Genomic DNA, 132828 nt, shown 5'->3' on the forward strand with positions numbered 1-132828 from the left:
CTCCTTGAATCTGAGGCCTGAGACTCCCCGCCCAAGGCCCCCAGGAATGGTGAAATGGTGAGTCCTCAAATAAACAAAAACACTAGGTACTTCATTAAAAATATCATCTCTGATGTAACAGTTTCCTTAAGTTGTGCTTTAAAATGGTTGAACTTAAAACTCACACAGCAATGATAATTGACATTCACTAGACTCCCATCTAACCCTTGTATTTAAAATATATCCTGAATTCAGGCTAAGAAACTAAGAAATAATTCTCATGGGGATTGCATTGCGGCAGATATTTTAAACAAAGGCTCTGATCCTATCGCTAAGCCTCATAGTACAAAGCAATGATTTTCAAAGTTTTAATCTCTTAGAAAGTATCGTACACCCCAAAGTTTTTGTTGACATGGGTTTATGTCGATTGATATTTACTATTGGATATAATAGTTGATACTGATATATTCAAAACTGAAACTGAGAAATATTTAAAATACTCATTAATAATTTTTTTAAAATAAAATGATTCCATGTTAATATAAAATACATTTCTTATGAAAAACAAAAGAGTGTGGTAACACGAGTAGCTATTTTTTTTTAATTTATTTATTTTTGGCTGTGTTGGTTCTTCATTGCTGCATGTGGGCTTCTCATTGCGGTGGCTTCTCTTGTTGCGGAGCACGGGCTCTAGGCACGCGGGCTTCAGTAGTTTTGGCACGCGGGCTCAGCAGCTGTGGCACACGGGCTTAGTTGCTCCGTGGCATGTGAGATCCTCCCGGACCAGGGATCGAACCCGTGTCTGCTGCACTGGCAGGTGGACTCTCAACCACTGTGCCACCAGGGAAGTCCACGAGTAGCTTTAAAAAAAATTTTTTTTCTGCAATTCTCTTTAGTGTCTGGCTTGATAGAAGATAGATGGATTCTTCTATCTGCTTCTGCATCCAATCTGTTGCAATATGTTGTTTTGGTTAAGGAGGTGAAGAAAACCTGGTCTCACGCAGTAATGGGATGAGAAAAAACAAGAAGAATGGAATAGCCTTTCCAGGTAATTGTGCAGCTTCTTTGATGCTACACAAACACTTGACACGTCAGTAAACTTATCCTCTATGACGTAAAATCCCTTGGTCTACCTCCTGCTTGGAGAGAACCTTTCCTCATGCCTGATCTGGACCCATTATGCACTAGCCGTTCAGAAAATATTGGTTTCCTTGGTTATGCAGATCTTCCAATCGACACATTTCTTTTTACAATATGAAAAAAATCACATTCATGAATACCATCTTCCATCTCATCAGAAAAATATTGAGAAGTTGTCAAGCTCATTTTGTTTTTCCAAATTCTCATTTTTGCTTAAATGTGTCAGTTTTACCATTGGCAACCAGTACAACAGAGGTGTTTTCCTTAAAGTGGCAGGTTCACTCTTAGTTTTGAGAAAATGTCTGCTTTATGAGTCAGTTTGAATTACCACAGTTGATTAGTCATTCTTTTAAGCAAAGTGGTGTTCCTTGAAAGAAATGACAGTTTAGGTCATATATCAAATAATTGCACGAGTACTTTTTATCAAGATGACTGTGATATTTTGGGTTACAAAGGGTTTTATGTGACACTCCTACTTTGTCAGACTATTAAAAAAGCATGTACTTAAGGGCTGAGGTTTAATAAAACTAAAAATCGATAAAATACATTAATATCATAGCAATACGAATTAATAAAATAAATGAATAATTTTTACTGTTTCATCAAGCCATTCTTTAAGTAAAACTAGTTTGTTTGTTTATTTTAAACTGTGAGCGCATGGTGGTAAAGACGACACAACGCTCATCAGCACAGGTTGTGCCACTGTCGTGATTCATGCTATGCAGTATTACCCATGGCTGTTTTTGCAGAGCCAGTGAATGTCAACATAGTGAAAATAAAATATCAGTGTTATTATAAAATCATTTTGACCTTGTTGAGTACCAACAGGGTCTTGAGTACCCCCGGGGTCCCACCCTTACCAACTAACTGCTGGTGTAGAGGAAGACTTGGCATCTAAGATGGCAGGTACTCTAGGAGAGACTCCAGATGCCAAAAAAGGAAAAGGCAAGGATTTCTTTCTGAAAATGTTCTATATTTTGAGTACAGCTCTGAGAGCTAAAGGAATCAGAAATGCATCCTGTGTTTATAATGTGATAAATATTTCAGAAGTTTAGTGCTATAATCAAGTTATTTCATTAAGGTTAGATAAATGCTTAATATAAGCCAATAACTGAATTCTGCTCATTTCATCACAGTATCTTATCTACCATACTGATATATTTTAAACATTAAATGAGATAATAGCTCTGAAAGCTGTATGCCAATTCAGGGCAGTTTTATTTAGAAAAGGCAGTTTTATATAAAAATAGAATCACTTACGGTTACCAAGGGGGGGGCAGGAGGGATAAATTGGGAGATTGGGATTGACATATACACAGTACTATATATAAAATAGATAACTAATAAGGACCTACTGTATAGCACAGGGAACTCAATACTCTGTAATGATCTATATGGGAAAAGAATCTAAAAAAGAGTGGATATATGTATATGCATAACTGATTCACTTTGCTGTACAGCAGAAACTAACACAACATTGTAAATCAACTATACTCCAATAAAAATTAATTATAAAAAAATAGAATCAAAGTTTTTACAAATGTCAGCATTAGAAGGACCTTTAGTGAACAGCCAATCAAACCCTTTTATTTTATCAACAAGGAAATTAAGACTAAAGTTGCAAAGGACCTTCCAAATCACAGCAAATCCTGGGCCAATTTTTTGCCAGTTGAAGTGAAAAGTTAATTATTTATCCCAGATAGCAAATGAAAAAAGAGATGACACTCACACGCTCACAAACACATAAACCTGAATAAACATATAGCAGTGAGCATTACCTTATATGTAACTCAACGTCTATATACTGTATGTTTTACAGACGTGAACAGTTCACTCATTTGAACAGTTTTTCAATATTTGTTATGTGCCAGATGCTGTGCTAGATGTTAGGGATAAGATCTATGATACCCAGTGTCTGCCCTTAAAGACCTTTCACTCTTGTGAAGAAATGTATGTAAAGCGGCAGTCCCAGGACACGATGCTGTGTTAGGACAGGCAGATGCGTGGGGCGCTAATGGAAAAGCAGCCAGTCCAGGTGGGAGTCGGGAAGGAAGGGAGGGGTCACAAAAGTTACCCAGAGGAGGTGGTGCTGGATCAGGGTCCCCATGGATGGACGAAGGTTATCAGAGCAAGTGTGTGTGCAGGAAGGTCTGTGGCTCTTGATGTGGATGTGGGCTGAGGGGATGGTTGGAATTGCTATCGGAGAAATGGGCTATGTGCTAAAGAGTTTGAACTTTATTTGCAAGTTATCTGGAGACAGTTTTAATCAAAAACGGTCACATGCATTTTAGAGTCTTCTTTCTGGCAAGAGTGTAAGGGATGCTTAAGATAGAAATGAAAATGAAGGCATGTGGCAGGAAGAGAGGTGAGCCATGGGGCCATCTGAGGTGTGCAGAGACAGGAGGATGAGCACCGAAGATACTAAGATCAAAACTGTAGACATTGGTGACTGGGTTTGGTGCTTGTATCAGGGACAGGGAGACTCCTAGGTGTCTTTCTTGGTAGCTATTACAGTGCCTGTCACCAAAATAGTGAGATCTGGAGAAGGGAGAGGTTTAAAATGGAGAAAGGGGCGGCTGCACTTCGGACAGGTTGGGTGTAAGACACCTAGGGCACATGCAAGTAGGGAGCTGGAGCTGGGGTTTGGAGTGTGGGGACAGGAACAGGATGGAGCTGGAGAGTTGAGAGTCACAAGCAAATGTGGCTGGGGGTCAACCAGCCAGGAGGAAGAGGAGACAGAAAAGGAGAGTGCTGAGGGAGCGCTCCAGGAAAGGCCCGCACTCGGGAAGCTCTGTGGACAGTCCTGACGATCAGCAACCATTGTGTGATAAGAATGAAGACCAGGAGAAAGTGGGGTCACAAAATTACAGAAGTCAAAGAAGTACGAGTTGAGAGAGAGAGAGAACGCATGTCACAAAGTATTAAATGGCCTTCATGGACCAAGCAAAGTAAGTAGAGCAGCGTTTGGGGACATTAGCAGCACGGAAGTCACAGGGGGCCTCCGAGAGGGGTGGTTGGCCGAGGGGCAGAGGTGGGAGCAGCAAGGACGTGGGGAGGGAGGCCCAGCTGACAAAGGAAATGCCAGCTTGGAGCTTGGAGTGAGCTGTAGATCGAGTACAGGGTGATCTCTCTTCCAAGGCACTTGGCTGAGAATGAAAGAGTGCATGCTTTACAGATATACGGGGTTTACTGAAGATACCAATTTACTTCTAGATCCTGGGATTCAAGGACATTTTAAAAGTTCATTGGCTTTATTTCCAGATGACTCTCTCCAGAAGTACCCAGAAGACAGTAAAGTGGCGGTATAAAATGAAGACAAAGGAAAACCCATTCAAACTGAAAAATGTCAAAGTAGCTCATGTGAGCAACCATACGGAATAAGATGCCAACGATCCAACTTTCCTCGTACTCACGTGGTAAAGCATGGCCTGGCGGCAGGGCTAGCAGGACACAGCGAGCCAGTCCCTTTGCTGCCCACCATGAACATAAGGATTCACACAACTCTCCCTGTGCCCTCTCAGGCAGCCTATCCATAGCTATTTAAAAAAAAATTTTTTTTTTCATTTATTTATTTATTTTTTGGCTGCATTGGGTCTCACTGTGGTGGCTTCTCTTGTTGGGAACACGGGCTCTAGGCGCACGGGCTCAGCAGTTGTAGCACGCGGACTCAGCAGTTGTGGCACGTGGGCTCAGTTGCTCCGTGGCATGTGGGATCTTCCCGGACCAGGGCTCAAACCTGTGTCCCCTGCATCGGCAGGCGGATTCTTAACGCGGCGCCACCAGGAAAGTTCCTCCATAGTCTTTTTAAAAACCTACTTTGTGTCAGGTCTTTGTCCTCCCCTGTTCCAGCGCATATTAAGCCCCTGCCCTTCCCTCTGGCAGGGAGGGGCTGCTGGGTGTGAGGTGTTTCCTTGGAAGTCAGGAGCAACCCAAGACTGGGCTGCCTGGTTCCCAGGGATTTGCGTGTGGTGAGGTGTGGCACTGAGCCCGAGAAACAGAAAAATATTCTATCTGCAAACATTCCCGAGGGGGCTGGAACTCTCTTATCTACAGCTCCCAGATGCCAGCCTTCTGAAGTCACAACCTCTCAAACTTCTCTGACGTCCTTTGCCGACAGCAAATTCTTCCTCAGGCTTCCTACTAATAAGCAATGCAGGCTATTTCCAGTAGAGAAACAGTTTACAGCACCGTGCAGTGGTTAAGTGCACCGACGAGGGGACAGAGTGCCAGGGTGGAAATCCCAGCTTTGCCACTTGCAAGCTAAGTAGACTGACAGCTTGAACAACTCAGTCATTTTTTTTTTTCCATCTGTAAAAGGGGAAAATACCAGTACCTACCTCTCAGGGTTGTGGAAACCAACACACAGGTTAAGTGCTTACAACAGTGCCTGACACATAATAAGCACTCAATAAATGTTGGTATCATTATTTAGAAGGATTTAGGAGAGAAACACCTTGTACCCGGTTTGGAGGCAAATATGATGCCTTTCACTTAAAAGAGAACGTAATCTGGAAAGTGTCCTGCTTGACTTACTTGGACCAGGAGACACTTTTCCTCGGTGTTGGGAGAACATCTTTAGATGCCAAGTTTAATCAGTGGTAGGAACTTTGGGACCATCCTGGAAGAGGAAGGGGCTCTGATAAGGTCACTCATCACATGAACGCAGAGCATGATTAAGCATGGCCCTTTGGCTTCATGGCCTGTGCTCTGCCTTTGCTCTCCTGTAGATAAAACACATAGGTTTCAAACCCTGTATGTGTGTGCTTGTCAGGGCCTTGCCCTTCTCAGCAGTGGTCTTCCTCCTGGTAGAGTTTCTCCAACTAGATTTCTTTTTCTGGAAACAGCGATGAATTCTTGGTTACAAATCCAGGATAAACACACACACACACTACACAATAGACTCTCCTTTTTGAAAAAAGCACCCTTTAGTTAGTGAGCTTATTTTATTCAAGCTGCACCACAAATACAAAATAATTACCAAAATTCTGGGCTACCTCCTCCTCAATAAACCTTAAAAACAAATGTGCTCTGGGGGCTTCCCTGGTGGCGCAGTGGTTGAGAGTCCGCCTGCCGATGCAGGGGACACGGGTTCGTGCCCCGGTCCGGGAGGATCCCACATGCCGCGGAGCGGCTGGGCCCGTGAGCCATGGCCGCTGAGCCTGCGCGTCTGGAGCCTGTGCTCCGCGGCGGGAGAGGCCACGGCAGTGAGAGGCCCGCGTACCACAAAAAAAAATAAATACATTAAAAAAAAAAATAAATGTGCTCTGAATACTCAGAATTCACTTAAACTATGAAAAACTAGCATGACAAGTGCCATTTTCCCCGGCTGAGGTTCACCAGGGTGACCTTCAGAACTTGAAAAACTTTGATGTTTAGAGCAAAAGACTTATGTAAGTACGTGCATCTCATTCAATTGGGGTTTTCCCTTAGCAAGGACTTGCCCGATGTGCCGGAAGTAGGGCATCCAGTTCTCCCTTTATGAACATACCCCCAGTTTTGCCAAGCAGCTCACAACATGCAAAGGAACCGCCAAGGCAGGAGAGTTGAGGAGGTGAGGGAAAAGGCTGTTAGCACACGGCCAGCCCATCCAATACCTGCCCTTTGTTCCAGGCTCTGCACTCAAACCTTCCTGGAATCCCAGAAAGACTTGGCCAACAAGCCAGCCTCGGAACTTCAGGCAGCCTCTCTGAGCCAGAGTTTACGTACGGTAAAATTTTCCCTTCAGTCCAGCCGCATCATTAGTGAAGCTAGAGCTCTAGGTATATAAATGAAGCTAAAAATCTATGCATCTCTAAGAATGAGCAGAAATCATATTATTTGCAGAAGCCCTAGTAATACTGTCACTCAAATCCATGGAGGCCAGAGGTGAGAAGAAAGTTACCGTTTAAATCAGGTTTCAAACGGTGACCCATGGGTGGGCAGTGTGTTACAGATGTTTCTGTCGGACTCACACACTGTTTAAAAGATTCTTAAAATCAGCTGCTAATATTTAAAAGGCAGGAGGTTTCATGATTATCCGGATCCCCAACTTCTTTTACAAATGACTGAGGCATGGGCTTCCCTGGTGGCGCAGTGGTTGAGAATCCACCTGCCGATGCAGGGGACACGGGTTCGTGCCCCGGTCTGGGAAGATCCCACATGCCGCGGAGTGGCTGGGCCCGTGAGCCATGGCCGCTGAGCCTGCGCGTCCGGAGCCTGTGCTCCTCAACGGGAGAGGCCACAACAGTGAGAGGCCCGCGTACCACAAAAAAAACCAAAACAAAACAGAAAAAACACAAATGACTGAGGCATTACATTTGTGGCCCCTGATTTAAATCTTCATGGAACAGAAGCAATACTTCCCTTGGGAGTCAGGAGGCAAGGGTTCTAGCTCGACCACTAATTGAACAAATTGCTTCTTCTCTCTGGGTCTCCTTTCTTTCTTTCTTTCTTTTTTTTATAACAAAACAAGAGCTATCATTGTTCTAAAACTATAATTCACTTTCTAGATAAGCAAAGCAAGTCCAAGGGTAAAAAAATGATACAACTCCTCTAGAAATCACACCATACTCTGTACAGTTAGCTAGGTGGTAGAAGGTTTTAAAAATGTTTCTATATATATATATATATATATATATATATATATATATATATATATATATATATATACACACATACACACATACATACATATAACTGGTAACACAAAAGATTATCCAAACTATAGGCATCGGTATAAAAGCCATGGTAACTCAGAAAGAGGAAGCTATTTTTAAAGGAAGAAGTGCTCTGTCTCATACGGGAAGATGGAAGCTGCCCACCACCAGATGCTGAACATGCAGACGTGCCATGTATCCATCTGCCATGGAAATTTCCTTATTTCCACATTCTCATCTTGTAGTTTTGAGGGTGAGCATGCCACGCCTTGGCCGTGGAGGCTTTCTGCTCCAGTGGCTTCAGACAAAGTTACCATTAACTCCCCAACCTGCAAAAAAATTATTTGACACAAAGGATTCCAAAATGTCCTCCTCTCCCCCTACAAGCCCACAAACAAATGGTACAGGAATGAGGTCAGAAAGGAATCCCCCGCCTACCAGGCCCCTGAATTCATTTACCTACCTCAGAGCCCATTCAGGGGAAGGGGTGGGACCGGGAACAAGAGACCCTCGGAGGCCAAGTGGAGTTTGGGGGTCGAGCGCTACATTACAAGATCTGACAGGCCTTTGCCAGCCTTCAGCTTCTTTGTGTCTCTCACATAATAGAGAAACACAAACTGAGCAGCACACGATCTGTGGTTACACCCTTGGACAGAGCGCACTCTTTGCAAATGCTAATAGTATTGTAGCATCCTGTCACCCGGGAACACAAAAAAAGGATGTTGATTTTCACATGAACCAGAACAGGCCCATTGTACACAAGTTGGTGACCAACTTGTAGTATCTGCACATCAAAAGCCCAGCCAATCATAGGGTACACAGCTGGCGAACCACACCAACCCGGGCGCCTGTCCCAGAGAACGAGATCCTAATGCCCCGTCCACCGCTACGGTGACAAAACATAGTGCTTTTGACGTGAATGGGCCCACAGTCTCAGGATCCTGATTTAGCAATTAGTATAATTAGTAAGAATGTAAGTGTCTCAGATATTTAAAAAGAGAAATCTGAATGTATGAAAATGGGCGTGGCTTCGTGCTCTTGCTGAGAGCCTTCGGTACGGCAGAAGCAGCAGAGGGCAGGGATAGGCACTCATACTAGGGGGGATCTGATACTGGACTAGAGGAACTCACGAGAATGTGAAGTATTTATTCACATTAAAAGAAGTATTTATTCACATTAAAAGAAGTATTTATTACCTATTCCTATCTTAATGGTCCTGGGAAACTAGAAACTCTCAGGGCAAGAAAATTAAATAAAGAATATAAATGATATTCCTGAAAATAAACTTAGAGATTGTAAAGGCTTCTGTTAATAGCTTTCCTTTCAAGTGCTAAATTTATTAGAAATCAAAAGGCAGTCAAAACTGGGGAAAATAAAATATTCAATCAAGGTTTTGAAAACTGGGGTAAAAATAATTCTGCATCTTAACAGTTGGGCTAACTCAAAAAGGATCAGAGAATCTGTAGAGGTAAAATGGGAAAATTAACATGATTAACATGTTAAGGGAAAATTGCAGAGTATTCATTTTCACTCCTAAGGTCTGGGGTAGACCTGAGATTAGAAACTCCTTAATCTCAGTATCACCTTGTCCCCCAGGGCCCGGTAGGAAACCATCTCTGCAGGGGTTTCTATTCTTGTGGTGCAACAGAAGTCTCATATAATTAGGGAAAACCATCCTAGGGCATTTCTGTAAAGTTAGCTCAACTTGCACTTTCTAGGTATATCAGTGCCCTAATATACTCATAATTTTATAAATAAATTCATTTTCCTAAAAGTATATTTGAGAAAGAGCACGTTTTAGAAAGTGCGTAGGCTTGTAACCAGATTTGTTTTCCAATTTAGACTCTGCTAGTCACTGGAATGACCTTGGTTATTTAACTTTTCTGAGCTTATTTTCTCATCTATAAAAATGGAAATAATACTGCCCATGATAATGGATGCATAACATAAGACGTACTGGCTCCTTTGCTCTAGATTTCAGTTCTTTTCTTCAAAATTTAAAAGGAAAGTCAACAACCTTTCACAGGATTAATCCTTGGCAAGATAGGATACTGACCATTAAAAAGGTTTCAAGGGGGTCTCTAGATAGATTCCCCAAAGGCTCATGGCCAGCGACAGTACACTGTGTCCTGAGTCCCACTAAGACCTTTATACAGGCTCTTACTCAGGGTGTGCTGCCACCCCTGCAATGGCTGTGCACCTTTTCTCCCAAAACACATCAAACACCGCCCCCTCGCATTAGCGCTGCTCATGGCGGTGGGGAGGCGGGTTCACCATCATTACTGGGAGTGTGCTGTGCTGTGCTGTGTTAAGGTATAGGTGACTCCTGGTTTTCACTACATATACGTTGATGGTAGACAAAAATGATATACATTCGGCACCCAGAGGGATTGGCTGTGAGCCAGGTGTGGTGGCACGTGCCGGTAGTCCCAGCTACTTGGGAGGCTGAGGGCAGGAGGATCGCTTGATCCCATGAGTTCCGCGCTGTAGTGTGCTGTGCCAATCGGGTGTCTGCACTAAGTTCGGCATCTGTATGGTGACCTCCCGGGAGTGGGGGACCACCAGGTTGCCTAAGGGGGGGTGAAGTGGCTCAGGTCGGAAACGGAGCAGGTCAAAACTCCTGTGATCGGAGGAATTGGTTGTGTACCACTTGGAGCATCATTGGCTGCAAGTGCGAGGACTTTTGACTTAAGCCCTCTAGACAAATACAGGTTTTAATGGAGAAATAGTAAGTATGGCATTTCGTTAATGACTCATGACGACTTCTGTGTTAAGATGTATGGAAAAGAGAGATAAAAACAAAAATGGAACACAAACTAAGGGAGCAGAGAAATGGATAGGTTCATCCCTTAAGAGGTATATTAATTTCAGTATTTCCTGGTAGCTGAAGCAAAGAAACAGGTGAAGTCTTGAGTTCTCTTTGACAGAAGGGAAGCACCATATGCGTTTGTCTGTAGTGGGAAACTTTGCTGGCACTGAATTATCTAGTACTCCTTACTTTAAAGAACTTAAGTGATAACAGAGACATGTCATTAGATTTTACTACTGCAAAAGCTACTGTGTATTTTGTCAAATAGGTGCATCATACAGTATTTGTCTGTGAAAGCCAAGGGCATAATACTAGATAAATTAAGAAGTCGGTAAAGGTAAGTAGTCCATGTAGTACTGCTTTCTGATGATTTGGCCTAATTCTCAGATAAACTTTATCAAAGCAAGAAGATGGAGTTAACCTATTCCCTACATACTTTCTCACAAATCTTAGAGGTCTCACAAGCTTCTGGCAAGTGTTAGATCACGTACACCATGAACATATTTTTTGACAAGTGGATAAAATTCTAATTTCCATGTTGTTGCTATGATTTAGTTACTTCAAGAGTAAGTAGCAGAATGGACATTCTGCTTTGAACTCTAAGCAGTGAAACTTGTATTCTTAACACAACCATAAGATATGCCTCTGTGGAGGCTGCTGATAGTTTCACTGGATCTTCAGTGAGGTCTATGGCCTATATATATATATATATATATTTAAAGACTTTTTGCATTTTCTCAAATACTTGGATAGGAACCAGGCTACACCTGGGTTAATCAGTTAAAAACAAAACAAATAATAAGAATCCTTTACCACAAAGAATAAGGAACTGATTAAAAACATTTAAAAGCTATAGTTACCCCCTATCAGTGACCTGACCCCAAATGAACCTTAACACTGATCCTATAGAATGCGAACAAAACACACAAGAAGGTTTTCAGAGGGCGATCATATACACTCTCTCATTGTCAAGCTGGCAACAACTCTCATTTCAAGATACATATTTAACCCAATGCCTTATGATGTATGTTTTTCTTACCCTTATTTTATAAAACTGTCTTCTTCGGGCTAAAGATCACTCACATTTAAACAGTCCTGGCACTGTTCTGCTTTGCAACCTTTGACAACTTTTGGAGTACCTGTCTTAACTCTTTTAAGTTTTCTACATCTATCAGCTTAGTCTAATATGTGCAGAAATTATGACTTAGTTATCACAAATTGGGTATTTTATTGTTTAAATTTTATTGAAACAATAATTATTATTTTAAAACACATTTTGTAATATAATTAAATAATGCATCTGTATTATTTACAAGCACATGGTAGCTACTTCACTTGGACAAAGATATTAATTCTTCAGCTGAAAGTATTAGAAGAAAACACATAAATTACCCTATTAAATCTTCAGGAAGTAAATTCTTCAAACTTTCTTGACCCATGAAGATTTTGAACTTGAAGTGCACAAAGGATGAAAACAATTTAAAATGCAACCAGTTTGGGGGCCTCAAACTAGGATTGGTCTGTTAACGCTGACAAGTGAAATAACTGCTCATATGACTGAAATATGTTCTTCTGTATAAACCTTCTAAAGGAAGTCAAAGATTGTCTTGACACCTATTCACCAGAGATATACCACACTCCAGCTATTGTCTACCACTTATGGAAGCAATCATGAGTTTACAATCTTTTCCTGGTTTTGATTTTAGCCAACCACATGAATCCTGGAGAAGACACACCCATGCTCTGCCTTATTTTACACATCTAATGATCACCAAATCTTTAATAAGCATCATTTATGAGCAAAGTTCTGGGAAGAATTATAAAATAAAAAATGGGAGCTCATAATCAGGTGGTAGATGGAATTAAGTGATCTTTAAGGTTCCTTCCAGTTCTAAGACTTAACGATGACTTGTTAGTAATCCTCATATATGACTGAACATGTTAGCATCATTAATGAAAATGGTGGCCATGGACTTCCCTGGGGGTGCAGTGGTTAAGAATCTGCAGAAGACGGGTTCGATCCCTGGTCTGGGAAGATCCCACATGCTGCGGAGCAACGAAGTCTGTGCGCCACAACTACTGAGCCTGCGCTCTAGAGCCCACGAGCCACAACTACTGAAGCCCTTGCGCCTAGAGCCTGTGCTCCACAACAACAGAAGCCACCACAATGGGAAGACCGCGCACCGCGATGAAAAGCAGCCCCTGCTCGCCACAACTAGAGAAAGCCCACGCGCAGCAACGAAGACACAATGTAGCCAAAAATAAATAAATGTAAAAAAAGAAAGAAAGAATATGGTGGCCATGGCAGCAAAATGCAATTAAAAACATTTAAAAAATATATTTTACCAAAGAAAATACCAAAATGTATTGCAAAGTATCAAGACATGAAAAAGAGCATTGTTAGACCGTAAATTACAACTGTGCAATGGGAGGCATGTGAAATTCAAGCATTCAAAAAAGAGCTACATTTAAGAGGCTTGTAAGACCATGCATTTGGTTATACTGTGACGTCAAATTATTTCCCTAGGTGCACAGGTTTCTCTCTCTCTCCCTCGTTAAAAGAGAGACAACTTAAAAACTGTTCTCCAGTAAGAGAATTATAACATGATTTCAGTATCTTTAATTACTCATCTACACAAATGACCTTAGATCAAGCACAGGCAAAATATAAATTGCAGTAATATCTACACATAGTGTGAAGGTTTTTAAAAATAATACGAGTTCATTCATAGTGCGCAAGTAAAAACAAGGTTAAGTTTTAAATATTCAAACACAAAGCCATGATTATTCAAAAGGTAAGCATATTTATGAGCACATTTCTATACTGCTGAAGTTCCTGAAACTATAGCATATACCAGCTTAGAGAACTGAGATTTAAAAAACAATTACTTTGATCCCCTTTATTGGTAAACTAAAACACCATTATAATTTTTTAGCAGATAAATACCTCCAAAATAAATAAAAAATAAAATTATTAACTAGTTAAGGGATTTACCTTTTAAACCTACACTCTGAATCTTATCCATGTGTAAAATTCCCAAATTATAAGGTCAGGAAACACCACTCTCTGCAATGTTCCCTACTTATTTTTACACTATTCATTTGCATCTGGAGGCTAAATAATTTGTGGGAAGGAGTCTGCTGGAGTAAAGCCTGGAAAGAGGGGATAATACAAAGAAAAGAGAATATAATTAAGCCGCTAAGAAAGGCTGATTGCTCCGCCTATAACTAAAGCTCAGCTGAACTATAATTCAACCGTGAAGCTGCAAGAACTGCTTGTTTCCTGTCATGATTTGCCTACACAGTTTGATTTTTTAAATTGATACCCGGATGAGTAAATTTTAGATATAATCTATTTACAGTTGTTCAGTCTTCCATGCAGAGCTTTGTTCATTCTATTCTTTGCAAATTCTGACATGAAAAACAAATGATTCCTGGTCTGGTTAGAATTTAACTTCTGTATATTGAATTTGTTTTTATTTGTTAAATTTGTATACTTCTGTATAGTGATTTGTTGGTATCTGAATCATTTGTAAGTTCTGAACTACAGACACAATACACAGGGTTTACTGTTGAGAATCTGAATTTTATTTTTTTCTTTTAATAACATCTGCATTTAATAAATACCTGGCTTTTGGGTGGGGAGGGAAGCATGCTTAGTGTGAGACTAGCCATAAGGGAAAAAATGTATAATCCATGAAAGAAGTTGTATTACTGAGGAGGACGGGGAATATCTGGACTCTAATGTGGGATTTTAAATAATATTTTTATTATCTATTTATATATTTAAATTACAAATACTGATCTCAAAGAAATGGAGACATCCATCCTCCCTCCCCCACACCTTTCTTAAATTTATACAAAGAGATGCAATAGTAGTACTGACTTAACATCAGCCTTTTTGCTTGGGGGCAATCTGTAGAAATACAGCTGAGGGCATTCTTCCCTATCCATAGCTCACAGAAATAAACATGGTCCTATTTCTTTTTTTCTTTAGAAATAGATTTGTAGTTATAAAGTGGTTCTGTTTTACAACTGCAAAAATATTAATTAATCATTGCATGATGTTTGCTTCCATGAGGGTGTTTACCCACTGGCCAACACTGGTTAGAGGTAGTTAACCGGTAAGGTCATTTCCTAACCTTTGCACAGAACACGGGGGAGCTCTACTCCCTTTCCATTCACCCACTATCCCTAGGTCTGAAGGATACAGAAACGTCCTTGACTACTCAGCTCCCAAATAAAGTATACTGCTACTAGCTGCTTAAAACTGGATCTACTTTTCTTACCAACCAGTTTAAAACAAATATTTCCTGAATTCTCAATTTCGGAAATATTTTGTGGTATACTTTAACCTTCCATATTAAGTGTCAGATCTTGATAGCGATCACAATAAAGAATGTAGATGTTAAATTTAAAAAAAAAATGTGGGGTGGCAAGGGAACTGTTACCAAAACATAATTTCAAGAAAACTGTAAAATTAAGTAAATTGTAAAATAAAAACTGTCACACAATGGGCATTTTTATTAGAATAAAGGCTTAATGAAATGGCAGTAAAGAGCAGAGTTAAATGAGATAGACATTTAAAGTAAAAAATGGCCTATTTCTTTGCTTTAAAGTCCTTTAGCCAATAAAAAAAATTATATAGAAAATGAAAAGGATGTGAGGATATTATTGTAATTGAACTGCAATGAATTAAACTTTATATTTTTCTTTAAACATTCCGTGAAGAGGTGGATGGTCAACACTATTCTAATTGTTGAAATAATTTCTATTTAAAATACAGTCTTATGAAAGAAGGCTTTTTTCCTGAGGCCTAGCTGAAATGTTTGACAATAGTTGAAATTAGTCTAAATGAAATTAGTCAATTGATTATTCTTAATCTTTCTTATCCTATGTCACAAACCAACAGCTCTGTCAAATGGTAAAAAAAACACTTAACAAGAAAGCCTAGCTCAAGTATACAACATCCAAAATGAGTGAATTTCAAATGGGTAGAGAGAGTACAAAAACATCAACTGAATCAAATAGGTAAGCTGCTACTCACTTAGCTTCTACGGCAACTTCTAAGCTGTCAATGAAGGGTTGAAATCTTTCACTGAATGTACACGGAGTTGTAATACAAATTAACCTATTTGAGGGGTTTTTCTGTTAACTCGCTTTCTTTCATGAGATGAATATAAACTGAATTATCATGGTCAAATAGTTTCTGGATATAGAACATTACAGATACAGACAACAACTCAGCAGGTTACCATCAATTTATACACAATTGATAGCCTTTAGAAAATTGCCATCAGTTTTATTTCAAAACACCTAGCATTCTTTTCCTGGAAAAGAAACTGACATGGAGTAACATCAGCTAATGAGTTAGTTGAACTAGTGCCACGACAAATCAGACAACAAGCAGGAGAGCGAGCTTCTTATCTTCAAGGACTGAGCCTACTGGCCACACCAAGTTAAATTATCCCAATTTGTCACTTTAATACAAAAAAATACAATGTTAATGCCATTTCCACTGCTTTCCCATTGAAAAGGCAGCTGATGGTTAAAGTGCCTCTAACACGCATAAATTATTTTTATTCCATGACTTTATTTTATGTTTAGAAAGGTGGAATAGCAGAAGAAAAAAAAGGCAGGACAAAAGGCTCTGGAGTTTTCTTTCTTCAGATGTGTGCAGAGGTGATTATATTATGAGTAGGAGGTCTGTAAAAATAAACAGAATTTTCATTGATAAATTTAGGTCTAGGGAGACAAATGTAAAATTTCTAAGTAAATTTTACTACTGCATGATCATAAAAATGTTGAAGCTTAACTGCCTAAGTTTGCTAGTTTTATTAAATTTAAAATATCCACCACCAGAATATAAAATATTTATCAAACATGACGTATGAATCAAATATTGGACTTCATCTTCAGCAAGTATCAGAACTGGTTACTGAAAATGATCAGGCTGAGTAACTCCATGCATCTTAAAACTGTCATTGCGGAAGTATTCTTTAAGATGCTTGGTAACTTTTATTAAATGGTCAGAATGAAGCAAGGCTCCAATTTTACCAGATTTATTCTTTTAAATGGATTTGCAGGATACAAAATAGATCATCTGTCCAATTCACAGATATATGTAACAGTTCGTGGCATAGAGAGTAGAGACAAGTAGGGAACAAAGAAAGTTGGGACAATTTTCCTGTACACAGCTGGCCTCATAGGACTGCCCTGGCCTGCAACTGAGGCAGACACTCTGGCAGGAAAAGGCATGTTCCCAGCAGCAAGACTAACTCCAGATGTCACACTGATCAGCTTAGGGAAGTGACAATGACTGTTCCATAAAACACTGGTTGGCTGTGGGCTACCTTATTTCATTGAAAAGACAGAAACATACCTTATATTTTTAATGGGGTTTCTGTGAATTTTCCCCCCCAAAAATCATATGTGTAAACAAAGACATCAAGTAAACTGGTGTTTATGAAGAGAATCTCCAAATCCAGAAGACTCTCAAAATGTTCCTAACGTTAACTACTGATAGTAATTAAGATGATGAGGAAGACATCGTAACACTTTATGGTTTTAAAAGAAAATTTTCATACATTGAAGTTGTATAAAACATTTACAAACACAGACACTTAACACTGAATTATGTTTGGTCTGAGTTAAAGATGATTGATATTTAGTTTCTAGATATATTTTTGTATACACCCATACACCAGTCTTAACTTATGCAAGAGACAAACAAAGTAACAAAGCATTACTCTAAAGCTTTTAACTCCTTCCTCTCTCATTCATTGCTGGTATACTGTTCTGAATGATGTTGGTCTGAGCTGTGCTTCCCTTTCTAGCTTGCTTTCTCAAATATATCGCCCCTACACTAAAAGAAAGTAGGTAGTCTGATTTAAGGGCCTTTTCTGAACAGAATGCATCTAGGGAGAGAATGAATCTTTCACATTTCTACTTTCACTTCTGACTGTGTTGCAGGCTGCCTATAGTGTAAGGCTCACAGATAAAGTGAGTAATTAAATATTTCAAATTAATGATAAGGTCTTAATTATAGCATTTTCCCTTTCTCAACTTCTTCTATAAAAGACTTACTAATTATAATTCTTCAGCAATAATTAACAATTAACTCTGCTATTAAGAGAAGTCTTCCAATATACAATACTTTATTGAGAACTGCTTATAATGCCAGACTACAGAATTAAACAAGAGCCCATATATTCAGAAGAGTCCTAAATTCTACAGGTATCTAAGTTACTTTAAATTGAAAAATGGTTTATTTAAACGTTTTTAAACGTTGAGAATAAGATTAAGAACAATTGTTAAAATTTTTAGTCAAGACAAATAAAAAGCTTTGCAAGTGAACATATACACAATTATCCATTGAATATGAACAATGAGAAATAAAACAATGAGAGCTGAAGCTCAATTCTTCACATACAGAAACTCTATGAGCCACCTGCACACTATGAAATATCTTAGCTTTACTGACCTTTCTTCTGTTCAAAGAGTTCTAGAGGATATTTTTAGTCTAGCCACAAGGCAATCAAGTTATTCAAAGGAACATCATACATACAAAATTTAGAATCTAGTTTCAGAAATTCCTCCTTTTTAAATTACTTAATTACATTAAGATTATTATTAAGGAACAAGTTGGACATAGTTAAATAGAATGATTATTAAAATAAGTCTAAAATATAAATTTTGTGTTTAGTCATTACCAACGCAATAAGAGGTTTTTTACTCACTTATTACAATTTATTTCTCCTGATGAAGAGCTTCAATAAAAGCATCAAGTTTTTCTTGAATTTCTCTAACTTTCTCTGTGGAGATAAAAAGAGATAATAAATTAGTTAAAAACAAATTTATTTTTCAAAGCATCACAAATCACAGAAGATAAATGGTTTGGGATACTTTAACGACTTGGGAAAAGGGGGGAAAATTACCTTAGCACCACACTCCATCTTATAGCCAAATAAAGTTCGAACAGATTATGTAATAGCAAGAGCTTCTAAATTTTTGGAAGGGGAGGAGCGTGGGTGGGGGTTTGTGACAGATACCTTTGAGGATTTAATACAAGCTGTGGATCCTTACACAGAAAAATGCAAGTATAGATAAATATACCATTATGGATAGAATTTTAAGGAGTTGTCAGATTCTCTGGAGTCTAACCAAGGACTCACAGTTAGCATTATCTGGAACAGAGGAAAATATACAATAATGAAACCATTTTTTAAAATTAGAAGAGAATACAGGTGAGTATATAACTGGCCTTCAACTGGGAAATGACTTTCTAAGTATGAAGTAATGGGAAGAGTTACAAAGATCAACCAATATGACATTAAAATGTACCCTTTATATGTCAAAATGTCCTAAAATTGAACGGCAAAAGAAATTGTACGAAATATTTTCAACAAACATGAAAAAGGAAATAACACTTTAAAAAATAAAAACGTACTTTGCTTGCTGTGAATGAGGAAAGGAAAGTTTAAAAACACCAGAACCACTGATGACAGATTTACATTATTTTATTTGATTTTAGGTTTTCATGTTTATAGATGTTCAAATAAAATCTACAATTTCTCTCTGAAATATAAAAATTGCCTTAAAAATGTAAACTACTCACAGGACACACGCCTATCTCTTAATAGTAAAAACAGAAGTCATGACTTATTCTACTTCACTAACCTAATCACGCAGCTCCCGTTTTAAAATACAGGTTATAGTAAGCACGGTAACAAATATTTTTGTCCTGTTAACACAATTTAACATGTTGGTGAGAATTATCAATTAAAGTGAAATGACTGGTTCAAAGCTGGTGATCTAGAGGCAAAACTGCAAAGCATTCTACTTTATATCTTAGAGAAAAAAACATGTAAGAGGTATTAATAGTCAACATTTATATTTCCCCCCGCCCAGAACTTCATGCATACTTTATTTGTTGGCAGTCACTGAATGGCTGCATAGTGCAAAGCCTGAATAAGACAATATTCTCACTCTCATGATGCTTATATTCTTTTTCAGATTTTTTTAAAAATTGAAGTATAGTTGATTTACAACATTTCTATCTTTTAAAAGATACAAATTGTATCATTTAAAAATAAATAATCTGCAATTGAAGATATAAGTATCCCTTTTTAACAGTGAGACAGCATTTGTGATGAGTAGCCAATAAAAAGAACTATCCTTTTTGTAAATTCTTATTAGCATTGCAGGAACTCAACACAGCCTACCAGGGTTGCATATAAAGAATGTAATGTCTTCATCTTCTTTTTCCAGTAATTCAGCACTTCTAATTCTTGATATTAGACCGAGACTAACACACACCAAAAAAAGCCAGGGGAGGGGGATCCCCTATTGTTTTAATCAAATTATTTACTGAGAAAATATGATTTTAGTTATCACAAAGGCAGGAGTAACTCCTTATATATAAAAAATTAAACTCTTGGAAGTTTAGTTTGTACTTTTTGGTAGTCTGTTTTGTTTTTTTTTTGTTTTTAAACTAGCAGTCAAACCAGTAAACATACTTCCTTTCTCAAAATAAGGCCACATTTCTTATTTTAAAAATTATTTCATGCAGTTGCTTAGAAAGAGTTCACCTATTTTCTTCATTGAACATTTAGAGAATTCCAGATATCATAGGTCATCAGTTGAAGAATTTTTAAAGGGGGTTGGGAAACAGGTGGAAAAAAGTTTTCTAAACTGTCTCAAAATTTTGGAAATGGATGGGGTCTTTAAAAAATCATCTAGCTTAAATAGCACAAAACATGGAAATCTAAACCAAGTGTTCAGAGCCTTAGCAGCTCTCTAACATTAGACTGAGAACTATTTCTACTTGGGAAAACTGTACTGTATCAAGAAAGGAAATCATTCTATCTGCTCCATGATCAGAGTACAATCAGGCAGCTGAACGGCCAGCTCTACCCATCCTTTTGCCCTGTCAATGACCTCTATGTTCAGCTGGACAGACTATCTGTGAGTGAGTGATACAGTAGCAACCCTCACAAGACACTGTTCAGAGCAAGATCTATTTGTATTGAAAGAAGCCAAGAGCCACTCTGATGCATGTGCCTAATTGTGGAATCTGAATCAAATTCAAATTCTTCTAAAATTAGAGATAAGTGATGTTTTATGTAAATGAAAGTTAAAAAAAACTAATTAATTTAAATATGAAAACCACAGAATAAAAAATTACCAAATTTCCCTTTAAAAAGCTTTTATACAAAATATTTTACAATTGGAATATCAGGACACTGTACTGAAACCTCAAGAATGACACAAAAAACATTAGTAAGTTACTAGGAAGTAATGCGGGGAGAGGAGAGAAGAGGATGGAAGTAAATGTTAAAAGAAAAAAGAATAGTTGTGATAAATGTATCCTTTTAATACTAAATTGAAAAACACATTTCTTCATTCATTCCTTCACTTATACAATGTACTTAATGGAGTGACATGGGGACACACATTATACCCTGCCTTTGAGAAAAATTCCTTGCTTACTTTCTACCTCTCTCTAAGTCTGTAAGTGTCTACTATGTTTTGCGTGATGTCAGATCCCACATTTCATTTGGTCCTCATACAACCCAGCAGGTTTCACTGCCAAAGATGAGGACATTAAGCCTGGAGAGTTAGCCTTGTCCACACTCCTCCAGTTAAGAAACACGTACTAGATCTGCTACCATATGCAGACTCTAAATGGTAACAAAACAAATGCTATTATTTCAAATGTATTTGGTGAAAGTTTTACCTTTTATGTAAGATAAGACATTTTGATAAAAATTAGGGAGTGAGATAGTTACTGAGCACCTCCTAGGTAGTTCTGTGCCTAGAAATGTCTAAAAAATGTATACTATGCTACCATACTCGGATGAATATTATTACCTCTTGAGGAGACTAGATCTATACACACTTGGAGAGACCCTTGGAGAACAATATAAGAGCAGGAAACTGGCCCAAAAACGTCTAGCATCTTCAGTGTCTACAACAATGTCTGACTCGCTATATATGCTCAATAAATATTTGATAAATGAAGTTCCCAAAAGTATGGCACGGAAAATGAGGGCTGTAGGTTATCAAGAAGGGAAAAAAAGCACTTAACATGCTTCCTGGATGTTATGCCAGGATCACAAGAGCAAGTCTGAGAACAGGAGGCAGGGTATATACACTGACAATGAAGCTCAAGGAAAGCTGGTGGGTCACCTGAACCACATAAAGCACCAAGGAACAGAGAATACTCGGGTCTTAGAACACAGTAGCATTTTGTGGGGGCGGGGGGGGGAACAGGGAGTGGGGTGAGGGACAACTTAATTATTGCACCTTAAGAAGGCTAAAATATGCTGACTACACAAGCACACACAAGCATGATTTCATGCTTTGCAAGGAAGCTATATTACAAATAATATAGCAGCATTATTTTCCATATTTGAATTCATTCATTTTAAATTCTGATGTAAGGTTCCAGCACTGTCTTGTATACCAACTATGGCTGCACAGAAAACTGAGTTATGTGTAAAAATCAAATTGGAATGTTAGCAACTAACACTTAACACTTTCTGATCCTTCCAAATTAATGTTTCACTATTACAGTGTTTTCAAATCCCCAAATATTATGGTATTTAATTTTTTCACCATTAGAACTTACTTTCCCACAGAAAAATGTGTATATATTAGCATGGCTAATTATACAGCAAACTCCTTTTTCTATTAAATATTTGCAATAAATATTTATATAGTTAAAGAATTCTTATAAATTTGTGATTTACTTGATAAACTAAACCAACTCAGGAAGGGATTAACAAACTGCTATTTTTGTTACACTGAAATAGCCAATTCCACATGTAGTGAATACTGAGTCTACTTTCCATTTGTCCAATGTTTACTTAAAAGATGAACAATTTCAAACATCAATTCATTGTGCTTCTTGATTGAGTCATGAATATTCCCATAATCCCCAACTCATAAACCGTCAGTCTCAGTGAATGAAGTTCCTTCTCTTTTTTCTTTTCTTCGGATGACTTGACACTCATTCATGTTTTGGGTCTCTTTATCTCCACATGAAATGATACTGCTACTCTCATTTTTTTTTTTTTGAGACTTCTGATACTTGCTCTAAAAGTCTCAAATATAGACTAATCTGTAATTAGGATTTGAATACACTGTGAATACCAAAAGGCCAAACCCGGGAGAAGGTTCACTTCAGTGGTTAATAACAGTTTAGAACAGGAACAAAGAATCACACACAAAACACTACCACATGAACTGAAATAAACCTTTTACAGCTTTTGATCTTTTTAGAGAAAGCATAAAGAAACGAGCTGCAAACTTACTAATGCAGTGTATTTTAAACAAACCACACATCCAAAGATCCAAATGTACCTTAACAGAACTGCTTCATAACATACTGCATACACATTTTGTACCAAGCTTGAGGACACCTTGTAGGTGAGATTTTGCTATAAAAAGCTGTTCACTAAAAGAAGGAACACTTCTTATTATGTTATATATGTTGCTCCTAAACAGGCTTGCTTTTCATTAGACAATTACACTGTAAGTGCTCTTTAGAAATTCAGTATCTAAAGGAATCATCTAGGGAAACAAGCAAAGAAAACCAACCACAAAAAAAGTGAATAACAGACCAGATTCAAGAGTCTCAAAACTACAGTCGAAATCTTAGACTTGGCACAAGAAAAGATGTACACCTCTTACAGTTGAAAGGAAGAGCCAGAGATACAGAGTCAAAGATGTATAGCTAAATCTAACACTTATCTTCTGAATCTTGGCCCTGTAGTGTTTTTTCCCTACAAATAGGTATGATTATTTTTAAACAGACTCATTAATGAAGACAAACAGTATACTTTTGCTTGTTAGAGAAGAAGGAGGCATCGTTTCCTATGTCCTGGAAAGCTGTTTGAGACTTGGACAGTAATTGTAAAGCTGGGTGGGGTCCCAGACTTCCAGGAGTCTGTGAGGTGGAAATAGAGTTCTCTGGGTTATTTCCATTGTTTCCAAAGTTCAAATGGATATCTTTGTTTGGGCCAGAATTACATCTACTCTTGTAACAATTAGTTATTTAGGCTGATTAAAGATATAATTGCAATTTTATGTTTCAAACTAAAACTATGTGCATTGTAGACAAATCTTCTGAAACATGGACTTCACAAGAGTATACAATAATGAAAGGAGTGTTTGATGAAAAAAAAAATGTTAGGAATCCCTGGTCTAATGCCCCTAACAATCAATGGAGTAGTTATTTCATATGACTTTTTATCAAGATGAGAACATAATGTATTAACAGGTATACGATAACGTGATCAGGGGAACTAAGTTTCTAGTCCTGGTTTTGCCTTTAATCTTACAACCGTAGACAAATCACGGTGCTAGTTTCTTTATCTCTAAAATGAGGGAATGAGTCTAAAAAAAGCCCACATTACTCTAAAATTTAGGACTGAAATGTACTGTTCTAACTGATCATGTTTTAATTGTACCTTTTAAAACTTGTAAATGGTCTTTTCTTTGTTCTTTAGTATCTTTTTATTTGATGTTAAGCTCCTAGTAAAAAATGCAACCACAAGTGATAATATTATTCTCATAGGGTTACAGAATTCATTGTAGAAAGATCAGTTTTATACTGTTTTTCTTCCCCCAGGAATCAACGTGTGACTGTTTGTATGAATTACCTACTTACAAAAAAGCCTGTCATTTAAAATCACTCAGCAAGTGCTCCAGCACTTGCTATGTAATAGATGCCCATGAATATTCATTCACTGCTCATTCATTTATTTATTGGTGAGTGATCTGACTTAACCAATACTTAATCCAAACATTAAAGATGATTATTTTAAAAATTTGCTATTTCAGGCCCCAAAACAATATGATTTAGAAAGAAAGCTGCCATAATAAAGTCTGTGAAGTAAATTATAATTTATGTCTGCTGAATGTATAAACAACTCAAAGTGACTTGTGAATAAATTCAGCCTAAATTTTAAAAACAACTTTAACTGAGCATTTCTACCAGGCTCCTTTCTGGCTAATCAAAACCTCTTAAAAAATACTTTCTTGAATTTTGAAGCCTATTCTCCAAAAGACTTTATTATGGATGAACAAAGAGTAGCTTTATAGCCAGGCCTTTATATTGGTTGGGCCCTTAAACTTTCATAAATAGATGGCAACCCTAATTTCATCTCAGCTGTTAATTCTTATGGACCTGCCCTTAACCAACAGTCACACCATTCCAGGCGCTTGTCAGTGTCAATCAGTGTAAAATCTTGAACTTTCTCTGCTACCTGATACTTATTAAAAGGCTCAGTTGCAAGAAGAAATCACATTTATGGAAAATTGTATGGGGGATATATAATTCATCTATTTCTCTAGATGCTATGTATTTCATCTTTAGATAAGCCAAACCAAATAGCTATTTATTTAGATGGCATCATTCTGATTTTGTCCAGAATTGCTTGTTACTGGCCTACACTGAGGAATGTTACAATAAAGAGCCCCATGAAATTCATGATAATGTGCAGTCATTTGATTCAGTATATCATATAACTCAGTGTTCCTCTTATGAGGACTAGTGACTTTTCTCTCAGGTGTATGTACCAGGTATATCTATGCTTCAACTAAGCAACTGCTGTGCTGTTGTCTGAGAGCTACCATAAATCATGTAATCAACTCTGTTTTCCATTTTGCATCAGCTACTGAAACCAACTCCCCCTAAAACGAAGTTCCCCTGCAGGGCTTATGATTAACCTCTCTACCCGAAACTTTATCCCTTTTCTTGTCCCGTCCCTGTCCCCCTGAAGATTGAGAAATAGCAAAGAAAAGAGGGGACTGAAACCGAGCAGGACCTCACGGAGCATTCCCCAGGTACAAGGCCCTCCATGTCCCCTGTTTCGTGTTTGACCTTCCCTGAGTTCCAAAGAGCAGACTCAAGCAGTTAACGATTAGAACAGAGTCACAGGACTCCTAGTTCCTCTTGAAGGGATGTAGATGACAATCTGACACATATCTTGTTGTTCTGTGGAAACTAAGATGCCACACCCAGTGGAGGAAGGTGACTACATGCTGTCGGCAAGCAAGTAGACCCCAGACTTCTTGGAACTGGAAAGTTGATGACTGAGATTCCCTAAACATCATCCTGTTACCTCACCACCAGCCAATCAGAAGAATGTCCACGAGCTGATCAGGCACCCTGTGAACTTCACACTTAATGGTTGCCTTTAAAAACTGTTCCTGAAAGCCAGCACGGAGTTCAGGTCTTTTGAGCACGAGCTGCCTGCTCTTGCTTGGGGTCCTACAATAAATGCTGTACTTTCCTTCACCACAGCCCACTGTCAGTTGATTGGCTTTGTTGTGCATAGGGCGAGTGGACCAGAGTTCAGTTCGGTAACACTACTAGGAAGCTCAGGGCCAGATATGCAGCTTGCTTATAGCAAAGTACGCAGAACCCTTGAGCACCAATCTTATCCCAAATTTCACATTATTTCACTTGCCTGGATTTTCTCTTCCCTTCCGCCCAATTTTTCCACTCAAGTATTTTTACTTTTTGCACAGGGTAGATCTTTACAAGCTGCCTCAAAATGTTTGGGGAATAAGGCAGGGAATTAAACTAACAAGCTAGTTTGTAGAAGATATACCACTAGGTAGCTGATTCATATAATATACTATAATATTCTAAAAATAATCTTGTTATACTGGTAATACTTTTTAAATCAGTAATTTAAGAACATTTTGGGAGGACAACATTTGTCACATTTAACCTTCTATGAATAATCCCTACATGAGAGAAAAAAATAAATTATTTTTATTTCTGCTCAATTCTCGGAAAACTCAATGATATAAAAATCTATACTTAAAGTCATTATTTTCAGCAAAAGAAAAAAATCATACAGCTTTATGGGATTCATGATCGTCTTTTTAAATGTGAATGTTAGATAGATTCTACCGTAAGATTATAATTGTCTCCTGTGAATTATTTTATTCTGTATCCAGTACATAAAATATTCCATATTCATTACACCAATCAACTCATATTATGATGAAAAAATATTTAAGTTATTTTATGTGGTAACTCATTAATGATACATTTTTTTTCTCAAAAAAGTTTAAGTAAATATGCTATTTCAAAATGAATACATTTCTTTTTCTCCCCATAAAAAAACCTAAATATCACTACAATTTAAAAACTATGATATAGGTAAGTAATCGGGAAAGCTAAAAAAGTGTCAGCATAATGACCAGTAAAATATTCAGTCCCAAACAATTAAGGTTTTAAAATAATTCATCATTTTTTTTCTTTTCTATTTTCCTCTTCTTAAAAGCATATTTTACTCTGAATTTTGTTAGGAGGGAAATTGAAACATTTTAAGAGAAGGAAAACCACCCAGGCAGCCCTTAAAGAGACAGGACATCATTTATCACCTGAAAAGACAGATTTATAAGAAGAGGGCCCTTTCTGTTCCTTTAAGACTGCAAAACAGATGGGAAGTGAATGGACAGTCAATGGGACAAGAAAACACATGGGAGGTGCCGCTGTATGTATGTTCCCAGCATAAGAAAGAGGTCAAGATTGTAACTGCATGACTGGGTCCTGGAAAGGGTCTTTCTTCAAGCTGTTACAAAGACAAACGCTGTTCCTCATCCTGCTGTCAAACTGTTATAAATATTGGTTTGTCAAAAGACCTTCAGTGCTGAAATTTTAAAAAGGAGGTGTAACAGATGAATGAATCATGAGAATGATTCTTAAACAGTCAGCTCATTAATGTAATTTTGAAAGTAAAAGAAAATAATACAAGAAGGGAGAATGTAATTCTGATTTATGAGCCAAACTGAAAGTTTATAGAAAAAAGTATGGAATTAAAAATTGCAGACTTTAATAAAGTTATGAATTAAGTGAGATGAAAAACAAAAATGGAATACAATTATATCTCTCTTTTTTTTTTTTTTTTTCCGGTACGCAGGCCTCTCACTGTTGTGGCCTCTCCCGTTGCGGAGCACAGGCTCCGGACGCGCAGGCTCAGCGGCCATGGCTCACGGGCCCAGCCGCTCCGCGGCATGTGGGATCTTCCCGGACCGGGGCACGAACCCATGTCCCCTGCATCGGCAGGCGGACTCTCAACCACTGCGCCACCAGGGAAGCCCCAATTATATCTCTTAAGTAAGATGCTACATAAGGACAAAGTATTATTAATCTTATCACAAGGAGAACTAATAGGCATTTGTGTTTTTTTAGGTTGATTTCATGTTTTCAGTTATTTCTCACTATAACCGTATAAATTGATATCATTACTGATATTGGTTCCATAAGGCAGAATAAGGCTCAAAGACATAAATGCAGCTTCAGAATTAATTTCATGCACTCAGTAATTTAGAAAATCACCTTTAAATTATAAATCACAATTTCTTTTTTTCTACAGAAAAGAAATAAAATTGAAATAGCAATAAGAATGCATAGATGGATAAGCCTGGGTTATCTTTTTTGAAGAATGAAACCATTACACATTTCTTTAGGAGACAAACTCATTGTTCTCAAGTTAATGATTAGTTGAACTAGGAGAGTAGGCTCTAAAAATAACACATTGAAAATAATATAAAAAAGGAAGCCAAACTATATGAACTTGGTTATCTACAGTCACCACCAGCACAAACCCAGACTAAAAATGAACAGAATCCCAAAACAAATCTAAGAAGATACTATCTCTGACACATGTTGTTAGCCCCAGCTTTGCCATAAATATTTATGTAACTGGCTAAATCATTTCCCTTAGTGAACATCAACTTCCCCATCTGAACAATGGGGATAATAACTTACAAGCCTTATACGCCTTTAGAAGAAAAACACAACACATGGTGTAAAGTGCAAAGCTCTATACAAATTTAAAGCACATATATAGAGTTCCAAACAGGATTTAATTTGGATTCCAAAGTACCAAATGATGCAGTTACATGAGAATACTTTCTATTCCTAATGCTTGCCTGGCTCATTGCTTTCCTGATTGTCAGCAATCTCAGTAGAAGTGAGAATAAAAGATTACAAAGTTAAGAAGAGAGTGGACGGTTTAAAGTAGAGGCAGCAGCCAAACATTCAAAAGTTTTCCTGTAGACTTCCCAGGTGGCACAGTGGTTAAGAATCCACCTGCCAACGCAGGTGACATGGGTTCGATCCCTGGTCCAGGAAGATCCCACATGCCGCAGAGCAACCACACCCATGTGCCACAACTACTGAGCCTGCACTCTAGAGCCTGCGAGCCATAACTACTGAGCCCGTGTGCCACAACTACTGAAGCCTGCACGCCTAGAGCCCCTGCTGCGCAACAAGAGAAGCCACCACAATGAGAAGCCCACGCACTGCAACGAAGAGTAGCATCCACTCGCTGTAACTAGAGAAAAGCCTGTGCGCAGCAACGAAGACCCAACGCAGCCAAAAATAAATAAATACATTTATTAAGGGAAAATAAGTTTTCCTGTGTAAAAGAGAATCATGATCAAAAGCAGCTGGAGTGCACAGAAGAATCAATCTAGTAATTTTAAGATAGGAATGATTTCAGCATCTTTGAAGAAAGAGAGACATAATGAAGGTACAAGTACATATAGGAAGTGCCAGGGTCCTGAATACAGGTGGAGATTAACTTTAAAAGCAGAGTGATTTTTAGTACATGTTTTGTTACTATATAGCCTCTGGAATCCCTGACCTATTTAAAGCAATGGGTACCATAGGTTTTATTTTTACTAATGCTGCTTATTCCTCTCAGGGAATCTTTTTGAAATAAGTTTGTATGAAGAAAAGGAAGAGAAATTGAGCCTACTCTGATAGATGAGAAACCAGAAATAGGAGCAATGACAACAAATTGAAGATTTGGGGTATAAGAGGAAGCCAGCCCAAGATTTCTTCATGAAAAATGTGTTCCAGAAGTGTAACAGAAATTATGTCCCTAAGATCCCATTAAAAATTTAGTTAGAATACAATGTTACAGTGGTTATATCTCGGCAGTGGTAATAGTTTAAAAAATTCTGCCATCTATATCTTCTAACTTTATACAATGCATATGCACTAGTTTTGTGATAAAAAAGATTAAAACAAAAACACCTAAAATTCTGGTAGTTGTACTGGGTGAAGACAGGTACACATGACACAGAATATGAAGTGGTACCAATAAAAGGAGAGACTAAAAAAAGACCTGAATTCCTTGGCCCAGAAAAAAGATCTAACTCAAAAGATTAAAACTAAGGAACAGACTGAAAAAGTTCTTCTAAGAGAAATTAAAATGGACTAATTCCATACACAGTAAGTAACGACGAAGCAGAGAAAATCTATTATCTTTAATGGGCTGCACAAGTGTGAAAACTTCACCAGTTCAAGAATGATTTCAATTCATTCACAGGTGACAGATCCAGGAGGGGCAGTTACTAGAAATAGGAAGAATTCAAAGTGAATCCCCAACCACAAAGGATGATACCATGATAACCAATTACTAAGTGGCCCCATGAAATGTCTCTTGGTGTCACAATTACCAAGAGGTTATTTGGGAAGATATCAGTCACTTTTAAAATTGATCATATCATGAATCAGCTTAATCATTTCTATGAATGTGATAATTAAGAATATGAAATTTCTAAGGTAATTTTGAATTATGCTCATTTGGAAAAAGAAACAGTTTAGAACTGTATAAAATGGTAAAGAAATTAAAATTTCTTTTGTCCTCAACCCCTCCTGCAACTATCCTGAGAACCCTCTTTCACAGAGGTTACCAGTTCAGTGTGCATCAATTTGTCCTTCAAGACAGTTCTCTCTTTTTTAAAAAATGTATTCATATCTTGTTTAATTTTATTTTTTAATATACTGTTCCACAGATCAATGGATTGTTTTGCAATTCGATTTAGTTTTCAATAACTAGATTCCATCTTTTTCCATCTTAGAATGGAGAGAATACATAATTAAAAAAATAAAACAAATCAAAGTTTAATCCAAAACGTAAAGATATTATTTCATCCTAAAGTCTCACTGAGGGAGTGGTAAGCATTAATAACAAGGAAAAAACAGCCTCATTTCTAGCTTTAAAAATGTGCACTGTCTTTTTTATACATAATCATATACACACAAGCACATAATACATAACACATAAATAGAAACCACTTTAAAATGATCAACAAAAAATTCAATCCATAAATTACTGAACAGCCCTTTCCTATCTTTATTCTCACTTTTAATCAGTTAAAATGTGAGTTTAAAGCAAAAAGAATATACTTGTTAGTAAAGCATTGAATAACAGTAGCCTGTAAAAGATTACAGAGAAGTAAATATCCTTTTAATCTTGTACCAGTTTATCAATATCCGTCAATGTTGTCTTTAAAAGACAGACTTAGGGCATGAAAAATGTGCTTGATTGTAAAAGCCCCATTTTGAGTCTGAATTTTCTCATCAATAACCTGGAAAGCACACAACTCGGACTCACCGTGTGGAATTGCGCATGTAAATAACTACTCCTCTAACACACAGGACTCTCCCTGAGGATTACTTTATTCTTTGTGTCAACTCACTCTCTCTCCCTTCTTTGGACTACAACACAAAGGCAGAGTCTACTTCATCTCTGCAGACTCAAGGTAAAAATAATCCTTCACTCTCTTCCTTAGCTGCTTTGTCAATTTCACCTTACTAGGAAAAATATTTCACAAAGGCAGAAGTTAAAAATTCAATCACTTTAACCCTGAGAAGATACCTTAAAGAGCTCAAACACTGATAACATAAAACAGAAAGCTATTTATTCTGTAGTGAAGAAAAGAAACATTCTAATCTTCCCATTTTTCAAATATACTCACTTCTACTAACCATTCCAGAAAGTGCATAAATGTCAAATAGAATAAAAATATTCCAATCGACTTAAAAATTCCTAATAAACACACACACAAAAATGAGTGTTTCGGTGAACTGGGTGGACCGGGGATTAGGACATCACTGGTGACCTAGAAAGAAGTAAGAAGTGGTTCTGCTAGGGATGAAAGCTAGTCGCAAGATGCCAGCAAAGGAATGTGTGGGTATAGGGGTGAATGTAGCAAATGCGAGCTGCTCTACAAGAGAAATGAGGTGGCAGTTTTCTGGTGAGACAGAGTGGAAGAAAGCTTTCTTCTCCCTCTTTTTTAAGTTAAGAGAAGGGGGTAATGAAGAGCCTGTATTAAAACGTCATGATCCAACATTCATCAAACACATTCAATATGACATACAAAATATGGTGAATTTATGAAAGAAGCAAATGGCTTTGGCAGAATAGATCAATCATAATAGACATGAAAAAAATTTTTTCTTAAATTGGTTATTTTGGTTGATCTACAGTTGTCTATAGTGAGAAGCCTGCCTTCTGCTCAATTAAACAACACTTGCAGTACCTCAGTAAGGTTTTTAACCACTGAAGGAAGTTAAATAAACAGGGAAGAGGAAAAACACTAGCTCAGGACCAAGAGATGATAATGATGTATAAGAAGGCACAGTGAGAGACATAAGAAAAAAAGAGAAAGAGGGAAAGGCTGCTTAGAAGTGTGCTAGAAGCCAGGAGAGATGAGAAAGCAGTACTGAGTGCCTGTAATTACTGGCCAAAAAACCACAATCACAGTATGTAGGTATAAATGATGCCACAGAGATTATGGTTTTTACAGTTGCCTAGGTACCTAGAATTCTACAACTCAATGCTACCCTCTCCTCCTTTAAATCCCTTTAAAATTCATTTTCTTTGGTTATGTCTACAGAAACAAATGAACATGCTACTATAGATAATAGTTCAAATAACAAATTTTCAGTAGTCACATGATTTATCAGACTCTACTAAAAGAAGATATATGTCAATTTCATGCCCATTAATAAAAATAACAGACTGTGCCGCTGTAAGCATGAAGAACTCTCCAGAGAACTGGTGCGGGGGCAGAGTGGGTGGTGGTGGTGTGTGGCAACAATCACCTGTGGAGGCTTGGCAAAATACGCATGCCGTAGCCCTACCTCGGGAGGAATAGTTTAAACACATGACTTCCCTTTTCTACAGTTTTAAGTTCCAGATTCTGAGTACAATAATCTTTCTAGGATGATTTTCAGTCTCACACTACTTCGTGGCCACGGGTTTCATCCATCAAGGCCCTCAAGGATTCCGCAAGTACGGCAGAAGTTTAGGAATGTGGAGGAGCCAATGAAAATTAAACTCAAGAGTATCTTGCTATTTTTCTTTCCTAAATAAAGAACAACAAAATTATTCTTGCTGAAGCTTCTCCCATCTAGGTATTTCCTGACTACTTTTTATCCAAGTTTTAACATGGCATGAAGACATTTCTTAACTCTCTTATAAACTAGAATTATATTTCAGAGATAATGAAGGTACTTCTTCTTCTTCTTTTTTTTTTTTTTTGCGGTACGCGGGCCTCTCACTGTTGTCACCTCTCCCGTTGCGGAGCACAGGCTCCGGACGTGCAGGCTCAGCGGCCATGGCTCACGGGCCCAGCCGCTCCACTGCATGCAGGATCCTCCCAGACCGGGGCACGAACCCGTGTCCCCTGCATCGGCAGGCAGACTCTCAACCACTGTGCCACCAGGGAAGCCCAAAGGTACTTCTTAAACTTAAGCAGCTAAGGTGCATTTCTCTTCTGATCTTAGCTTATAAAATGGTAGTACTGGATCATTCTGCCTCTACTCCCTTTTTATAACCATAATTTTCAAAATGTACTAGTACATTAATTATGAAGAACAAACAAAATTTTCATTATAAAAATAATTTGTTACTACCTGGTAGCTCAGAGAAAAAAGAAATTTCCATCTGTCATCTACATTTCTAAGTTTTTAGCATCAAAACTGAATCTCCTGCACACTGAGATAGAAAGCCTGTATCTTTCCTCCATTCTAATTATCAAGAGAAAGCATAGGATGGAGGATAAGAGGAGACTGGGAAAGTAAGGAGACACAAAGACAAGCCCCACCAGCATTGTATATTGCCAAGAGAAACAAACTTTAGTTTCAAGAAACAATTGCCGGCTGTCTGGGAGATGCTCAGGCATCAAACAATAAAGAACAGTCAACAGAGGCAAGAGGCCGAGCATGCTGCTGCGACTGCCTCTCTAATCCCCGGACCTCCAGTAAAAAGGCCAGCTGTTGCCACCTCGTGTAGAGAGTCAGCAGAGCAAATTAACCACGGGAGGAAAAAAGCTGCGGATATTGGAAAATTCTAATTTACCAGCCTCTTTAAGCTACACTGTTTTTAACATTGAGGACATCAAACTATTATCATTAAAATAAGCCTGTGTAATGGTAGCCCAAGTAAAAAGGTTTAAGACTGTTTTCACATTTCATTAGTAAATGAGATAGACGTAAATATGAAATATTCGGTTTTGACTGAAGCATATCTTCATGTAAAGTACAAGAAATATGAAGAAATACACTGAAGTTTATTATAAAACATTTCAACACTCCCAGACAAGCTCGACAAAAAGCCTCAACTTAGAATAACAGCCATATGCTCAAGTAAAGATTCTGTATCTGTTACAGCTGGATTTTAAGTCTCTAAGTACAAACACACCACACTGAAAAGCTGTGTCTGAATTTTGGGCAACTTTGATACTACTTACCTATGGCGGAATTCAATTGAGTGTACTTCAAGACAATTTAACAAGTCACATAAAGAAAATTAACTTCCTTCCATCTGTTTACTGGCTTCATTTACACTTCTGTGTTCTCTTACCCAGATGTTCTAATGCTATCAAAGTTTTCATATTGTTTTAAAGTTTAAGCTGCAAAGTTTTTTTCGTGTACGAAGTACAGAGGATGATAATGATCATGATGATTATCACGGTCATAACTAACATGTATGTCTTTTTTGACCCTCTCCATAAAGGACACTGTTAACTATGGGAGCCTCTAACTATGGGAGCCTCCAAATATAAAAGACCATTTTATATAATTATATTGTCTAACACCTTGGGGTTTTCTTCTCAAATTAGTTCAGCAGAGTAGTTAAAAGACCTGGGCTCAAATCTTGGCTTTACCGGTTACTATCTGTGTGTTTCTTAGGCTGCCGTTTATTTTTCTATAACATGAGAAAAATGACTATACCTATGAGACTGCATGTTAAACACATAACCTAATATCTGGCACAGGAAATTTATTCAAATATTAATTTATATTCATAAATAGATTCAAGTTTCGATACAAAAAAGAAAAGGAATTTATTGTAAAATAAGAAGAGAACAATCTAAATGATTGGTAATACCCCTTTAATTCCTGGGTATCAGCGATTCTTTGATTATGTACACAGGAAATAGTGAACAAGAGTTAAAAAAGAAACCTAAGCTCTAAACCCCATGCAACTGATATCAAGGTCCAAAAACTCACAGTAAGCTAGGTTGATATGATATTTACAGAGCAAACAATAAAAGAATCCCATGCCGTTCTGATGAAATTCAGTTTAGCAACATTACTAGCAGTTGTTACCAGTGTCCAGACACTCAGTTTCCAGGCTGGGATGGAGAATAAATTCCAAAAAAAAGTCTGTGAGATGTTAGCACTATTACTTATTTTATATAATGACAATCATAAAATACATCTTATAAATCATAAGCAGATCATTATAGAAAGAAACATTTTAAATTGAGCTGTAACATGCCAATTTTTTCCTCTTCAAAGAAAGCGTTTTAAAATTGCGGTCCGTTTCAGTAAATACATTGGACACATTATTAAAAACTATGCTGGGAATCCAAATAGATTTTATCTAAATTAATGCTGTATTTAAGTATCTATAAAAAATCTTTTGAGATAAAATTCACTATAAAATCAAAAGAATTTCATCAAGGTCATAGTGAACATATTTAAACACCAGACAATTCTGAGTATGACTAGACAATGCAAAAAAGGAATAAGGTGGAAAGATTAGCTATGTATTTTACTAAACTGTCCATGAGGCAACCCAGTCTTTCAACATCTTCAGAGGTCATGTTTTCAAAAGTCTCATTATCTCTAAATTATTTTCATATGATTCCTGATCCATTATCAGCTATAAAAACAAAATTAAATTTTTTTTACCCTTTTCTCAGACTTAGGCAACAGTTGTAAAAATACTACAAAGAACATTTTTCCTGAATCATTTACTGTCATTATGCCCCACAAGCCCCAAATATTCTGTGTAGTAGCTACAAATATTTTCCTAAATAATCCCAATCTAACAAGGTTTAAAAATTAACAGTGAAGTATTACTACCATGTAACCCTTAGATTCCCACCAACTGTCCCATGAACGTCCTTTAGAGCAAAAAGACCTAGTTCAGGATCACGCATTGTATTTTGTTTTCTTATTCTTTAGTTTCCCTCAACCTGGAATAGTTCCTCAGTCTTTCCTTGTCTCTCATGATCTTGATACATTTTAAAGATTACAAGCCAGTTATTTTGTAGATTGTGCTTTAATTGGGGTTTTCCTGATGTATCCTTATGACTGAATTTAAGTTATACATTGAAGGTAAGAAAATCATAGAAGTAACGCTGGGTTCTTCTCACTGCATTCTATAAGGTGGCACACAGTTCTGATTTGACTACTACTGATAATATTACTGTGACCACTTGATTAAGGTGGTTATTACCAGGCTTCCCCACTTTAAAGTTATTCTTTTTTCCTTTTCAATTATTTTGCATGGAGACAGTTTGTGTGATTATACAAACATCCCATTCCTCATCACTGATTTTATTCATTTACTTATATAATTATCAATTTATGGACTCCTGTTTTATTCAATGGATTATAATTTATAACTGTCCTTATTTATATTGATGCCCAAACTGTCCTAGTTTTAGCCAACAGGAACCTCTGCACATTGGCTTCTGTATCTTGTTGACCTGTCCCTATCATCCTTCAACTACTTCCTTACTTTCTATATCCTAAGATGTCCCAGGTTCCTCCTGACCTTCCCCTGCTCCACCTATGGAATCCAGTGCATCTCCAGAGTCCTGGTTCCTTGTATGCCTCCTCATCTCATAAGGCTCCTAGAACTAGAAGAGGCAAGCTCTTCTTTCATTTCTTTCATCTTCCTAACTCTAGCTTTGTGGCTTCACTTCAATATTGAACACGGTATATTTTCTCCAGAATATGAGAGAATACCGTACTACTTATGTACTCATCTTAAAGGACAACCAGTCGAAGAATCCCCAAAGTAAACTGGTGAAATGATTTGCAATTGGGCACGTTTAAAACTGGCAAAATATATGATGCATCAAACTTCTACCAATCTCTACAGTAATCTACCCTGTACCATTTTGAAACTGTAGTAAAAACAAACAAACAAAAACTCTGACTCCCTTTCTCTAAATTTCATTAACTGAGTTACCATATTCTAATTGAATATGCTATACTAGGAACTTTGATCTGTGTAAGACAGTAGTAACCATTAAACTGTGACAGTTTACTGGCTGAAAGTATCCATGACCATATTCGCAAGTGTTAGACTGAACATAAACAGTAAGGAAAAGGTACTCTCAAGATTTTTTTTCAACTAATGGACAAAGTCATGGCTCATCTCCTTTAGTGTGACTGATGAGGCTGAGTCACTGGTCAAACACTTGCTTCCAAGGACATTATTTGGTACATTAACACGACAATAATTATATATATACAAAAGTAGTAAATCATTTCAAGGGAGTCATATGGGTACTTTCTCAGGAAAACATAAGACTTGGCTTGGCAGTGCACAAATTTGTGTTAGCAATACACTTTCCTTAAACAATCAAATTGGGAGTAGAAAATGATGGGGTTACACAAGACTCTATTATAAAACATGAGAAAAGACATATTTTCTAATCACTTAAAAATGTATATGCTGGTAAAACACATGGAAGTATTTCACTGTCTGATAACTATGTCTCGAGGGATACAAAAGAAATAGATCTGTATACACTGTGATACTGACACACCTCTTCCTGTAACAGTACTAATTTAGCATGAAATTATGAACCAGAAACTTCCAAATGTTTTTTTGAACCAATTCCCCTACCAACCCTGTAAAAAAACTATTATAGTATCATTCTTACAAAGAAGCTAAGGCTGTGGGAGATATCCTGCCTAAGATAACACAGCTAGTACATGGTAGTTCAGATTTAAGCACAGGCCTTCTATGAGTTAGCACAGACTTAACTATACCACCAAGGCAGCATGAAAAAACTGGAAGAATAGCAACAGAAGATGGAAATAAAAGTTAAAGTGAGATATGTTTCAAAAAAAAGATTACCTAAAGAAAGAAGGAAAAGGAAAAGAGAAAGAAATAGGAAGCTGAGATAGTAGGGAGGAGAGAGAAAGAGAGGACAAGCAGTGGAGGAGAACATGGTGTTCTGGCACACAGCAGAAGACAGGAAAGCGCTGCTTGGTTTCACTTGGATGTTCTAGGGGTTGTATTGTAGTGCTAAATATTCAGCTTAGAAACTGTTTTCAAATGTGAAGAACTGCTTTTGGTTGAGCATGTGCTACCTTCTGGATATCAGAAAATTCATAGATAGTAAATTTAAGTTTACATTGAAAGAAAAAAATACTGTTTCATGAAGTTGAAATAAGGGAAACTTGTAACAAGGTAAACTCAAACAGAAGCACTAACCACCAGCATTTTCATTTTTATTTAATAATATTAACTTCTCACTGATTTCCTTCGGTTCTCAAGTATTTAAGTAAATCTTAATAGGCAATCCAAACATCTTAAAGCTAGGAATTCACTAGCATTCAAAGAACCAAATGTCCCTCCGCGCCCCCCCAAAGCCCCCAAAAACAAAGTGACAAAGTGACTAACAGGGCCCAGCTAGGTTGGGGGCTGAAGGTGGGGAGCCATATCACCCTGGTATAGATGTTAAAGCCAGACCAGGTGTAAGAGGGTGTTCGCAACCTGCCCAGCAGTGAGGAGAGGATCCGTGTAGGAGGAGTCAGTGCAGGCGGCCAAAGCACAGCAGGATGAAAACAGTATCTCTACAAAAGCACGGTTGGGCTTCAGGTGAGGAAGAGTCCTCATGTAGCCGGGCAGGGGGTAGGAAGAATGAGAGAGAGAGATGCCTGGCAGTGTCAGAGCATGAGCTCAGTATAAAGGACTCCATTAGGAAGGGCAACCTGGCACAGAATGTCAGAGCCTAGATGAGGTGGAAAGGGTGTCAACACAGGGTAAGGTATTGTGGTAGTGGCCTGGAGTTGGGCGATAAGAACCGAGCTGGGTGAGAAGAACATTTGTGCAATGAAGGGGACAGTAGCAAGTTTGGTTACATATAAGAGGACTGATCAAAATAAGGAAATATATTAAAGATACGTAGAGCCAGATTTATCACTGTCAGAAAAAGGAATTACAAATAAGGAAAAGGAAAAAATTAGAATGAACTCGGTATTATTAAATTAAAATGGAAAGCACTGGTGTCAACTTATGGTTTTCAATACAGATATATACATATGATTAGAAATACAGATGTAAATATGTGTATATATGCGCACGCACACACATGGTATTTGTTCCTTCGCTCCACCGAGTGGGTCTGGGAACAGTGATAGTTCAATAATGATGAACATATCTGGTTTCTAGTTCTTGATTTCTAAATATCATTCTCCAAAAAGGGAAGCTTGGTCAGGGAAAGCACAAGATGAATATGGAACATCTTGTGTGGAAGGACAATATTAGGACAACAGGTGAAACTTGCATGGAGTCTGAAAATTAGATGTAGTAATTTATCAGTGTTATTAACATCCCGATTTTGATGGTTGCGAGGAGAAAATTCTTGTTTCTAATAAAGTACTTGGAACTGATGGAACTTCAGGTCAGCAACTTTCAAACAGTTCAGGGGGAAAAAGCTCTTTGTACATACTTTTCTATAAGTTTAAAATGAGATGGAGAAATAAATGGACATGCAGAAGGTGAAAAGGCAGTGAGATGGAGGGCAGGAAGGATTACTTACTGAGGTCTTCAGCCAGTTGAACTCGTTTACCAGTAAGCAATTTTACCTTCTTCTCACTATCTTCAGCAAAATCTTCCAGTACCTCTTTAACATTTTTCTCTAATCGCCTGACTGTTTAAAGCAAATAAAGAAAAATGAGAAGCATGATTTTTATGAATGCACAAGGATGATAAAATTAACAATATATGGAGAGCAAGTTCTTATTTTTCTCATCACGATAAATCTATTGTTAAGTTCAGACTTCTCAGTTATAGGGAGAATATCTACCTGTTATGCAGTACTTTTATCAACATGAAACTAACACATATCCTCAGAGAAAGTCCTATTCTTAAGCCCTAATATTTTAATGGAAGTACAGATTCCCCAAAAAACCTAAGTGATGCTTAGGAGTCCTTTCCTAACAGAGTTTTTGTGTAATGAAGAAAGACTCCTGGTATGTTTATCTCCCATCTTTTTCAATTATGGTTTATTTTCATTACTATTTTAAAGGCAAATTATAATTTTTGGCCTTCTAATAAATCTAATATTCAGGAAATATTTTGGCATCCATCTATTTAAAGTGAAAATGTTATTACTGTTATTTTTCATGTCAAATCAGAAAGTGGTCCTTCTGTGGCTTACCTTCAGTGTTTGTAAGTTGCTGTCTTAAAGTATTTGCAGTGATAGCAAGCATTCGCTGTATTCGCCAAAACAGGACAACATCATTGCATTCCAACTGAAATATTAGGTAATAAAGATTACCAGATGCAAACTTAAAAATGAAAACCACAATCATGAACACATAAAATTCCTGAAGTCAGTACCTACAGCCTCTGCTTTAATAAAAAATAATCAGATTTACCTAATACATATATTCCTCTTGTAGATAGGACCTACTGCATTTTTTCTGCACAGGAACCACAAAGTTCTACATGATTTGGGTTTTATTTGCACCACAGCTACATAGCTTTGTTTTGATTCCAATGACAAAGCAAGTAAACTTGGGAAGTAGAGAATTTCATTATGTTATATACAAGCAGAAGTTCACAGAATATATCCTTACTTAGCATTTAGTTCAACTAACAATCATGTTATCTTAAATATGTCCTTAGGCTAACCTCTGTTCTTTGAGTGTACACTCAAGCCATTTTTGAAATTCAGCTGCATATGCAAATACATTAATGATGTTTTAAAAAAGCTTATCCTCTGGGTGAGGAGTAAAACAGGGGTAGGAGATTAAGTAGTACAAACAACTATGTATAAAATAAATAAGCTACAAGGATATATTGTACAGTACAGGGAAATATAGCCAATATTTTATAATAACTTTAAATGGAGTATAATCTATAAAAATACTGAATCACTATTCTGTATACCTGAAACAAATATAAAATAGTAAATCGACTATATTTCAATTAAAAAAATAGCATATTCCTTTTTGAAAGCAAGAAAGCAAGAAAGCAAGAAAGAAAGAGAAAGAAAGAAAAGAAAGAAAGCTTATTCAATAGAGAGGTCTTACTAACAATGAAAATTATGCAAACAACTTGCCAATTTTTACACAGGCACATTTAAACACAAATTTCTTTTAAGCTGCTGAAAACGCAAAAGAAAAACACTTTAGGGGTCTCAAATAAGATCGCTGATTAACAGAGCTCTTTCAGAAGGACACTTTAAAAAGCATTTATCCTTGTATGAAAAAGCTCAAAATACATTAGTTTACCGCCACCTAGGGGTTACTTTGTAAAATGTGACATTAAAGTGCAGTTGTCCATTCTAAGAACTTTCTACAGTTCTTGTAAAGAATTATTTAAAGCAAGATTTTCATGGAGGAAGCTTGCACAAGCCTCTTAGATAGCCTCATCCACCAAAGGGCAGACACCAGAAACAAGAACTATAATCCTGCAGCCTGTGGAACGTAAACCACATTCACAGAAAGACAGACAAAATGAAAAGGCAGAGGACTATGTACCAGATGAAGGAACAAAATAAAACCCCAGAAAAACAATTAAATGAAGTGGAGATAGGCAACCTTCCAGAAAAAGAATTCAGAATAATGAGAGTGAAGATGATCCAGGACCTCGGAAAAAGAATGGAGGCAAAGATCAAGAAGATGCAAGAAATCTTTAACAAAGACCTAGAAGAATTAAAGAACAAACAGAGATGAACAATACAATAAGTGAAATGAATAATACCCTAGAAGGACTCAATAGCAGAATAACTGAGGCAGAAAAACAGATAAGTGACCTGGAAGACAAAATAGTGGAATTCACTGCTGTGGAACACAATAAAGAAAAAAGAATGAAAAGAAAGAAAGACAGCCTAAGAGACCTCTGGGACAACATTAAACACACCAACATTCTCATCATAGGGTGCCAGAAGGAGAAGAGAGAAAGAAAGGACCTGAGAAAATATCTGAAGAGATAACTGCTGAAAATTTCCCTACATGGGAAAGGAAATAGTCACCTAAGTTCAGGAAGCTCAGAGAGTCCCAGGCAGGATAAGCCAAAGGAGGAACATGCAAGAAACTTAGTAATCAAGTTGACAAAAGATAATGAAAAAATATTAAATGCAACAAGGGAAAAGCAACAAATAACATACAAGGGAATTCCCATAAGTTTGTCAGCTGATTTATCAGCAGAAACTCTGTAGGCCAGAAGGCAGTGGCATGATATACTTAAAGTGATGCAAGGGAAGAACCTACAACCAAGATCACTCTACCCGGCAGGGATCTCATTCAGATTTCACAGAGAAATCAAAAGCTTTAGACAAGCAAAAGCTAAGAGAATTCAGCACCACAAAACCAGCTCTACAACACATGCTAAAGGAACTTCTCTAAGTGGGAAACACAAGAGAAGGACCTGCAAAAACAAACCCAAAACAGTTAACATAATGGTAATAGGAACATACATATTGATAATTACCTTAAATGTGAATGGATTAAATGCTCCAACCAAAAGACACAGGCTCACTGAATGGATACAAAAATAAAACCCATATATATGCTGTCGACAAGAGACCCACTTCAAACTAGGGACACATACAGACTGAAAGTGAGGGGATGGAAAAAGATATTCCATGTAAATGGAAATCAAAAGAAAGCTGGAGTAGCAATACTCTTATCAGATAAAATAGACTTTAAAATAAAGAAAGTTACAAGAGACAAGGAAGGACACTACATATGATCAAGGGATCAATCCAAGAAGATATAACAATTATAAATATATAGGCACCCAACATAGGAGCACCTCAATACATAAGGCAAATGCTAACAGTTATAAAAGAGGAAATCAACAGTAACACAATACTTCAACACCTTACTTACACCAATGGACACATCATCCAAACAGAAAATTAATAAGGAGAAACAAGCTTTAAATGACACAACAGACCAGATAGATTTAATGGCTATTTATAGGACATTCTATCTAAAAACAGCAGATTACACTTTCTTCTCAAGTGCACATGGAACATTCTCCAGGATAGATCACATCCTGGGTCACAAATCAAGCCTTGGTAAATTCAAGAAAACTGAAATCATATCAAGCATTTTTTCCGACCACAATGCTATGAGATTAGAAATAAATTACAGGGAAAAAAACGTAAAAGACACAAACACATGGAGGCTAATAAATATGTTACTAAATAACCAAGAGATCACAGAAGAAATCAACGAGGAGATCAAAAAACACCTAGAGACAAATGACAACGAAAACACAACAAACCAAAACTTATGCGATGCAGCAAAAGCAGTTCTAAGAGGGAAGTTTATAGCAATACAATCCTACCTCAAGAAACAAGAAAAATCTCAAACAAACAACCTAAAGTTACACCTAAAGGAACTGGAGAGAGAACAAACAAAACCCAAAGTTAGTAGAAGGAAAGAAATAACAAACATGAGAGTAGAAATAAATGAAATAAAAACAAGAAAGCAATAGCAAAGATCAATAAAACTAAAGCTGGTTCTTTGAAAAGATAAACGAAATTGATAAACCTTTAGCCAGATGCATCCAGAAAAAGAGGGAGAGGACTCAAATCAGTAAAATGAAAAATGAAAAAGGAGAAGTTACAACAGACACTGCAGATATACAAAGCATCCTAAGAGACTACTACAAGCAACTGTATGCCAATAAAATGGACAACCTGGAAGAAATGGACAAATTCTTAGAAAGGTATAACCTTCCAAGACTGAACCAGGAAGAAATAGAAAATATGAACAAAACAAAGTAATGAAACTGTGATTAAAAATCTCCCAACAAATAAAAGCCCAGGACCATATGGCTTCACAGGCGATTTCTATCAAACATTTAGAGAAGAGCTAACACCCATCCTTCTAAAACTCTTCCAAAAAATTGGAACAGAGAAAGAACACTCCCAAACTCATTCTACAAGCCCACAATCACCTGATGCCAAAACCAGACAAAGATACTACAAAAAAAGAAAATTACAGACCAATATCACTGATGAATTTAGATTAAAAAATCCTCAACAAAACCCTAGCAAACAGAATCTAGCAACACACTGCAAGGATCATACACCATGATGAAGTGCGATTTATCCCAGGGATGCAAGGATTCTTCAAAATACGCAAATCAATCAATGTGATACACCATATTAACAAACTGAAGAATAAAAACCATATGATCATCTCACTAGATGCAGAAAAAGCTTTTGACAAAATTTAACACCCATTCATGACGAAAACTCTCCAGAAAGCGGGCATAGAGGGAACCTATCTCAACGTAATAAATGCCATATATGACAAACCCACAGCAAACATCATTCTCAATGGTGAAAAACTGAAAGCATTTCCTCTAAGATCGGGAACAAGACAAGGATGTCCACTCTCACCACTATTATTCCACATAGTTTTGGAAGTCCTAGCCACAGCAATCAGAGAAGAAAAAGAAATAAAAGGAATCCAAATTGGAAAAGAAGAAGTAAAACTGCCACTGTTTGCAGATGACATGATACTATACATAGAGAATCCTAAAGATGCCACCAGAAAACTACTAGAGCTAATCAATGAATTTGGTAAAGTTGCAGGCTACAAAATTAAGGCACAGAAATCTCTTGCTTTCCTATACAATAAAGATGAAAAATCCAAAACAGAAATTAAGGAAACACTCCCATTAACCATTGCAGCAAAAAGAATTAAATATCTAGGAATAAACCTACCTAAGGAGACAAAAGACCTGTATGCAGAAATCTATAAGACAGTGATGAAAGAAATTAAAGAAGATACAAACAGATGGAGAGATATACCATGTTCTTGGATTGGAAGAATCAACATTGTGAAAATGACTATACTACCCAAAGCAATCTACAGATTCAGTGCAATCGCTATCCAACTACCAATGGCATTCTACACAGAACTAGAACATAAAATTTCACAATTTGTATGGAAACACAGAAGACCCTGAATAGCCAAAGCAATCTTGAGAAAGAAAAATGGAGCTGGAGGAATCAGGCTCCCTGACTTCAGACTATACTACAAAGCTACAGTAATCAAGACAATATGGTACTGGCACAAAAACAGAAATATAGATCAATGGAACAGGATAGAAAGCCCAGAGATAAATCCACACACCTATAATCAACTAATCTATGACAAAGGAGGCAAGGATATACAATGGAGAAAAGACAGTCTCTTCAATAAGTGGTGCTGGGAAAACTGGACAGCTACATATAAAAGAATGAAATTAGAACACTCCCTAACACCATACACAAAAATAAACTCAAAATGGATTAAAGACCTAAATGTAAGACCAGATACTATAAAACTCTTACAGGAAAACCTAGGAAGAACACTCTTTGATATAAATCACAGCGAGATCTTTTTTGACCCACCTCCTAGAGTAGTGGAAATAAAAACAAAAAAGCTTTTGCACAGCAAGGAAACTGTAAACAAGACGAAAAGATAACCCTCAGAATGGGAGAAAACATTTGCAAATGAATCAATGGAGAAAGCATTAATCTCCAAAATATATAAACAGCTCATGCAGCTCAATATTAAAAAAACAAACAACCCAATCCAGAAATGGGCAGAAGACCTAAATAGACATTTCTCCAAAGAAGACATACAGATGTCCAAGAGGCACATGAAAAGCTGCTCAACATCACTAATTATTAAAGAAATGTAAATCTAAACTACACTGAGGTATCCCCTCACACTGGTTAGAATGGGCATCATCAGAAAATCTACAAACAACAAATGCTGGAGAAGGTGTGGAGAAAAGGGAACCCTCTTGCACTGTAGGTGGGAATGTAAATTGATACAGCCACTATGGCGAACAGTATGGAGGTTCCTTAAAAAACTAAAAACAGAATTACCATATGACCCAGCAATCCCACTACTGGGCATATACACAGAGAAAACCATAATTCAAAAAGACACATGCACCCCAATGTTCACTGCAGCACTCTTTACAATAGCCAGCTATGGAAGCAACCTAAATGCCCATCGAAAGATGAATGGATAAAGAAAATGTACATATATATAATGGAATATTACTCAGCCATAAAAAGGAACAAAACTGGGTCATTTGTAGAGACGTGGATAGACCTAGAGACTGTCATACAAAGTGAAGTAAGTCAGAAAGAGAAAAACAAATGTTGTATATTAATGCATATATGTGGAATCTAGAAAAATGGTACAGATGAACTGGTTTGCAAGGCAGAAACAGAGACACAGATGTAGTGAACAAACATATGGACACCAAGGGGGGAAAGCAGGGAGAAGGGTGGTGGTGGTGGGATGAATTGGGAGATTAGGATTGACATATATACACTAATATGAATAAAATTGGTAACTAATAAGAACATGCTGTATAAAAAAAATAAATAGAAAAAAATTCAAAAACAAAAAAATAGATTTTCATGATATAAAGAATTATAATATGGGGGAAAGCATGATAAAAAATGTAGTGCATTATTATTTCCATTATGCAAATAAATGGTTATGTTATATATCTACACACACATACATACAACATGTATAGAAAGAGGTGAACGGATATACATAAAAATGTTAACTAAAAGTACTTCTAGGTCAGGGGATTATAAAATATTGTTTCCTTTTGCATGGTTGTTTTTTTTAACATTTATTTATTCCATTTACTTTCTATAATGGTAAAGTATTATTTTCTAACATAGTTAATTCTTAAAAAAATCTTTAAAAAGTATTGTAGTGCCTATTATATGCACACGATCTAATATGCACTGGGATGATATGTATGTAAAATGTAATCACTACAAAAAGTGGTAAATATCTTTGAAAAAATAAGAGTTAGGTCACTCTATAAATTACGCATACTTTTTTTCAGAAGATCAAAAGACTTAAAAGTTAATGCTAAACCTCAAGCTTACTTTTAAGCAATTAAACAACTATCACTAAAAAACATTTCTCTTTATTTTTGGAAACCTTACCTCAGAATCTACAAAATGCCTCTGGTAGTAATAGAAGCCTCTTCGACAAAGGTTACAATGGTTTAGGGCTGTTTTTAAGAAATGTCTTCTATAAACTTGGTGCCAAGTATCCTTGATCTAAAATAATAAAAAGAAAAGAGACCAAAGAGTTACTGTATGCTCTCCAGGTTGATCAAACACATTCTGAAAAGTCATATACAAAGTTTACTTATAAAAAAGTTAATTAAAACCAACGGCAATGTTGTTATTCTGTCAACCTTCTATATCCATTAAAAAATTTTTTTTCAAGGTAAAGATTAGACCACTAGTACTCTGACTCCTTACCAGTCTATATACTTCAATATTTGCAGTGTTTCTAACAAGCATTATTATTAATCATCTTGTAGAGTAGAGAGGGTGGAGATTATCTTCCTCTAGTTAGAGGTAAGGTGTCCAAGGCAAAAAGAGGTTGTGAGCCTTGTCAGAGGTCAGAGTCAGACTAGGAAGCTGGTCTCAGACCATGTCCCTCAACCCAACAACATTTCCTTTCTCGTTATGAAATTTCATTGTTCCTTCAGCAATATGACCCCCACCACTTTATTATTATATAGTCTGTTAGGGTGTTCAGAGGTCTTCCACACCATTGTCTTTTTTCAAGCACAACAAAAATAATGTTGAGAAAGTAGAACAAGCATCATCAACACCATTTGACAGTTGAGAAAAGGGGGCTGAGATTATACCAATAACTAAAGGCAGTATTACTAGCTAATAGAATGGAAGTGTACTGGAATTCACATCTCCTGACATCTAGTCTATCCACTATTCTTATCACAGTACTTTGCTACCTATTTTATAGCTTCACAAAATGCAGTGAACATAGTTTCTCTTGGAAAAAATCTGATACTTTCTCGCTCACAGAAAGTAAGATATACAGCCAATTCATATCCTAAGATATGGATAAAATCCCTCCTATTGTATTAACCACTTACAAAGTTCAAAAGTATCCAACTGAACAGAATTTACTGTTAGTAAGAGCTAGGACCAATGTGGATAAATGAAATCTATATTAAACTAATAATTTCATGTAATCATTAGTTTTAATTTCATTTTCAATTTATAAACAATGAGATGTATAGCAGCTTTAACTGTTTCTTTTCATCAGTTTTCTTGTTCTGACCTCTGGTGGATTTTAAATTAAGTATACTCATTTCTCAAGTGCAGAAACATAAATAGCAAACAAATCTTTAGGAGAATCTATGCATGGCCCCGAAACTTCTTAAATGATTGTTTTCCTCACTAGAATTACTTTTCTAAATGGGGTTCACTTAAGCTAATTTAAGCTAATGTTAAAATGAAGCTTTGATCCCTTACACCCTAACTAACTAGGGAACACAGGCCCAGAAACACAATTGTTTTTTTAAATTTTTCTCCAAATAAGCATCATGAAGGTAAGCAAAAGTAGCCTAAACTATAATTATATATCCTCATATTTATTATGAAGAAAGAAAATGAGATAGAACCCAAAGGTATTATCCAATTTACTCATACCTGATTAAGATACATTTGACTGAAAAAACATACATATTAAGTGAGCCATATTTAAGCAAAAATTTCATTCTGTAATCTGAAACAGCGTAACGTAGTGCAGAGATCTCGGTGGGGTCTCTCCCCTTTTCCCAGAACTTACTGCTGAATTTGCCCAGAGAACTTCCCTTTTCTAAGTCTCAAGTTCCCCATTTACAAATTAAAGCATTATACTTAAAGCAATACTGAGAATAAAATTTCAACTGTTTCCACGCTCAAAATGACCAAGTTCTTTTTGTCAGCAAAAGTACACAAGATCAAAGTACAATTAAGCACTTAAATATCTAAGTAATACATTAGAAGTAGTAACATTTTACTACAAGAAACAAAGACTAAGGAAGCAAGCTCATGCTTTTCAGCAGTTTATTACCAAGCTTGGGTCTACTTCTACTCCTCGGGATTCAAGGTTCTTTCGGACTGTAGTTATCTCATCACTTGCAAGATAAGCTGGGTGCTCCTCATTACATTTCAACATCTTCTCCAGTTCATTCTTGGTTTCATTGTGAACACACTTTGAAATGTTTAAAAGAGGACTGTGTTTAGATGGTTCATGACTTGGCATGATTATAAAAACAGAGTCCCAATTTTAATAAATATATTACTTTTGCACGATTGGTGACACAAGCTCAACCACAACAAACAAGGAAAACCAGAGTACCCCGGCTTATGAATGCAAAACAACCTGGACATGTGAGGGGGCAAGGGGGGAAGGGGATTAGCCCTATTTGCTATACTTTATCGATACTTTGGCTGAGATGTTTTACTGTCCAAGTCACAGGATCAGGCACCTTACTATGTACATCCTTTCTTGACCTTAGGGTATGATTTCAATCTAGGAAAAAGTGCCCTATATACATGGGAAGATATAATGTTCTATAAATGCCTCATATCTAAGAACTGGATGACTGTAAGGCCCTGTGCCTGTTGACATGCTCCTTTTCTGATAAATACAAAATTCAGTCTGATTTTTTTAAAAAGTCTTTTCATTGAAATCGTTCTTAGATTGCTTCTGTGAGGTGCCCAACATTCTTAAATTCACTTCCAGTCTCTTCTCTATAATTGTTTACAATCTCTTCACCAAATGAGGAAAGCCTACACACTAGTGGTAAGTCTGAAAGCAAGACTCAGTACGGTGTCAAATTAACTTTATCTTTTCATTTTTTCCATCCTTCTTTCAAAACTGCATGGTACAGGAAACTAGCTTCAGATTCACTACTCTAAGCAAGTTACTACCATAGCACTTTGCCCCAAACTGTACCAAGCTACGGAATCTGAGTATTTATATAAAAATAACACTGAAACACAAATAAACGGCTTGTAAATGGAACTACTAAATAATATTCTCTGAAAACATGAGAAGAAATTTAATAAAGAGAAATTTCACTGTTTCCTTAAACTTCTGCTATTTGGTCTGAGACAGGAAGGAAAATTCCAACTATATTCTCCCACTCTTCCTGCCCTGTTTCACTTCCACCTGTCCACCTGTTCCCACCACGCTGGTTGTTCAGGAGAACACCACTCTCCCATCTATCCTGACCAAGATTTCCATTAGTTTAGCTCAAAGTGAAAATGTTTCAAAGGAATGGTTTTTCCCCAGAAGATTAGGAAAAAGTAACAATATAAGAGCAAAATATAGTTTTCAGAACATGGATTTCTCATCTTTAGCAAAGGACAATCTTAAGTTTCTTTTCCTGCTAAATCCTGCCAACTCAAAAAGAAAAGGAACTGTTACACAGCTATCTAAACTTGCAGTGTGGGACCTAAGGATATTCTCAACTTCTAGAATCTGTTTCTCACTGAAAACTCCAGGTATGAAGTCTAGACCAGTGGTTTTCAACTGGGAGTGGGAGGGTTAGAGAGGTTAGAGGAAAGCTTGAGTCGGTGAGTCTGACATGACGCTTTGCTTTGACAGAGAAAACAAAACCTGTGTATACAAACACCTCCCCAGCGGTTCTCCTGTCCCTCCCCGCTACACTCCAAACTATGGCCTCTGTTTGTTTTACAGTCAGACTGAGTCTTACACATGCTGCCCTGATAACCTTAGGAGAAGCTCTTCTCTGAAGGGTTTCCAAATTCCTCTTCTAGGCTACAGATCCTTGCACTGACAGTAAAACTAATTCCTCTGCTTCTCTTGAAGGGATTTCCTATGGGTTCAAGTTCCTGAGAAAGTAACTTACAACCAGGAATCATTCCTCTCTGAGAGTGTTTGGCCAAAGCATATTTACTACTAGTTGCTGAGGCAAGTTCTGCCATCACTGATTGTTCTAGACCTAATTAGGCCTAATTTCACTAAGCCTTAAAGGTCAGACGCCATTTTTCTTTGGAGTTTATCTGCCTTATACCAGTTCTTTCTAATCAGTGCCTCTACCTGTCTCAAAGTCAGAAATCTCTGCTGAATCCCCTAGGAATTCTATTCTGAAAGACCGCCTCCTCACAGCCCATGTGTATGGCAGAGATAACTGATGTACTCTGAATACACGCATGACCCAACCACTAACTCTGTCCATTTCTTCAGCTTCTTTTCAGTCTCTGAGTGACTCATTTTCCCACAAAAATCATATCAGAAAAAAAAAGAGAAGAGGAAGACTGTCCCCTCACTATTTTAAGACAAACTGGGACTTATATCTGATAGATATCTTACGAAACAAGAAATGCATAAAACCAGAAAAACATAGGGTGTTGATTATATAATTAACTCTGTATTTAAAATAAAAACAAAAAAATAAAAAAAGAATAGGAATGATATGTCATTTGGTAATTTTTCATTCTCTTTATCTGCTCTCTCAATACACACACATCTGATGGTCTCATTTCTCTAATTACATGGATTCAAGGAAGGAAGAAAGGAAAGTAAATTAGATGCCACCTTTTTCTTATTCATTACTTCCTTCATCTATGTATTTTGATTTTATATTCTATTTACCATCTTTTATTTAAGGAATTAACATAAGAAAGAGATGGTGGTGTAAGACTCAATGCTAATAAGAAAAGAAGCCATAACAACAAGGAAAGAATAAAAACAGGTGGGGGGAAGGGGGGGAGGATTTTAATGATTACACATTTTCCCTCTATTTATTCATTTGTAAAGTTATTTATACTTGCCTTTACCATTTTGTTCTTTTAAAGTGATCATTAAATGTTTATAATATGAATTCTATAATTCTACTTCCTGTCTGAATTTTTATGCTTATTTTGTGAACATAGGAGCAAAAAATGCAAAAGGATAAAATAGTTTAAATAGACAACTAACAGAAAAATCCAGTGATAATAATAGAATAAGGTTTTAAAAAGACATTATATCTTTCATTCTAATCACATTCATTCTACATCCTCTGAAGTCCCTGTCATTTTTTCTTCTGTTTATAAATTTAATCTTCATTTTACCTCAAATAGGCACTTGAACAAAGTAATCAACCACTCTTTTTAATAAAAAAAGCTACCTCATATTTTTTTAGACTTTCTTTTGTAGTTTACTGTTTTTTCTAAAGATTTATTGTCTTTTAGAAGGGCTGATATAAAATACTTGAAATTATTAAGTTTGGCTTAGAGGCATTCAGAGGTTATATTTTAATGCCTGAATTAAAATGCCAAAGATTTGTTTGTTTTTACCTGTTCTTGGGTTCGATTCTTCCAGTATAACCACCTCTTTTTCCAATCTGGACCTACCATATTTTCAATTGCATTTTCAGCTAGAAAAATTAAAAAAAAATTTTTTTTTATTTATCAGGAATTTTATCACTTACCAGGTACATAAATTATAACTAATACTATCTTGCTTTCTTAACCACTTCAAAACACTGTGTCAATATGAAGTCAGTTGAAATAAAGAATAAAACTATATAATTGATATGGTACATATATAAGAAAGCATTTAATTATATATGTTTAGAATCTATGAAAAGTATAATTGCTTATAAAGTTCCCATAAGTATAGTAGCAAACACTAAAATAGTCTAAATTTCAGCTTTTTAGAATATAAGTACATGTAAATATCATGTGTCCAATTTAACATTTTTTTCAATTTAACATTTTTAATAGTTACAAGCAGTTGACCAAAAAATTGCACAAATAATATTCAACTAGAATAGTACTGACAAAGAACTTGAGATGTTAGATTTTTTCTTTTAAACCAATGTTCACTAAAGTTAGATGACTCTTTATCCACTGAGAATACTCAAAACTCAATAACCCATGTCCCTACTTACTATCCTTGAGACGAGCCTGAAGAGCCTCTTCCATAAAGTAAATAGCTGCATCCCATTGCTGTTTATCAGATATGGACCGATCTTCTAAAGCATTGTGCTGAATAACCCTCTGAAACAACAAGGAAAGAAAAACAGCTATTTTGATGGATATCTTGTCATTTTAGTCATTTTAATTCTAATTGACAGCTCAGAAAATATCCAAACTAGCAGATGTATCTACAACAACATAAAAGTATGTCCCTCCCACACAAATGCAGAGGGTCCTATTATCTGCCTGCTTATTTGTCAGCTTTCTGTCTAAAAAATAAAACAGTGGAGATTTTCTCCTAGCCCAAATTAAATGAGCTCACCATCGAGAAGATAGCTGGGGGTTGGGGGGTGGGTAGAGAATTACATATTTAACTACATAAAATTACACCCTAGAACCCTGGTATTCAGGAGCTAATGATTCAGGTCATCTCTACTGCTTCTTTTTGCCATATGACCTATGTGTTAGCATTTTCAAAAAGGAGAGGAGAAAAAAAAAAAAGCAATAATCATTATCTCACTGTTAACACCAATGGAAAATGTAATGGAAGGAAGCTTAAGAGGTCTAGACAATCATAAGTAAATGTTAGTTATTTATTGTAAGAAAATTGGTTTCCAAATCTTATAGCTTTTGAATTAATGAATGAATGAAAACGGCACCACTCTCTCTCAGTAAGCCAATCTTATTAAGGCATTTAACAAGAATGGATACGGTTTTCAAATATGAAGACAAACATTTCTTTAAAAAAAAAAACCTATAATTACGATCAGCCCACAGTGAAATATGCATTTTTAGAAAACTGCTCAGTCTTATCTTTAACAGTTCCTCCCAAAACTGTCTGGACAGAGTGGGTGGTTAAAAAAGGTTTGATTAGGTGATGAGAACACTCTACGTAACAAAAGATTTATCCAGGTGATGAAGGTCAGGAGCCAGGCTTTACAATAAAGACACAATGGGGCTCCTATCCCAGCTTTGCCAATGACAACAATAGAACTGCTTAAGAACAAAATAAAACAATGCTTACAAAATACATAGAGTTTCTGGTACCTTGTAAGCATCCAACACATGGTAGTTAGCATTATGATTTTAGGAATCTAACATTTTGACTCAACTCCACTGAAAACCAATGCATCTAATTCTTTTTACCACTGAGGGTAAAATGAGAAGCAGCTATCCGTAGTTCAGGCCCATGTAAATTCTGTGGAAGTTTATAGAAACCTGTTTACTGCAAGGTTTGATTTTCTTCTGAAATGATAGTCAAGAAAGAAATAGCAGAGAGCGATTTTAGAAGGGCAGAAAAACGTCAAAAGGCCGATTATATTTCGTAAATCTATTTCTTTCCTTATTTTCAATTCAGAACCTAATTTAAATAGTCATATAAAAATATTCTATAAAAGAATATCAATTTGAGAAATTATATAAAAAAATGAGGCTGGCACCCTAATATACAAACGACATACCAAGCTGTCCTCTGCAAAATCATTCCACTTGTGGCGTTTAATAGTTTCTTCCTTAACAGCCTCTTTAAGTTTATCAAATATGTCATCATGCTCTTTTCCTTTCGGTTCTGTCATGAAGCGGGAAAATTCTTCTTGTAGGGTCTCCCAAGCAACCTAGAATGATTTAAAAGAAAACAGCTGCACCTATATTGCATACTTTCATTTAATGTGTAACAAGAAAAATAAACACATGAATTTAAGCCAAGTAGATGTGACAAATCAGTTAATCAGAAAATACATATGAAATCACATTTTTTAAAAAAAGGTATAGCAAATATAAACTCTGCCCTCAAGAGCTCATACTGGTAGCTGGTGGAATAGACTTGGCCTCCTGACATGTTTCGCTACACATACACAGCATCTCAAATTTAAAAAAAAAAATAGTAACCAACATTTAAAAACTGAGAGACTTCCTATAAAATCCATGTTTCCAGCCTCACTTGAACCACCTGACAAAACTGGGCCCATGTTCCTGCACACCTTCGCCTGCTGGCGCTAAACAGGAGCTGCCTGTCCCTTCAGAGAAGGCATGCAGGCCACATCAGCCACCAGACTCGGTTCACTTACTTATTTACTTCACTCTCTACAACATCAGAGTTTGCCTGCCTCTTCCATACTGTAAAAAGTTTAAAATTTCTTAATGATTTAGTTTTTTCACATCTTTGCCCTTATGCAAATATATGAGGTAATGTGTCAATACTTTCGAACACTCGTGAGTATTATTCAGCCTTGTACTACTGCTAATTCCCAATTATCTGAACAGTGAAAGGAGAGCACAGTGTCAAAATCAATTAAGAACTAAATCTACTAAGGACTAAGTGGGCTAGTTAATATTGTATTTTATATCTAGCCCTCTTCGTTTTAAACATTAAGAAATTATGGCATAAAGAAAGGTGACTGTCCAAGAATATAGAGGGAGGTATTAAAATCTGTTTCCTGGCCTTCAGCAGGTTCACATCTTTCTACACCTATGTGTGAAGCGAGAAAGCAGCAAAAGACAGAATCACTTGCCATTTTTATGATTACTTCTGCTGCTTGAACCTTAGGATATGAAAATATGCTATCATGGGACAGGGTCCAGAAAAATGTTAGAGCCAGTAGTGAGGTGAAGTGGCAGCAGCTCTCTAATTACTTTAGGGGGAAATATGTCAAGACCAGGGGTCAGCAACATGGAGCTTAGATAGAGTGGCTGTAAGAGTTCTTAGAAAAAGAGACTTGAGGAAATTGAGAACAGAGATAAAGAAGCAAGGACTGGAAGGATAGGAAAGGGGTAAAATACACCTGAATAATTAGACACTGAAATTTTGTTTCTAAGGTAGGTATGAAAAACAAAATTTTTTTTTTTTTTTTTTTTTTTTTGCAGTACACGGGCCTCTCACTGTTGTGGCCTCTCCCGTTGAGGAGCACAGGCTCCGGACGCACAGGCTCAGCGGCCATGGCCTACGGGCCCAGCCACTCCGTGACATGTGGGACCCTCCCAGACCATGGCACGAACCTGTGTACCCTGCATCGGCAGGCGGACTCTCAACCACTGCGCCACAAGGGAAGCCCCCCAAATTATTTTTAACACGGATTCTAATTTTGTGAGCAACTTCACACCGAAGCAAAGGACACACTGGCTCTTATCTACAACAATCGTTCTTCAGAGTAATGTGCCTGGCAAGATCAACTTGGATGATGACCATAATCATCATAATAGCAGCTGGCATTTACCAAATGGTTACTATGGAGCAGATACTGTCTAAGTATTCTACATATGTTAACTCCTTGACTCCTCACAACAATTTATGATGTGGGCAACACTTTCATCCTTATTTTATAAATGAGAAAACAGGAAGGTTATTAAGCAAACAGCCCAAGGATCGCATAGCTACAAAGTGGTAGAGCCAAGATACATGGGTATCAGAAATGCTTTCTCTAAGGTACTTGCTTACAATTCCTAGTCTAACCTTCTGGCAGGGTCCTAACTAAGGAAATAATTATTTAAGTAAAATTGAGCCCTGCATAAAATCAACAAATAAAATGTTTCATCCATTAAACATTTTCCTTATGGAATCTCTAACTACAGAAGAAGTTAAAAATATTTCACATTCAAACAAATTTTGCCAGTTTTGTTAAATGCTACCTTTGGAAGGAGAACCAGTACCCTCAGACCAACACCATACCAATTAGTAAAATTTTTTGACAGTAGTAACTGGTAGGAGCATTAAGGTTAATCCCAATAGAGATTAGGAATAAAGAATAAAAGGAGCATAAGGACCAAAGAGAAAGATAGTGGCTGTGATAGGAATAAAACCTAAAATTCACAGCTCCTAATCCCTTCACATAATGCTTCTTACCCATTTAATTAAATTATATCCTAACCTCGACTGCTTTATTAGGAAGCTGCTTATCAGTCCACTGTTTAAGCTTGATATCCACTGTCGTATTAAAAGTTCCAGAATTCATGGTCTGTGCAGCTGGAAGATAGATGTTTTCAATCACATGAGTTGATACTCTTTCCCACAAAGACTGCTGAAGGATTTCCTCCCTGAAATTAAAAACAAAAAGTTCCAAGAACACCAAATTCAAATATTAAGCTTTTATAAACAGCTTTATTGAAGTATCAACTTACAATAAATTGTACATATTTAAAGTTTTGATATATGTACATGCCTATGTTTCACCGCAATCAAGATAATGAACCTTTTCATCATCCTCAAAAGTTGTAACCACTGGATCTACTTTCTGTCACTACAGCTTAGTTTATTTTCTACAACTTAACATAAATGCAGTCATGTAGCATGTACTCTTATTTTCTCTGTCTTCTTTCATCAGCATAATTACTTTGAGATTCATCCATGTTGTTGTGTATATTAATATTTCATTTCCTTTTTTGCTGAGTAATATTCCATTGCATAAAGCTGTTTACTTATTCACCTGCTGACGGACATTTGGGCTGTTTCCAGTTGCAGGCTATCACAAATAAAGCTGCTATGAGAATTCATGAACAAGTCTTTGTATGACATATGCTCTTGTGCCTCTTGGGCAAATATCTAGGAGTGGAATGGCTGGATCATATAGTAATTATATATTTAACTTTATAAGATACTGCCAAAATGTTTTCCAAATTGGTTGAACCATTTGACATTCCCACCAGAGGAGTATGAGAGTTCTAGATCCTCTACATCTTGCCAACATTTGGTATGATTAGTCATTTTCATTTTTGTCACTGTAATAGGTTTACAGTGGTATCTCATTATGGTTTTAATTTGCATTTCCCTAATGACTAGTAATTCCAAGTATCTTTTTATGTGTTCATTTACCTAATATTAATACATACTTTATATGTGTTGACTGTGAAGTAGAGTCCAAGACTGTAAACTTCTTGGTATGATTTTAACAATTTATCAGACCACAGCACAAAGCACAGAGACGTTATGGGATATTGCTAGGTAAAACTGTTCAACATTTCATGATAACATAAAGGATGAATAATCAAGCTGAAAATTCTACCTTTTAAAAGACATCTTACAAGAATACGGTTCTCTAAATAGAATAAAGAAAACTACTTCAATCAAGAAAAACTTTGAAATCTCTAGAAAATATTTATTTGGCGTCTCCCAAACTAATCTTTACTGTTATACAGTGCTAAAACATACAAAAACACCATGTTTATCAAATGTTCAGTCTTACGAGTAACCTCACCTTTTAGGATGCAGTTACAAAGCTCAGGGCAACAGAAACACCCCTTTCCGTCCAAAAGCCAAACTGCACTTTTCTTGGGTGAGGAGAGCCAACGCTTCCTGCCATGCAAGTTGACTCATACTCACTCAATATTTTGTGTAAAATTAAGTCTATTGAGTCAATGAGCTTAGCTGCAGGTCTTCCCTTGCTAATTTTCAGGTCTTTTTTCCCTTACAACCAGAAAACAAAAGAGTATGGGAGGGAGGACAAAACACGTGAAGAAGATAGAGGTATAAATATACAGTTGTAAAATAAATAAGTCATGGGATGTAATATACAGCATGAAGAACATGACCAATAATATTGTAATAACTTTGTATGGGGACAGATGGTTACTAGACTTATCGTGATGACACTTCCATAATGTATGCAATTGTCAAATCACTATGTAGAGGAGGAGCTTCAAGATGGCAGAAGAGTAAGATGCGGAGATCACCTTCCTCCCCACCAATACATCAGAAATACATCTACATGTGGAACAACTCCTACAGAACACCTACTGAACGCTGGCAGAAGACCTCAGACCTCCCAAAAGGCAAGAAACTCCCTATGTACCTGGGTAGGGCAATGAAAAAAGAAAAATCAGAGACAAAAGAATAGGGACGGGAACTGCACCAGTGGGAGGGAGCTGTGAAGGAGGAAAGGTTTCCACACACTAGGAAGCCCCTTCGCGGGTGGAGACTGAGGGTGGCGGAGGGGGGAAGCTTCGGAGCCACGGAGGAGAGCGCAGCAGCACGGGTTCGGAGGGCAAAGTGGAGAGGTTCCCGCACAGAGGATCAGAGCCGACCAGCACTCACCAGCCCAAGAGGCTTGTCTGCTCACCCGCCGAGACGGGCGGGAGCTGGGAGCTGAGGCTCGGACTTCGGTCGGAGCGCCGGGAGAGGACTGGGGTTGGCGGCGTGAACACAGCCTGCAGGGGGTTAGTGCACCACGGCTGGCCGGGAGAGAGTCCAGGGAAAAGTCTGGACTTGCCGAAGAGGCAAGAGAGTTTTTCTTCCTTCTTTGTTTCCTGGTGCGCGAGGAGAGGGGATTCAGAGCGCTACTTAAAGAAGCTCCAGAGACTGGCATGAGCCGCGGCTGAAAGCGCGGACCACAGAGCCGGGCATGGGACACTAAGGCTGCTGCTGCTGCCACCAGGAAGCCTGTGTGCGAGCACAGGTCACTATCCACACCCCCCTTCCGGGGAGCCTGTGCAGCCCGCCACTGCCAGGGTCCCGGGATCCAGGGACAACTTCCCCGGGAGAACACACAGCGAGCCTCTGGCTGGTGTAACGTCAGGCTGGCCTCTGCCACCGCAGGCTCGCCCCGCCTCCGTGCCCCTTCCCCGCCCGCCCCCACCCCCGGCCTGAGTGAGCCAGAGCCCCTGAAGCAGCGGCTCCGTTAACCCCGTCCTGTCTGAGCGAAGAACAGACGCCCTCAGGCGACCTACACGCAGAGGCGGGGCCAAATCCAAAGCTGAACCCCGGGGAGCTGTGCGAACAAAGAAGAGAAAGGGAAATCTCTCACAGCAGCCTCAGAAGCAGCGGATTAAAGCTCCACAATCAACTTCATGTACCCTGCATCTGTGGAATACCTGAATAGACAACGAATCATCCCAAATTGAGGAGGTGGACTTTGGGGGCAACGATATATATATATTTTTTCCCATTTTCCCTTTGTTTGTGTGTATGTGTATGCTTCTGTGTGTGATTTTGTCTGTATAGCTTTGCTTTTACCATTTGTCCTAGGATTCTGTCTGTCCGTTGTTTTTTTTAATTACTTAAGAAAACGTTTTTTCTTAATAATTATTTTTTCTTTTAATAACTTTATTTTATCTTCTTCTTTCTTTTATTTTATCTTCTTCTTTCTTTCTATTTTTTCTCCCTTTTATTCTGAGCTGTATGGAGGACAGGCTCTTTGGTGCTCCAGCTAGGCATCAGGGCTGTGCCACTGAGGTGGGAGAGTCAAGTTCAGGACACTGGTCCACAAGAGACCTCCCAGCTCCACATAATATTAAACAGTGAAAATCTCCCAGCGATCTCCATCTCAAAGCCAAGACCCAGTTCCACTCAAAGACCAGCAAGCTACAGTGCTAGACACCCTATGCCAAACAACTAGCAAGACAGGAATACAACCCCACCCATTAGCAGAGAGGCTGCCTAAAATCATAATAAGGCTACAGACACCCCAAAACACACCACCAAACATGGACCTGCCCACCAGAAAGACAAGATCCAGCCTCATCCACCAGAACACAGGCACTAGTCCCCTCCACCAGGAAGCCTACACAACCCACTGAACCAACCTTAGCCACTGGGGACAGACACCAAAAACAACGGGAACTACGAACCTGAAGCCTGCAAAAAGGAGACCCCAAACACAGTAAGATAAGCAAAATGAGAAGACAGAAAAACACACAGCAGATGAAGGAGCAACATAAAAACCCACCAGACCTAACAAATGAAGAGCAAATAGGCAGTCTACCTGAAAAAGAATTCAGAATAATGATAGTAAAGATGATCCAAAATCTTGGAAATAGAATGGACAAAATGCAAGAAACATTTAACAAGGGCCTAGAAGAACTAAAGATGAAACAAACAATGATGAACAACACAATAAATGAAATTAAAAATACTCTAGATGGGATCAATAGCAGAATAACTGAGGCAGAAGAACTCATAAGTGACCTGGAAGATACAATAGTGGAAACAACTACTGCAGAGCAGAATAAAGAAAAAAGAATGAAAAAAACTGAGGACAGACTCAGAGACCTCTGGGACACCATTAAACGCACCAACATTCGAACTATAGGGGTCCCAGAAGAAGAAGAGATAAAGAAAGGGACTCAGAAAATATCTGAAGAGATTATAGTTGAAAACTTCCCTAATATGGGAAAGGAAATAGTTAATCAAGCCCAGGAAGCACAGAGAGTCCAATACAGGATAATTCCAAGCAGAAACACACCAAGACACATATTAATCAAGCTGTCAAAAATTAAATACAAGGAACAAATATTAAAAGCAGCAAGGGAAAAACAACAAGTAACCCATAGGGGAATCCCCATAAGGTCAACAGCTGATCTTTCAGCAGAAACTCTGCAAGCCAGAAGGGAGTGGCAGGACATATTTAAACTGATGAAAGAGAAAAACCTACAACCAAGATTACTCTACTCAGCAAGAATCTCCTTCAGATTTGACAGAGAAATTAAAAGCTCTACAGACAAGCAAAAGCTGAGAGAATTCAGCACCCCCAAACCAGCTTTACAACAAATGCTGAAGGAACTTCTCTAGGCAGGAAACACAAGAGAAGGAAAAAACCTACAATAACAAACACAAAACAATTAAGAAAATGGTAATAGGAACATGCATATCAATAATTACCTTAAATGTAAATGGATTAAATGCTCCAACCAAAAGACATACACTGGCTGAATGGATACAAAAACAAGACCCGTATATATGCTGTCTACAAGAGACCCACTTCAGACCTAGGGACACATACAGACTGAAAGTGAGGGGATGGAAAAAGATATTCAATGCAAATGAAAATCAAAAGCAAGCTGGCGTAGCAATTCTCATATCAGACAAAAGAGATGTTAAAATAAAGAGCATTACAAGAGACAAAGAAGGACAATATATAATGGTCAAGGGATCAGTCCAAGAAGATATAACAATTTTAAATATTTATGCACTCAACATAGGAGCACCTCAATACATAAGGCAAATACTAACAGCCATAAAAGGGGAAATCGACAGTAACACAATTATAGTAGGGGACTTTAGCACCCCACATTCACCAATGCACAGATCATCTAAAATGAAAATAAATAAGGAAACACAAGCTTGAGATGATACATTAAACAAGATGGACTTAATTGATATTTATAGGACATTCCATCCAAAAACAATACACATTCTTTCAAGTGCTCATGGAACATTCTCCAGGATAGATCACATCTTGGGTCACAAATCAAGCCTTGGTAAATTTAAGAAAATTGAAATCGTATCAAGTATCTTTTTCAACCACAATGCTATGAGACTACATATCAATTACAGGAAAAGATCTGTAAGAAATACAAACACATGGAGGCTAAACAACACACTACTTAATAACCAAGAGGTCACTGAAGAAACGAAAGAGGAAATCAAAACATACCTAGAAACAAATGACAATGAAAACACAACGACCCAAAACCTATGGGATGCAGCAAAAGCAGTTCTAAGAGGGAAGTTTATAGCAATACAAGCCTATCTTAAGAAACAAGAAACATCTCAAATAAACAACCTAACCTTACACCTAAAGCAATTAGAGAACGAAGAACAAAAAAAAACCCCAAAATTAGCAGAAGGAAAGAAATCATAAAGGTCAGGTCAGAAATAAATGAAAAAGAAATGAAGGAAAAGATAGCAAAGATCAATAAGACTAAAAGTTGGTTCTTTGAGAAGATAAACAAAATTGATAAACCATTAGCCAGGGGAGAAGACTCAAATCAATAGAATTAGAAATGCAAAAGGAGAAGTAACAACTGACACTGCAGAAATACAAAGGATCATGAGAGATTACTATAAGCAACTCTATGCCAATAAAATGGACAACCTGGAAGAAATGGACAAATTCTTAAAAATGCACAACCTGCTGAGACTGAAGCAGGAAGAAATAGAAAGTATGAACAGACCAATCACAAGCACTGAAATTGAAACTGTGATTAAAAATCTTCCAACAAACAAAAGCCCAGGACCAGATGGCTTCACAGGCGAATTCTATCAAACATTTAGAGAAGAGCTAACACCTATCCTTCTCAAACTCTTCCAAATATAGCAGAGGGAGGAACACTCCCAAACTCATTCTATGAGGCCACCATCACTCTGATACCAAAACCAGATAAGGATGTCACAAAGAAAGAAAACTACAGGCCAATATCACTGATGAACATAGATGCAAAAATCCTCAACAAAATACTAGGAAACAGAATCCAACAGCACATTAATAGGATCATACACCATGATCAAGTGGGGTTTATCCCAGGAATGCAAGGATTCTTCAATATATGCAAATCAATCAACATGATACACCATATTAACAAACTGAAGGAGAAAAACCATATGATCATCTCAACACATGCAGAGAAAGCTTTTGACAATATTCAACATCCATTTATGATAAAAACCCTGCAGAAAGTACGCATAGAGGGAACTTCCTTCAACATAATAGAGGCCATACATGACAAACCCACAGGCAACATCATCCTCAATGGTGAAAAACTGAAACCATTTCCACTAAGATCAGGAACAAGACAAGGTTGCCCACTCTCACCACTATTATTCAACATAGTTTTGGAAGTTTTAGCCACAGCAATCAGAGAAGAAAAAGAAATAAAAGGAATCCAAATTGGAAAAGAAGTAGTAAAGCTGTCACTCTTTGCAGATGACATGATACTATACATAAAGAATCCTAAAGATGCTACCAGAAAACTACTAGAGCTAATCAATGAATTTGGTAAAGTAGCAAGATACAAAGTTAATGCACAGAAACCTCTTGCATTCCTACACACTAATGATGAAAAATGTGAAAGTGAAATTAAGGAAACATTCCCATTTACCACTGCAACAAAAAGAATAAAATATCTAGGAATAAACCTACCTAAGGAGACAAAAGACCTGTATGCAGAAAATTATAAGACACTGATGAAAGAAATTAAAGATGATACAAATAGATGGAGAGATATACCATGTTCTTGGATTGGAACAACCAACAACACTGTGAAAATGACTCTACTACCCAAAGCAATCTACAGATTCAATGCAATCCCTATCAAACTACCACTGGCATTTTTCACAGAACTAGAACAAAAAATTTCACAATTTGTATGGAAACACAAAAGACTCCAAATAACCAAAGCAATCTTGAGAAAGAAAAACGGAGGTGGAGGAATCAGGCTCCCTGACTTCAGACTATACTACAAAGCTACAGTAATCAAGACAGTATGGTACTGGCACAAAAACAGAAATATAGATCAATGGAACAGGATAGAAAGCCCAGAGATAAACCCATGCACATATGGTCACCTTATCTTTGATAAAGGAGGCAAGAATGTACAGTGGAGAAAGGACAGCCTCTTCAATAAGTGGTGTTGGGAAAACTGGACAGCTACATGTAAAAGTATGAGATTAGATCACTCCCTAACACAATACACAAAAATAAGCTCAAAATGGATTAAAGACCTAAATGTAAGGCCAGACACTATCAAACTCTTTGAGGAAAACATAGGCAGAACACTCTATGACATAAATCACAGCAAGATCCTTTTTGACCCACCTCCTAGAGAAATGGAAATAAAAACAAAAATAAACAAAAGGGACCTAATGAAACTTAAAAGCCTTTGCACAGTAAAGGAAACCATAAACAAGATCAAAAGACAACCCTCAGAATGGGAGAAAATATTTGCAAATGAAGCAACTGACAAAGGATTAATCTCCAAAATATATAAGCAGCTCATGCAGCTCAATATCTGAAAAACAAACAACCCAATCCAAAAATGGGCAGAAGACCTAAACAGACATTTCTCCAAAGAAGATATACAGATTGCTGCCAACAAACACATGAAAGAATGCTCAACATCATTAAGCATTAGAGAAATGAAAATCAAAACTACAATGAGATATCATCTCACACTGGTCAGAATGGCCACCATCAAAAAATCTACAAACAATAAATGCTGGATAGGGTGTGGAGAAAAGGTAACCCTCTTGCACTGTTGGTGGGAATGTAAATTGATACAGCCACTATGGAGAACAGTATGGAATTTCCTCAAAAATCTCAAAAGAGGACTACCATATGACCCAGCAATCCCACTACTGGGCATATACCCTGAGAAAACCATAATTCAAAAAGAGTCATGTGCCAAAATGTTCATTGCAGCTCTATTTACAATAGGCAAGAGATGGAAACAACCTAAGTGTCCATCACCAGATGAATCGATAAAGAAGATGTGGCACATATATACAATGGAATATTACTCAGCCATAAAAAGAAATGAAATTGAGTTATTTGTAGTGAGGTGGATGGACCTAGAGACTGTCATACAGAGTGAAGTAAGTCAGAAAGAGAAAAACAAATACCGTATGCTAACATATATATATGGAATCTAAAAAAAGAAAAAGAAAATGGTCAGGAGAACCTAGGAGCAAGACGGGAATAAAGATGCAGACCTACTAGAGAATGTCCTTGAGGATATGGGGAGAGGGAAGGGTAAGCTGGGACAAAGTGAGAGAGTGGCATGGACATATATACACTACCAAACGTAAAACAGATAGCTAGTGGGAAGCAGCCACATAGCACAGGGAGATCAGCTCAGTGCTTTGTGACTACCTAGAGGGGTGGGATAGGGAGGGTGGGAGGGAGGGAGATGCAAGAGGGAAGAGATATGGGGACATATGTATATGTATAACTGATTCACTTTGTTATAAAGCAGAAACTAACACACCATTGTAAAGCAATTATACTCTAATAAAGATGTTAAAACAAAACACTATGTAGTGCACTGAAACTAACATAATATTGCATGTCAACTATATTTCAATAAAAAACAAAAGGAAGGAAAGAAGGGAGGAAGGAAGGAAAGAGAGAGAATGAATATGCAGAGAGAATACACCAGAGGATCAAAAGGACAAAGTCCATTTAGTCATGGCATTAATGACAGATAATGGGAGAATTTCAAAAGCAAGATGGAAGAAAAGAAGTCTGTCAGGGCCATCTATTCAGACAATTTTAAACACAAACTCAAGATATCTGAAAGATGAACAAAAAATCAGGATACAGCCTCTGACCACAAAGGCCTTTTGCTGCTCCTGCCTCAGAACAGACATGGTGTGTTAATCTCTTCCTAGGAGTCTATGGGACAGGACTCTACAACCCAGACACCCTTTCAAGGAGATCATAACAAAATTCCACACCACCAAATTCCGACAAGCCTTAGGTAACTTTCTCAAAGGAGGCTGCAGCTTCCCAATCCACCAAAGGTGGCTGCTGTCACTTATCCTTACCCAGCTCACTTGCCCTTTCATCACTAAGCTGCTGTCCTCCGTCCAGACTCCCCCTGCTCCCCTCCATCACAATAACTTTTATTGTGCCTCCAATACCTTGTTCCATAACAAACAAACCATTTTATATTCTCATTCTTTCCCTTTTCCTTACATCTTCAAACCTTTCCTGACCCTCCCTTACAGGCAGTAACTGTCCTCAAATTCTGCTGCCTGGAAGCTGCTCATTAGCTGAATGTGCTTCAGAGTCAGGAAGTGGATGTTCTGCTTACCCCACAATCTCTCTTCCAGACCATTAGTCCTCTACTCACATCGACCAGTTCCCCCAGTATATATTCTAGGTGATTGTAGACTTCTTCTCTAAGTTTTGCCATCGTCCAGGGATAAATACCACTAATACACAAAATACAACTACCATTATAGTTCTATTTATCACCCCCTTTATCTCCTGAACCCTACCTATATGCCCTTTTAATTAAATTTTTTTTCAAAATGAAAATTTCTTTTTTTAAAGCAGAGGACTTACTCCATATAATTTAAAACCAATACAGAAAAAGTAAGAAGTACTCCATAATGTCTCTTTCACTAAATGACCACTATTCACAGCTTAATTTATCATTAAAAATATCAATGCCTACATTACTATTTGTGTGTGTTTACACAGGTGATATTACACATACTGTTTAATAAATATAATATTAAAGTATATTGTACGTAGTTTTCCATGTGGACATCCTACATTTTTCAATGGCTGCATAGTAATCCACTCTATGGATAAATCAAATATTATGTAATTACAAATAAAAACACAAGTTTTCAATTTTTTACACTTATAAACAAAACCATGGTGAAGATTCTTATGTGTTCATCTTCGTCAAAAATATCTTCATTTCAATAGAGCCCTAGCAATATAATTACTGGATATAGATGTACTCAGTCTTTAACTGACTCCTCTTCTCCATTACCTACACATCCAATCACTAAATCCTGTCAATTCTATCCTCTAGGTAACCTCTCAAATATCTCAAAAATGTCTCCTCTTCTCCACCTGTACAACCACTATTCAAGTTCAAGCCACTATCTCTTCTGGTCTAGATTGTTTCAACAGTCAACTGTCTCCTTGCTCAGTTTTCTCCACCTGTATTCCACTTTCCCTACTACAAAAATCTTTTTAAAATGCAAATCTGCCTAAACCTCTTCATTGGCCCTCACTGGTTGTCGGATAAATTTCAAGCTTCTAAACATGGTTTCTAAGGCCCTTAATCATCTATATCTTGCTTATACCCACCGTTTCATCTTCTTCCTCTTGCCTCCTTCTATGCTAAAGCCATAGGTACCTGTCTTCAGTTACTTCTGTCACTTTTCTTGCTCTCACCTCTTGGCCTCTGCAATATTCTGGTCACTGCCTTTACCTAGCATCTATTCACTCTTTAAATCTCAAATTATAAGAAATCGTTTTTGATTCCTTACATCTGAGTTAGGGTACTTAACTGTGCATTCCCATATTCCTTTCATTCTTTTAACTTCAACAAAATAAACTTAATATTTTTCACCAAAAATTGTATGCATACTGCGATACCATTTTTAAGTGTATTTCTATAAATCCTGCCAGCTATCCTTCTAAATAAGGATAAAATAACTATCTCCTGCTTAGTGTCCATAATCAACTCCTAAAGATCAAGTATATTGTGTGAAAGCACTGAGAGCCTATTTCTTACTCTAATGAATCATATGTCAAATCTAAACCTCCAATAACTTTCTTAAAACATGACTGAAGTATAGAATGACAAAATGCTTGTAACAGTGCTTCCAAATTACCAAATACAGATTAAACAGTCCTGTGACTTAAATAATTATAAACATCTTAGAGTTGTATCCTAAAGTGTCACATAAGGTATTAAGCAGCAAAAAGATACTACCTGATACAACATCAACTATGTCACAAAAATAAAACATTTTGGGTGCAATGCAGTTGAAATCAATGTGGCACAAACAGCTAAGATTAGGACCTGCTATTTTGATCTATGTTTGTGTTAAGCTACAGCGTCTGGGGAAAAAGGGTGCGGCGGAGGTGGAGGGGTGGTGATGAAAAGATCCAGCAGCTCAAAGAATAAATCTCTAGCAGCCAGATGTCCTAGTTCTCTCCCTTGCCTTCTCAATAGGCAATCTGGCAATATAGGTTTCTTGTCCCTTCACAAATTCCCTTCACCACCCGTGTGTTAAGTAAATTAGATTTATCTTCAAGGCTCGCTTAAGTGTAGGTACACTTTGATTTCAGACTTGCTCTGTCCAAACAAAACTAACCATTCCATTTGATGATGCCAGAAATTCACAGAGGCACCACATTTTTCTCCCATAAATAGCATTATGAGTTATCGTAGTTTACAAATCACTTTTCTGTACATTATCTTCATACAACCTAGTAAGGTAAGTAGTACTATTCATTCTGTGTGTATGTGTGTATATGTATATACTATACACATACATACATATATACACACACACATATCTATCTCTTGCAAACTTCAAAAACTGGATGACTTATAGAAAGCCATAGAACTGGCTTAAAATACAAATAATAATGATAACAAGTTTTTTTTTTGTGTGTGTGTGTATATATATATATATATATGATTAATCAATCAACAGATAAGATCAGAATTCTTTTTTGGATAAGGAGAGAGATTAAAAATAGGCAAATTTTGACTACTTGAAGAGAGAAAAGAGTTCACTACTGAGGAAGAAAGGGCACCAACATAAGGAAACTAGTAGTACTGAATACAAACTTAAGGACTGGACACTAATGTCTAAGTTCCATTTTGATAATCTTCAACTGAGCAAATATAAGAGTTACAGAAAATATTCATAATAAATGGCAGTTCTGCTCCAAGAATAATAAATTCTTAAACTACAGACTTCATTATAAAGGTAATTTTTATATAAGGGATTTGTTAATTAAAATACGATTATAAAAATTTAAAATTTAAGTTATTTATACATAGCTTGCTTGAGGTACATGGAACCTATTTTGGTTACTGCCATTCCAACATATTTAAGAGCGCCAATATTTACATAAAACATAAATTGAAGATGACACTTGGCCCTAAAAGCGATTTGCATGAGTATTTTTCAAAAGAATGCATTTACTTGCTATTTTAAAAAAAATCTCAAACAGGATTCAATTTCAAATGTGTCTGTACAAAACATATCAGACACATATTACAAAAGCACCAGTGTTCTTATGCAGATGTGAGAATTTGAAAGCAATATACTCTTCTCCTACAGCAATTTTCTCTGTAGTTTTGTTCTCTAAGTGTAATCCAACAAGAGCAACCAGTCTTGTTAGACTGTTTGATACTTAGCTAAAGCACAATTTGATAAAACTTTTACCTAAATGATTTTATAGAAATCAAAATTATGTATTTATTAAGATAAGGAAAAACCTAAGATGAATGAAGATTTCAAAAGAGCATGGAGAGGGCTTCCCTGGTGGCGCAGTGGTTGAGAGTCCGCCTGCCGATGCAGGGGACACGGGTTCGTGCCCCGGTCTGGGAAGATCCCACATGCCGCGGAGCGGCTGGGCCCGTGAGCCATGGCCGTGGAGTCTGTGCTCCGCAACGGGAGAGGCCACAACAGTGAGAGGCCCGCATACCGCAAAAAAAAAAAAAAAAAAAAAAAAGAGCATGGAGAAAGCTATCTTTCAGAATATCTCTTCTCAGAGATATATAATAAATACATAATTCATTATACTTAAAATATTTAATTGGTTAGACTAGAATAGTGGTTAGATTCTGCAAAAAAACATACTTTTATGTTCTTGCCTATTTACTAAGTGTTTGGGGGGACAGGCCAAGGCTACAATAAATCACTGCTTTATCAATCTAAGTTTTAGTATTCCATTATAATTCACATAGTAAAGTCTTTGAGAAAAGGTCAAATACTCACCAATGTTTTGGTGTAACCTGGCTCAGACTGATAACTTCATCGAGGATTTCATTTTTAGCTTTTTCAAACAGTTCGTTCTAGGCAATATAGATACACGTAAGTAAGATTTTCATAAGATAGTCAATTTGCCCTGCCATGATTTTCAGAGATAACTAAAAGGAAGGCCTCTGACAAGCTACTGGCTGGACTTAATTTTGAAGCATGCCTGACCAACAAGTAACGCTCTTCTCTTCTAGTCTCTTTCTTTAGGAATGCCAATATCCAGATAAGGACAAAGACACTGACACACGTCTACCTTATTCAACTCTGAATGCAGTTTTTCACGGAACATTGGTTCAGGTAAGTTTTTTACATAACAAACGTTATGTGAAAGTTATCAACGCACATTAATTTAGTGTATTACTAACAGTAATCTGATGCTGTGTTTTACAACTGATGGCATTTTAAAATCAAGGAAAACCAATACTTAAGACCTATTAACTTAGAGTATGAACAGTGAAAAGGTTAAAAAGCTGATGTATGATTTTTAAGTTTACATTACATAAATATGTTAATTTATAAGACATTGAAAGACTATTCTTCACCTTTTCAGAAAAAGATTTTCAATACTTGTTTGGATATCCTATGATCCCTAATTACTTTTTTTATTATGTAATAAATAATTTAAGTTATTTGTAAAAGTGACAACTGTTCGTGGAAATGTATTCTTGCAACTCTAAATTAGTAATCATGGTTAAAACCAAAACAATTTAGCTTACCAGATTCTGCTTGTCAACATAAACTTTGTTAGAGCACAATACTAAATTAGATATATACAAAATACATGAGGTACATAAATATTACCCGGTCAAGTTCTCGCAGGCGAGGATAGTTATTCTTCCACTCAGTTTCAAGGTTAAAACGTGTTGCTGAGGAAGAAGGAAAAATGCTCAAGTTTGAGGATTCTCTTCAGTTCCAGATGCAGTGGTTAAAGGCTATCTCTCACATATCTGCTATATTAACTGAATTTCTGAGTGTGCACAGATAGCTCCTGAGTACTCTGGGCTCTCAATATCTCAGAATAGCATTATTACAACAGTTTCCCAAACTAATCCCTTTGACTTTAGTTTCTCCATTTTCAGTCCACAAAGCACACAGCTGACACAATTTAGTACAGCTGCTAAGAGCATGGGACTCTGAAGTCATACCACCAACTCAATCCTGATTTTGAACCCCATTCAAACCCTGGGTCTATTATCTATTACTGTTTGATGCTGGGTGTGTCACTTAGGTATATTATCCTCTGCCTCAGTTTGCTCTTCTGTAAGATGAGAATAACACTTACAAGGTTGCTGAGGGACTAATGGGATAAATAGGTAGGCTTTCCTAATGAGAAAATGGGCGGAGGATATACTCTCACCAAATGAAACTACGGAAGCAAGCAAAGCCATGGAACAGGAAAGCGTGGTATTCAGGAACCAGTACAATGTAGCTGAAAGTACACTGTCTGCTCTGCTTCCCAACACATTTCCTCTCTTTCCTCTAAAAAGGCAGAATCTGAGTTCTCTATAGTTATACTAGGTTCTTTCTCCCAAACACTACTGCAAACTTTCTGTTTAAATTTTGTAATGTTCTCCTAGCAATGTTTCCCCTGAAAAGAAAAATCCTGCTCTCATACAACTGAAGATTTGTAGTTTTCCTTTTCCTACATACTATCTTATAGTAAATGAATGAAAAGCAACTGTTAAAACAAAGGAAGTAAAGAATCTGATGGATGCCCAAGACTGCCAGCTAATAAAATATCTAAATTTGAGAGTTGATTTTAAAAACCCAACTTACCTTTGAAACTGTCGGCCTGTTGTTCAACTGACTCTCGTACCATTTTCCAAAAGCAGTCCGAAACAGCAAGGCTGAGATTTCTTGTAGTTACTTGGTGTGCCTTTAGCATGCTTGTCCTACAAAACAATAACCAGAGCTAAAGTATATTAAAGTGGCAGAAAGGACAATACTATCACCAAGTTTGAGAATGTGCTTGTTACAACATAATGAGAATAGCCACTTAATCATTTTATACTAGGGCGGTCCAATGAACTTTCTGTGATGAGGAAAGTAATCTATACCCGTGCTGTCCAATATGGTAGCTACTAGTCACATGGGGTTATTGACCCCTTGAAATGTGTGGCTAGTGTGACTGAGGAACTCACATTTTCCTTCTGTTTAATGTTAACTAATTTAAATTTAGAGACTTCCCTGGTGGCACAGTGGTTAAGAGTCTGCCTGCCAGTGTAAGGGACATGGGTTCGAGCCCCGGTGTGAGAGGATCCCACACGCCGCAGAGCAACTAAGCCCATGCGCCACAACTACTGAGCCTGTGCTCTAGAGCCCGAGAGCCACAACTACTGAAGCCCACGCCACCTAGAGCCCGTGCTCCGCAACAAGAGAAACCACCGCAATGAGAAGCCCGCGCACTGCAACAAAGAGTAGCCCCTGCTTGCTGAAACTAGAGAAAACATGCATGCAGCAACAAAGACCCAACACAGCCAAAAATAAATAAATAAATTTAAACAAGCACACAAGGCTAGTGACCACTATATTGGATAGCATAGTTCTACCCACTTGCCAGCTCCCAACCCAACAGACAATTCTCAAGCCTACGTGTGAAAAGACTACCTTGACTTACTATACTAATATAGAGGCAAACGCACTCTTCCAGTTCAAGAGACTCTCTACATGTTATAATGTTTTAAAATTCAGTTGCCCTTTAGCTTTTCCTCTTTGCTTTTCTGTCAGTATCTTACATTCTGTTAATTTCTGTCAATATCTATTTAAGGACACCCCTTTCACACTCCCACCCCTCACTCCAACTTTCCCCAATACTGTAAGAGAAATGTGTACACGCATTTAAACATGTTAAGTGTTGATTTTAAAAAATCACCTTATAAGTAAAACAACTTAAGTGGTGTCAGTGTGGTCTCCGATGCCCATATGCCAAGGGGCAGTTTATTACAACAGCATGTACTGTACTGTGTGATAAACTGCTCCCAATTCTGTCAGAGTAGCTTGAGGATTTGCTTATTAAATACAGATCGCTATTTGGGAATTCAATTCTGGAAATTCAATGTTAAACTGATAGCTATAAAACAAACTTTTAAATGAAAACAGCTGAAGCTACTCCCTCACTATAAATTCTTTAAATATTTAAACAAGATACCTACTTTAGGAGTTTTGAATTCTGAAAAAATTCTTCTTCATAGTCTCTTATAGCTTCAATGCTTTCAGAGCTGTTTCCTAGGGAGAGATGATGGTAAAGTTCTCACTAAGAAAATTCATTTTTATTATTTGAAAACAACAAAAAACTATAATAATCTGTCTTTGCATACCTTTTCCTGTTACAACAGCAAAATAACCTAGAGCTTTCATTGGGAAGAGTTTTCCTTCAATTATCTGCTGAATCTATTTTCAAAAGTGGGAAAAATAAACAGATGTAAGTTTACATAATTTTTAAAGCATAACATGCTATTTAGAAAGCAAATTTAATAATGCTATATATGTATATGTTTGGGTAAATATATGTCTGTACAAAAGTACTGAAATGTATTTCAACTGCTATATATGTCTGTACAAAAGTACTAAAATGCATTTCAATTGCTCTTTGAGGAAAAAATGAAATACATTTAGTTTTGTTATATTAAAAATGTATTGTTAAAACTTAAGTACCAAAATTAGAACTTGGAATGACATATAGAGCTTTGGAGTCAGGCCTTAGTTTGAATTTCTTCTCTGGCACTTACTAGGTGTGTGGCCTTAAGTAAGCTACTTAACTTTTTCAAACTGGTAGTTGAAAAAGTTATATGATACTTAACACAGTGCCAGGCGTGCAGAAGCACACAATAATAGTAGCTGCTATTATTATTTCCCCAATATCTAAATTCTAACAAAGTTGGACAGTCTTTTTTTTTTCTTTTTTTAACTCTATAAAAAAAAAATTTGGATCCAGTGGTTCTCAACTCTTTTAGGGTCAAAACTCCTTTTCTAAATGAAATAAAAACTACAGACTCTGTCTCCAGAAAAATGCACATTTGCACAGAGATCTATCATTCACACATAACATAAGAGTTCCTACTCCCAGAAGCTCATTAAGATTAATACTGAGATAAGAATCCCTCCTCTAAGACAAGTTACATTTCTAGGCTAATGCTAAATCTTTGGTATAAAAAAAGACTGATATAAGCTTCAACTGTATTCAAAGGAAATGCAAACTCATTTTCCTAAAGAGGAGAAAAATGAAAGGAATGATGGGAAATGGGAAGGAAGCGCAGAAATTTGCTTCTACCTCACTTCCCCCCTCCTCCCTATCAGGACCAATACGGCCAAGGGCAGGCCTTACCCTTAAAAATAAGGCAAAGCTAAGGTCACTGAGGCTGTACAGAAAAGAGTTAACACAGCAGGCCTGAGATTGCTGTCCTCAGAAAGGCCTGCCTGTCCTTGGCTGGCATCTGGGAACTTAACTGGTAAACAATTCCCTACACTGATATAAAACTTTCCCTAAATAACAGTGGCTCATTGTGCAATCCATGTGGTTTATGCTGAGCATCTGCTTTCCCTTGGGCGTCTGGAATCTTGGTACTTGAGGGTGGCTACATGAACAGCCCCCGATAAAAACCTTAGGTGCTGTGTCTCTAATGAGTAACTTGTTGCTGGCAGGATTAAGCATTTCCTGTATGACTCTACTAGGAAAGAACTCTTGGAAACTTGAGCTTGGTTTCCTTCAGATATCACCTTCTGCACCTTCTCATTTTGTAATTTTGCTTTGCATCCTATCATTGTAATAAAATCTTAGGTGGAAGTATGACTATGTACTGAGTCCTGTGAGTCCTACGGAATCAGGGTGTCTAGGGGTGGTCTGCCTTGGGAACCCCATCACAGAGGCATAGTCCTACAGAGTTTCGGGTGGGAAAAACAGAAATTCTAAGCAGTAGCCAGAGGGATGGGTACTTATATCTGAAGTTGTTCCATGGGGGATGAAGATATAATAACAACAGATGATAGCCACTATTTACATAACACTTTTGTGCCAAGCACTATTTCAACCACTTTACGATGGATATTTAACTCAATAAGTTTTCATTACCTATGGGACAGTACCATTAATATCTTCATTTCCAACAGATGAGAAAGCCTAAAGCACTGAAAAAGTAAAACAACTTACCTAAGGTTACACAACTAGCAAACAGTAGCGCAGGTGTGAAACCAAGCAATCTGGCTACAGATTGTGCACTTTTACCCACTTTTACCCACTTTTTTATGCCTTCATAATTAAGTAGAGAGCATGTCCTAATAAACCTTGCACACAATCGTACCTTGAAATAAAATACTTTCCTTGTTAAGGGAGGAGGAGAGAAGGGACACTGAATACCATGAATAGAAGTCACAGAATCTCAGAAATGAAAATGACCTAGAGATCAACTAGACTAATAGGTTGGACGGTGCACTGACTGGATGCAGAAAAGTAACAAGATTTGCCCAAGGACATGCAGCTGGTTGGTGGTAGAGCATGGATAAGAATGCTGAGCCCTGACACCCCATCCAATGCCTTCTCTATTATGAAAACCTGCCTCACAGTCTTTCATCAGTTAAGAAACGCAATGTTTATCTGAAAAAAATAAATAATAAAAAAATTTTTAAAAAACAGGACAAAATAAAATAAGGCCCAAAAGGAATTTAAACTGTCACTAGTTTTACATTAATTAATGAACATCAACTAAAAAAAAAGTTTAAACTATAACAAAAAATACTACAAATGAGGTTAATGACTGTATGTCAACATACAAAATTTAAATTAAATTAGAGTAAGCAACATTAGCAGTTTTAAGTATTTGAAGCAAACTGATTACAATTGTGGAATTTCACTTATACCTGGATATTGCACTTAAGTAATTTACTATAACTATACAATACTTTGTTTTTAATGAGAACCAAGAAAAATCCCATTACTACTTGTATTTCACAAGGAAATTTTTTATTCCCCCAACCAGTCCCTGTCATAACTGAAGCTTGTATAAAGAACTTGCCCTCACCCTGCTTGGACTAGCCACATTTTTCTCTGCCAGGTCTACTTTGGTCAAAACAAATATTGTCCTTCTTCCATGAGGATCCATTTGACTGACCAAGTCGGTAACAATGCTGCGTTCAGCATCCACAGATCCATCTGAAAAAAAGATTGAAAAATGACATTGTAGGGCTTCCCTGGAGGCACAGTGGTTAAGAATCCACCTGCCAGTGCAGGGAACACGGGTTCAAGCCCTGGTCCGGGAAGATCCCACATGCCAAGGAGCCAAGGAGCAAGTAAGCCCGTGCGCCACAAATACTGAGCCTGTGCTCTAGAGCCCGCGAGCCACAACTACTGGGCCCATGTGTCATAGCTACTGAAGCCCGCAGGCCTAGAGCCCATGCTCTGCAACAAGAGAAGCCACCACAATGAGAAGCCCGCGCACCGCAAGGAAGAGTAGCCCGCACTCTCCAAAAGAGAAAGCCCATGCGCAGCAACAAAGACCCAACGCAGCCATAAATAAATAAATAAATAAGACACTGTAATGGTTACAAAGTAGGTTCTAAAAACTTCAACAGGCTACATCCTTGTGTCTACATTATAGTAAGAAAATTTTTCTTAATATTTTATCTTAGTTATGAAAAGACATTCTAGACAATAAAAATGTCTATGATGCCTACACAGTGAAATTTATCAAAATATCACCAACCTCAATTCTATTTACTAATAAAACGAACAAGTAAGAGGAGATGACAAAACATATTTATTTTGTATGTTTATGTAACATGCATATGTAGAACAAAGCTTTGATTGCTAAGTAAGGAAGAATATTAGTGCAATTAAAATCTTTCAATAAAACTTACCTTGAATACATAGTATGATAGCATTAGGATTCTGCATATATGCTTTGCTGATACTGAAAATAGTTTCTTTTGTGTCAGGAGCCATGCCTGATGTCACAGTCTTGAAGAAAAAGGTTTTAAATGTCATTATAAATGTCTTTCACAATAGGAAGATAAAACACACATTTTGTAGATACTTACATTAATCACACCTGGTAGGTCAACAAGCACCATCCTCTGTAGTCCAGGGCCCTTTACATTTAAGGATATGGTCTGTGTAGGGAAAAAAAATCCAAAAACCAAAAAACTAATTTTGGGAAGCAGCTTGTTAGGAATTTTTTGGTGACACATATTTTGAAAATTCTGTATCTCATCCATTCAGATATGCAGCTCAGAAAAAAATTATGCTTTTTCTGACCATAACAGTAATTATCATAGAAAATTATCCACAAAACAATATTCTTTGGAATATTAAAAGAAAAAAAAAAGACTAAGCATCTTGGAACAGCTGCAATCTAAACATCAATGCTAACACCATGATTTCAAACCATAAACATTGGATTTCCATAAAACACTGTTGAAATGAATTGCAACACTTACCTCAGGGCTAACAGTACAGCCTTCTTTCACGTTTTTTCTCATTCGGAGTTCTATTTCATGTCTTAATGCTGCAAGCTATCAATGGAAAGCAACAAAATCCTAAGGAAATCTTCAGTTAAATATTCCATTTAGTTGTCTTTTGTAAGTTTACACATGTTATAAAAAGTTACATACATAAACCTCATACAAATTCTACTTACATCTTCCTCTTTGGTAAGATCAAACTCCCGAGAACTATCTTTAAACAAGGCCACGTGGTGAGGGCCTTCACTGAGAGTCACCTGAAATTAACAGAACATTGAGAAGACTGTATTTACAATTCCTATTAATTCCCACAGCACTTATATGGTTCTCATTTTCCAGTCAACATTATACAGAGTACCAAGCAGAAAGCCATCAATCTCAAAACTTGAAAAACTAAAAGGAAATCTTGCATTTCACTTCAAAGGTAAATTTAGGTAAAGGACAATTCATTTATTCAACACCTATTTACTGAGAGCCAACTGTGTCAGGCACTGCAGATGGGGGAACTCGAAGAATTGACTGTAACTGGTTTAGGCCTCATTATATACTGGGAGAAATATACAGAGAGAATAGGTCTGTGTAGCAAAACCTAGGATGCCACAGAGGAGAGCAGTACTAAGGGGAACTAAGGCAGCCTTCACCTAAGGAGTGACATTTGAGCAAGAAATTCTCTAACAACTTACATGTCAACAGTCAGTGGTTTCATGAGAACTTCTAAACTTCACATTCCTTAACTTTTCAGTTGTAACTTTTCAAGCTTCTCTATAATGATTCGATTTCACTTTTAAAAAACAATTCTGTCTACTAAGATTAGCTAAGCATACAGAGGATAACAAATAAAACCTAGCTGTTTGGAGACATCTGAGCAGCCTGGACTGAGTCCAGGACCCCAAAGGATCTGGATGGGTATATTCCTGCAGCTATTCTCCCTCAGGGCATTTGCTGATTTGTGGCACATGGTGGCCTGAAAGAGAAGTTTAAAACTTGTAGCAGTCTCACTGTGTTGAAGAGACAAAATCGGATTCCAGGGCTATCAAGCAGCCACCATCTAAGATGCCAAACTCTCAGAGAAAAATGGACAGCAGAAATAAATCTCCAAAAACTGAGCCCTACATTCTATGCACAATTTCCCTTTAAGGCATTTGCGCATTAAGGAACAAAGAAGCTGTTAAAGAAGTTAAAATATTAAGTCAAGATTTTGGCAATTTCACTCTTCAAGGGGAGACAAAAATCTGGAGTTTAGAGTCCATGAAGGAGGAGAAGTCCTGGTAAATACTAGTGAAGTAATGACAAACTGAAAAGAGAACAGCCTTGTCTGTTTCAAGGAAATCTGTCCATGATATCTGCCTGCTGGAAGAAAGTGAACTCCTTCCTAAAATATAGTATCAGCCATAGCCACTACAATTAGGGTGCTGGTTATGATGTAAAAGGTAGGTTCACAATATTTTTACAGTTAATTACAGAGCATGATATAGTCAGTTCATTCTTTTCCCCCTAAATTTGTAATATTCCAAATGCCCATCAACAATAAAATGGATCTATAAAGTGTGGTATATTCACACAATAACACAAAGCAATGAAAAAGAAACTAGTTTTACACAACATGGTTGAAATCACAGCCAGACCCCAAACGATGCACTGTCTGAATCACACTAGACTACCTGTTGTAATTATAAACAGACCTCAATTCTGCAAGACTTCAGCATCAGCCTCATTGTCTCACTTTCTACCACTATTCTAGCCTTCATTCTTGGTGACTTCAATTTTCCATTTCTCCAATCACTCTATACCTACTCCATCCATTCAGCTGAGTTAAAACATACACACACATCCTTGTGTCTACATTACAGCAAGAAAAACTCCTGATCTTTGTTCATGCCTAAAGGATGCTGCCTACTGATTTCTACACTAGCAATAATTCCAAATGCTACATATCAATTATTTCTTTTGTCAGAATTCTTCATTTTAACACAATGGACAAACTTCATTAAAGTGACTACTTTCCTGAGGAACTTCATTTGGCCTATTTTCCTTTTTAACTGAAGTAGAGTTGACAAACAATATCATGTTAGTTTCAGTGTATAACATAGTGCTTCAACATTTAAATACATCACAAAATGACCACCACAGTAAGTCTATTAATCCAGAGGGCCTATTTTCTTACCTTAACCGGAGAACGTGTCATCATCTCCCCAGACCCTCTAGGGAATATTCGTGCTTGAGCAATCATTTCCAACACACTAGTTTTTCCAGCACTTTGATCTCCAACCACAACAACCTTATGACAAAATAAATACCACATATTCATACCTTTTGATACCAACTTAAATTTAATAGATTTGGAATGCTGCTGAGAAGTTTTAGTCTTAAAAATTATCCACCATTAAATGATTTTAAAATATCATCCAGAAAAAAATGATGGTTCATACATTGATGTGTATTGAAAACATAAACAGCAAAACATTAACTGGATCCATTATTTACAGCCAAATTTTTATTAAAAACTCATGCTAATTTAAACCACTAGTTTTAAAAACACATTAACATTAATATTCCACAAATCTTTTCCATAGCTAGTTTACTCTTTACAAAGACATTTTCAATTCTATAAGGTTAAATTTCACTCATGTACCTAATCTTATCCACCATTCAGGTATTTTAATATCATGGATATCATGAATACATAATGCCAAATATCTGAAAGCCTTACTTTATTATGCATAAATATAAGTAAACCAATGGACCAAAATAAAGAGTCAAACAATATTCAATGCTTAGGGCATCATCTAGAACACATGAATATTACACAGAAAATTTTATGTCTTTGTCTATGTCTATACATATGTGTATGTATTATGTATGTAACTTTTTAAAAAACTACAGTGCTTTTTTGCTAATGGGCAAGTTCACTGTGGACTAATTTTTTACTTACCCTTGGCAGATGATCTTGTGTATTATAACTGGCATCATAATCGGACAGAACATCAAGAACTTCAGAGTACATGTCAATCAAAGATTTCTATAAAATTCAAGAAATGAGTAATATAAAATAGTGAAAACATTTTTAAAAAACCACAGATGTGTCGATAAAAGAGCTGATACATTCAAAATGTTTCCATAATAATTGTATTGCTTTTCCTAGTTATGCAAATAAATATTCCTAGTAAATGTAAAACAATACAAAATAAAATTCCATATGTTCTTATCAAATTTATTTTAAAGAGACAATGATTTAACACAGTATATTAATTCATGATTTCCGAACCTTCTAATTAAATGGTAAAAGGAGGAGGTTATTGTTTAATATTGAAGAGCTAACATTAAGTGCCCAACAAAGGGAGACCATTAACACCAAAAAACGCCCAATAAGGGGTCAGGTGACCAGCTGAAAGGAATGTTTGGTGTATGCGTCAGAGTGGGAGAGAAAGAGAGACTGGAGAACTGGTAAAGTAGAGAAAGAATCACCAAGATTATTGTTAAATCAGTATGAATGATTAGTGTACACTGATAACTGGGCAGACTAAAATGTGAGAGCACCAGGGGCAGACATCTCAGTAAAAACAGTATCAAACACGGTGCCTGGAAAATTATAAGCTTCAAGTATTTGAGGAATGATTGAACATATACACAGGCCTGGGAAAAAGGTTACTATCAAGCATTTAATAATTAAAGGTAAGTTTCAGTGCCAAAGTAGGAACAAAATGAGGGTCTACACTGACTTTCATCTCTCAACACCTAGAAATAAAAGGAAAGCAACTCTTATCCCCTCCACCTAAAAATAAACCAAAAACTTTTCGAATTTTCATTACCATTTCATTTTATGAGAGAAAATACAATTTCTCAGTGTTAATATATATAATTCTCAATATATATTAACACTTGGATGTGGTTTTTCCCATCTGCCATGTGCTGACTTATAAATAAAGTCGTGCTATTTATTTGTTTTATGCAGTCGTAATTTGGAGTCACAACTATTAATACATGTTGGTTAAACTAGGGCTATATATCTTTGGACCTTGGCTACAAAATGAATGTGCCATGATTTATTGCAGTTTTGCTATGTACATATTCTGTTTACTTATATGACATTTAAGTTAAAAGAATTACTTCAATTTCATTTAGCACATAAAGGTTGGTTTAGTGGGGAATAATAAGATTTAATTAACTGATAATTACCAATGTGCTGATGATAACAATACCAGCATGCTTTTTCAAAAATACTTTAAAATGTCTAAGGAACCTTCCAGAAGAAAACATTAACTATTGTAAAACTGGAGGAAGTGGCCTCTTCATTGAGTGGCAATACAAGTAAGGCAATGAAAATAAGACATATGTAACTTTCTATCAACTTACACTGCTGGTTTTATAGCTGTATAAATTAAGTAAACCTAGAGATAAACTAAATATTTCAGAAAAAATAAACTGATTCACAAGAAATGACTCTTGAAAGTATGAAAATTTATGGATATAGTATAAAATACATGTTTGAAGATTATAATTTGTGGAAAGTCTTAGGAAGAGACCTCCCTATCCCCTAAGCATATCAGGTTAGAAATAAAAGGATAGAACCCTTTGCAGTTCCTTAAAATCCGGTATTGATCAACACACAATGTGAAGTGGTAAAGTTCTGAGAGCGAACAAATTAAGACAAACTTAAAGTACCTTAAGCTTTCTGTGATGGATGCCTTTGTCATCTTTCTGTAATACTAATTTTCTCAATTCTTTGTTCTCCTTTTCTAGCCGTTCCAAGATTCTCTGGTACTTTAACTGCAACAAAATAATACACATAACTTTATAAGAAAGAGATGGGTTAAAAAATAACATTAAGTGTAAATTAAAATCTTCCAAGATCCTGAAGCAATATCTCCTGCCTACTTAAAATGAGTTATTTCATTTAAAAGTCATCTATGAAAATGTTGAACAAATAAATTATGAATATTATCTCAAACAATGAGCTTCATTATAGTTTTCTATTTCAATTGGAATTTTGTTTGGAAAAGTCTTTGCTGTTTATGTTGAAGAAATTATTAAAAATACTAAAAATGAAAGGAGTTGAAGAAGGAAGTTCTTAAGTATCCTCTATGAAGCAATATTTCCTATTACAACAAAATTTTAAGTCTTCATTAAAGGGACATTTGACAAAAATTCAAACTCTCCCCATCCCCCATATTATTTTATAAAAATGATATAAAATAAAAATAGCTAACAGTACCTGACTATTCAGTATGTGACAGGCCCTTTACTGACTGTTTGACCTGCATTAACTCCCGTAAGCCTTCAAGTGAGGCAAAGGTTATACAGATTAGGAATCAGAGGTCAGGGATGCCTGGTAGCCTATCTAAGGTCACAGAGTTTTGAATACAGGTCTGAGTTGAGGGGTCAAACTCTTCCAAGTTTTGGTAAGTTTTGTGGCCAGAAATTACACATTAATTTTTAAAATATTGATATAAGAACAATTTAAAGAAAACTAATACATTTAGACAGGCTTTTTTGTCAAAGTAGATGCTTGGCTATACAATGTTCTTCTAGAATAAATGTGATCCTTTTCTAATTGGTCTTCTCTGTACACTATTATTTCTTCTCTAAACATTAACAATGTTCAGAAAACTATTAAGAATTACTCTTTCCTATAACCAACTGGATGTTTATGTCCAACTTACAATAACATGACTCTTATAATGGAAAATATTTCTTAGAAAATGTTAGGTTGTTATAATCTTCCAAGCATACAGTAAATAACAAGAGATCATGGCTCTATCCTCAGAGAATGTCCAGCTTAAGCCAAATTAAAGAAAATATTATGTAATAGTACGAGAACTACAGGCTAGATTCTATTATAAATATATTTTTACAGAATTTGTTCATCTATCTGCAGTAATAGTATATATAACAAAATACTGGTAGTTATCTAAGAATTAGATCTGTGCTGTCTAATATGGATGGTAGCCACTAGCCACATGCAGGTACTGAGCACTTGAAATGTGGCTAGCCTGAATGGAGATGAGTTAAGTATAAAATACACACCAGATTTCTATAATTCAGTAAAAATACATAAACACCACATTTATATTTCTTATACTAATTAGATGTTTAAATGATATTATTTTAGATCTGCTGTGTTAAATTTATTATTAACATCAAAATTCTACCTATTTCTTTTCACCCTTGTTTTAATGTAAAAATTTTAAAGTGCATGGCTTGCATTATATTTCTACTGGACACTACTGATATAGATAACGCTATTATTACATCATGAACTCTCCATCAAGTGTGTGTCAATGCCTAGCAGCTGACAACAACTGTACAAATTGAAGGGTTGATATCAATAGGTATATATAGGGGTGGCAGGATTTCCACTGGCTCACTTCCTGGTAAATATGGAATCAATTATGGGGTCTACATTTTCTGGGGCTGGAAACACTCTTTAGTACAGGTGCCAATCTGCAGTCTTCCTACAGAGATGTGCTGCTGGGTCATCCTGCAAAGACATCTAGACCAGTAATTCTCAAACTTAAGAATTCATCAGAATCACTTGAGGGTTTTTAAGAACAAAGATTGCTCAGTTCTACACCCAGAGTTTCCCACTCAGTGAAGATGGGATGGGACCAATAATCTGCATTTCAAACAAGTTCCCAAAGGACATTACTGATGCTAATGCTGCAGAGACCACATTCTGAGGCCAATGATTCTTAATCCCTGGCTGCAGATTGTAATCACCTGGCTGGGAAGCCATAACAAATATATACAGTGCTGCTCAGAGCACACGCTATTCTAACATATAGTCAAGTGTAAGAATAATGCATAGATATTAAGAAAACCTGGGACTCAAAATATACTAGTTCCTAATTTCATCTAGATTGTCCTTGTATTTTTTTCCCCTAAAAAGAGAGACCCAATAAGTCTTTTTAACTTATTCTTAATTATTGCATGTCATTGTATCTACATAGAATAACTAAAGATAGAGTGGGTGATGGGGCAATTTTTCACTAGAATGTTACCTACTCAATTACATTGCACAGAAAAAGTCTTTAATGATAATTGTTATCATCAATTATAAGAGAATAACTTTTCATAGTAGTGTTAGAAATACCTTTGGAAAGGTTATTATCTGATTGGCTTTGGGCTTCAGAGAAGAACTGTGGTAGACTCAACTCCAGTTTCTTTAACTGTTACATAATTAGCCTATCAATGTAAAATTGCAAACATAGATTTATATAAGGACAGGTCACTTTCCCCAGTTTTTGCCGTAGTTTTTCTTTAAAATTAGAAGCATCAGATTCACTAAAAAATAGGTTTTTACACATAAATTAGTTAATTAAACTTATCAAGTTCCTTCATTATTCCTTATTTCTCAATTAGTTTTTGCATTTTGGGGAGCATCTACTTATAATAATAAGGTTCTATCATTAAGCCACTCTAAATTTTGCTTTGTTAAAAAGATAAATTTCCATACCACCAAACTTAGTTTAAGAAAAACTTTCTGGTTCTTTTTACTCATCAGAATTACCTGGGTATGCAGAAGCTCTTCCTGAAGTTGGTCTATCTTCTCTTTGTCTGACACCTAAATGTTTAAAATAAATAATTTTATTGGAGTAGAATTAGGTTTATATAGAATATACAGAAAGTTAATGTTTTTAAAAAAGCATTTTTAAGAGTGAAAACTACTGGCTTTATATGGATATTTAGTCAAAGCAAATTTTAAATCAAATGCTTATTTAAGTAAAAATATCTTATTCATTAATAAAAATAGCTCATCAAAATTTTATATTAAGTGAAAACCTTAAAAAGCAACCATCTTCCTATTGCCATTCTAGTCATATATGGCTGGCTTGTTAGAAAAACAAGAAAGCAACACATATGGTTACTATATTCTTGATAGGTTATTTTGTACTCAAGCACAGGGACTTGGATGCTTGGACAAATAAGGCAATAACATCCTTACAGAAATGTTTTGGGAAGTCAGACACATGTTATCATTTACAGCTACTGAAAAGTTCATTGGTCATAGTGTATCTTTAAGCAAACACTATCCATTTCTATTCTGTAAGTAGGAAAGCGTTTAATAAATGCGAAGAACAACTTGCATTTTCAGAGCTTTAAGCGGAGCCAGATGCGTATTTTTAAATTCAGTTCCAATGCAAGATCTGCTAACCCATAATAAAGCGAATGCATCAGGAGCAATGAAGTTGAGTAAAGCAACTAAAATTGATTTCAACATAAAACAAAAGTAGGATAAAATCCACAGGTATTGGGGAAACTACTCCGAATTGTTATTAATGCTAATATTTCTAAGATAAAATATTCAAAACAACAAAAAACTTTATTCTATAACAGGCTTTCAAGTAGTCACAATTCCAAATATAAAACACAATCATCAACTGTAATTAAAATGATGTCATTTATGACAAATACATGTAACTGTACTTTGACTCCCTGGTGAGATGCCAAAGTTGCCATTCTCAGTCTTTCAAAATAATTATCTAATTTCTGATACTCAAAATGTTTAGAGATGATTTTATTCCACAGGAGACAAAAATCAAGTTAAAATTCATGTAAATCTTTATTCATCTTTATTCATTGGCTATTTAAGCAGTCAAGACATCATGGTAGCAAATATATATGAAAACATTCTAAATGATTTGCTTATTGAGGTAGACATTAATAACTCTCATCCATGCAATAAAGTTATTTTGAGAGTTTAATTCCTATTTCCAAATAATTTATCAAAATTTCCCTCAAAATTCTTTTTTTTTTTGTTTTTGCAGTACGCGGGCCTCTCACTGTTGTGGCCTCTCCCATTGCGTGCGGAGCACAGGCTCCAGGCGTGCAGGCCCAGCGGCCATGGCTCACAGGCCCAGCCGCTCCGCGGCATGTGGGATCTTCCCGGACAGGGGCAGGAACCCATGTCCCCTGCATCGGCAGGCGGACTCTTAACCACTGCGCCACCAAGGAAGCCCCCTCAAAATTCTTTTAAATAAAAATGACAATACTTGTTAGAAATGATAGGTATGTATCATTTTTTCCTAAAAAGCCTATGTCTAAAAATTCTAAATTTGGTTTGGTAATTAGAAAAACGATAATATAAAACAAACTTTGCCAGAGACTTGTGGATATAAGTGTTTTTCATTTGACTATGTGTTTGTAAAATGGACAAGAATTATTAATCGTCTCCTAAAATGTGAGGAAACAAGCACGTTGGGGAGGAGCCCACAACCCAAAGAACAAAATCTTAAAGGCCAGTGAAGAAATAAATAATTCCATATTTTGACCATATGGCATGCCATCATACTGTAATAGTATGGCCATAAAAATTTTGTTATGCAGATTATATTCCCAATTCATTTTGAAAGTTTCTCTGATTTACTCTGTTCCGTTAACTATTCATCCAATGCAGTTAAATTAGTATGAAATGTATAAACAATATTAGTATAAACTGTTTTAGTTTTAGATGTGAATATTTAATGATTTCACGTAACATAAATTACAGTAGAAAATCTGACATTTCTCTATATCTGGGGCAATAATTAAGAAACTAATACAATTACAAAAAGTTAGAATGTTTACTATAAGCCAAGGACTATAAAAGGTTACCTTGATAATTTGGTAAAATAAAAAGGATATATAAAGAGTTAAAATGATATAAGGTTATTAGAACATTACAAATACAATCTTTATGCTAATATTAGTATTTAGTACAATGACTGTTAAGATTTTCATAAATTTGGATTCTTAGGAATATTTAAATTTATCATGTGCGCTTCTGGCAAGACTGTTAGGAACAACTCATGCAGTTTTACCAATACACTTCCTATCTGCTTAGTTTAATGTTAAATTAAAAGATTAATGTTATTATATAAAAGACACGTGATGGTGGAATCAAGAATTAGACCTAATATTTTCTAGGAAATAAAATCAAAACATTTAGCTTCACAAAATAAATATTAAAGATTAATGATAAGATACTTTTACATATTTTCTTAAGAGATTAGTACATGCTATTGTTAGTCTATCATTTATTTGAGGTCTTAACTAGCAACCTGGGTATATTTTATTTTGATGCACTTTACTGGTAAAATTCAGCTACTTACAGTAAGTTCTTGTCCTACTGTTTAATATATTTAGTTTTCATTATGAAATTAATTTAAAACTCACCCTGACAGAAATGGGTATCAATAGTCTTGAAACCAGAGCTTTTCTACAATTCCAGGGCTGTAAAATTGATGGAGAAAGAGCGGAACCCTCTGCAGAAACAAGCTAAAGCTGAAAGAGAAAAACCTTTACTAGCTCCTCACAAAACCAAGCCTGATTTTTAAATTTTAAGTATCTCTTCCTACTAAGCAATTCTGGACATTCTGAAATACAGAAATGCATAAGACTCATAAAAATTTTTATGTATGTGTACATATTCACAGGAGGCAAACCTATCAATGGCAGTCTTAATCTGCTGTCTCTCCTTTGCTCAGATGATACAGGGTAAATCTATTAGCTGCTACTAATAAGACATAAATAATGAAGGCCTACTTATATTTTCAAGGTGTAATAAGAAATAATGGTCAAAAAGCAACAAAAACTAGCTGTGGCTTTGTACCTCAAGCAAACCTCAAATGCTTAGAATGATAAAAATCTAATCAAATTAGGATTTTGGTTATTATGACAATGTAGGGCTGAAAAGTCATCTGTGTACTAACTATAGGGGGAATAAAGGGGAAGATACAGTAAGGAAACCATCTTTAAGGACAGTAAAAGGAATGATATTATTATAGAGGAGCATAAATTGTTTTTAGTCTCATTTACTTTCACACAAGGTAACTGCAAAGTGGGCAGGAACAAGCCCTGTTTCGTGCTCTACTAAGTATGCCTTAATAAACAAAACAGATGGAGGTACAGTCCTGCCAGTAGCTCTTTTACAAATGTGTAAAGTGAGGAATAAAAGGGTTACATGGATAATCCAATAAATATTAGGAATAGGAAGGATAACCGTAAGCCTGAAAAAAGGCTAGTAAAGTTGGCCCCAAATGAACATTAACCCTTGGCAGTGTAGAAAATAAACAATATTCACTACTGATATTGCTTAAATCATCAGATTCAACAGCACATCAATAATCTTAAACTGTATCTTAGAATCTTAAAATAGCAGATCTATAGGACTCATTGCAAATTATTTTACCATTATGAAAAACACAAGAACTACTAGTAACTAGAGCTATATTCATATTCCTAACTAACGTACCAAAACACAGTAGCTCCCTCCCCTTCTTTCTGTAACAAAGCTAAGGAACAGAGGGCTTAGCCTAAGCATCCAACTTGTTACAATATTTAAATGGTACTCTCAACAGCATGAGGAACAGAGAATGCTAAAGCACCATTTAAAGTAAGCCCTCCCTTGGGACTTCCCTGGTAGCACAGTGGTTAAGAATCCGCCTGCCAATGCAGGGGACAGAGGTTCAATCCCTGGTCTGGGAGGCTTCCACATGCTGCGGAGCAATTAGGCCCGTGTGCCACAACTACTGAGCCTGCTCTCTAGAGCCCGTGAGCCACAACTACTGAGCCCACGCACCACAACTACTGAAGCCTGCACACCCTAGGGCCCACGCACCGCAACTACTGAGCCCATGCACTGCAACTACTGGCCCACGCACTCTAGGGCCCGGGTGCTGCAACTACTGAGTCCGTGTACATAGAGCCTGTGCTCTGCAACAAGAGAAGCCACCGCAATGAGAAGCCTGCACACTGCAGTGAAGAGTAGTCTCCGCTCACCACAACTAGAGAAAACCCGCACACAGCAACGAAGACCCAACGCAGCCAAAATAAGTCCTCCCTTGGTTTAACACAAGTAGGAAAATAACTTGTTTTCTATTTCTACCTATGTTATTCATTCACTGAAAGCTAAACAACATACAGGAGTTGATTCCACAGCCATGGAATTGAGAAAAGCCAGGTAGTGATACTGAAAAAATAAATGAAAACTATGATGAGTATTCTCAAGTATTAACCACCACCAAATGCGACAGGGTTAGCCAGCAGAATTATTGCACTAATTATCTACAATATTGGTTGATTTCAATATCAGAACCTACAGGAAGCTAATTATATGACTGAATCTTTTTTCCTGAGTAAGATTTGCACCTAACTCCAAAATTTTTCTTATCTAATATATGTAACACAAATAGCTGATTTCAAGATCTTAGAGTATAATTTTAAAATCATTACATACAGTTCATTTGACTCTAGTCTCTTTAGAACATTAACCTTGGGATCTATACTATAGGATCATCTAACAGCCAAAAGTATATCTTTAAGGATTCCTTGGTTGCTCCTATAACCAAACATTTGTATACTGTTATGCTGAGTTTTATCAGAATCTGTTCTTTATTGACCAGAATTATATCAAATTTCCAATGTTCAATCCTGCAGTAGACAAGGTGAAAATCTGTGACTTTATTAATAAATGTGGAAAATCTTTATACAAATTTATCAAAGTATCTAAGAATAACTTTGCCCCAAAGTTAAGTTTTTGACTTACAGTTTCCTTCTGTAAGAAATAAGAATTCTCTGCTGATTCATTTTAACTAAAACAAATACATTTCATTCTTTAATTTAACATGGTCATTCACAGTAACCCTTTTCATTTTACAAATGAAAACTTGGAGAATAGACAAGTTGGCTACAAATTTAAGGTGACTCAATAACTGGACCAAGTAAGCTGCAATTCATAACTCTTATCTAAGTACAAATCCATGAACCCTCACAGATAATCTAATTTTCAGAAAATAAATTCCTATGTTTAATATTTTGGATTTACCTACTCTAGGAAAGTTGCATATCTCTATTATCTTTCATATTTTTACTTTGTCAAAAATAATTTCTCATAATTGGAGTCCATGATTGGATTAAGGTGACACGATCCTGGTAGAAACGGCTGATTAGTGTGAACATATCAGTAGCCCCCTTAAACCATCCATCACCTTGCGCTTCTGTTGGGCATGGCTCGTGCTATATTGGCCTGCGGCTCTGCGCGCTTCCTCTTCATGCTCTTGAATTTGCTGTTGTAAGAGAATGAGCTCACCAAGCAGACCCTGCCATGAGTTTACAACGAGGAGAAGAGGAAAATTGGGGAGGAGAACAATGTTAAACCAAAGGGCACAAGAAAGGAACAGATGTAAGTCAGAGAAGAATGGATAGCTTATAACAAAAATGGAAACTCAGTTATGTACCTTTAGAGCCACTATATAACTAGGTTCTGTACTACATTTCCATTTTTCTCCTCAGTAAAATTATGTCTCAGAAATATAAAACAGCATAGTTTAATAAGTGAAAAGGAAAATGCAATAAGTGACTGCTGAATAAAACGAGCCAGATATATAATATCAACATACAGTAAAACCGAGACTAACTGGAATGCTCAAGGAAGGTGGCACTATAGTTAACTAAATGTCCTAGGAACAGATAAACTGAGAAAACAAGTACTTCAACCCTTATTTTTGAATTGCCAATACGAACTAGTGTACGCTCCTGACTTGATACATATGGGGGAAAAAACAAAACTGAGTTTTGAACAGTGTTGATTTCAAAGGTCTGAATCTTCTAATTCTCAACCATAAGTTTCATAAGACTAAATAGAGAATACATAATAGCTTAATCACTTATTAAATTATTATTCTTAAGTTTTCCTTGACATCTGATGTCTTCAATTAAAGACCCCTCAAGGGACTTCTCTGGAGGTCCAGTGGTTAAGACTCCAAGCTCCCACTGCAGGGGGCGTGGGTTTGACCCCTGGTCCAGGAACTAAGATCCCATATGCCACTTGGCGTGGCCAAAAAGTAAATAAATAAAGATCCCTCAAAACGTAGTTTTGAGCATCAAGTTAATCAAGGTTTTATATTAATTCATAATTTTACATGTCTACGCACAGAATCTTATTTGATTAAAATCTAAGGGTTTTTTTTTTTGCAAATTAAAAAATAATGTTTGAGGTACTGTTTTAGCTTTATACAACATCAAATAAGTAGTTTGACTGAATTTTCACTTTTTATAAGCTGTTTTGACATTAAATAAAAATGGCCTCTGAGAATATAACCAAGGATATATCAATTACTAAAGCACAAGCTCAATAAAATAACATAATTAAGATATGGAGATAATATAGTTACTATGAAAATAAAAATGAAACAAAACCCAGTTTGGACCTATGCACAAAATAATCATCATTTCTATGTTTAAAATTCATTCCATTTAATAATCATGAAATGTTCATCTGATGCAATGTATTCACTTGTGACATGAAACGAAAATACATGTCATTTTCTGTACAGTGTTTTTAATTGCTGTCTATTAGATAATCAACCTCAAGAAATGTAGGAGAAAAAACAACTAGCAATTGACAATGTCAGGAACCTTATATTTTCTCAATTAGAAACCTAAAAAGGCAAAGTTCCAATGAATGAGGTCACTCTTTAATTTGTACAAGAATAGTTTACCTGGGAGAACAATTTTTACCAAGTTATAATAATAAAAAGAATTAGGAAAACTAACACTCATTAGGAGTTTCAAATAGCTTCACAGCTTTATAAAATAACTGCCAAAAATATTTTATTTTGTATAGTACAATTATAAAGTTTCTTAAAATGAAATATTGGTTAGCGTTACATTCAATTTTTAATTAGTAGACTCACCTGGAGGCTTAATAACTTAATTTATATAATCCAAAGATTTATATAAATAAAAAAGTTTACCAGAAAAGAAAGAAATACAAATAGAAAAGCTGTATTACAGTAAAGCACTTTAAATTAAGGGAAATATTAGCAAACAATTAGGGGGATTTTTATTTTGTTTGATTCTTAGTTTTAATACATTAAGTTATACCAACATAATGAAACTGGTTGACTTACTATATAAATCAAAGGATGAAACTAGTTGATATTTCTTCATGAAAAGTAAGAGAACATCAAAGTGGCAAGTAACATAACTGAACTTTCAACATTTGTTTCCAAATTCAATAGTATAAAATATATTTATAAAAACCTGCGGTTATCTTTTAACATACGGTATCTTTTAAATAAACACTTTTATGGTCATTGATAAATCTATCAAAGAAATGCAATGCCAACTCACTACCCTCATCATTCCCATAATTTTTTATGTCCTTTTTTTTCATTTTTTGTATCACTGCCTTTCATCAAGCAGAAAGAAAAGTAATCCAACTCATTTTTATTCATTTAGTCATTTATCATAATCACTTCTTCTACTCATCCAAGTGTTTAGATTTCTCAAAACAGTTCCCTTTTAAAGATGGCTTCCCATGTTGGCTTACACATTAGTGTACCTGTGCTTTAATTAACATAATACCCAGTAGTATAAGTTATAAAATGCTAAAGCAGTGAGAAAATATTCCACATTTCTTAACTGTGCTGGTCTATCAGGCACAGGATCCTTGTTTATTCATAGCTTAAACACCCCTCCCTAATCCACTGTTTATATGTACACACAAAGTGTATGGTAAATATCTAATATCTATTACAAGAAAAACACCCTCTCTTTCTAGTGACACCTCACTTTCCTTCCAAGTCTGTTACTGAAGCACTTTTATGTGAAGGTAGTTGAAATTAACTGTTACCTCCTAAAAAAAGTAGGAAGAAAACAAGAATTAGACACAGAAAAAGCTATATACACTACACTAAAAAAGGTTACCATTATCCAACTTTAGGCATCAAATCTCACCCTAAGCACAGCTGGATTAGCTTTTAAAGCTAAGGATTGTGGAATAAGGAAGGGAAAAATGTGTGTGCCTCCTGTGCAAGATGAGGCATTTGTTCATGCCTCCTTACATGAACAGAACACTTTTACTCAATAAATATTTTCCCAAGTTCAGACATTCTTCTCTCAAGAAACAGCACATAATTGTTTTTTAAATGATATATATTACATTAAAAATGTACTAATTGTGATCTTTAACAATAGTTATTGTAAACAACCACAGATGAATACTCTCTAAACATCTCCTGGTTACTGTCAATTTGACGCTGCAGTTCTCATAGTCCCATATTTCATGTACAGTGTTCTCGGGTTTTTAAAAAAGTATAACGTCAGACCAAGAAAATCAGTGATAACTCCAGAAACCAAAATGTCAACTGAAAATGCTGCAAATACCTCTAGAAGTTGATAAGCTTGTTAGAAAATATTTTTTAAAATCTTGAAATTATGACTCATTCTTATGTGAATACATTTAAAATGCTATATTTTTGGGAATTCCCTGGCAGTCCAGTGGTTGGCACTTGGCGCTCTCACTGCTGGGGCCCTGGGTTCGATCCTTGGTTGGGGAACTAAGATCCCACAACCCGGGAGGCATGGCCAAAAAAATAAAATAAAATAAAATATTGGGTTGGCCAAAAAGTTTGTTTGGGTTTTTCTGTAAGAGATGGAAAAACCTGAACGAACTTTTTGGCCAACCCAATACTATATTTTTAACAGTATTCTAAAGGGCCCATACCTTGTTTGTTTTTATACCTAACACACAGAATAAGGCCTGACACTTCAGATGTGTTATGGCCAGCACCTAGGATAGGGCTTGGCCCATGTCTGTTGCTTGAATGAATTAAATGATAACCTACTTTTACCTAAAAACGCACACAGTTTACAGCACAAAATCCAAATTGGGTTTCCTAAAAATTGCCTATTCTGTAAATAAGCTACACATCAACCCTACAGTCCATTTTCCCACTTATCACAATCCCCAGAACAGATTCAACAGGAATTAAGAGGAGGAAATTAATCAAATAATGTTAATATGCTAACTCATGGAATAATTCTAAGTGTTAGATGATAATAATCATTATTATTATCATTACATTAGTATTCATTTAGTTTTATCATGTGTCAAGATCTTGTGCTAAAGGGCTTTACGAAATGCTCACAATAACCCTTATCAGGTAGGGTTCCCCCTATTACTGAAGAGGAAACCAAAAACTCAGAGAAGCTAAGGAACTTATCCAAGGTCACACAGCTCAAGAAACAGGAAGGACAGTCTGAATACAGGCAGTGTGACTCCAAAGTCTACACCTGATACCTGTTAGCTCTACAGTCTCACTATTTTCAAAGTGCCTTTGACCCTTCACGTTCAATTTACATTTAAATAAGGAAAATGGTAAAACTGCAATATTTCGGAGGGCAAATGTAAATTACTCTTTAGAGAAGGAGTTGACAAAGTACAGTGGGCTACCTGAGTAGTCCTACAGACCACAGGGTTTGCAAACCTAAAATATTTACCATCTGGCCTCTAAGGAAAAGCTTGCCAACCCGTTTTATTAGTTTTAAAAGTAACTTGGGTCCAGAAAAGAACTTCGTGAAAGTGAAGACTTCTTTCCCCTTCCATTTAAAAAATATTCCTAGGCACTAAACTACTTTTCAAAGTTTGAATAATTCTGCTATTTCATTAGCTAAAAAGATCTATTTTCCTATTTTCCTCCCTCCCAGTAATATATAATTCAGCTCATGATATTCACAGCCAACTAAAATATGTTTATTATTGGATATCAGAAAGAAGTATGTCTTTCTACTTGAATTATTTAATTTGCTCCAACTGAGAAATATCGCATCCTATTTGGACAATTTCTACAAATAATTAATTTCAAGAGATGAACAAATCAGTCTATTACCAATAGTTTTTATCGATAATACAATTTCTACCAAATCCCCTTTGTTCTAAATTATTACCTAAAAATAGTGTTATGTACACAGTATTTAATGTTTTTTAAATGACATAAAAATGCAATATGCTTATTATTAAGGAATAAAACAAGTATCTAACCAAGTATAGTTGCCAATTGTTAGCTGCTTAGGAAACCTAAGTTTCCTGAATCTGCGGCTACTTGATGGTGCTGGTTGTGAGAATTTCATTTTGCCACAGTTTACATTATTTGTTGCATGAGGAATCCCAGAAATGTTAAGTCCTACTTAAGCAACACTGCTTTGTTACAACTCAGAATTCCGAGTATAAGTGCTACCTTCACATTCTTGCTCTCTTCAATAGTTGTCAAATATTGAAGGCCAGGAGAAATTCAAAGGTAATCAGAGCAAAAAGACACATTACATAAAATCTTTGGGCCCACTCTTGTTAGCATTAATCAAATTTGCTTACTTTTTTTTTTTTTTTTTTTTTTTGCGGTACGCGGGCCTCTCACTGCTGTGGCCTCTCCCGTTGCGGAGCACAGGCTCCAGACGTGCAGGCTCCAGACGTGCAGGCTCAGCGGCCATGGCTCACGGGCCCAGCCGCTCTGCGGCATGTGGGATCTTCCCGGACCGGGGCACGAACCCACGTCCCCTGCATCGGCAGGCGGACTCTCAACCACTGCGCCACCAGGGAAGCCCCAAATTTGCTTACTTTAAATCAGACTTTTACTGAGTTAAATCAACTGATGAATTGTGTTAAGAGTTCAGCATTATCCTAGGCGCTCTGAGAACAGAGATTTTGTGATAGAAATAGCCTATTAAACAGTAAGAATGAAAGCCAAAGTAAATAGTGTTTCATCTGTAAAATGTTTTAAATTGTTAAGAGAATAATTATTGGGACTAAAATGGTTATGGAAGGCTTCACAGAGGTGACAACTGAACTGGGCTTTCAGGATGAGTGGAAATTAGGCAGAGAAAAGGGAAGAGATATTTCAGAGGGTAGGTATAAAATAAGTAAAGCCACACAAATAAGAATTACAGTAACGTGGAAAGGAAGATAATTACTATTTAATGATTATTTTTAAAAGAGTAACAATACTTTTTATGATTTGGACTTCAAATATTTTCTATAAATTATAAATGGGCTTGTACCCTTCAGAATGACCATATTCCTTACTTCTATGAGATGTTTATGAGCCATCAGAAACATGACAGAACAAAAGCACAGATAATGTCTCATTTAGCAAATTAATTTTCACTAGAACACAACAATGTTACTGAATCTAAAAAAAGGAGATACACTAAGTGGTCCTGTCACCTATATATACTATGACTGATATACAGAAATCTACTGACTTACAAACCAGGTGAGTCCATTAATTCACTAAAAAAGGCTTGTCACTCCAATTCCGAATTTGTCTTCAGGTAGTTCTAAAGGTCTCCAGGTCTCACTAAGGGCTCTTTCTAATATTTTTCTATAGTGAACACAAGTTTAAAATTTTTTGACTAACTAAAAGCATTTACTAAAATGTGGTTTCAGTATTTTTCCATTTTTTATTTATCAAAAATACGTAGAAGAACTTTTGATAAACATTACTGTCCACAAACTGAACGGATATAAATACAGGCAAAATCAAAGAAACTTGAGGTTTAGTTAGCCTGTGTAGCATTATGTGGGAATAGATGCTTTTCGACTTTTTGAAGACCTCAATCACAACTTTCCAGAACACCTAAAAGTCCAGTGACCCCAGACTGGGAACCACCAGTAATCTGTCTATTGTGTGGTTCATTCTGCCTGACTCAAGTCAATCTGGCATCTGTGTTCCTGCAACTCCCTGTCACTTTCACTTCAGTTGACTTAGAAAGGTTCCTAATTGTCCCTCTACTTGCCAGCACTTTTCCAGATGTGTTCTCTTATTAGAAAGAACAAGTTTTCTTTTTACTTCTAGTCGAAATGTTTTTAATCTATTACTACATTAAAAAAATCTGATTCACATTTACTTTTACATTTCTAATAGAAGTCTATCCAGAAACTTTGGTATAAACCCAACAATCATTAAGCTAAGGCATGAACACCATTTTAAATCTTGGGGCTCTCAGACACCAGACTGAACCAATCAAAAAGGTATCACCTGAACTCTGGATGCCATCCTACCACCTCTGATTATTGCCCAAATTTTCAAATTTGATGCTTTAGAATAATTTCAAAAAGGCTTCTGCTAAGGTCTCCCTTTCCATGCTTACATTCAACCATCAATTTACAGACAAGTCTCTTACAGTCAGTTTATCTGCATCTTGTCTGAGTAGTTCATTATTTTCAAATAGCACAGGTAACAGTCAAGCCTTGAAAACATAATGCTGCATAGTAATAAAATTTAAAACCACTAGTTGAGGTTGAAAATACTTTTTCTGTAAACATTTATACTAGCATTTAATACTATCTGATTTAACCTATAATGAAAACGGCTTAATTTACAACAAATAGTTGGAAATAATTGGTGCGTTTTTAATGGGCAAGATAATCACCATAAATTATGGAAAAGTTAAAAAGGAACAGTCTACAACAGCACTTATCTTCAAGCAAAGTAAATTATAAAACAAAGCAATAAATTTGCTCTCGTGTCTACTGTATAAAATAAAATCTGTAAATATAAATTCCCAGAGATCAGTTCTCTTGTTTCTTCTATACTGCAGAGCTCTTGATCATTTATCAGTTACTACTCATTTATCACCTTAGCAGGATTTTAAGGGAATTATCTGTCAGGACCTAAACAGGATTCTCATTTACCAAAACAATCCTAGGCCATATCAGAAAAGAACAGAGATGCAAGCCTCCCTTAACTGATCTAGGCAACAAGAAATCCTGTCGCTCAAAAACCATAGTACCATACTTGTAACAGGGGTTCCTTCTCCCCAGTTAGATTAGCTTTTCTCTACACATTAAGTCTATCTGCATTAAGGGCCAAGGCCTTGGCTCAAAATAAGCTGTGCATCATAGGCTAATTTCTATTCAAATGTTTCTTTCCAGTAGCATGTATATTCAAGGGTATCCCTTGGTTAAAATAATGCCAGTGGAAAAGGTTATCAAAAATGATCAAGTTAAAAGGCAAACACACACACATATACACACACATTTTGAAAAATGTTTTCTCCAAAAGATCAAGTTAAAAGACAAAAGAAAAAAAATCTTTTGAAATATAATTAAAACTTGGAATATCATGTAAAAAGCTCAAAGTTGAAGGACAGGAAACAAGATGGAAATCTACACATGGGAATTACTTTCTTTCTGCTTCCCCAAAAAACATAAAATTATTTACCTCAATGATTTAAAACCATAATAACCTTCATCATTTAATTTTTAAATGTTCATATTGAATTTTTAAATGTTCATGGAGTATTTTTTCCAGATATTTATTTATCTAGGTTATTATTAAAAAAGAAAAACTTCCAAGGAATCAGTTATCTTACCAATTTCAAAAGACGAAAAGAATTAAGAGTAAGACAATATCAGGTTAACATATTAATATAAATACACAACAATGCACGTTATTCTACATCAGCAATTCTCCTAAAAGTTTCATATGGGTTTTAATGCATGAATTGAAATTAACATATCCTAAATAACCCCATACATAATTTTGTTGACTAGCAATGTAACAGAAGTCTATTTATCCCTTAGTAACAAACTTGCCGTTCCCTTAATATTTCCCCTAACTGTATACCATGAAACATTAGACCCTAGAAGGTATTTCATGGAAGAAGGGTTTTGTTGCTAAATAAATCTGGAAAACCCTGCACACTTTGACTTCTCTTAGAGATTCACAATGCACATGCATATATTAAGGTCTGAGAAATCCTAGGGAAAAGAAAAGAAGCCTGCTTGTTTTATTTATACCAGCTTTCCCCCACACATACTTAACAACAAAACCCTTTGTTGGGGACAACCCTGGAAACTAATATTTCACAGACATATTTGAGGGAAACTGGCTTCTCCAATTATATTTCCAGAACTGTTGAATAATACCTTGCATTTTGTACCAAGAATAATAATAATACCTCCACTGGATGCTTTTATGTTTGCTTCTCGGATGCTACCATTTTCAGATCTTCCAGGGTAGGTAAAAACTTTAAAAAATCTTTCAAGACTATCTACGTGAAGAATGCTCCTTTATACGTACCTTTCTATAAGGCTTGTCACTTTCAGACCCGGCATCTGTCGCTCTAAATGCCGTTTCTCCAGGTGAACCTTAAAGATAAATATGCAGTCCTTTAAATTCTCCAGTGAAGTCAATAGCCTAAACTAAATTCCAAATTATGTTTAGTCGGTTGAAAGATAAAAGGATTTTTAGAGCAAAAATCACTTTTTGGAAAGCTATTCTTATTTTAAGGAACACAGTGGTAAGCTAAGAAAAAAATTTTCAAAACCATTATAGGACATGTTTAACTGATTTTTTAAAATATCACTGAAAATTACAATAAAAAATAAGGCAATCTTTGATAAGGATTATTTTACATGAGAGTACTTACAGTTCAGCCATACACTACTGCCATTACAGACCATATACAGTAAAAAAATTAAATTAAAAATGTCAACTGTGACAGGACAGATGAGACAAATTAAAATGACTTTCATTTCAATTAACAGAAACAAACACATCAGGTTCAAGAAAATATTTTGGTTAACCAAACTTTCTTTTTAATAACTTTAATCTTATAATATAGACACATATTTAGGAATTTTAGTTTTACCACAAAAAAATTATTTTATTATTTCCACCTAAAGGATAATGAATTTGCCCAATATAATTCTGACATTTTAAAATTTAGCATAAGCAATATTATAAATTTGGTCTGCAATTTTATTTGCAGCTAGTTTATTAGATGCATTTAAAAGGCATGTTAAGATCAGCAAAAATATCTGTTTACACACCTAACAAGAGAAGTAGGTCAGAAGCTTCTATGACTTCACTAACCAATTTGTGACCTGTGAAAAATCAGCAAAGGGGGAAATAGAAATGTAAAATTTAACAATGAGCAAACAAAGATGTCTGAGACCTCAGATTTATATCATGATAGGGCAGAATTGGGCAAATACACCAGGACTAGCCTTAGTAAATTCTACTCATTATGGTCCGTTATAATTAAATTTGTTTTAAAATCACCAAATCGGCTCTAACCAGTTATGAACAGCAAACACATAGGAAGTGTCATCTACTTGTCAAGAGCAAGTGATTTATTTTTCCCTCACTGACTAAAGCCAAGCATGTTTAAGTTCTTGCAAATTTTCATTTTCTTGGGCCAAACAAAAATTAAAACCACGGGGACTTCCCTGGTGGTCCAGTGGTTAAGACTCTGTGCTTCCACTGCAGGGGGCACAGGTTTGAACCCTGGTCAGGGAACTATGATCCCGTGTGCCGCGTGGCACTGCCAAAAAATAAAAATAAATTTAAAAAATAGTAAAACCACAGAGCAAAAAAATGTTGTGTTTATCCTTTTATCAAAAACCTGGCTTTTATTTGTACTAAATATTTTCATTTAAAAGATGGAAATAGGGACTTCCCTGGTGGTGCAGTGGCTGAGAATCCGCCTACCAACGCAGGGGACATAGGTTCGAGCCCTGATCCAGGAAGATCTCACATGCTGCGGAGCAACTAAGCCCGTGAGCCACAACTACTGAGCCTACACTCTAGAGCCCGCGAGCCACAACTACTGAGCCCACGTGCCACAACTACTGAAGCCCGCATGCCTAGAGCCCATGCTCCGCAACAAAAGAAGCCACCGCAATGAAAAGCCCTCCTGCCGCAAGGAAGAGTAGCCCCCGCTCGCCGCAACTAGAGAAAGCCCACGCGCAGCAATGAAGACCCAATGCAGCTAAAAATAAATAAACAAAATAAATAAATTTATTTTTAAAAATGTTAATTTAAAATAATAAATAAATAAATAAAAGATGGAAATAAACAAATGAATACATTTTAAGTATTTTTCCTCTGTGTTTCCCGACATTTTAAATGAGATCAAACACACGTCCTTCCTTACCTGTGGTGAAAAAGTCCTTCAATAAGCTGAGGCTTTCAACAATCTTGTCAAAGTCAGGTGCCAATTTTGCAAGGTCCTCTGAATCAGGAAGGGCTTTTCTAATTTTCTCTGGAGAAGAGAAAAGAAACAGTCTCAAAATAAGAATTTGACTATTGAAACATGCATACAATTTAAATAATTATATATAAACTTAAATGTTTTTTTCCATTTTTCTCCCTATTCCAACTATAACTGCTACGTATATCTGAAACAATGTGTTATTCTGATGATCTTCTACAAGCCATGAAAAATTTTTAAAAAAGACTCACCAAACATACGGTTTAGAGGGTTATCTTTGATTTATAAGTTAAATGCCTTGAGACAGAAACACTGTATAAATGTTAACACTGGATTGGAAACAGAAGTATTTTTGGGGAGGAAGTCACAGCAGAAAGGCAATGAATCAAAGAAAAAAGAAAAATCCTTTGTAGCACCTGACCTGAATTCAAAAAAAAGTGATGAAATCCCAGTTCAAGTTTAAGAACAGAATTCCATTACTCTTCTCTCTCCTTTTGTATTCCCTAGGAAAACTTACACTTGTTACCACTTCAAAAAACTGTCTCTGAACTCAAGACAAGCCATTACTTTATTATTGCTAGCTTTATTTATAAAGTGATCAAGTATTTATTTTTGTTTACAAATACTCAACAATTTTGTCAAAGTTTGGTACAACTTTACAGTGCCTTCTGAATTAGGAAGGGCTTTTCTAATTTTCTCTGGAGAAGATAAAACACGAAGTTTCTCAAAATAAGAATATGTATTAGGTCTTATTCTAAGTGCTATAAAAGCACTAACTTGTTTAATCTTCATGTCAATGCTACAAAACAGTTCTCATCAACCACATTTTACAGACGAGGAATGGGGCACAAAGGTTAAGTAACAGGACCTGCACATACAGCAAAGTGGGGGAGTCACGTTTAAGCCTAGACAGTCTAGCTTCAGAACCCAGGCTTGCAGTCACTACAGCGTGGGATTAGTGAATGCATACCGTTAAAAGCTCTTCTCATAAACGTTAGAAAAGTAATTTGAAGGAGTGCTTTTCCTGTAAATATCGTTGTCAATGCAACAATTTTACCTTTAAGACAGTGCTGTGAATAGTGCATGCAGAGATCAAATCCACCCCCATATACACCTAAGCTAAAGTCTAAAAAATGTCTACACAAAGTCTTAAAAAAGAGACCTGAGGAAAATAATTTCATCAGAAAAAAAATCTTTTTCTAAAGATCACCATGAGTTACTGGCAATCATAACTACCAAATATACTTTTTTTCTCATCTATCTATTATTTGAAAAAGGGAACAATGAAAGACTAACAGGAGAAATTACTCTGGACACTAGCAGGCTTTTAAGGAATCTGGTTACAAAAAGTAGAGGTAACCAAGGTACTCAATCAAAGGGAGCTAGTTAGGTGAAGCACAGTGCATCTGTTCTGGGTAACATCATACAACATTGAAAATGATATTCAAGAAGGCTGCTCGGCAGAGTAGAAAATGCTGACAAATGTGTTAGGTAGCAAAAGACAAGATAGCAAAGTGTATGTTCACTATGACTATATAATTCTTAAAAAGCAAAGTAAAATATTAACCACATACACAAAATAGGTACAATTAAAAGAAACTGATCCCTAAGGATAGTGGCAGCTGTGTTAAACTGATGAACTAGTGGATGATTTTTTTTCTTACCATTTTTTTCTCCTATTCTATTACTTTTATCATTAAAATAAAACTGCTACAACCAGCCATCATCAAAAAATCTACAAACATCGTGGTGTGATGAACTGGGAGACTGGGATTGACATATATAAACTAATGCGTATAAAGTGGATAACTAGTAAGAACCTGCTGTATAAAAAAACAAAATCTACAAACAATAAATGCTGGAGAGGGTGTGGAGAAAAGGGAACCCTCCTGCACTGTTGGTGGGAATATAAATTGATATAGCCACTATGGAGAACAGTATGGAGGTTCCTTAAAAAACTAAAAATAGAATTACCGTATGACCCAGCAATCCCACTACTGGGCATATACCCAGAGAAAACCATAATTCAAAAAGACACATGCACCCCAATGTTCATTGCAGCACTATTTACAATAGCCAGGACATGGAAGCAACCTAAGTGTCCATCAACAGATGAATGGATAAAGATGTGGCACATATATACAATGGAATACTACTCAGCCATAAAAAGAAACAAAACTAGTTATTTGTAGTGAGGTGGATGGACCTAGAGTCTGTCATACACAGTGAATTAAGTCAGAAAGAGAAAAACATATACCATATGCTAACACATACATATGGAATCAAAAAAAAAAAGGTTCTAATGAACCTAGGGGCAGGACAGGAATAAAGACGCAGACGTAGAGAATGGACTTGAGGACACGGGGAGGGGGAAGGGTAAGCTGGGACGAAGTGAGAGAGTAGTACTGACATATATACACAACCAAATGTAAAATAGATAGCTAGTGGGAAGCAGCTGCATAGCACAGGGAGATCAGCTCGGTGGTTTGCGACCACCTACAGCGGTGGGATAGGGAGGGTGGGAGGGAGGCGCAAGAGGGAGGGGATATGGGGATATATGTATATGTATAGCGGATTCACTTTGTTATACAGCAGAAACTAACAGACCATTGTAAAGCAATTATACTCCAATAAAGATGTCAAAAAAAAAAAAAAAACTGCTACAACCTTAAACTTAGAGTTAAGGAGCTATCTCAATACAACTATTTCTCTTTCCTAAAGATACAACCAAGAAAAGTATTTTAATGTTGATACAAACCCAAATCGATATACTCATCAATCTCCCATACAATGTCAGGCACAATCCATTTATAGTCACTAAGGTCAGGTATCATGTCTTTCCACTGATCAAAAGTCTGAAAGATAAGAAAGTATGCCAATCAAATGATCTGAATGCCATATAAAATATTAAAAAAAACTATTTAAATTTATTTTGTTAAAACATGCTAAGCTACTAAGAGCAATGTATTATGTTCAGAATTTTTAGAAACAAAGTGGCCTCTGCTCTTCTAAAAGTAAATTAGCAGACAAGCATATAAAACATGTAAATGCTCCTTTACGAAATACAGAAAATGGAAAAATTCAAAATGTACTCCTATTGCAAATGGGTTTCATGATTTGGCTTTAAACAACACTGAGGAATACAAGGAAGACAGACCACGGATCAGGATACCCCGCCTTTGGTCCCAGAGCTGCCACAAAGTAGTTGCATGAGCATGCCACTTACTTCCCTGCCTGTGCTACTAAATGGCAAAGCTGAAAATCAAACCTAAGTGTTCTTACTCCCAGACCAGTGCTCCTTCCATTAGGCCATTTTCATCTCTTATAATAACTAAGATTCAGAGAGCATTTTCCTATTAGCACCATTAAAACAATTTAGCACATAATAGAGACACACAATAAATGTTTAAACATCTAATTACATTCTACTGCACTAAAGAAAAACGACATATGCTAAGAAACTTTAAAACAATCATGCTGGAATAACTGGAAAAGCAGTAGGAAAGTTAACCTCACCTTTTTGGCTGTATAGCCACCCCCAACAGCAGATCCGAGTATGAGATACCGAAGTTTTAAGAGTCTTGCAGCTAATCTCGCTGGCCAAAAATTTCTGTGGGGCTGGTAGCCATATTTAATTGGAGAAAGTTTCAGTTTACGTAAAGGAAGGTTAGTTAGAGAGGAGAACTGCTGAAATGAGGTCCTGAAGTGGGGTCTTTGAAGCTTTAAGAAAGGATGATGCGAATGATAAATACTTCGTGAAACCAGATGCAGTTTTTGTAGTGGTAAGCTTCCTTTTGTTCCAGAGCTGTGTTTCACTAAGGACTGGCAGACCTCACTGAAAGAAAAATAGGTGTGGAGGAAAGATCAGATGGGGAAACAATGCAAAGGAAACGATATAAAAGAGCAATATGCAAAAGGGAAAACACACAGGCACACACGACCAATCACACTGTGTCTTACGATAGCCCACAGTTACTAACCATTTACTGTGTGCCAGGCACTGCTGCAGCAGGAGCTAACTCATCTGATCCTGCTGATAATCCTATGATAAAAGTACTAGTATCGTCCCCATTTTACCAACGAGGAAAAGGCGGACAGACATAAGTAAGTTGCTGAAGTCCCCACTGACATAAGGAGTAAAGGAAGGATTCAAACCTAGGCAGTGGGACTCCAGAGCCTGTCCCCTAATTTACTATATGTGGACTATGATCCTGGTCCAAGAAATCAAAACTGAAATCAAAAAAGGTAGAGACTTATTTTATTAACTACTGACAGCTATTTGCTGTCAGTAAAGTTGAAAACAAAATATCTTTGTATAGTGACATATCCGAACTAAACTCATCATGGTAATCATTTTGAAATGGTACAGAAATACCAAATCACCATGTTGTGTAATAGGAACTAACACAGTGTTGTAGGTCAATTATACTTCAAAAACAAACACACATAGAAAAGAGATCAGATTTGTGGTCACCAGAGGAAGGGGGTGGCAGAAGGGGGAATTGAATGAAGGCAGTCAAAAGGTACAAATTTAGAGTTCTAAGATAAATAAATACTAAGACTGTAATGTACAACATGATAAATACAATTAACAGGCTATATGTTATATATGAAAGTTAAGACAGTAAATCCTGAGAATTCTCATCACAAAAAATATTTTTTTCTATTTCTTTAATTTTGTGTCTGTATGAGACGACGGCTGTTCACTAAACTTACTATGGTCATCATTTCATGATGTATATAAGTCAAATCACTATGCTATACACCTTAAACCTATACAGTGCTGTATGTCAATTATACCTCAGTAAAACTGGAAGAAAAGATGGGCTGTAATAGCAAAAAATGTTACCACTTAAATATCTAATATTAAGAACAAATTTATAAACTATGGTACATAAACAAAAGAGAATACTGAGAATACTGTGTATAGCCATTAAAGTGATAAATATGAAGACCATGTAGATATACGAAAAGATTTCATGTAATGTTAGGCTAAAATGGTGCTATGAAAATAAATGTGAATTATGGATGCACCTATACAAAAAAAGGCGTGTAAACTTTTACTTTTTTTTTTTTTTTTTTTTAACATCTTTATTGGGGTATAATTGCTTTACAATGGTGTGTTAGTTTCTGCTTTATAACAAAGTGAATCAGTCATACATAAACCTATTAAACTTTTACTTTTAAGCACAGAAGCTCCAGTAGCTTATAACATCTATTCTTTGCCCTCTCATCTATGTTTCACAATCCTGAGATGGTCCAGGAATGGAAATTAAGGAAAAATTAACACCTCATGTACCTGGCTCCCCAGAAAAAGAAAGAAAGAAGGGGGAATACCCCAAAGAGAAAAGAATCTAAATGCACATGTTACTATCTGAACTCTTCCCTCCTGTCCTTTCTGGCAGAGAATGAAAGTCTCCTACGAACAAACATACGCCTGATTATCTTATTCAACACACCATCATAGTGCTTACTATGGGCCAGGCCCCATACTAAAGAATAAATTTTTAATTCATTTAGTTACACGGGAGTAGAAATATCTTAAGGAAAAGGAATCAAGGAACATTGAAATAATGTTGTGAAGACGGACAGTGAGGGGAAAGGGGTACCTAACTGCCAGGCATTATGACAGATGTTTACACAAATGCTCCTGTTAACTCTCAGAAAAACCCAGTAAGGTAAGTATCCTTATTTGACCAACTTGCTTTTTTTAAACTGTGTCTTGCCTAAGGTAGAATGACTAGTGAATGGTGGAAAAGGAATTTGAATATATACTTCTATATATTAGGCCAAACTAAAAATCAAACGTGATGCAAAACAAGGCTCCCCGACCCCAACCCCAGAAATCATCTATTCACACTCATCCATCATCTCCTTTTAATCTATGTACTGTTTCCTAGCATGTTATTATTTTTTCAACAAGTTTATGCAAATATTTATTGCACCTAAATAAATGTTGTCCATTGGTCTTCTGACATGTCTATGAGCACATATTTAGATATATATGTCAAAGAATGTTTATTTATTAAAGAATTAAATGTACTCCTTCATAACATGCATAGGAACTACATCAAAAGACAAACTCCAGAACTTGGGGCATCTGACCTTACGCATCTCTACTTCAGCAGGCAGCTAAACTGTGCTATCAACATAAGACATTTTAAATCATGACTACAGAGTCAAAAGTAACTTTAGAAACAATTTAGCCGACAGCATCCAATTGAATAAACAATTATCAGTTGATAATTAGTTGGTTGGAAACTCAATTTTTAAAGTTTTTCCTACATATCTTAATTGCTCCAACAAAGTATGCTATTTTCTGCAAAGTCTTTTCTTATTTAAAGAAAATTAGATATATTTCCACAGTAAATACTGAGGAGTAGAAATAAAAAGGTTGTAAATAACTTAGTTCAGTACCAAGGGCTGTGGATTTACTCAGAAATTAAAATTCCATGACATTAGAAGTAACTTATTCAATTATTCTAATTGACTGAAACTTCAACTATTGTATGCCATTCAGTTCTAAATTTAGATTCAAATTAACCTTCACAAAACAAATGGATCCCCTCTCTCATAAACACTATAAATTACACCACTTAAAAACGTTCCAAAAAAAATTCAAGACAGGTGTTTAGAGACTGAGTTAATTCAGGAAAACCAAGTTTTTCCAACCTTGCTTGATGTATGTTACTTCTCATCAAATGCCTGCAACAATGAGTTAAACCTGAAGATATCTAAGGATACTAGAACACAGCTACGTGTAAAGATTAAAGTCAAATTTAATTTCATTAAAATGCACATAGTAACCCATAGAAATGTAAATACTTCTATGATTTTCGGTTTAGGATTAACACAGACCAGGGCAACAATAACACAGTGATTAGAAAGGTGGTGCTACATTCACCACCTCACATCCAAAAAGCAAGTCTCCCTTCCGAAACACTGAAAAAAGCTGCTATTTAGAGAATATCTCTAATCACCATCTCTGACACTACATGTATGCGTCACCGCTCCAGATCTGACTCCAAATCATGTTCACTCAGCGTACTAAGGAAAGAGGCAAAGTCCCCTTCACCCCGAGAGAGGAGCTCAGGTACCTGCAAAAGCAATGTAAGCTGGCATGGAGGCAGAAGCCAAAGACAGTGAGAATTAAGAGACGCGGCAAGGGTGACACATGGTTAGAGTCATAGAGCCCGGACAGAAACAAGAAGCCACCAGAGACAGAGATAACAGCGAGGACAGAAGGGTGAAAGGGGCAGGCACAAAAGGACAATAGAAAAGGCCAAGACTGAAAAGCGCCCAGAATCTTCCGAGGGGCATAGGAACACGGACAGGGGCCAGTACGGGGGACAGCACCTAGGTAAGCCTAGTCAGGGCTCCTGTCACTCCGGGTCCTCAAAAATATCCCGGAATCCTCCAACTGCTCTCTGCTTGGCCTGAGAGTTACCTGCACATTCTGTATGTCGTGATGGGACAACCTCGTTTTCTGGAGGCCCCGGAAATAACGGGGCCAGGTCGGAGCCCGCACTTACCAGGCCACGGCAGCCCGGCGTAGTCGCCACATCCCGCCAGCGAGGAGGTCACAAAGGCGCCGAGGCGACCGGGGGGAGCCCCTGTGTCAGCCCCAGCCCGGCTCCTACTCCAGGAATGACCGAAGAAGAGGCCCTCGGCAACAAGGGCACAGAGCAGCCACTGCGGACCTCCCAATAGCGAATGGACTTCCGTGAGAGCCTGCTCGGCACCCGTACTCGGTCCGTCGGGCAAACCTCCACCCCACCCCTCTTCCTAGGAGGGCAGCACAAACGGTCCGGGGGAGGACTCACGCATGCGCTCAAAGCCTCTGTAGGAACCACAGTATTTTCCCCTCCCCTCCTCTCCCCTCTTCCCTCCCTTCTCCCCACCCCGCCCCGACCCGACCGTCCCTTTTTGTTTCCAGAGTGGAATGGTGAATTCGTGCCTCTCTGGTTAAAGACTTGGGGAGGGGAGGGGTCGAGGTGTGGGGCAGGGGCTGAAGGGCGAGAAATACGGAGTGATAAATTCTTACTGGGTGGCTACCATTTGGAAAATTTGGTATTGCAGGAGCATAGAGGAAATTTTAGGGAATACAAAATGAATACAGTACAGGGATAGAGTAATAGAACAGAGTAATGAAAACCCACGGCTGCCCCTTTGCCCTGCTCCTTTGTTTGGCCTCTTTGTTTACGAAGTACTTTCATATTCTTAGAGCAGTCTCCGGAGGCTGGAGAAGTACTGGACAAGTTAAATGCTTTAGAATCTCTGAAGGTCAGATCTAAAAGGGGTCATGAGTTAGGAGACCTAAGGGCTTGGGACAAGCTTGTGCAGTTTATAAAGGCGTCAAAAATGATTTTGTTCATTTACTCCTTAACCGGCTTTCATCTGGCTTTTAATCACACTAATTTGTTGAAATTGCTGTTGTCAAAGCCTCCAACAATTCCATATTGCCAGTGGTCACTGGACCGCTCCGCGTTCAGCTCAGAATATTGGATCTCAGCACACTCCTTAATCGTCTTCCCTCTCCTGGCTTTCAGGACATCACATTCACCTTTTCTCAAGGACCTGCTACTCCCCAGTCTCCTTTGCCATTTCCTCCTCCCAGCCTCTAAACGTAGGATCTCTTGAGATCCTGGACCCCTTCTCTTCTCTGTCTTCATTATCTAAGTAGTCTAAGTCAGTTCTATGACTTTAAATACGCTTTTCCCATTCCAACTCTTATCATTTTATGTGGAAACGGAGCCATACAGGGTATGTGGCTTGTGGAAGGTAGTGAAGTCAATTAGTGGCCCAATATCAGAGGGCTGGGTATGCCCGCTTCATTTTAAGAACTCCACCCCCGGCACATGCTACCCACAAAATTCCTTTCCCGTAATCAGACTCATAAGACAGTGTGCATCCATTCACAGTAACACCAAATATAGACCCAGCCTATGGTAGTAAACTTCCCAAATGAAGGACTCTGGGATTTTCTTTATTATATTTAGTGTGGTGACTATTTTAATGGCAAGTACAAATGGGAACTTGCTATACTGATCTGTACAAAATGTAGGTTTTCCCAGGATTGTAGACTTATGCAAAAATTCCTTTGTTACTGTTAATTCCAGTTGTTTTATGGGAAAAAAAGTGGAAACCAAATAATGGCAACTCCTTCCATATATGGGTTATCTTTACATCTTACAAAGTCCTTGTTTTGTGATTCTATGTCTAGGCATTTAACCTACTGAATCTGTTCTCCGAAAAGCTGGGTTCTCCTCTTGGTGGGTGTCAAGCCAAAAGACACAACTAAGCCAAAGTTCAGGAGAAGGAAGTATTTATTCCTTGCAGTAAGTGAGGAGAAAACTGGGAATCTCCCAAAGCAGTGATTCCTCCAACAGCAAAATTTGGGAAGTTGTAAGCGAAGGGAACGTGCATGTTTATGAAGGGGTTGGGCAGTCAACAGAGTACAAGCTTGAGTTGATTGGAGTCACACAGGTCAGAAAAGGTCAACATCATCATCCCTTAGGTGCCAGTTGATCTGGTGGTTGAGGCTTCAGGCTAATCTTTACCAGTGAAGCAGAACTGGGAGTCTTTACAACTGATACATTCTCTTTGCTATTGTTACTTCTCTTGCCTGATAACAGTTGTTTGTTTCTGCATTCTTTTGTTCCCTTAAGATCATTAATTACTGAGACCTGAGGACAAGCATTGTGGCCAGGCTGAGATCACACAATGGCTTTGGCCCAAAATGCCTTCTCTAATGCCATGAAAGCCATACGTAGTTTTCTTTCTCCAGACCCTCTACCTCATCTGCTTACAAGTCATGGAAAGATGTATACATGCTGTTTCTTCCTGCATTGCATGAAGTAGCAAAAGATCGGAATCAACATCATTAAAAGATAAACTGACTCAATAAAAATTTTAAAGGTTTACTTGATCAAAAATTATTCAAATCAAGCAGTACCAAGCTGTAACAGGGAAGAGCCAATTTTGACTCCATGCTGGATCTGTTTCTTTGACTTTAACCTTTACTTTTCATTGCTTTTGTTATTATAATCATACATAATGGCCTGCCTCAGGGAACCCTGCCCCTCTGCCTGAATGTTAAACTGAAGTGCCTTCCTTTGTTCAGCTCACAGGGAGACAATCTGACCCTGCCCACCTGTGAATGGCTGCAGGAAAGAAGAAATTAACATACCCTGCCTCAGTGCAGGACATGGGAGGAGATGTTTTGCAACACTCATGGCCCTTTTTACTTTACTTCCTCACCGCCTCTCCCTCTCTGATTCTATAAAACAGACTGGCATCCAGACCCCGATAAGATGGTTTTTGGGGACCCTAGTCCGCCATCTTCTCAGCCTGCCAGCTTTCCGAATAAAGTCGTTATTCCTTGCCTCAACACCTCATCTCCCAATTTATTGGCCTGTCGTGTGGCGAGCAGAGTGAGATTGGATTCGGTAACAAAGTTAGAATTGGTTAGAAGTGATCCATCCATTGACACTTTTATGCAGAAGACACAGAAGTGAAGAAAGGAAATTATTTGGTTGGCTGCAGTTTAAGTGGTTACCTTATTTGGGAAAGCCTAGTTGGCTGTTTCTGATTGGTTGTTTTAGGTTTTGATTTCTTAACCTTGTTCTGATTGATTGTTTTAGGTTTTGATTTCTTAACCTTGAGGCTTAGGTTTTGTTTTGCTTAGTAGGCTGCTATAGGGGAACAAAATTTGCCACCACAAAATGTGTCTCTTCGGCATGAGGTTAATTTATGTTGATTATTTTTAAGAAACAGAGGACTCAGGAAGTCTTTCTTTTTACCTCCCCCTTAGCTGCCTAAGGAATTTAGACAGAGGGCCTGTTGTAGGAATAGAGCTATCACCAGAGATATCTGTAAAAGATATGGACTAAGTGCAGTGGGGGAAACTCTTAGTGATCAGAATCCACTCTCCATCCAATTGTCTCTGAATGGCCCAGCATTTATTTAGGAAATATTTACTTCTCCAATTCCATGTGAATGTCCTTTCTCCCCTTTGAAGTCCCAAGCCCCTATCCCCAACATCTTCTTTTGTCTTTAGCTGAGGATGGTACTGATATTTAAGGTAAAGCTTCAGTCATTTTGGCAATTCACAGTTCTTCCGGGTCTCTCCCATGTATACATGTTATTAAACTTTTGTTTGATTGTCTCCTATTTATCTGTCTCATGTCAACTTAATTATTAGACTATTGCTGAGCACAGGTTCACGTGCCCAACACACAGTGATGCCAAACAAACCTAGAGGTTTGGAATAGAGAAAGGTTTCTTGAAAGGGCCATGAAAGGAGAATGGGCAGCCTGTGCTCAGAAAACCCAAACTCCCAGATGGTTTTGGGGGAAGCAGTTTTATAAACAAGATTAGGATGAAGGCTGCAGGATATATAACTTTTTTCTGATTGGTTGGTGGTGAGGTAACAGGACCCTGTTCCAGGAATCTTGTACTCAGCCTGTAGTTACCATTCTCCACCTGAGTGGGGGCCTTAGTTTCTACAGAAGAACTCGAAGTTATATATATATTCCTTGAGGAGGAACGAGGACCTTGCTTTATGGCCGCACTCTTGTCTCTTGATTGCTCCTTCTTTGTTTCTGCATTCCCTTCCTTCCCTAATTAGAAACTGTTTGAACCTGCCCTTTGGAACTCAGGGAAGGTCTAGGAGGCTGAAGCTTTTTTCCTACAAACAAGAAATGGGGGATATAGAAAGGCTTTTGTACCAGGAGGGCCCTGCAGCATCCTGCTCCATTTCAAGGCCAGACAGAAGAACCTAGAAGGGTAGAGGAAAATTTCTTCCTCCTCGACACTGCCAAGACATTAGAACCATCTTGTCTAATGACCTTTTTGTTTAATTAATTGAAAAAGAAAAATAGCCAGAAATAGAAATAGTTAAATAAATTATATTCATACTAGCCATGAAAGTCTATGAGTTAGATCTCTTTGTCCTGATAAGGAACAATTTCCAATATATAGTATCAAATGAGAATAAAGGGGCAGAATATTGTGTAATCAAAAGGCCACCATTGGTCCAGATTCATCCCCCTGACCTGTTTTGTTTGGCTTGTGTTAGCCTATTTGGTGTTTTAAAAATAATATTGAACCTGTTGCTGTTAAAGAGAAAAACCACAGGCCCCAAACAGTGTCACTTATGCTAAAGCCCATGATACCAAACCTAGATTTAACACCTAACCCAATGAAGCCCTCCTGGGTACAAAAGCCTCTCTGTGCCCCTGTTTCCTGTTTATAGAAAAAGGCTTTAGTCTCCCGGCCTTCTCTGAGTTCCACTTTGCAGACTCAAGCAATTACTAATTAGGGAAGTGAGGGAATACAGAAACAAAGGAAAAGCAAATAGTTCAGTGATAAAACAGAGTCATATTTCATCCTCAAGGGATACACATAACCATCTGATGCATACCTTTGAGTTGTTCTGCAGAAACTAAGACCCTCACCCAGGTGGAGAATGGTGACTACATGCTGACCACAAGCAGTGAACCCCAGACTGGTTGCAACCAGAAGGTTGATGAATAAGATTCCTGAAACTTCATCCTGTTACTTCACCACCAATCAGATTAAAGTTCACGAGCTGCAACCCTCAACCCAGATGTTGCTTTTAAAAACCTTCCTGGAAGCCATCAGGGAGTTTGGGTCTTTTAAGCATGAGCTGCCTGTTCTCCTTGCTTGGCACCCTGCAAATAAATGCTATACTTTCCTTCACCACAACCTGGTGTCAGTAGATTGGCTTTGTTGCACTGCGGGCAAGTGGACCCAAATTTTGTTTGGTAACAGTAACAACCTGGACTTGTGACTGGATCTGAAGTGAGGGGGTAGGGAACCAGTCTTGTGGGGCTGAGCCCCTAACCTGTAGGATCTGATGCTATCTCCAAGTAGATAGTGTCACAATTGAATTAAATTATAGAACACCCAGCTGGTGTCTGGAGAATCTGAAAATTGCTTGATGTGAGGGAACCATCCCAATCCCCACCACCCTCACTGACTTTTGGTGACTAGAAGTGTCAGAAATAAAGCAGAGGATTCAGAGAGTATCAGGAGTAGACACAGGAGGACTCTTTTTCCTTTTCAGTAAGGGTCTGAGGAAGGACTTGAGGATGGTGAGTCGTGAGTGGAAAGGAGACTTGCTTTCACTGTAAATCCTTTTATACTCTGAATTTGTTAACATGTGTATTATTTACTTAAGGAAATAGATGTTAAAAATGTTTTTCTGGTCCAGTAGTCATGAAATAATTTTACTATTTTAAACTCTCAGGTTCAGATGGAAATTGAGCAGTGCACCAGTTAAAATTCCCAAAACATTTATTAATATATTTACCTGCAAAAAGACGTTTTTCAGAGAATCAGGGATCTTCAGAAAGGGAGATATTAATGGAAACTGAAATATTTGCCTTTGTTTTCTTAAGTTTTGTATTAAAATTTTTACAATAGAAGTTTTTGCCAAGTTCTTCCTGGGAGATGCCCAAGTTCCCTGACACTGCACTTTTCCTCTGTGGTTTCCTGGAGAGGGAAACTAGCTAAGTCACACATAGCTGCACCATCAGGGTTATCAGACTCTTCCCACCCTTCAGAAAAGCATGTCATAAGCCTCGTCAACAAACATTATAAACGATTTCCTAAAAATCCTCATTTGGATTTTATACACACACACACACACACACACACACACACACACACGTACATGGATATATTTTTTAAAAAGAGTAAAACCCAGCCCTGCTCTCAAGTAATCATGGTCTGGCCAGGCAGACACATACCTAAAAAGGTAAATAATGTTTACAAAGGTAAACAATGATTGAGTACATACTGAGGACCTAGTAAGGGGTGGAAGTTCTGCTACAGGGCAGAACTATAGCTTAATCAAGTGGGCTTAAGGAAGATAATTCTGGGGAAAAAAAAAAACAGAAAAGGATGAATTTGTAAAGAGAGAGATTGAAGGTTGGGAAGGCTAGATGAGAAAGTCAAGTGTGAGGGGTCTGAGCTAAGTACAGCAATGGGGGTAGAGGTGAGAGATCATTTAAAAGGATATTTTAAAATATTTAAAGTAATGGAAAACTAAATGCAGAAACTAGGGACAGGAATCAAAGATGCCTAGTATTTCAAGCTGTAGTGAATCAGCAGTGCTAGTGACAGTCGCAGATAGAGGGAAGCTAATTTGGAGTGGAGATATGATAATGCTGGTTTTGGATTGATGATTAATGCTGAGGCATTAATGAATTACCTAGGTTGAAAAATCTATGAGGCTCTTAGAAATCAAGTCCTGGAATTCCAGAAGGAGGTAAGGCTTGCAATACAGATTTGAGAATTGTCTTTATAAAGGTGAAACTGAATCACTTTTTAAAAAACCTTTTTATTTCTTGGCTGCTGCATGCGGGATCTTAATTCCCCTGCCCTGGAAGCGTGGAGTCTTAACCATTGGACCTCCAGGGAAGTCCCAAATTGAATCAATTAACCTTTGGAAAACTGTGCAAGAACTTGAAATTGTTTACAAATGATTAGATCCACATGATTTTATAATGTTTATATTTTAAGACTAAAGGTATTACATGCAGTGAAATAATGCAAGAAAAAGAAATATAAGGCATAACATTTTCAAATGATTGTTCACATTGAAAACCTTAAGAAATCAGTAAGAAAAAATAAGCCACTAGATATAATTAATGAGGTAAGAAGGGTCTCAGAATACAAGGTGAATATAAAAAAATAATTGTGTTGCTATATATTTGCAAAAACTCTTGTGCAGATATCAGGTCCTAATCCTTGGAACTTGTAATTGTTACCTGATTTGGAAAAAGGGTCTTTGCAGATGTTATATTAAGGATCTTGAGATGTGAATAGTACCATATTTTAGATTATCCAGGTGGGCCCTAAATGCCAGTACATGTATCCTTACAAGAGGAAGATGTCACAGGTACACACAGAGGAGAAGGCAATGTGAAGACGGAGGCAGAGGTTGGAGGATCTCACCGACTAGAAAGAGGCCATGCTGGCACCTTGAGCTTGGACTGTCCAGCCTCCAGAACTACGAAAAATGAATTTCTGTTCTTATAAGCTACCCAGTTTATGGCATTTTGTTTTAGCAGCCCTAATTGACTAAGTCACAACCCAATTAAAAATGGGCAAAAAAAATTCAAACAAACACTGAACAAAGGAAGATATATATAAATAACCAAGGAACACATAAGTGAAGTGCACAATGTTATTAGTCATCAGGGAAATGCAAATTAAAACCACAAGATACCAATATATCTCCACTAAGCTGCTAAAATGAAAAAGAATGACAACACCAAATTTGATGAAGAACTCTCAGGCACTGCTGATGGGTATGTAAAATGGTACAACCACTTTGGAAAAATATTTGACAGTTTCTTACAAAGCTAAACATACACCTCCCCTTTGGTCCAACAATTCCACTCTTAGGGATTTATCTAAGAGAAATAAAAACACATGTATGCAAAAAAGGCTTGTATAAAAATGTCCCAGCAGCTTTATTTACAATAGCTAAGAACTGGAACCAAACCAAATGTTCATCAACAAGAAAATGGATAAGCAAATTTATACAAGGAAATACTACTCAACAACAAACAGGAATGAATTATCGATACAGGTAACAACATGAATGAGTCTAACAGACATGCTGAACTCAAAAGAGGATGTTTCATTCATGTGATGTTCTAGAACATGGAAAATGGGTGTTGAGAGTGGGAAAGGAACATTGGGGTACTTTCTAGGGAAATGGAAATGTTCATGGGATAGGAGTCTGGATGACCTGGATGTATCCATTTATCAAAATGTACAGCTAAGATTTGTGCATTTCAAATTTCAGATACATACATTTACATTTTGCATAAATCTGTAAAAATTAATTGAGCGAGGAAGGTTGAAGCAGGGAGATTAGATGCAACAAGAATAACAAAATGTTGATAATTGTGGAAGCTGGGTGGTGGGTATGAGTCCTTATATATACACACAATTCATTTATATACGTTTCTGTTCACTTTGTATGTGTTTAAAATTTTTCATTATAAAAGTTTTAAACTGTGTCATATGATTCTTGTAAAAATAATACAAGAAGGGAAATGAAATGCATTTGACAGGCAGTCTCATCAGTGTAAAAATGAGGAACAGAGAATGACTATGAAAGGCAAATAGCCTATGTGCTGTGTAGAAGTTATTCCAGCTGTATTAGTTTCCTATGGCTGCTGTAATAAATTACTCCAAACAATTCTGGAGGTCAGAAGTAAGAAACGGGTCTCACTGGGCTAAAAACAAAATGTCTATAGTGCTGGATTCTTTCTGGGGGATCTAGGGAAGAATCCGTTTTGCCTGTTGGTTTTGCCTTTTCCAGCTTTTAGCGGCTGCCCACATTCCTTGGCCCTGGCTCATTTCTGCCTTTAAAGCCAGCAGTAGCTGCCTGAATCTTCCTAACAGAGCATCACTCTGACACTAACCCTTCTCCCTCTTCCACATTTAGGGACCCTTGTGATTACACTGGTCCCACCCATGTAATCTAGAATTATCTTCCTATTTTAAAGTCAAATGATTAACAACCTTAATTTCAACTGCATCCTCAATTCCCCTTTGCCATATTCACAAGTTCCAGGTATTAGGATGTAGACTTCTTTGTGGGAGGCATTATCCTGCCTACTAGACAGCTCCATTTAAATTCTTTTGACTGATCTCTCTCTGATACTAAGGGGTGTGTGTGTGTGTGTGTGTGTGTGTGTGTGTGTGTGTGTGTGTCTGAAGTATCAAGTTTATCCCACCCAGCCACACCTGGGAATAGCTGTAGTTTTAAAATTGTACTTCTAATCTTTGTTTTCATATTTATCATTTTCTTATTTTTAATGATTTTTATACATTTGTCATTTTTTCCTGCTGTCTAAAAAGAAATCTCAAATTTGCATTCCATGTCCACAAATGTCATTTTCTGCAGTGGTACTGTTGCCTTTCCTGCCTTCTAAGTACTTTTTTATATTCTTCTGCCTTGTAAATCTTGTTATATTTCCCTCACTTATCTTTATTGCTTTCTCTGCCTGTACCTTAGAGGCCAAGTTTTTTCATTATCTTAAAGATGCAAAATTATTGTCTAAATTTTTTTCTTGTCCCTATAGTAAATAAACTCATAGACAGTAAAATCATGGATATGATCTTCCTCTGGATTTTCTATTACGATTGTTGTGATTACTATCACCAGTGGGCACTCATCAAATGTGATAGGCACCATGCTCCCTCCTTACATATATCTCCGTACATTCTTTTCTATAATATTTTTTTCACAGGCTTCATTCTGTGTTTTCTTCCTTGCTCTTCTAGGCCAGCGGGTTTACTTTGTTTTCTATCACAAATTATGTATTAACCAATAATTAAAATCTCTAATTCTGCTGCATATACCTTGTACTTAGTGGTTATTCCTCCAGAATTCTGGCTAAAGGTTTGTGGGTTTTTTGTCACTGTTATAAATTTTCATATTTTTGTTGCATTTTCACAGGTATTTTAGTAATTAATTAGAAATAAACTGCACCAAGGACGGATAGTCAAATATAGACCTTACTGGCTGAGAAAATGTGGCTCCCTTGTAGATATTCAAACTGAAGCCTTGCTTTAGTGGGACAAACTGTGAGGTGGAATACATTTTTGAAAATTGAATTTATACTGTTTTTCCCAAAATTGAATTTATACTGTTTTCCCCAGACTTCTATTTCCCTTCTGCCATTGAAAAGGCAGGCAGCTTTTGTAATTTCCTTGCCTCACATATATTAGGAGGAAGGAAGTATGGGGAATTCAAAGGCTCTCCTGGTGAAAGCTTTCTATGAAAGCTTAAGTCCAGTGTTAGGATTTTGCGAGGAGGCCTGGAGTAGAGAAAGGGCCTTGGAAAAGCAAAAGTTGGACGGTAGAGATTCCTAGAGTTGAAGCAAAAGTTGGAGGGTAGAGATCCTAGAGGCCAGACAGAGGAGAATGTTCTCCCCTAACTACCTGTCCTGTACTTGGGAGAGATTAAGACCTCTGAGGGGTCTCAGCTGCTGTAAAATTCCACCTAAGCATGATCAGAAATGGCAGATCCATCAGATTCAAAAGGATCATGAAGACTAGGGATTTGAAATTACCTATGACCATTAATTATACAGAACTATTTTCTACACGTATAGTTATTTATTATGTCTATTACATCCATCTGGTGGAAATACTATATAATACTGTGCTACTGTGTATCTCTTCCCAACTCTGCATTCAGTGACATCGTGTTGGTAGTTTGTAATTAGTTGACCCCTAATAAAAAATACTATTACTACCACCACAGAAATCAGCAAACTCTACCAATCAAGGCTCGATTTATTATTTCGTTGACTGTTTAGTCTTAAGAAAGTGATGGAGAAATGGTAATACTGTAGGTTCAATTTAAAAGTGTGTTGTATCTGTGCCTGTTCCATTGTGAATAGCACAGAACATTGAGGAAATATTCTTCCAGTATTTAAAAATCTGTTATCTGATTCATGAAAGATGTCTTGAACATCATCATGGATGATTCAAGTTCTGACATACGTCTTTGTTGCTTCACATTTCTCTTACTTGTTAATGTATAGAGAATATCAACTTATATTCATGTCAGACGTAAACTCATAGGCCAGTGATGTGAGCAACTTCTTTAGTAATTGATAGTAAGTTCTTCAGTATTGATAGTAATCAAAATAATCAAGCACTTATTCCTAGTAAAGTTTATAATGATACCATGCATATGGATGCATACTTTTTTGGTAGAGCTAGTTGCTAAACATTTCCCAGGACAACACTGGTGTGCACATGTATGCTTGAGTAACACACTACTTCTCTTCTTCTACCTCTCCATAATTGAAAACTTGTGCCATTTAGTTTTTTTCTTTGTTTTGAAGTTTCCTATATCTCTGACCACTTATATGGCCATGTCCTCTTTTTTTAAATCAATTTATTTATTTATTTTTGGCTGTGTTGGGTCTTTGTTGCTGGTCACGGGCTTTCTCTAGTTGCGGCGAGTGGGGGCTATTCTTTGTTGTGGTGTGCGGGCTTCTCATTGCTGTGGCTTCTCTTTGTTGTGGAGCATGGGCTCTAGGTGCATGGGCTTCAGTAGTTGTGCCATGCAGCCTCAGTAGTTGTGGCTCACAGGCTCTAGAGCACAGGCTCAGTAGTTGTGGTGCACGGGCTTAGTTTCTCCACGGCATGTTGGATCTTCCTGGACCAGGGATCGAACTCCACATCCCCTGCATTGGCAGGTGGATTCTTAACCACTGCGCCACCAGGGAAGTCCCTGACCATGTCCTCTTTTGGCCCAATGTCATGTCCAAAGCCTGCAGAATATCCCTTTCTCCACTCCTCAGGTTCTGAGATTTCTTACCCCTGCTTAGATGTATTTTTCTCTACAATTTGGTACATTTCCTCCTTGCTTCCCTTTTAGATCAATAACATGTCCTCTACCACCACCTTATACCCAAGTGTGGCCTGTTCAAGAAATAAAACATTTACTTGCCTTTAAGTAACACTGCATGGTAATCCATTCTTGTAGTATCTGCACCAGATGCCTTTCCAGCTTGCTGGCAACCTCCTCCGCAGGAGAAGATTGAACTGTGTGCCTTGAAGAGGAGCTAGCTCTCACATCCTTCTTGCTGTTGACAGCCTGCTCACACCTTGGGTGGTCTTAGTTTCCTTTGTAGTGGGAAGGGCCAAGATGAGCAGTTGACACAGCAGCCCGCTACAACTGCTATAATCCTGATCTGGTTTACAAACACCACCGGAAGAATGAGATCCACCATCTCCCAGTCTGGAGACCCACTTTAGCAGCAACGGTGCTTGCATTTAGAGAAGGCAAAAAGAACCTGCATACAATGATTCATTTACAGGGGTACACCAGGAGGAGAGATGATAGGAATGCACAACCCCCAAGAAGTTCTTAACAAACAGGATTAGATTTACCTATTTGTATTAAAGAAACACAAATTAGAACCTCTTCTTCCTTTGTTTCCTTTACTCTACCCAGCTTGCCATTTTTTCCCTCCTTGGGGATGGGTGAGATTTAGATGAGCAGAAAGGATGGGGGAAGAAATACTGTAAGGATGTGTGTGATGAATATGGAGGTCAATGGCCATTGTAGATTTGTACTTCTGCATCATTCTACTACCATGACGTTACAATACCTGTTAATATGTCTAACTCATCACAAAATGAGTTAATACATATGAAGCATTTAGAACAGTGCCTGGTACATAGTAAGCACTTAATAATTCTATTAGTTGAGATAGGATGGGATAGGCTGCTCTAGAAATTAAACTCCCACATTTCAAGGACTTAATCACAATAGAGTTATTCCCTTCTCACATGGCAGTCTGATGTGCACTGGTTGGGGTGGGTGTCTCTCCTGAAGTCAGCTGACTTGGACACCCAGGGTGCTTCCCACCTGAGCCTATACCATCTGAAACATGTGAACTTCAAGATCACTTTGGTGAGCATTGAGAATTGTTTGGTGTGACTTTTAAGGGCTAGAAATGACTTGAGAATGTGACCACTAGTGGTCAATAGGGTCAAAGTTCACTTCTGCCCACATTCTATTGGCCAGAACCTTAGTCCTACAGCCAATATAACCACCAGTAAAGCTGAGAACTACAGAGGAGAAGGTGGACAGTTATTCTGACTGCCTGTCTCTCCCATTATAAGCATTAGCTATAACAATAACAATGTTATTATTCTCTAAGAATGAGATATTTTCTTCTATTTAAGTATTACTATCTGTATTTCCATTGAACTTACAGTTTTAGATGACTTCTTATGTCCATCTCTTTCTAAAACACCATGAAACCTACTTTTATTTTATTTATTTAAAAAAATATTTATTTATTTTATTATTTATTTTGGCTGCACTGGGTCTTAGTTGTGGCACGTGGGATCTTCACTGCAGCACGTGGGATATTTTAGTTGTGGCATGCAGGATATTTTAGTTGCGGCATGCGGACTCTTAGTTGCAGTGTGCATGTGGGATCTAGTTCCCCGACCAGGGATTGAATCCTGGCCCCCTGCACTGGAAGTGTGGAGACTTACCCACTGGACCACCAGGGAAGTCCCCCTACTTTTATTTTATTCTCCATAATGGGAGAGTAACCTAATTTTATTCTCCATAACAGGAGAACCACCGTATTGGCAGAGATTGAATTTCCCAGACACCAGCTAAATGAGGGCTCAGAGTTAAAATTCAGTTGATTTAAAGAAATGCAATATTTATCACACAGCTAAGTTTACAGTCTGAGATTCATACCCGCTCCATTAAAATATACACTCTATGTAGAGAGACTGAAATAGATGGAAGTATTTTTTACTTTTAGGATTGTTCTATGGGACTGTTAATAAGGCCTGGCTCTTTTAAGAGCCCTGGAAGAAAGGTTATTGTGAAGTCAGCCTTCTACATGCTGGGTTGCATCTTCGAGATCTGTTTGATAAAGGGTTGGACTTGGAAATTAATCCCACTGCATCAGCCAAAAAGTCATGAGAAAGACTATGCTTATTGCTTGCCTTCCAGTTATCTCAGGACACTGGGTTTACAGCTATCAGTGCTACCAATGAGCAGTGAAGACCGTATGACTTCCATGTTCTATTCTACCAATGAGTAGTGTAGACTATATGATTTCCATGTTCTATTCTTATGAGTTCAGAGAAATGTATTAATTTTCTCCAGGTCACACAGTAATTTGGATATGTATGGTATATTAAGGACTCAATTTGCAAACCATTTGCTTGGAAGAGTAATGGAAGAGAAAACTGAAAAGTAGGTTTAGAGGAGATCACAGAGTGTTTTGAAGGTGTCAAATTATATTTGGATATTTTTATTTTGGCAAAAGGACTTACGTGTAATTTCTTTGCGGGAAAGCACCATGATCCAAATGGTGCTCTATGGAGGTTAACCTTCCAGTGGAGAGTAAGATTCGTTAAAGGTGGGAGACTGAAAACAGAGAGCCGGTTAGGAGGAAGTGTAATTATCCAAATGTGTTCTGACTTGGATTTGATTATGGGGTCAAAGATGGCAATGAAGCTTTAAACCCAAATGCCTAACTTTTCATTTTTTAAATGTTAAGGCTGAAAGACATTTATATATTTTTAAAATAAACTTCTTTGTTGTTTCTTTTTCCCTTCCTCTTTTGAAAATTCCATCCTATCATAATTTCTAGTACATCCATACTTCCTTCATTCCAGCAGTGTCTGTGCCAGTGATGGGAGGCCCACTGTTTTCACGGACCGGCTCTGCAGTATGCTTTTCAGAAAAGAACAAACCATGTTCCCAGGCTCTTCCAGAGATTCTATGAGCTGCTCACTATTGCTCGATACATTCCTTTCCTGCTCAATTTCCCCAGAGTTAGTTTCTGTTACTTGCAAATAAGAACCATAACTAATTCAGTTTTCTCATTTGATGCCATAACCCAGATGTTGAATAGAACAATCCTGCCCTGATAATTTAGATAAGACTGATTCAAATTATATTCCATGGATTGTAGAAAGTCTAACATCTTCTCCAAGATTTCTATAAATTCTGTGGGAGACTCGGGTTCTCACGGACACATCTGACTCAGAACTTTTGTGTCCCCTAAATCAGGATTTCTCCACCCTGGGACTATTGACATTTTAGGCGGGACAGTTCTTTATTGTGGGTGGCTGTCTAGTACATTGTAGGAATTTTTGGCAGCATCCCCAGAATCTGCCCACCCAATGTCAGTCTGAATGTCATGACTGCCTTGTCCCCAGCCATGACAATTCAAAGTGTCTCCGGACAATACTAAATGTTCCCTGGGGGGCAAAATCAGTCCCTGTTGGGAACCATTATCCTAAAGTAATTCAGTGTAGGAACTGGTCCCTGTTGTCTCTGTTCTCACCAAGTCTGCTTGAGTGTGGCACTCAGACATTTTTCTCAATTTCCACCATTTTTTAAAAAAATGTAACAAAAGGTATCTACTACTGGTAGCACATTTGATGGAAGTTCTGCAGAAATGGAGAGATTTTCATCACAAATATGGAACCAAATCAAATTTCTTAGATGCTCATGTATTTAAAGTCTTTCAGTCATTTCTGCAACTTGGGTTCTAACTTCCGGCCACATTACTTGCCCCTCTTCTGTTTCTCTTCCCTTAACACTGTGTACTTCTCTATTGCTCTTCCCTGCCTCCAAATTCCTGGCCATTTTCAATTCAAAGTGGTTTAGTTATATCTTTTTATCTCTCTGTACCAACTCATCCCCTTAGGTTCTCACCTTCTAGTCCTAACTGGCTTATCAAGGTATTTTCCTAAACAAAAAAGCCCCCTCCCTCACAGAATTCTGGAACATGTTATGAAGATAATTCCTACTATAGCTTCTCCTAGTGAGCTACAGTAGTATTATGTCCCTTTTATTGGGGGGAATCTGTTCTAATTATCCATTACAGCATAAAAACTACCTAAAATTTAGTGGCTTAAAATAGCCACCATTTCATACTCTCTCTCTCCAAATGGCATACTCTGTGGTTAGTTTGGGCTCCTTGCAGCAGAGTATCTATTCTCAGACTAGTTCACCTTCCTCGTTGTGGCTCAGGGCTCCTAAAGAAAGGGCTCCTCCTGACAGAAGTGGAAGCTGCCAGTGTTTTAAAGCCTCACCCCTCAGTGTCACTTCTGCCATATCTGTCAAAGTAGTCACAGAGCCTGTCAGATTCAAGTAAGTGTGTCATCATCTTTATTACCATTGTAAATCCTCTGACCACAAATTTTGACATTACTCCTTCATGCAAATTACCCTGTTTCCCTCCCAGGACCCCCAAATGTCTCATCTTATTACAGCATCAGACTCAGACTTGAGGTCTAGGTTTTAGATAGATGAGAGAACTAGGAAAAGAGCTAAGAGAGCTTGGTGCTCTGAAAGCCGAGGAAAGGAGAGGGTTTCAAGAAGAGAGTGGTCAATAGGGTCAAAGATCATGTAACACAGAGATTGAGGAGAGGAGATTCTTGAGTGAGGCCAGCAGAAGGCTTGGGTCCCTTCCTCTACCTCCTTCACTGTGGGTGGTGATGATGGGCTTCAGAGACCTTGCTCACTGATTTATTTTTATATATCATTTTCTTTTTCTGATGATATGAAACATGTTCCTTCTAGGCATTTAGTAAATATGGGGGAAAATGTATAGACAACCACTAAAACCTTCTGTTGAATTGATTTTTCTATTCTTTATATAAATATGTATGCTTATGTGCACGCATATATGTTTGTCTATGTGTACATATATTCATTCCTTTTTACTCCCATCCTTTCTTCAATTGTTCAGTCACCAGCAAAACTTCTCTATGGGCACTCAGCGTAAGGTTACAATAGGAAAGCAAAGAGGAAGAAATGAGACAATTATCAGTACTTAAGTTTTCAAAATAGTCTTGAAATTCCCAGAAAATACTTTACTTAGACAAAAAGGATTTCTGAGTCTTAAAGTCTGACTTTTGTGTACAAAAGCTAAATTTCATTTTATAAATAATAGACTTTGGAAGAATGAATGATGTAATATCCAGTTTTCAAATCCACTTTATCATGGATTTGCTAAACATTGCACAGCTGAGGAAGGAGAGATTTGGGAAGTATGATCGAGTTCGGTGTGGTGTAGGTCCCGGAGACACTCCCATACCTTGTGAATTGATAGATGTTTCAGAGCAGTGCTGCTGGGGACCTCAAGCAGAGACCTGGATCCTGACTCCTGGGGAAATCTGAAGGGACAGTGACATTGACAGAGAAGTCCTGCATACTGACATGTCACAGAAGTCGCGGAGAAGTGGATGAAGCAGGAAAAGCCTAATCAGGGACCCCAAATTGCCTGTGGCCCAGGAGGCTTGGGAAAATACCCTAGAGTTTCATGTGCCCCAAAGTGTGGAGAAGGGCTGAGAGGAGGCTGGGGTACAAAACGTGGTGGAGCCACAGGTATCTCAACGGAGGCAAGCCTAGTAAATGCAGACGACCAAGTAAACAAATGATGACTCAGCGGATGCGAGTGAGGGACAGAGGACAGCGAAAGGCTAGTCTTTCTGCACACTGTGACACCAACATCCGGGGAATGGAATCTAACGGAAGTAAGAGGGAAGGGGGAAACGCTTAACTGATTGTTTAAATACAAAGTACTTGGGAATATCCCAGGGTGACTTAGCTACCTCTCAGTTGACTAGATTCATTTCCTGTCATCAGGCAAAATGAGGGAATAAAAGAAAAATCAAGTTGAGATATAAAAAAAATAAAGTTACATTTTCTGCACGCTGTGACCTAAAAAATATGTATTGTCGTTTACGTGTGTATGTGTATATATGGTCATCTACGTTATTCCCTAAAGCTTTGATCACACTCTTATAGAGTTTTACTAAACATTCTATCATGAGCAGTTTAACCATGTCATTAAATATTCCTGGACATGTATTTACTGACTGCATAACAAATCCATTGTATGGGTATAGTTTTACTTCCCCTTCCTTCTTTCCGATATTTCTTCATTTCTTCTAACCTTCTTCCCTTCCTTCCTTCCTTCCATAATTCTCTGATTGTTAGATACTTACTTTGTTTCTAATTTTTTACTGTTTTATGAAACACTTTTTTTTACATCTTTATTGGAGTATAATTGCTTTACAATGGTGTGTTAGTTTCTGCTTTATAACAAAGTGAAACAGTTATACATATACATATGTTCCCATATCTCTTCTCTCTTGCATCTCCCTCCCTTCCACCCTCCCTAACCCACCCCTCCAGGTGGACACAAAGCACTGAGCTGATCTCCCTGTGCTATGCGGCTGCTTCCCACTAGCTATCTACCTTACGTTTGGTGGTGTATATATGCCCATGCCTCTCTCTCGCCCTGTCACAGCTTACCCTTCCCCCTCCCCATATCCTCAAGTCCATTCTCAAGAAGGTCTGTGTCTTTATTCCTGTCTTATCCCTAGGTTCTTCATGACATTTTTTTTTCTTAAATTCCATATATATGTGTTAGCATACGGTATTTGTCTTTCTCTTTCTGACTTACTTCACTCTGTATGACAGACTCTAGGTCTATCCACCTCATTACAAATAGTTCAATTTCGTTTCTTTTTATGGCTGAGTAATATTCCATTGTATATATGTGCCATATCTTCTTTATTGATTCATCTGGTGATGGACACTTAGGTTGCTTCCATGTCCTGGCTATTGTAAATAGAGCTGCAATGAACATTGTGGTACATGACTCTTTTTGAATTATGGTTTTCTCAGGGTATATGCCCAGTAGTGGGATTGCTGGGTCATATGGTAGTTCTATTTTTAGTTTTTTAAGGAACCTCCATACTGTTCTCCAGAGTGGCTGTATCAATTTACATTTCCACCAACAGTGCAAGAGGGTTCCTTTTCTCCACACCCTCTCCAGCATTTATTGTTTCTAGATTTTTTGATGATGGCCATTCTGACTGGTGTGAGATGATATCTCATTGTAGTTTTGATTTGCATTTCTCTAATGATTAATGATGTTGAGCATTCTTTCATGTGTCTGTTGGCAGTCTGTATATCTTCTTTGGAGAATTGTCTATTTAGGTCTTCTGCCCATTTTTGGATTGGGTTATTTGTTGTCTTGTTATTGAGCTGCATGAGCTGCTTATAAATTTTGGAGATTAATCCTTTGTCAGTTGCTTCATTTGCAAATATTTTCTCCCATTCTGAGGGTTGTCTTTTGGTCTTGTTTATGGTTTCCTTTACTGTGCAAAAGCTTTGAAGTTTCATTAGGTCTCATTTGTTTATTTTTGTTTTTATTTCCATTTCTCTAGGAGGTGGGTCAAAAAGGATCTTGCTGTGATTTATGTCATAGAGTGTTCTGCCTATGTTTTCCTCAAAGAGTTTGATAGTGTCTGGCCTTACATTTAGGTCTTTAATCCATTTTGAGCTTATTTTTGTGTATGGTGTTAGGGAGTGATCTAATCTCATACTTTTACATGTACCTGTCCAGTTTTCCCAGCACCACTTATTGAAGAGGCTGTCCTTTCTCCACTGTACATTCCTGCCTCCTTTATCAAAGATAAGGTGACCATATGTGCATGGGTTTATCTCTGGGCTTTCTATCCTGTTCCATTGATCTTTCTGTTTTTGTGCCAGTACCATACTGTCTAGATTACTGTAGCTTTGTAGTATAGTCTGAAGTCAGGGAGCCTGATTCCTCCAGCTCCGTTTTTCATTCTCAAGATTGCTTTGGCTATTTGGGGTCTTTTGTGTTTCCGTACAAATTGTGAAGTTTTTTGTTCTAGTTCTGTGAAAAATACCAGTGGTAGTTTGATAGGGATTGGATTGAATATGTAGATTGCTTTGGGTAGTAGAGTCATTTTCACAATGTTGATTCTTCCAATCCAAGAACATGGTATATCTCTCCATCTATTTGTATCATCTTTAATTTCTTTAATCAGTGTCTTATAATTTTCTGCATACAGGTCTTTTGTCTCCTTAGGTAGGTTTATTCCTAGATATTTTATTCTTTTTGTTGCAATGGTAAATGGGAGTGTTTTCTTGATTTCATTTTCAGATTTTTCGTCATTAGTGTATAGGAATGCCAGAGATTTCTTTGTATTAATTTTGTATCCTGCTACTTTACCAAATTCATTGATTAGCTCTAGAACTTTTCTGGTAGCATCTTTAGGATTCTCTATGTATAGTATCATGTCTTCTGCAAACAGTGACAGCTTTACTTCTTCTTTTCTGATTTGGATTCGTTTTACTTCTTTTTCTTCTCTGATTGCTGTGGCTAATACTTCCAAAACTATGTTGAATAAGTGTGGTGAGAGTGGGCAACCTTGTCTTGCTCCTGATCTCAGTGAAATGGTTTCAGTTTTTCACCATTGAGGACAATGTTGGCTGTGGGTTTGTCATATATGGCCTTTATTATGTTGAGGAAAGTTCCCTCTATGCCTACTTTCTGCAGGGCTTTTTATCATAAATCGGTGTTGAATTTTGTCGAAAGCTTTCTCTGCATCTATTGAGATGATCATATGGTTTTTCTCCTTCAGTTTGTTAATATGGTGTATCACGTTGATTGATTTGCATATATTGAAGAATCTTTGCATTCCTGGAATAAACCCCACTTGATCATGGTGTATGATCCTTTTAATATGCTGTTAGATAGTGTCTGCTCGTATTTTGTTGAGGATTTTTGCATCTATGTTCATCAGTGATATTGGCCTGTAGTTTTCTTTCTTTGTGACATCCTTGTCTGGTTTTGGTATCAGGGTGATGGTGGCCTCGTAGAATGAGTTTGGGAGTGTTCCTCCCTCTGCTATATTTTGGAAGAGTTTGAGAAGGATAGGTGTTAGCTCTTCTCTAAATGTTTGATAGAATTCGCCTGTGAAGCCATCTGGTCCTCGGCTTTTGTTTGTTGGAAGATTTTTAATCACAGTTTCAATTTCAGTGCTTGTGATTGGTCTGTTCATATTTTCTATTTTTCCTGATTCAGTCTTGGCAGGTTGTGCATTTTTAAGAATTTGTCCATTTCTTCCAGGTTGTCCAGTTTATTGGCACAGAGTTGCTTGTAGTAATCTCTCATGATCTTTTGTATTTCTGCAGTGTCAGTTGTTACTTCTTTTGCAATTCTAATTCTATTGATTTGAGTCTTCTCCCTTTTTTCCTTGATGAGTCTGGCTAATGGTTTATCAATTTTGTTTATCTTCTCAAAGAACAAGCTTTTAGTTTTATTGATCTTTGCTATCGTTTCCTTCATTTCTTTTTCATTTATTTCTGATCTGATTTTTATGATTTCTTTCCTTCCGCTAACTTTGGGGCTTTCTTGTTCTTCTTTCTCTAGTTGCTTTAGGTGCAAGGTTATGTTGTTTATTCGAGACATTTCCTGTTTATTAAGGTAGGATTGTATTGCTATAAACTTCCCTCTTAGAACTGCTTTTGCTGCATCCCATAAATTTTGAGTCGTCGTGTCTCCATTGTCATTTGTTTCTAGGTATTTTTTTATTTCCTCTTTGATTTCTTCAGTAATCACTTCGTTATTAAGTAGTGTGTTGCTTAGCCTCCCTGTGTTTGTATTTTGTACAGATCTCTTCCTGTAATTGATATCTAGTCTCATAGCGTTGTGGTCGGAAAAGATACTTGAAACAATTTCAATTTTCTTAAATTTACCAAGGCTTGATTTGTGACCCAAGATATGATCTATCCTGGAGAATGTTCCATGAGCACTTGAGAAAAATGTGTATTCTATTGTTTTTGGATGGAATGTCCTATAAATATCAATTAAGTCCATCTTGTTTAATGTATCATTTCAAGCTTGTGTTTCCTTATTTATTTTCATTTTGGATGATCTGTCCATTGGTGAAAGTGGGGTGTTAAAGTTCCCTACTATGAATGTGTTACTGTCGATTTCCCCTTTTATGGCTGTTAGTATTTGCCTTATGTATTGAGGTGCTCCTATGCTGGGTGCATCAATATTTACAATTGTTATATCTTCTTCTTGGATTGATCCCTTGATCATTGTGTAGTGTCCTTCTTTGTCTCTTCTAGTAGTCTTTAGTTTGAAGTCTATTTTGTCTGATATGAGAATTGCTACTCCAGCTTTCTCTTGGTTTCCATTTGCATGAAATATCTTTTTCCATCCCCTTACTTTCAGTCTGTATGTGTCTCTAGGTCTGAAATGGGTCTCTTGTAGACAGCAAATATATGGGTCTTGTTTTTGTATCCATTCAGCCAATCTGTGTCTTTTGGTGGGAGCATTTAGTCCATTTACGTTTAAGGTAATTATCAATATGTATGTTCCTATTCCCATTTTCTTAATTGTTTTGGGTTCGTTATTGTAGGTCTTTTCCTTCTCTTGTGTTTCTTGCTTAGAGAAGTTCCTTTAGCAGTTGTTGTAAAGCTGGTTTGGTGGTGCTGAACTCTCTCAGCTTTTGCTTGTCTGTAAAGGTTTTAATTTCTCCATCAAATCTGAATGAGATCCTTGCTGGGTAGAGTAATCTTGGTTGCAGGTTTTCTCCTTCATCTCTTTAAGTATGTCCTGCCAGTCCCTTCTGGCTTGCAGAGTTTCTGCTGAAAGATCAGCTGTTAACCTTATGGGGATTCCCCTGTGTGTTATTTGTTGTTTTCCCCTTGCTGCTTTTAATATGTTTTCTTTGTATTTAATTTTTGACAGTTTGATTAATATGTGTCTTGGCGTATTTCTCCTTGGATTTATCCTGTATGGGACCCTCTGTGCTTCCTGGACTTGATTAACTATTTCCTTTCCCATATTAGGGAAGTTTGCAACTATAATCTCTTCAAGTATTTTCTCAGTCCCTTTCTTTTTCTCTTCTTCTTCTGGAACCCCTATAATTCGAATGTTAGTGCATTTAATGTTGTCCCAGAGGTCTCTGAGAGTGTCCTCAGTTCTTTTCATTCTTTTTTCTTTATTCTGCTCTGCAGTAGTTGTTTCCACTGTTGTATCTTCCAGGTCACTTATCCGTTCTTCTGCCTCAGTTATTCTGCTATTGATCCCATCTAGAGTATTTTTAATTTCATTTGTTTTGTTGTTCATCGTTGTTTGTTTCATCTTTAGTTCTTCTAGGCCCTTGTTAAATGTTTCTTGCATTTTGTCCATTCTATTTCCAAGATTTTGGATCATCTTTACTATCATTATTCTGAATTCTTTTTCAGGCAGACTGCCTATTTCCTCTTTATTTGTTAGTTCTGGTGGGTTTTTGTCTTGCTCCTTCATCTGCTGTGTGTTTTTCTGTCTTCTCATTTTGCTTATCTTACTGTGTCTGGGGTCTCCTTTTTGCAGGCTGCAGGTTCGTAGTTCCCGTTGTTTTTGGTGTCTGTCCCCAGTGGCTAAGGTTGGTTCAGTGGGTTGTGTAGGCTTCCTGGTGGAGGGGACTGGTGTCTGTGTTCTGGTGGATGAGGCTGGATCTTGTCTTTTTGGTGGGCAGTTCCACGTCTGGAGGTGTGTTTTGGGGTGTCTGTGGACTTATTATGATTTTAGGCAGCCTCTCTGCTAATGGATGGAGTTGTGTTCCTGTCTTGCTAGTTGTTTGGCATAGGATGTCCAACACCGTAGCTTGCTGGTCGTTGAGTGAAGCTGGGTGCTGGTGTTAAGATGGAGATCTCTGGGAGATTTTCGCCGTTTGATATTATGTGGAGCTGGGAGGTCTCTTGTGGACCAGTGTCCTGAAGTTGGCTCTCCCACCTCAGAGGCACAGCAGTGACTCCTGGCTTCTTAATTTGGGATGATTCGTTGTCTATTCATGTATTCCACAAATGCAGGGTACATCAAGTTGATTGTGGAGCTTTAATCCGCTGCTTCTGAGGCTGCTGCGAGAGATTTCCCTTTCTCTTCTTTATTCTCACAGCTCCCAGGGGCTCAGCTTTGGATTTGGCCCCGCCTCTGCGTGTAAGTCGCCGGAGGGCATCTGTTCTACGCTCAGACATGACGGGGTTAAAGGAGCCGCTGATACGGGGGGGGGGGAGGGAGGGGCACGGAGTGCGGGGGGGGGGGGGGGGCGGGAGGGGCACGGAGTGCGGGGCGGGCCTGAGGCTGCAGAGGCCAGCGTGTCGTTGCACCAGCCTGAGGCGCGTCGTGCGTTCTCCCGCGGGAGTTGTCCCTGGATCCCGGAACGTTGGCAGTGGCGGGCTGCACAGGCTCCCTGGAAGGGAGGTGTGGAGAGTGACCTGTGCTCACACACAGGCTTCTTGGTGGCGGCAGCAGCAGCCTTAGCGTCTCATG

General features: G+C 37.1%; 1 protein-coding gene across 4 annotated transcripts; it reads right to left on the reverse strand.

The window, feature by feature from the left end:
* Positions 1 to 11798: 11798 nt before the first annotated feature.
* On the reverse strand, positions 11799 to 108858 carry OPA1 (OPA1 mitochondrial dynamin like GTPase). Of its 4 annotated transcripts, XM_030860536.3 has the most exons (31): positions 108643 to 108858; positions 104627 to 104945; positions 103869 to 103965; positions 101054 to 101161; positions 99948 to 100001; positions 99196 to 99263; positions 90319 to 90429; positions 84861 to 84914; positions 82016 to 82120; positions 80286 to 80372; positions 79518 to 79631; positions 77530 to 77610; positions 77330 to 77404; positions 76931 to 77002; positions 76751 to 76850; positions 75916 to 76046; positions 73219 to 73291; positions 73054 to 73126; positions 71678 to 71793; positions 70703 to 70767; positions 69860 to 69936; positions 56535 to 56700; positions 54132 to 54284; positions 52644 to 52752; positions 52048 to 52127; positions 48809 to 48949; positions 46876 to 46992; positions 40093 to 40186; positions 39472 to 39582; positions 18303 to 18377; positions 11799 to 16269 (listed from the first exon to the last, which is right to left on the reverse strand). In XM_030860536.3, exons 1-30 carry the CDS (start codon positions 108672 to 108674, stop codon positions 18313 to 18315), a joined length of 3048 nt encoding a protein of 1015 aa, XP_030716396.1. In that variant the 5' UTR covers positions 108675 to 108858; the 3' UTR covers positions 11799 to 16269; positions 18303 to 18312. The 4 variants fall into 4 exon arrangements, with proteins under 4 accessions (XP_030716396.1, XP_030716404.1, XP_030716412.1 ...); XM_030860544.2 differs by lacking the exon at positions 99948 to 100001; XM_030860552.3 differs by lacking the exon at positions 90319 to 90429 and having other exon boundaries at positions 108643 to 108857.
* Between the last annotated feature and the right edge of the window lie 23970 nt (positions 108859 to 132828).

This window comes from Globicephala melas, chromosome 4 (genome assembly GCF_963455315.2).
Source record: "Globicephala melas chromosome 4, mGloMel1.2, whole genome shotgun sequence".
NCBI lineage: Eukaryota > Metazoa > Chordata > Mammalia > Artiodactyla > Delphinidae > Globicephala > Globicephala melas.

What these genes read in the sequence shown, in the direction of transcription:
- OPA1 (XM_030860536.3), bottom strand. Translation starts at nt 108,674, where the DNA reads ATGTGGCGACTACGCCGGGCTGCCGTGGCCTG. An exon ending in GTGGCTATACAGCCAAAAAG is followed by an intron (nt 103,966 to 104,626) that starts GTGAGGTTAACT and finishes CTTATCTTTCAG; the next exon opens with ACTTTTGATCAGTGGAAAGA. An exon ending in AAGAGCTTCTGCATACCCAG is followed by an intron (nt 82,121 to 84,860) that starts GTAATTCTGATG and finishes ATTTTGTTGCAG; the next exon opens with TTAAAGTACCAGAGAATCTT.